This window comes from Rattus norvegicus, chromosome X, assembly GCF_021556685.1.
Source record: "Rattus norvegicus strain SHRSP/BbbUtx chromosome X, alternate assembly SHRSP_T2T, whole genome shotgun sequence".
Lineage (NCBI taxonomy): Eukaryota > Metazoa > Chordata > Mammalia > Rodentia > Muridae > Rattus > Rattus norvegicus.
The window spans coordinates 160092505-160235448 of record NC_141554.1 but is presented as its reverse complement, the minus strand read 5'-3'; the positions used below and the strand labels follow the sequence as shown (position 1 = coordinate 160235448).

Below are 142944 nucleotides of genomic sequence, written 5' to 3'. Positions count from 1 at the left end.
CTTATTGCAGCTGGTTCATTCAGACAAGACATAATGACACATTCTTTCACCTTTATTATACAGATTGATTGATATAGTATATGCTGTGTATGTGTGTTTTTATATGCACAAGTGTGTATATGTGAATGAGTACATGTGTGTGTTTGTGGAGACCAGAGGACAATGTCGGATGCCTTCCTCTACCACCCTTTACCTTACTCATGGAGACAGGGTTTCTCACTGAACTGGAGCTCCAAGATTTTTTTGACATGGGTCCTGGAGATGTGAACTCAGGCACTCATACTTTTTTTTTTTTTTGGAGGTGGTCGAACAAATCAGTGGACTCTTTATTGCTTCTGGGGTGTGGGGCTCAGGAGCTCTTGGTGGGGCGGGTCCGTTTCCTCTTCACCACCACAGGCTTCTGGCTTCGAAGGATGGCACTGGCCCTGCGGATGGTCACCATACGCAGGTCAGGGTGGTACTTGTTCTTTCGGATCATCTGCCTGATGCTGCTGAGGGTAGCCCGAGCATTCTTGTTGATGGTGGTCCTCACGTAGGAAATGGCAGGTTTTCGCTGACCGGATCTGCGTTTCATGACCACCACGACCCCTTTGCCATCAGCCGTAGGCTCCACTCCGACGGTCTTGCGGTGAATTAGCCCGTTGTAGCCGAAGGAGTTTCGGGCCTTCAGATTTTTGGGCTCCGTGCTGTACGTCTGCTTATTCCTCTTGATCAAGAAACTGGAGCAGTTCCGAACGACCATCCATTGCAGATGCGCGGACATGGGGGCGACTCCTCTCCGTGCAGCGGCCAGAGACGGAAAGAGGCACTCATACTTTTATAGCAAACAATTCCCTACCAAGTCATCTCCATAGCCTCTTTTCTTTTAAAAATGTTATCCAAAATAATTTTATAAATTCAGTTTATGCTAACCACAGTGGTTCAAGAGAAGACATTTCAACTATTGCAATGTTAATGATATTGTAACAAAAAAGATAGAGGAGGAATAATGAATCAAGGTAAAGCTCCGTATTAAGAAAACATAAATGGTGAAGGTTGCCTTTGCTTGCTTGACATTTTGTTCAGCCAAGGTGAATCAAGAACAAGGGGGAAATCCCAAATGATGACTATTACAAAAAAAAATTTGCAATGATTGTACATGATGCAATTAATACTAATATTTTGTATTGAGACCAAAATAAATCCATGTCCATTTAAAGAAGACTGTCCATATATTTAACATTTGTTGTATACTATCTACCTTAAAACTTTTATCTATGCTACTGCAGAGGTCAATGTCTGGGTCCATGGTCCTGCTTGTGACTGAGGGTCATGTTGATGTTCATGGCTCATGTTACCATCAAGGGCTATGTGGATGTCCACAGTCTGTGTTGCCACCTGAATCCATGTTGATGTCTGTGGGCTACACTACTGCCATGTTTTTATAGGCAGCCTGAGTTGCCACTTGATATCATGCTGATGTCCATGGTCATGGTACCAGTAAGGGCCATATCTGGGTCTGTGGTCCTACTGCAGCTCAGGATACTGTTGCTATTCATGGCCTGTGTTATCACCGCAGGTCATGAAGATATATGTGGTCTGTACTGCCACAAGAAGCCATGTTGATGTTCAGGAAGCATGTTGATGTCTTTGATCTGTACTGCCCCAGAGGCCATGTTGATGTCCTTGGCCTGTGCTGCCCAGGAGAGCATGGTGTCCATGGCCTATGCTACAGCAGAAGGCTGTGTTGATGTTATGGTGTACTGCCACTGAAGACTATGTTGAGGTCTGTGGCATGTGCTGATACCAGTGATCACATGGATGTCTGTGGTCCACACTATCGGCAGAAATGATGTAGAAGTCCATGATCCATGCTACCACTGACTGTAAAGGGCAAGGAAGCTATTCTGCAGTGGCATCAATGACTGCAGACTCACAGTTGAGAAAGAAAGACATAGGCTTTTGTGACAACACCTACCTCCACCTCCCACATCTTACAAAAGTAACAGCCTAGACAGAGAACTCCATTGAAGAGAACTCTTAAAAAAATTGTGATAAAAATGTTGAAGTATAAGCTCTACCCCAACTGATGGCTTCTCTGGTGGGGGTGGGGAAGGGCTAGGTTTTCTTTAAGAAACTGGCTATTGGGAGTTTGACCAGGCTGTAGTGAGTATATAGGCAAAGTAGGACTTATTTTTTACTCCTTTTTGAGGTGGGGTGGGAGAAGTCACAAGGGTGGGGTCAGACCTGAGAGGACTGGGATGTGTGATCATGCTGTATGATGTAAAATTCCCAAATAATCAATAACATATTATATAAAAAGCAGATAACTAGAGACAGAAATGAAAATGTAGTAAAATACCCCCAACAACAAAAAAAGATAAAACCTTTAAAACACTTCTATTCAATTAGTTCTTTGAACATTTTATGCATGTATATGGTGCATTCTGATTACTGTAAACCCCCTCGTTATAGGACTTATAGTAAAAGAACACAAGGCAACATTAGCATGTTTAAATACTCAGATTCTAAGAAAAGGATTTCCTCATACTGGCAGTGTAGTCCACTCTCACACATTGCTCAACTCTCAGGAGTAAAGTTGTATGTTAAGATGGGTTCTCACTATGTATCTCTGTCAGAGATCTGCCTGCATGAGCCTGCTAAGTGTGCAACATTGAGTTTCTGTACAGAACTGACTTCTGCATGGATAATGAAGGTTCAAGGACTGTGCTCATTTTTTTATGTCTTGTGCTTAGAACTCTTTTATTCCTCTATTGTTGGTGGGCACTTTTCTAGCATACAGTTATAATCAGAACTCAGTCCGTATGTGAAAATTGATAAAGGAATATCTGTTGTAGTTTTTCCATGACAGGGTTCTTCTCTATAGCTCTGGCTGTCCTGGAACTCACTCTGTAGACCAGGCTGGCCTCAAAGTCACAGACATCCACCTGCCTCTGCCTCCCAAGTGCTGGGATTACAGGCAAGTGCCATGATCACCACCTGGCTTAAGGAATATCTTAAGTTGCTTTCTTTGCCTATTCAACAACTGGAAAGTTAATTTTCTTTGAAAAAAAAACCAATAATGCATTCCAGGTTGGCCTAGAACTTGCTATATTGTCAAGGATAATTTGACGCCCGTGTCTGCCTCAATAAGACAATATTTTTAAAGCTGCCTTTCCTGCTGAATTGTGACCATGTGGCTGGTAAGATTTACTAGAGTAACATCTTTTGGAAAACTCCTTCAAAAAATGCTAGTCCTATTCTTAACCCTTTACTTTTCTCCTTCCTCAATTCCTTTCCTCAGCTCTTTTCTGATGTAATACCTGGAGTTCTGGTTGCCATCTTGGACCAAAAGCATTTGAAGGCCACAGCTGGGGTCATGTACAACACATATAAATGTCTACCTTGGTCAAAACCATTATTTTGTCATCTATGTATCTGAATCTAATTCTAACTGACACAGGAGAAGTAAAATGTCCCTGTGTCTCTTGGTCAATCTCCAGTGAGGGCAGCCATTTAATGACATATATAATTAGTAAATGCCTAGTTAGGGTTTTGTTTTGTGTTATTTTTTGTTTGTTTATTTTGTTTTAAGGCAGAATCTCACTTGGTAGCCCTGGCTGTCCTGGAATTCACTCTGTAGATGAGGCTAGCCTCTAACTTAATAATCCCCTCAAAAAGCATGTGGTGCTCACTTGGGAGTATAAACACTTCAGGGGCTGTCAGTCCACCCATGCCAAGCCTGCAAATGAGACATTCTCCTTGAGGCCTGGTACTTACAGAAATCCTCAGTAGGTCTTCATGTCTCTGTGGCACTGGGATTAAAGGTGTGTACTACCATAACAGGCAGGATGTCTCCTTACTTTTGCAAAACTATCTGTGAAGAGAAAATATTTTGAGATTCATCTAGGCTGAATGTAATGAGAAACCCAAGAGCAAAGCTGATTTCTAAATGTATGTGTAAAATGTGAAATAAAATATTTTAAAATCAACTTTTTCAACCCAACAATGAAATGGCAAACAGGAAGGAAGTCCTAGTCCTTAGAACCCAGAGACGTCTAACCTCCTCCCTGTGGGCATTTACAGACACTGGTGACCTTGGCTTTTATTTTTGTGACCTCATGACTATGGGGACATATGACAAAGCCCAAGGCTTGTAAAATGAGAGAGCCTATATTGGTTACTTTTCTTGTTGCTGAGATAAAATATCTGACAAAAACAACTTAGGACAGGTTTGTTTCCGCTCAGGCTTTAGAATGAGATCCAAGCTAGTATGGCAAAAAGGCACAGTGCTAGGTGCGTGACAAGCTGCTCACACAGACAGGAAGCAGAGAGAAATGAACGAAACTGCCTAGATTGTTTTCCCCATTTTATTCAGTCTAGCCTCAGGTCCATGAGACTTTACTCCTGCATTCAGTGTGGGTCTTCCCTCCACAGTTAAACCTCTCCAAAACCACTCTCAAAGACATGAAGACCTACTGAGGATTTCTATAAGTACCAGGTCTCAAGGAGAATGTCTCATTTGCAGGCTTGGCATGGGTGGACTGACAGCCCCTGAAGTGTTTATACTCCCAGGTGAGTAGCACATGCTTTTTGAGGGGATTATTGTAGCTTATAAATGCCCCTAAAATTGTCAGGAGGCAATTTTTGTCTTGGAAGAAGCCCGAGGAAGTGAAGTCACTGGTAGTGGTGGTGGCTGCTAGATTCTAGCAGGAGAGTCTTGAAGTACTTTAGTTACTTCTTATCTTCTTGATACTGGAACTGTTTGGATTAGAATGACCCTAGATTGTAAGTATCTTCAGAAGTTAGAAATACCAAATGGACTCATTTCTGGATAGTGATATGTTTATCCTGAAATGATATTTATTTATTTACATATATTTATTTATTAAAATTTTGTGATTATACTGTTCAGCAAACAATACAAGTAATTAGATGTCTAAACAAAGTAGGGGATATAAATATAAAGCTTCAGTAGAAGCTGGGCAGTGGTGGTCCACACCTTTAATGACAGCATTCAGGAGGCAGAGGCTCATAGATCTCTGAATTCGAGGCCAGCCTGGCCTACAGAGTGAGTTCTAAGACAGCCAGGTGTAGTGAGAATTCTGGAATTTTGGTTCCAGAAAAACAGAAACAAAAATATTGTAAGAATATGTTTTCATTTTAATCCCAGGTGTGGGGATATGGGGCTGACTATGATTTGCCTCATGCTCTAGTAGAGGCATGGTTTTGCCAGTTGCAGATAGTATCTGCAATTATGTGACATTTGGAATTCTGGGAATCTTTCAAAGGGTATATAAATACTAGAGGCCCAGTGGGTGGTTGGTTAGTTGTTGATTGGTGTTTGTTGCAACTTGTTAAGTAGTCATGTTCAAAAGAGGAAGCAAGAAAAAGAAGAAATTGATAGTCTGACTGTGAAGATTAAACTTGACGTAATCAGCAGGAAGTAGTCTAACAATAACACTGACCTTTTTCCTACTCCTGACTTTATTCAGGGATCTCTTTCCTTTCCTCTCTATCCTTTTTTCCCTCCCCTATCTAGTGTTAGAGGGTTGAAAGGGTGAAAAGGTATGCAGAAGGGTGGAAAAAAAACCCAAATAGCAAAAAGACCAGCTACAGGCAGGGCTACATGGAAGAACCCTGTCTCGAAAAAATACAGCCATTTAGAAGATATTTAAAGATAGATTTTTAAAAAACAATATATGACTGGAGAGATGGCTCAGCAGTTAAGAGCACCGGTTGCTTTTGTGGAGGACATGGGTTCAGTTCTCAGCACCCACATGGCAGCTCACATCATCTGTAACCCCAGTTCTAGGGGAATCCAGTACCTCTTCAGACCTCTGAGACTTCTACATGCACATGGTACACAGACATACACTAAGCCATACACACATGTATATACAATAAAACTTTAAAAATACAAAAAAAACCAAACCACTATAAACTGTATTATGCTTAAGTAATGGAAGACAATATCTCAAAAAAAACTTTTCCATAAAACATCTTATTTTTGGATTTTTTTGCCTAGACAGGGTTTCTTTGTGTAACCCTGGCATCCTGAAACTTACTCTGTAGACTAGGCTGGCTTCAAACTGAAATATCTGCCTGCCTCTGCCTCCTGAGTGGTAGGATTAAAGGTATGCACCACCACCAGCTTAAAACATAATTTTTAATTGACAGAAAATGGAAGGAAACATCTTTAAGTTAGTAAAGAGCATCTATGAAAATTCTCATGGTTAATATCGTACTTAATAGTAAAAGACTGAATGCTTTCTACCTGAGGTAAAAAATCAGACAAGGTTGTCCATATTATGCCACTTCAAATCAACATCATACTAGACACTTTAGCCAATTCAAGCAGCTAAGAAAACAAAATAAAAGGCAGACAGGTTGGGAAACAGGAAATGAAACTATCTCTATTCAAAGGTGACATGGTCTAATATGTAGAAAGTGCTAATGAACAAACTTTTATAAGACAGATTCTCACTGGTCTGGAACTTGCTATGTAGCCTCACAGAAGACTGGCTGTCTCTACCTCCAAAATGCTGGTATTAAAGATGTATAGCACCACAACCAGCTCTAAATTTTTTTAAATTGATTTTAAAATTTTATTTGAAATTCTATCTCATCCTAGTTAAAATGGTTATTATAAGAGGACAGCAAGCCATATAATGGCTAAATTAATCTGGAAAGAGAAAAAAGTTTGAGGCCTCACTCTTCCTTGTTTCAAAACTTGCTATAAAGTTATAGTAATCAAAAATCATAAACCAGATGTGGTGGCATAGCACTTGGGAGGAAGAGGCAGGAAGATCTCTGTGAATTTGAGTCTAGCTTGGTCTATGTAGAGACTTCCAGGACAGTCAGGGCTGCTACACAGTGAGGCAAAACACAACACAACACAACACAACAAAACCAGTATTAGCATTAAGATAAATTTATAAACCAGCTAGAATACAGTTGAGACACTAGGAATAAAGAAGTACTAGCCACAGCCAATTTATTTTGACAAGGGCATTAAAGACATTCAATGAGAGAAACAATATCTTTTTGAGAAACAAGGCAGGGACAATGGAATATACACTTGTCAAAATAAAATTGAGCCTCACATCCTATAAAAAATAACTCAAAGTGAAATAAAGACTCAATTGTAAGCTTTACAATTACAAAACTAATAGAATAAAATGTAGGTATAAATCTTTCTGGCCTTGGTTTAGGAAGTAGTTTCTTAGATAATACACAAGGATAACAAGACTAAAGAGAAATCACATATTTGGACTCCATCGAATTTACGTGGTTCAATATGCTACAAATGTTACTACCAAGAAAATGAAAAAGAAAACCCACAAAAAAGATAAAATATTTGTAAATCATATATCAAAAAAGGACTGTGACTGCATCTAGGCTATAAAGGGTCCTCATGACCTCACAACAGAAAGACTAATCACTTTTTTTTTTTTTGGTTCTTTTTTTTGGAGCTGGGGACCGAACCCAGGGCCTTGTGCTTCCTAGGCAAGCGCTCTGCCACTGAGCCAAATCCCCAACCCCGACTAATCACTTTTTAAAATAAAGTTTTGTGTTTAGTATTTTTCTTACTGGTTGATTATTTTTGTCTGAGCTAATCATTACTCCCAAGGCTGCAAAATAGCAATTTTCTACTTACATCACTCTGTGTGCATTTATTATTTGACATTCTATTGTGAGGAAGCGCTTCCTTTCTGTTTCAATGTGAGTTTAGAGGTTATTTACTTTTTCAGTGAACAAAATCCTCTATTTTTATGCTCATCTTGAGTTTACTTATCTTCCATTACTGGAATTATCAATTTCTTTTTTTTTTTTTTTTGTTCTTTTTTCTTTTCTTTTTTTTTCCGGAGCTGGGGACAGAACCCAGGGCCTTGCGCTTCCTAGGCAAGCGCTCTACCACTGAGCCAAATCCCCAACCCCATCAATTTCTTTTAGAATCCTGTTCTAGTTAGAACATTAAATGTCCCCCACAGGCTCAAGTGTTTGAACACCCAATCCTAAATTGGTGGTGCTGTTTTAGGAGGTGGTGGAATCTTTCAGACGTGAGGCTTAGCTGAGGAAGTGGATCTCTAAAGGAAGGAACTTGGAGTTCATAGTCCTGGTCCTCCTTCCTGTCTTCTTTCTGCTTCTCAACACACTAAGATGTGAGCAGAGTCACACTGTACTGCATTGTTCCTGCTTTGATGGCTTCCTTGCTGTGCTAGACTGTACCATTTCAAACCAAAACAAACTCTTCCCTCCTTAACTTGATTTTTGTTGGGTATTTATGTGTGGGCATTTTGCTTGCATGTATATCTGTGCACCATGTACATGCAGGTACCTGTGGAAGCACAAAGAAGGCTTCAGATCCTCCAGAACTTGGAGTTACATTTGGTTACAATTTGCCATGTGGGTGCTTGGAATTGAACCTGGTTTCTCTGCAAAAGCAGCAAGTGCTCTTATGTGCTGAGTCATCTGTCAAGCACTTTGGCTCCTTCTTATCTCCTTTTTTTTGTTTCTTGGTTGCCATGGGTCGAGAAGCTTTGCTCTGCCATCCATTTCCATCATGATATAACTGTGCTACCACAGGCCTTCTAATGACAATAGGCCTTCTAATGACAATAGGCCTTCTAATGACAATAGGCCTTCTAATGACAATAGGCTAGTGAAGTGTGGATTGGAAGCTGCAACCATAAACCCAAATCAACCTTTAATCTTAAGTTGATTATCTCAGGTATTTGTTATAGTACTGGAAAGCTCACATACATATGTGTATCTATACTTCCTACAGATGTATCTATGTATTTATCATATATTTTTACCACCACAATTTCATACTGATATCTCCAATTCTTTTTTTAAAGCTTTAAAAAATGTTTATTGGAGTTTTGCCTACATGCATTTATGCCTGGTGTCCTTGGAAGTCAGAAGGGGTTGGATCCTCTGCAACTAGAATCACAAATGGTTTGAGCCACTTTGATGGTTTGTATATGCTTGACTCAGAGAGTGGCACTATTAGGAGGTGTGGCCCTGTTGCAGTAGGTGTGGCTTTGTTGGGGTAGGCATGTCACTGTGAGTGTAGGCTTTAAGACCCTTAACCCTGCCTGGAAGTCAGTCTTCCTCTAGCAGCCTTCAGGTGAAGATGTAGAACTCTCAGCTCCTCCTGCACCATGCCTGCCTAGATGCTGCCATGTTCCCAATGTGATGATAATGGACTGAACCTCTGAACCTGTAAGCCAGCCCCAATTAAATGTTGTCCTTATAAGAGGTGCCTTGGTCATGGTGTCTGTTCACAGCAGTAAAACCCTAACTAAGACGGCCATCATGTGGGTGATAGGAACTGAACCTAGGTCGTCTGCAAGAGCAAGTGCTCTTAACTGAGGAGTCAACTCTCTCCAGGCCCTGGTATCACCACTTCTAATTTTACAGCACTGAGTCCATATCAACTCTCTTCCCACTAGTTTTTATTTAACTTATTTTTCTCATTAAGAAACTTGGCTTTCATTGGTCACCATGTATTTATATCCATGCTCAATACTAGAGTCATCAGAAAGCAGACAGAATTATTGATTCATGACTCTATGAAGAAATGAAGTCATCTCTGGAATTTATGATTTCTTTCTGGTTCTGTCTTTAGCCTGAGGGCTCATACTTTCAACTTCCAATATCCTCTTCAAGAACATTCCCACAGTATCCTCATTTCCTCCCAATGACATGGTTTGGGCTGTTGTTTCTATCTTGCTAAGGATCAACTATGAGCCCAGCCTTGTGACTATGTTTTAGGCTTTGCTCTGTCTTATGGTTATGCTGTGTGCATGGTTTTACTTTACTTTATTCTTACTTTAATTCAAAAAACATTTTGAGAGTTCTAAATATACATTGTTGCCATTACCTTCCCTACTCAGAATTCTCCACGCCCCCAAATCAATGTTTTGAACATGCCAATTCTTCCCAAATTGATTTATACATTGAATGCAATTGCAATTTAAATTATTTTAAAATATTCACTTGTTTTAAACTTCATGTAAACAGAAGTATTTTGTTTATATTCTTTGTAGCCTGCCTTGTATTCATTACTTTCCTGTTTGTAGACAGAGGGGCTTTTCAATTTATTTGAAAGAACAAAGAGCCATTGCTAAGCCACTTGTAAAGAAGAAGAAGGTAGAGAGCATTGTTTTAGCAGATTCAAAGGTCAGGAGGCCATGTTTGTTCAACAAAATAACTTGGAGACAAGCAGTTAACCATATGCAAAATAATCTGAGATATGAGAACATCAAGTGCTGGCAAGGTTGTGGAGTGCACAGGAGAGCACATGAATTGGCCAGCTCTTGGGAAAACAATTGGTCATTTCTTAGCAAAGGTGCACTTAAAACTGTGGTAGAAGCTCAGGAATACTATGTTCAGTGAAAAAGCATGTGATGGCTAATCTCCATTGTCAACTGGATTTGATTTAAAATCACCATGGAAACACACATCTGGGTGCTTCTATGAGGACATTTCTAGAGAGGTTTCATGGATATGGGAAGCTTTATCTTGAATGTGGGTAGGACCATTACATTGGTTGGGAGCTGAGCAGCAACATTCATCTCTGTTTGCTTCCTGAATGCAGAAGTAACAGGACTTGCTGATTCATGCTTGTTCTGTCATGCCTCACCTGCCATAATGAACTGTACCACCTCCAGTAGTAAGTCAGAATAAATCCTCTTCCTCCCTTAAGTTGCTTCTTGTAAAGCATTTCATTTGGATAAGGAGAAAAATAGCTAATATAAACTAAGTTGCAAAGAGTATTGGCAAAATATTTAGGCTCATACAAAGTTCAAAACAGGTAAGACACACGTATATTGTTTGGGGATGAATGCAATTATGAAGATGAACACAGGAGCAGACTGTGGCTATGCATGCCTGTAATCCCAGCAGAGGAGGGGCAAGTGGACAGGAGAATTAGAAGTTCTATGACAGCATGGGATCTCACCCCATCCCCACCCTAAACAAATAACCTCACAAAACACAGTTGTTTAATGTGTTGTTCTTTATATTTTTACATACATTAGGAATATTCTGTATTTTTTTTGTACCAGTTAATAAAAAGAACAGTTTGGGGAGACAGGGTTTACTCTGTAGTCCCAACTGACCTGGAACTCATTGTGTAGCCTAGGTTAGCCTCCAACTTGTAGCAACCTTTCTGTTTCAGCTTGCTGGGTTTACAGGTGTACTCCATTATACACGGTAATATCTGACAAAGACAAAACTTGAAAGCAAGAGTTGTGCTGAATTATGTATGGATGGGGGCACCAGGGTCCTATTGTGGCTGAGAGACCTCAAAGTCTTTACTGGGCTGTGGCAACTGCCCAGATAACAGGCTCAGGGAAGAAATAGAGATCCTGAGACCTGGCTCTGCTTGCTATAGTCTTTGCACAACAGCCTACTCTAGAACATTAGAACACTCTAGGGCCGGCTGATAGACTGTTGCTTCTCCAAAGCTCAGAATCTCCCAGCACTCCTGTTCCTATCTCTCCCTCATCTCCTCCTGTTCCTTCGCTTGCCAGGCATAGGCCTGGTGCTCAGAAAGCCTGTTCTAGGTCCATTCCTGACATTGTTTTCTTGGGGTTTCTGTTATCCATTAAGACCCAGCACCCATAATCACAGAGGAGAGAATATCAAGGTTACAGCTGCCCACTGGCTTCAGGTGCTGCCCTGGCCACCCTCAGCCAGTTTGCCTAATGACCAGTTCACCTCATTAACAGGTCACTTCCATTGAATTTGGAATTCAAATGAAGGAGTTGGTTTCCCCTTTTATTCTAACAGCTGCTCTCCCTTGACCAGTTCTCTAATGATCAATTTTCCTGATTGGAAAAAATGTTATTTGAAATCAGTTCACTAATTCTGTCTGTGATCTTTGTGAGGCTTTGTATCATAATGGTAACAAGGACTACATCCTCTTCTGGAGATCCTTTACTCCTGATCCTTTAAAAGTAGATGTGTGGAGCTGCAACCATGTTTTCTATATTTCCACTCTACAGCCCTTTCGACAGAGCTGTCTATTTATCCCTGGGGCTCTTCATGGCCACACCCTGGCTAGGGCCACCTGGACAGAGTTACCACCACACTGTTTTCTGTCACAGTGACAAGAATGAAGGACAGTATCTAGCTCAAAACTAAATGACTCACGATAAAATTCAAAATATCTTCATATAATGTACTTACTCACAGGACAAAACACTTTTAGATAAAAGTCATTTTTGTGAGGAAGGCAAAAGAAAAAGCTCTTAAACACTCCAGCATAGAAGACAGAAAAGGACAAAGGTTGGATGTGGCAGGAGTGGACTCTGGGCCACTAACTGACCCTTAGACAGAACGGAGACTGAGGTGAAGCTGCTTGGAAACTGCTGAGCTGTGTTAGATCTCATAGAAGTCCAGATAAGAGCCCACTGTCCTCACAGTACTGATTTGTTCAGATGGTCTTGTAACCTGTAAAATGACAAAAAATTGGGAGAAAATAAGGTGTTGCAGAAACTGCCACATCCTGCTGCATCTGGAGCTATCAGGGCCCTCTCCAGGAGCCTACTCTGTCTTTGCTCACAAGAATCTCTGTGCCCTCCCCTGGTTTTGAATCTAAGACCTCTGACCAGCACATAGCCTTGCCTTTAACTCTCTTAAGCCTCTAAACTGAAGGCTGGACCCCTAGTTCTGTCCTCCATTGTCTCTCAAAGTAACATTTTGTTAATGGTTTAACCCCCCAAACTCAATGAAGAGTTAGTTCAAAGAATGCCACTGGAAGAGAACTGTGTCCACCTTCCCTCCCCCAGCCAGGGACTGCTCAGAGAGTAAGATCTGGAAGAACTAGGTGTGGGGATGAGGGTACTTGCTGGCCGGGACTTGCTGGATGGAGCCTTTGTCAGCCGGCTAGAATTTCTGAACGCAGAAGGGCTATCTGGGAAAAGTTAATGATGGGTGCTGGGAAAGAAAAGCAGACATCCTTGCCCCTGCTCTTTTCTGCTTTTGTAGGACAAAAGCTTGGGCCTAGAGCCTAAGTGGCCCGGAGGGGCAGGGATCCTTGTCTGGAGAGGGCACTGGGCTGCAGGCACTAGTGAGACCTAAGGGTCCCAAAGGAGGGAGCAGAAAAGATACCCCTCACCTCAACCCTCACTTTGGCATAAAAAGAGCCTTGCCTGCCCCAGTTAAGGAGGGGGTGGGGAGGAGCAGGGATGGGAGGTCAGGCCACCTCCCTCCCCATTCCAGTCCTTTCCAGCTTTGAGGATGTGGGGCGGGGGAAGGCTTACAGGGGATTTGAGTCTGGGCTGAATTTTAACACTGAAAAAGACCAGAAAAGTTAATGGGCGGGAGTGGGGGGGGAGGTGCAGAATACACAGTGAGCGGCATAAACAAACTCCAGTGAACTGCACCAACAGGAAAGGTCTGGAATGGCCGGCAGAACGCCCGGAAGTGCTGGAGGCCTGCGGGCCCAGGTGTAACTCCCCCCTTCACTCCCGGGCTCTGGTGGCCAGCCTGGAGCCTAGATTCCACAGTGGGGGGTCTCTCTTCACTCCCCTCAGTTCCAGGCAGGACAGATCCCAGAGCAGCCCACCCCCCTCTTTGAAAGGATAGCTGGCTCTCTTCTCTCTAAATAGCTGTATTGAGTTGTGGCCTTCTGATTCTAGGAGACATTTACAATGAGCAAGGGGAGGCTAGGAGGTGGGGTGGAAACAGATTAAAGTGGACAGAAAGCACTGGGCTGAAGAGTCTTAGATGGCAAGGCCTTGCTCTGCTTCCCTAGTAGGGTGTCAGAAGGAGGACCTGCTGTTCTGGGTCCAACAGGGAAGCTGCAGCAGGCTAAGCTTAGACCTATTTGCAAATTTCTAGCTCCTCTGAGTATATTGTACACAGCTAGCTTGGGACCTCTCTGGAAGACAGCCTTCTGCAAAGCTTCTTGGCCAGAAGAGAAAATGGGCCCCAGAATTCTGAAAAACGTGTTCAATGCAAAACCAATAGCATTTGTTGGTTTTACCTTGTCTCTTTTCAGTTCTTTGATCTTTGAGCACAAGAGTATGTGTGGGCTCTCATTCCCTCTCTGGGTCTTGGTTGGATCTAAGACCAGGTAGTTTGCTACTCACTGTTTCTCTTTTGCAGCTCTCAACTGCACCCAGGGCCATCACTTGCATCCCATCATGCAAAATGGCTTCCACACAACAGGCTGCTTGGTAGCAGAGTGGAAACCATGGCAACAGGAAGCAGAGAGGACATTCCCATTGCCCCTTGGAAAGAGCAGCCTATTTCTGGGACCTGAGCCCATTTATTCACTAGTTGTATACTTTGCTGTGCACTTCAGCTTTGGAGCGATGGCAATGAGAGTGCTGGGCCTGAGTAGGGAGACAAGTGGCATGCTTCCCCTTTTCTCCAAAGAACATTAAACTACTTACTGCCTCCAACCTCCAAGGCCATTTCTGAGTTCATACCTATCTCCAGAGTACAATCTGATCCACTTTTCAGATAGTCAAGGAAAAATGTATTAGGGGTCACTGGGGACATTCCTCACTACCTGAACTCTTCTGAAGATGTTTCTCTTCTGTTTCCAGCGCAAGGACCCTTTTAGAGTTTTTAGGCTACGGGGCTGCTTGGGATTTCTTGGGGTGTGGGCGTGGAGGGAGAGAACATTCCTATGAGTCAGCACACTTCTCCAGTGTGTGCCTAGTGTGCCCCACCACGCATGCACACTCAGCTGGGTGGCTTTTGGTATAGACAACTCTGCCCCCTAGTGACAGGATGAAACTAGCATGCAGGGCAGACATAGGGGAACAGGTTACCCCAGCAGCTAGAACTCCCTGGAATTCCCTGGGGGGGGGGTCTTTGAAAATGAATCATATGGAGAACCAGATTAGTATCCTCATCCTCTTGATGCTGGGTGCAAAGAGAAGCCACAGCCCGTGGAGTGAGAATTTTGGTTTCTTTAAAAAAAACAAACCATAGAAATATTAATGGAATGTGTTTTTGTTTTAACCCCAGGTGTAGAATACGGGGATGGTTCACATTGTTCATAGCAGCTGACTATGATTTGCCTCGTGCTCTAGCAGGGGTGTGGCAGATAGTTTCTGCAAGTGTGTGACAGTTGGAACCCTGGGGACTTTTCAGAAGGTATGTGAATGACATGGCCCAGAGAGGCAGGGTGGGTTGTTGTTGTTGGTTGCTTATGGTTGCTGCTAAGTAGTTGTTCACAAAGAAGAAATGAGATATCCTGATGATGAAGATCAAATTTGCCCTAAGGAACTTGATACCCTTAATCAGTAAGGTTAGGAGGTTGAAAGAGTGGAAAAATTAGTAGAGAAGGATGAAAGAAAGAACCCATCTGCTTAGTGGAAATCATGGCTACTAGATCCCAAGAACAGTGATAACCCCAGGGGAGACACTAAAGCTCTCCTCAAAATACACATCAAAGTTCTCTTTCCTGTAGCGTCTCTCAGGCACTGTCTCCTTAACTCACTCAGTTGCTGTGAAGAGGGGAGGTGATCGCCTGGGTTGTTTGCTAGGTTAAGGAACACTGTGTACCAAGAAAGTGGAAACCTTAGTCCTATGGCTGTGTGCCAACACCTACCTGTATGAGCTCTTTGGGCCTCCCAAGATGTAACTTGGTTCACCCAACATGTTTTTTGTTTACTTTTAATTTTTAAATTATATGACATAGGATGTTAGGAAGATAGTACAGGCAACTGTGTACCCTTTGGCAAGTTTCTCCCAGAAGTGATATCCTTTTGTTGTTCTTATTTTGACACAGTTAGCCCTGGATGTTCTAGAATTCACTATATAATCCAGGCTGGCCTCCTTGCCTCTCAAGTGCTGGGATTAAAGTGTATGGTGTGCACCACCATGCCTGACTAGTAGTGATATTTTACAGAACAATGTACAAGTCAGGTTCCAGAAGTTATTGTCCTGGGTCTTCACATAGTGCTGCTGAAGTTTGTGTATGGTCTTCATTCAAAGTAACTTCCTTTTAGTCTAGAACTGCCACAGGGCAGTAACATAAAAGGGTCTCTGCTGAACTCTTCTTTTTTTTTTTAAAAAAAAAATGAATCCATGCCTATGTGTGGTGTTACATGTCTGATTACAAACCAAGTTCCAGGACAGCAAGGGTTACACAGGGAAACCCAGCTTTGAAGAACAAAACCAAGATAATAGTTGGCCCATTGCTGCCAGAGCCACTATGATGTGCAAGTGTGTGGTAGAGAAATGGGAGAGAAACAGAATCCAAATGGTTTTTTAGCACTATGAAGAAAGGCAGAACAGGAACCCAAAGAGTGGTGAGGAACATCCTGGTGTGAATAGCCTGCCTGCCACCTGAGGCCATGGTGAAGTTATGGCCCATGCTGTCACTGAGGGTCATCTGGGTCAGTGGACCTGCAGCAGCAGGGGCCTAAATTGCTGTCCATAGGGCATAGCCTATGTTATCAGTAAAGGTCATACTGCCTGGGATCATTTTGATGTCTAAGGGCTGTGTAGAGCTGTTCCTACTCTCACACTGGCTGCAGCACTCCCAGTACCATGCCTGGGCAACAGAGTAGAGCTGGCCTTGGTGGTGGGGGAGGGTGGGGTGGGTGGGTGCTGCGGGTGGGGCTCAGACGAGTGAGGGCATAAGCTTGGGAGGAACTAGCCGCATTAAGTGCTGACATGGGCAAGGGAGAGATACCCTCCCACCCCCTTGTTGCTTGCAGCAGGTAGAAGAACTTGCTCCAAGGTACTGAAAGTAGGAAAGTTGTCTCAGCATCTTACTGGCTGCAGCAGTAAGGACAGGGCCTTTTATGTTGTCTGGGCAGCACACTAGAGTTGGCCTTGGTGCTGTGGAAGAGGGTGAGCTGGTCATGAGGGCATGAGACCTTGCTGGCTGTGGCACTTGGGTGAGCTAACTGGGGGCAGTGCTGGAGAGATGGCTCTGGTGGTGTGGGTGCTGATCAACTCAGCTACCACCCAGGCCCAGATGCAGGCCTTTGGGTTGGCCCACCCCAACCAACATCTACCCCATGTCTGAACTGCTGTAGCATGTGAAAGGGCTGGTCCTACAGATCCAAAGCTACAGATCTCCATGACAGAGGGTACCAACAGGATATCCAAGAGGAATCCTAGTGAGGATCCAGTATTGATGGTGTAGCAGAAGCCAGAGGCCTCAAACAAGACCCATGACTCATTGCAATGAACATTTGTAAGTAAAGGAGTGTGGACCAAAGGGTATACTGTATGGCACAATGACACACTATAGCTTCCTCAGTGAGTTTTTAAAATTTTTAATTTAATTTTTTGTAGAGGAGGTTGCAAAGGTGATGCGTAGAAATAAAGGGACAGGAGATGAAACAGGGGTATGTGGGATAGGGGTACATGATGTGAAATTCAGAAAGAATCAATTAAAAATTAATAAATACAAAAAAATAAAATAACTCACATGCCATTTGTAAGTCACATAAGACATACAATTCAATCTTTCGTTTGTTTTGTTTTTGGCCTTTAAGACAGGGTTTTCCTAACTGTCATGGAACTTGCTTTGTGGACCAGGCTAGCCTTGAACTCAGTCATCTGCCTGCCTCTGCCTTCCTTAACCCTAACCCTGAGTTCTAGAATTAAAGGTGTGCACCATCACACACTGCCCTGAATTCAGTGTTGTACATCCACCATCACTGTCTTATTCTAGAATATTTTCATTACCCTTAGGAGAAACACTGCACTCATTAAGCTCTCATTTCACCTTACCTCCTCCAAATCCTGGGATCAGTTCCTCATTTTATGATTCTGAGGATTTACTTATTCTCCCATCCAAGTACTAATAGGTATGATGGATTAGTAGATGGAATTTACTTATTTGGATCTTTTACACAAATTGGATCTTATACTATATGGCATTTAGTACCAGTCAACCATGTGAAGGATCCAAATATGTAAGTCTTATCTACAGTCAAAGCATCTGGCCACATTTTGTGTGACAAAACTTTTCCTGGGGACATACAACACATACATCTAACCAACCCAGATAGGGAGCCCACACAAACCAAAGTGTGGGTGACACCAAACTCCAACTTGGTAAGCTAATTAATTTTCATTAGGGTTACTTACAGGAGCATGGGCAAGGGATTACTTATAGGATCAGAAATGACTCAAAGACAGCTGCATCACCAAGGCCCACCCCAGAATAGGTGACAGCTCACAAAGCTGGGGATTGGGAGTGCACTGCATAGCCAGGATGCAGCTTTAACAGATTGGAGAGTGTCCTTTCCCAGTAACTTAGCACATCTAAACCTCTCCCAGGTAACTCAGCTGGTTTCTGCTTCTCCCACTCTGGTCTCAGAGTCTTCTTTGCAGCTTTTCTCTTCTGAGTGTGTTCTATGCACCTCAGCTTGTCTGAGAGGCTTCTGTGCAGCTCAACTTCCTTTCATCTGAGGGAAACTCCCAGCTTTTACTGTTTACTCTGGCAGAGAGGAGACTAGTGAATCTGGACAGTTTTAGGGACTTCCTGATGCTATTGTGAGTTGTATTTAAAGAGCTTCTTGAAGGATGGAATGTTTCACGTTTAGAAGCAACTGTTATATAATATCATACCATTACATGTGATCTCATGCTAAGTGGGCTCCAACATTTTATGTATATGGATGTTTCTCTTGCATGTTCACCATATGCATAAAGTACCCATGAAGGCCAAAGGAGGAAAGTGGATCCCCTGAGACCAGAGTTACATACTGTTATTAGCTGCTGTGTGGGTGCTGGGAATTGAACCCAGTTTATCTGGAAGAGCAGCCAGTGCTCTTAACTATAGGAGCTATCTCTATAGGCCCGTTTCCACCGTAATATTTGAGACAAGGGTTCTCCCTGAACCTAGAGCTCACCATTTTGCTAGCTTGGCTGGCCAGTAAGTTTCTGGAATGTACTGTTCCTGCTATTCCTCTCTCCTGCCCTAGAATTGGGATTACAGTTGCACACTGACAACTCAGCTTTTTATGTAGGTGCTAGGGATCCAACCTCAGATCTTCATGTCTGATTGGCAAGCACTTTACTGACTGAGTCATCACTCAAACTCTGTATCTGTTTTTGTGCCAATGCCACACAGTCTTTTTAAAGGTTCTCTTTTGACTTTATTGGTAATGTTCTTTAATTTAAATTTATTTTTATTTGAGGCAGGGTAGGGTCTCTCTACATAGCTCTGCTGTCCTGGAACTCACTATATAGACCAGGTTGACCTAGAACTCACAGAAATACACCAACTTTTCTGCCTCTGGAGTACTGGGATTAAAATGTGTCACCACACCTGTCTGGTAATGTCTTTTTAAATTAATATTTTCAATTAGTACCCTAATTAATAGATTGACTTTATTATGATATTTTACATATACAACCACATAGCCTTGATCACTATAGTTTTGTCATAAAACTTGAAGTTAGGAAATGTGAGTCTTCTAAATAGTTTTTTCCCCAAAGATTATTTTAACTATTTTGATTTTTTGGCTTAGAGCGAATATTTTGTCCATATGAGTTTTAAGAATCTTTATGCCAGACAAATTTTGATAGAGATTGCATTGGATTTGTAGATTAGTTTAGACTAATGGCTCTCAACATGTGAGTCATGACCCTTTTGGGGTGCTGAAGGAACCTTTCGCAGGGGTCACCTATGACAATTGGAAAAATACAGATATTTACATTTTGATTCATAACAGTAGTAAAATTACAATGAAATAATTTGAAATAATATGAAATAGCAATGAAATAATTTTGTGGTTTGGCATCAGCACAATATAAGGAAGTATTAAAGGGTCTCGGAATTAGGAAGGTTGAGAACCACTGGTTCAGAGAGTATTGCCATTCCATCAATATTAAGTCTCGATCCACAGACTCAGAGGCTTTAAATTTAAATTTAAAATTTTAAGTGTCTTTCAATAACATTTTGTCTACTGCCTGGCTGGGTCTTTGTTGTAATATTTTTCTGTTTGGAAGTGGGAAGGGCCATGATTAAACCTGCTGTGATCTTGTTCCATGATGAATGGGATTGAGGAGGAAGAAGAGAAGGAAGAGGAAGAGGAGGAGGAAGAGGAAGAGGAAGAGGAGGAGGAAGAGGAGGAGGAAGAGGAGGAGGAGGAAGAGGAAGAGGGGGAAGGGGAGGGGGAGGGGGAGACGGAGGAGACACATCTATTGAAGGAGAGACTGCTCATGTGTTTCTCGCACTAGACCTGAGTCTAGCTCTGCAGGTATGTGCTCAGGTAGGCAGAACAAATGGCAATGAAGATGGGGATACATGGGTTTCGGGTGCCTAAAATGTGGGTTAGTAAGCTTAGGGTTCACACCTAGCCATGGCTTTGCAACCATTGAACACATGGGTAAAGTGTGTACTCTCTGATAGGCAGGAGCTGGGCAAAGGAAGACTCAGTTTCAGGAGCCTTATAGAAAGGAGGTCAGGAGAACAGCATTCTGGAATCCATGAAGGGAAAGGTGTTGGTGGGCAGGAGAAAATTTAGTCACTGCAGGAACACTGAAAAATGGCTTAGAAAGGGAGAGACTTGTGGTGTTCCCACTTCTGGGAGGACAGAGAAAGTTTCATCATTCCCCAAATGGAGTTTTCTAGGGGGAATCAAGGCTTGAATATGGCTTGAGAGGCCAAGGAAAGGACCAACACAAGCAGCAGAGAGATCTTCTCAGTCAGGGGTGGAACCAGGCTGAGGGCACCATCCCAGTGCGATTCCCACATTGCTCTAGCCTAAGGCTTGTTTTTCACATTTCTCAGATGTGGAGTAGAAGGGACCAGAGGCAGGCTGAGACTTGAGAGTGGTCACCGGTCAGCTATCCACATGCCAAGGGCGTCTCTTTACTGTAGAGGGGCCAGCGGCAGTGAGGGCTGGGGCAAAGGGTGATGCAGATATGTTGCAGATCCTAATGTAGGAAAGAAGAACCTGTGAAGAAGGGATACCAGGTGGTGAGAAGAAGGACACAGAACCAACAAGGCTGTGTGAGAAAGGGTGATATTGTAGACCTGGACAGCCATGGTGAAAGACTGCTGGGAGGTGTGAGGCAGGGAAAGTGTGGGAATTGGGAAATAGGCTTGGCATTCTGGGTACAACTGTCCTTAGGCACCCAAATGCCTTTCTCTCTCTCTCTCAGCCTCAGCCTTGGTATTTCTGCCTCAGAGTCGGACTCCTTGAAGTAAGCCAGTTACTCTTTCAGGTACTAGCTGTCTCTGTGGGAAAGGTATGTGGTAAGCTAACATGTAGTGAGCTAATATTAGGGAAGGAAGCGCTTCCACCAGGGAATGCCCAGTCTATCTTTGCTGAGCATCTTTGTTCTGCTGGGGCTGGACAGGAGGCCCAGGTCTATGCCCTCAGAGAGTTTACTAACTGATCAGGGATTCGGGAACCAGAATGATATGAGGGGGATGTAAAATGTGCGTATGTTGGTAACAGGTGGCATGTAGGCCCTCTGTGGTAGGAGTGGCTTCCCAGAGGGAGGTCCTCTAAGAGAGCCTTGCTTAGAGGTTTGCTAACCCTGACTGGTTGCTTGTAAATTATTTATTTATCAACCACTGTGCTGGGGCTGCCTGTCAGTAGAGTGCTCTGTGACCTGGGGCTTTGAAAATTAATGTGTACATTGAGTCATTCCCTTGACTCACATTCACAGGCACCTATTACTTGTTGAGCCTAGACTCTTCACACCACAAAAGACCCAGGGGAGCAGCAGGCATCCACAGAACCCTGTTTAACCACAGACCTGTAGGCTGGTTCTCAGAGACTAAATACAGTGTCTGCCAGGGGAGGGGGACACATCTCATTTGGAAGTGTGTGTGTGGGGTGTTGCTTGTGTGTGTTGCATGTGTGTGTATGTGTGTGTACTTGGGGATGTCATGTGCTTGAATGTATCGTGAGGGTAAGAAACTGAGAGGCAGGAGCCTGACCCACCAAGGTCAGTCAATTTAGGGAGTTTGAACTTCAAGCTTCCATTTTTTAGAGCTACTGGCCCGACCTGGGTACTGTGTTGTATAAGGAAAGTCATGGCCTTGACCAGCCAAGATAAGGGAGAATTTTCAGTCTTAGGCAGAGGAGGGAGAAGAGCTGCTCACAGTCTGGGAACAGACAGGGCTCAGGGTGTGTCAACAATACAGAGGCCTAGGGGCACAAGCCCCCTTCCCCAATTCTAAACACCTATGACAATACAGACCAGAACAAGCTGGAGAGAAGGATATGTTACAGGAATCCTTTACACCAGGTCAAGAGGCCAAACTGAGAGTCCATCATCTTTAGGGGAGCTGCCTGAACCTCATGCCGTGAGAAGCATAGGGATAGGACCTGAGGCTGCCCAGTCAACAGAGTAACTGGCCAGGGACTGACACCTCAAGTCCTAGCAACTGGCTCTTGAAGTAAATGGCTCTCAACAGGCCTGCAGTGCCAGGAAGCTCATTTTGGTAGCTGGTGTCATGAATAAATGACAGTCTCCCAAAATGTCTCCCTGTTCTAAATCCCAGACCCTTTGAAGCTGACCTTATCTGTCAAAAGGGCCTTTGCAGATGTGGGGAGGATAGGGTTGTTGATATGAGGTTGTTTTGGCTTACTGAAATGGGCTTAAATTTAATGACGGGTGTCTACATGACAGACAAAGAAAGGACAGAAGGAGACACAGGAGAGGAGGCAGTGTAAACAAAAAGCAGAGAACAGAGGGTTTCTGTTGTTATAACACCTGGTTTTCGGACTTTGTGATGGCAGCTCTAGGACACCATTGGTCTCTGAACTGCCTCTTTCTTTTATGTTCCTTCCTATAGCTGTTGCTCAGCTAAAACCAGCTCTGGGCTAGCTCCTTCTGTCACCACAGCTCTACAAAAGCTTTCTGGGTCCCTAGGCATGGTTTGGGGAGGGAACTCTTTAGGGTAGAAAAAAGGCCTTAGGCATTGGAAATATCTTAGAAGAGCAGGTGTTGACAGCAGTGAAGGGGGTGACCTGATGATAATTGACACAAAGCACAGATCCTTCCCCAATACTCAGGCAACCTCTTTGGGCATTCTGGTTCTACACACCCTCTTTGTCACACAGTGAGTTGAGAAGGCCAGGTAAACATAAGGACTGGTGTGATGGTACCAGAACTATTCACGCTATAAGGAGCTTGTAGAACAAGGTGGACTAGAACCTCTAAAGATGAAACCCAATCTACTGACCTTGGTTACCTCTGGCCATCAGAGCTCTGCTGCTTTTGCCACTTCCTTTGTGGTCATTTATGATAGCAGTCCCAGCACTCTACCCTAGCTGGCATAGAGGGAACACTAAAGAGATTGGTAGAGGCAAGCCATGTTGAGGAAGGAGAATGAAGCTAGACAGGGTTGTGGGGACTTCTGCATCCTCATGAGATCAGACCAATCACATCTAAGGGCTTAGGGAGCAACAATTAGTTCTTTCCACATTCTTGGTGGTCTGGAATCAGAGCAATCATTTGAATGTATCAAAATGACCAGAGTTAGTCTCTAGCTTGGGAGTTCTTCTGAAATCCTATGTTTCTAACACCTGTTGCACAATTTCCTGTTTGTAGAAGACAGAATGAAATAGCATATTAAATATGTGAGTTTCATATTCAATCTTCTTTTAGCAAACATTTACTTAGCCCCTACTGTATGCCAGGCTTGAAAGGTAAAGAAAAGCCACATTCACAACAAACATTGGAAAGCAGTGAAGGCCACACATAAACACCCTTACTGTTTCCATCAAGAAGGCCTCTCTTCACATTTTGGTACAGCATTTCCTTAGGTTTCATCCACATGCTGGAACTCTTGCAAATCTGGATTCAGGTTTTGCAAACACTAACATTTCTAATTTTTGGCAGCTGTTGGCTCAGACTCTGATGCCTCAAAAACAGCCCAGAACTTTCTTTCACCCAGGTGCTGCAAAACTATCCCTGTCCTAAGCCGCTAAGATACTCTGGGCCAGCAGAGCAGGCCAACACCTTGGTTGAACCGTGGGGATTCTTGGACTCCAGTGTCTGCACATGCCTTCATGCCTCTGTCTTTAGCTGTGACCTTGTTGCACAGTCATGGAGAAATACCTGTAGTCTCTGATCTGGAGAGGTAGAAATTTGCCTTTCCTACTCCCTACTGCTCCTCTCTCACCTCACTAGTCCCTACTTCCTCCTATTCCCCTACCCCCTCCCACGTGGCTGTCCCAAGGGCCAGGCTTCTTGTGCCTGTGGGTTAAAAGTATTTCCTAGAGGCGGGGCTTAAGTTTCTTGGGTGGGACTTACACCTCCAGAAGCCCAGTAACAATAGTGGAAGGAAACCGGGCCCAAGCAAGATTCTTGTCAGTATTGGCTTCTTTGCACCTGGGCCTGTGCATTCAGTGACATTGCAGTCTGTGCAGCTATTCACATGAGGGTGGGGTGAGGAACCGCCCTAGAAGGTCCAGGAATGCTGTGGAGGAGGGGTCATGGCGCCAGCACCCGAGGCAAGGGTGCATTTCCAAGTAAAGTGGTTCATTAAAGAGTCAAGTAACCTCTATCAGAGTGGAGGGCATTTTGCAGCACGTTGTTAGGGAGGTCCCATCAAGGACTCATGGTGCAGTAAGTTCTGAACTTTGCTGGGGTGACCACAGTGCTGGTTGAAGCCATTTCCTGGGTAAAGCCAAGAAGGTACTAGGATGCTACAGAAGCACTTAATCTCTTTCAGTAGTATTTTCCATCCTCATTGCCACTGCTTGAGCAGTTTACCACAAGTTCTTGTGAGAGATCAACCTGGATGCCTATGACCCATACCTGGTTGCCATGTCTTCCATTTACTTGGCTGGCAAAATAGAGGAGAACACCTGTGTACTGGTTACATCATTAATATGCCCAACAGGTATTGGCATCCTGGCCAAGGTATGTAGGAAGGTATCCACTGTCCACACTGGCAAGGAGAGCAGATAGACAGACTCCTATGCACTGTGTCCTCCAGGCACCAACAGTTAGACTTGGAAGGAAGCAGCTGGGTGACTTTGACCCAGGTCCCAAAACACTAGCTACAAAACCATAAAGGAGCCTAATCAGGGGCCTTTGTAGGAGGGAAACTTTGAAACACTCCCACTCCCACCCCTTACTACCCCAGCAAGATGTAAGGCTTCAGAAGATAGAGCGTGGAGAAGTATGTCAGAGAATAATCATGTGGAGTCTTGAATAGGACAGAGGAACCAAAAATGGATGGAGGCAGAAGATCATGGGAAAGAAACTGGCCCAGTTATATTGAGGATTTGGGAAGATTTGAAAGGCCCACAGAACAAGGATGCAGAGGGCAGCAGTCTGACTTAGATCATACAAGAAACTGAGTCTCCTCCTGCTGTTGGTAGTGAATTGAATAGCTAGCTGGGCAATGCAGTTGTGTTCCTGCCAAGGAAAGATAATGGGCCCAGGCTTTAGGCTTCACCAACATCCTGGGGCCTTGGAGATGGCCATGGCATTTATGGAAAATTACTGACTAGCTGTGTGTCATGAGCCTTTCCCCAAAGTCTAATCATTAGAAAGCAAACTGCTTTGTTCTGATGCTTTTTCAAGAAATAACAACACCATCAACAACAAAACACTCCTTACTCTCCAAAGCCTGGCGGGCTCACAGTAGACAGAATGAGGTGAAGATTAAAACAAGAGTAGGGCTGAAGAAGGATGCCTGGAATGCACCTGTAATTGTCTGGTCCCCAGCAGGGAGGAGGAGCAGAATGGAAATTGTGTGGAGCTCTAATGAGATGTGGACATGGAGAGGGAGATCTAATCGGAGTGCAGTCCAGAAGGATGAGTCACAGCACAGAATTCTGAGCACTTGGTGTGAATACTGTATCCCTCTTGGAGTTCTTTCTCAGGAGATTGCAGATCTGAAGAGTGTAAACAAGGACAGAAAGTTCTGGAAGAAAGGAAAGACAATATGAGAAAAAGGAAGTTGAAACACACTCACCTTTCAGTATATTCCCTGGCCCTATTTCTATATGTTCTTTGGACCCAGAATCAAACTGTGATGAGGAACATAACTGAGTTGGATGTTGGATGTTGACTTCATCTGAAGTCATTGTAAAGGGTCGGTCTTTTTGTTTAGCATTTCACTGACAATGGACAGCCTTTTGGGGTAAAAGTAAGAGCTAACTTCTGTTTTGTGTGTACATTACACATGTAGATCAAGATTTTTTTTTGAGACTGGGACTCATTATGTATCCTTGTCTGTCCTGGAACTCAATGTGTACATCAGACTGGCCTTCAATTGCCAGAGATCTGCCTGCCTCTGCCTCTGCCTCTGCCTCTGCCTCTGCCTCTGCCTCTGCCTCTGCCTCTGCCTCTGCCTCTGCCTCTGCCTCTGCCTCTGCCTCTGCCTCTGCCTCTGCCTCTGCCTCTGCCTCTGCCTCTGCCTCTGCCTCTCTGCCTCTCTGCCTCTCTGCCTCTCTGCCTCTCTGCCTCTGCCTCTGCCTCTCTGCCTCTGCCTCTGACCTCTCTGCCTCTGCCTCTCTGCCTCTGCCTCTCTGCCTCTGACCTCTCTGCCTCTGCCTCTCTGCCTCTCTGCCTCTGCCTCTCTGCCTCTGCCTCTCTGCCTCTGACCTCTCTGCCTCTGCCTCTCTGTCTCTGCCTCTGCCTCTGCCTCTCTGCCTCTCTGCCTCTCTGCCTCTCTGCCTCTCTGCCTCTCTGCCTCTCTGCCTCTCTGCCTCTGCCTCTCTGTCTCTGCCTCTGCCTCTGCCTCTCTGCCTCGCCTCTCTGCCTCTGACCTCTCTGCCTCTCTGCCTCTCTGCCTCTGCCTCTGCCTCTCTGTCTCTGCCTCTCTGTCTCTGCCTCTGCCTCTGCCTCTCTGCCTCTCTGCCTCTCTGCCTCTGCCTCTGCCTCTCTGTCTCTGCCTCTGCCTCTGCCTCTCTGCCTCTCTGTCTCTGCCTCTCTGCCTCTCTGCCTCTCTGCCTCTCTGCCTCTCTGCCTCTCTGCCTCTCTGCCTCTGCCTCTCTGTCTCTGCCTCTGCCTCTCTGCTTCTGACTTACAAGTGCTGGGATTAAAGGTGTGTGCTATCACACCCAGTAAGAATTATTTTGTAATAACACAAATGAGTACATGTTAACTTACTTCAAGATATGTTTTTATTAACATCCATCAATGATGAATAATGTGTTTCATTAGGCTCTTTTTATGTGTATATAATTTATTTTGATCATGTTCTTATCATTACCTTGTCTTGTTCCACAACTACTCTTGTTGATACCCTTCTTTCCAACTAGCCTCCTTTATAATTTCACATCTTTCTCTTGTTGGAGCATGGGTAGACCACTGAAAGTGCTGATATAGAAAATGTCTCACCCTCACTAGCCACGGGCTTTTGACTTCACTTACCAGAAATAAATTCCTTCTGTGGAGTAGGTATCAAATCCAACTGGAAAGCAGTTGGTTATAGCGCATCAGTGAATTCTGGCTGCTTGGTCATCTAGCATGTAGAGTTCATAATTGACTAAGACTTTTGATGACAATTCTTTCCCAGCAGTCTGCACAGTACTTTCTGTTACTACAAAGACTAGCCAGAGAGCTTCCTTGTGAATTCCAGCTTACTTTCTCTATGTTCTGCGACCAGAGCATGTGGTATCTTCAGCTATAGGGCTTTCATTCTGGTAGACAACCAACAATACTACAAGACTCCTTAATGTGCAACTGGAAATCACTTTCCTTAAGATCTTGCCTGTTGAGGCTATCATTGCAGTGTTTTTCAAGTATTTTAACCTGAGCAGCAACCCTTTGGAGCTGGACTCTCACTTCTGGGAGCTCCAAGACAACATCATGCCGTCTGAATTCCTCATGCTGAGACTTCCGCGCTTCCAGGGCTTTTTCCAGCATCCACACAAGGTATGTGTTTGTTGGAGGCTGGGAACTGCTTCTAATAGCTCTAACCAGGATTTTTGTCCCATAGTCAGGGAGAAAATCCCCTCCAGTGCACAAGAACACAGCATGTGAGTAGGAACAGGGACATTGGAAGCTGGGAACTAGGGCCCCTGATTCCACATCTCATGATGTGTCAGCTGACTTCCCCTGCCCTATCTGAGTTGTTCTTGCCAGTTCTTACTTCAGCTTCTGCTTTTCTGCGCACTTCTCTGTGGCTACATCTGGGGCTCTTTCTGCCCTCTGAATCCATTGCAGTACCTGCAGCCTCTCTAGATTGGTGCTTATTGAGCCTCAGAGAAGCAGGGCTGGCTTTGTGACAAGATGAAGTCCTAGTCCTCATGAGTTGCTATTGTATTTGGCTCCATTGTTCTTAGAATCTATGGGAAGAGCCAATTGTTAAGTTGTATCCTTTTAATTCCCATGATCACAGAAGTCTCAGCAGAAGACCATTTGCAAAAGCAGCACTGGAGAAGGCTGACTCAGGGGAGCATTTGGATGTCCCACTTTAGCACCTCAGGTCCATGTACAGGGGCAGTGGAGGGATGGCCTGCAGAAGAGGAAGCTTGGGTTTGGGGCAGAGCTAGGATTTCTGGTCTTTTTAGTTAGACCTTTTAAAGAGGTAATTATAAATGACATATAGTTGTAAGCAATATTCAAGAATGATTTCATGTGCCCTTTGTCCAGCCACCTCCAGTGAGAACTATGTTAGACTATGAATAATACAGTGACATGGCTAAGATATTAATAACATTACACTTCACTGGTTTTGTGTGTATTGAATTCTATATGACTTATCCTGTATCTACATTCATGTGTCCACCACCAGAACACAGGTGACTGTGGACACATAGGACAATAGAAAATTACTCTATTCAAGCAAATGTTCTTTTGTTTCTCCTTTATAATTTCACCTACCCCCATCATAACCACAGAAATCTCTAGTCTTGGGTTACTGCACAGCAGTTTTTACTGGGTGGACTGATCAGCATCCCAGGAGATGGGAACTGCATGCTGGTGGATGTCCAGATGACAAGACTTGGAAAAGGAACAGCATTCTGACTTTGGAAGCTGTATGATCTGGGCACAAATGAGAGCTGGTGGTAGGTGTTGCTAGAAACCTGTGCCCACCTCTATTTCTTGCAGGCTTGAGTAGCAAGAGTTGCCCTTCTTGGCGTTCCAGGGACATATGCATAATGGAGACTATTGCTATCTTTCTGTACTGCATGAGACTCAGCCTAAGCATCTGTTCTCTGAGAGAAGGAACTGACCTAATCTGAGAGACCATAGAGATGTAGCTGAACCTGCCATTACTTTTGGTTCTTGTTATGACTTAGAAGAACAGTCACCAGTCCTTAGTCCTCCTGAAAGCAGTGCCTTCATGGTAGGAACATCACACGGGGGAGTGATACCTTCTATTGTGCAGATAAAGGTGCTGCTTTTGAGAGTACCAGGTTTCAAAAAATATCCTTTCAAGCCAGGCAAGGTGGTGTACGTCTGTAATCCCAACACTCAGAAGGAAGAGCTGCTATAGAGAATGCACTAAAGCGGTGAGGAGACAGGTGATGGGGCCTGCACCTGGAGACTGAAGTGGCTGTCTCTGCAGTTCCTGCTCCATTACCTGATTTCCCTCAAGAACTGACTGAATTGTTACAGCTGACAGTGAATGCCCATCTCTGTCACAGCCTGGAGCCTGCTTGTTGATTATTGGGTGCTGTGCCTCCAGTTTCAAGCTCAGCACCTAACTGGTTGGTGCAGGTTTTTGGGGTCTGGTGACTGCTGAGTTTGAGGTTAAGAAACTATGGTGAGGTAGGTTGGCTGCTCAGGACACTGTACTGGACTTTTCCTTTCTGAGGTTCCTCCAGCTGGATGCTTACCCATTTCTTTCTAGTAGTTATTTATGAAGAAGGTTATGGGACATTTGGGGATATTGACACTAGAAAATAGTCTGTGCTAGCGGTTTGCAACTAGGGCTTTCCTCTATTGTTGCCATTTGAGACCATGTTATTCTTTTGTCATAGAAGCTGTCAAATGTTGACCAGCAGTCCTGGCTTCCATCTAGGCATTGCCAAATATCCTAAAGAAGGAGTTATCCTGGTCAAAAGTAACAGGTAAATCAAGAACATGAGACATATTGAATTAAGTAGGATCTTGGCATTGATCAAGATGAATAGACCTAGTTCCACCTCAGAATCCTTGGAGCACTTATTGGCAAAGATGGGTTGGTGAACAATAGGGAAGTAATAGGTCAGATGGATAGGTAGACACTACAGGAAGATAGATGATGGACTTATGCATAACTGAGAATGAGTAAATGGGTTGGATATATGGATGGATGGATGGATGGATGGATGGATGGATGGATGCCAAAAGTGCCATTGATAGGCAGCACTCTGAAGTCTGCATGGGAGAAGCGGTGTGGATGACAAGATGAAAGGCCTTGGTGTCTCTGTCTCTCTGTAAGATTTATATATTTATTTTATGTATATGAATGCTATCACTGACACACCAGAAGAGGGCATCAGATCCCATTACAGATGGTTGTGAGACACCATGTGGTTGCTGGGAAGTGAAGTCATGACCTCTGGAAGAGCAGTCAGTGCTCTTAATTGCTGAACCGTTTCTCTAACCCAGGTCCTGTTTTCTTATACACACTTTCTCTGGCCTCTGTGACCTCTATGGGAAATCTGTCCTTCAGGTTTTCTGTCTATCTAATCTTATGTAAGTTAGGCTTATAGTCAGTGCTTAGGGTCCTTGAGTTAATGTATTTAATAAAGTCACAGTGTCAAGCCATAGTTCCTCTCACATTATGTGGGATGAAGAGGGGACCTGTGTAGACATAAAGCATCATTCTATGTTTAGTCAGTCAGGGGCAATCAGATAAGAGGACAACAGTGCCCTTGCTTCCTTGGAATCATGCTTGGGTGCTTGACCTGGCTTTCTCAGACTCCAGCCACCCTGAGGTCAATTGGTACCATATCATGTATTCTAGGACCCTCACTTGAACCTAGACTCAGCCTAGACAGCCTAATAGTAGGCCCCTGGCAAGCTAGGATACTCATATCAAGCAGCATTTCTCAGTGGGCTCTTGAGAGAAAATGTGTGACCCTAGGCCTATGAGTTTCTGTACTGCATACCCCTTTTTCTGTGGGCTCCTGAGGATATGCCTCCATTTTATGAGTGACCTAACATACTTGTCTGCTTTAGGTTTTCCCCAAGCTGGGCCAAAGTGGAGGTCCTAGATTGTCAACCTTGTCTGTTTCTAGAAATGAGACTCTGTGTTTTTTAGTCAACATCCTTAGAGATTGGACTTGAGCGATCTCAGGCAGGAGGCAAGCACCTGAGCTGTAGGTACAGCTTTTCACCAGCTCCCCCTGTGACCTTGAACAATTCCTCTGACCTGTCCCCATCAGTTGATTACCAGGGCTTCTTCCATCTGGAATGTTCTCTACTCTGTACAAACTTTGCTTGGCCCCAGTAGGCTGGAACTGCATTGGCTTGTCAGTAAAGTCACCATAACCCACCCAGCCAATTTCCAGTGTGCCCTGACCCACCTGGGCAATGGTATTGTGTTCTAGTAGTCAGTATCTCATTGATATGAGTAAGAAGGTATATTGGCTGGTTTTCTGTCAACTCAACACAAGCTAGAGTCATCAGAGGGGAAGGAGTCTCAGTTGATGAAATGCTTCCATGAGATCCAGCTATAAGCCATTTTTTAGTTAGTGATCAACGGGAGAGGGCTCAGTCCATGTGGGTGGTGGTCCTGGGTTCTATAAGAAAGGAGGCTGAGCAAGCCATGGGAGCAAGCTAGTAAGCAGCACTCCTTCATGGTCTCTTCATCAGTTCCTGCCTCCAGGTTCTTGCCTTGCTTGAGTTCCTGTCCTGACTTCTTCCAATGATGGATTGTGATCTGTAAGTTTAAACTGCTGAATAAACCCATTCCTCTCCAACTTGCTTTTTATTCATGGTGTTTTGTTACAGCAGTAGAAACCCAAACTAAGATGGGGGGGTCGCTAATCAGAGCCTATTTTCCTTTTTCTTTCTAGGTGTTTAGTGATGACCTCACCAAGCCAACCATTGATATAATATTGTGTCTGATCTCATTCAAGTTTATATTGTAAACAGAAATTCCCTAGGGTTCTAGTCCAAGGCCAGGCCTGTCCAAAGAAGCCCAGGATAGTTGACTGTCTGGGGATGGTGCTACCACATCACTGTGACATCCAGACTCCAGAGGACCAGCTGAGGGGACTGGGTGTGCTGCGGGAGATGGACATGCAGCCACATACTGTCCCCAGCAGCCCTGGTGTAGATGACGTCTGGAGTTGCCTCCAGCTAGGCAGAGCTTACAGGAAGGTGGCTGCCTTGAGGCAGCAGTCTCTGCTTTAGCCTATTGAGAACAGTCAGCTGCAATTGAAGTGTGATGTCATTGACAGGCACGTCAAAAGAACAGATGGGCTATATCCCTAGGGATTTTTAAAAGCCAGATTTATAGAAAGTATGAGTGTGCAACATAGATGAAATTTTATTTCATATAATAAAATGATGTGAATCAGCAGAAGTCCCCATCTTTGCGCTACACTTTGCACTGCTCTTGGGGTTTTTGTGTCATGATAATGTAGAGTAAGAGTCCAGGAGCGTTCCTCACTATGGCACCCTTATGATTCTTTCAGAAAATCTGGCTCTGTGGGCAACGGCAGCCTGATGTATTTCCTGGGCCTCTTGCTGGTCTTGATCTACATTCAGCACATGGAAATCCCTTCCTCTCATGTGGTAAGTTGTAACCACTGGAAAGGACAGGTATTCGAGTCATACCAGCAGTTGCTCATGGAGCTTCAAGGAAGAGAGTGTGGTCACATAATAGGCACACTTGGCAAGGATTGCTTGACTTTACAAATTTCATCTGTTATCTATCCTCATGGTAAGGAAGCCAAGAAAATATCATGGCCTTCTTGGTGAGCCAATCTTACCCAGTGGCCTGGCTTTCTTATCTTAAAGTTCTTCTGTGGGTACTAATGATAAACTCATTATATGTTTATCATGCAAGCATTTTGAGACAAGCAATAATGACACATTTACTGAGCAGCTACTGTGTACCAAATCCGGTGTCAGTTTAGGAACAACCACAAGCACAGAGCAACTTGACAAAACTTACTTCTGGGAGGAAGGGTCCAGAGTTGGCAGTGAAAGGCACAAAGGAGAAAGTAGGTCTAGTGTGTGTCTGGGTCCTGGCTTCATGAACACACAGGTGGCACCTTCGTTTATCTCTTCACTGAACACCTTTATGGGAGGAAGTTCAGGTCTCAGAAATGACAAATGATCAGCATAGGAGTTGACCTGACAGGGCTGTGGGACTGCATGCTTTGTGACTCTAAGCTTCTCTTAGTGACTTGTTCATTACACACCTGGTCAGGTGACCTCTGGGTCTTTCTGAATACAAAAGTGGCCTCTTGACATTCTATGTGGTGTGGAGAGAGTCTTCAAGAGGCATGTAGAAGAGGGCTAGGCCTCTAACGTTCCCTCCGGGAGTGTTCACAGTGGTGGACCTAACAGAAGACCCCCTAGGTTCTCTTGCCACCAATCCTGAGACACTGCTGACCTGGGAGTTACAGGCCACCCTTCCAAGCAAGCCAGGTAATGGGATGTAGGAGTGTGCAGTCACCTTTTTCAGTTGTCTTACAAATCTGCCTTTCCGTGTAGTCCTCAGCTCCTCACAGGCTGTTTGAAGGATACTTGCTTTGTCACCGTCCTCATGCTTTCTTATCTTTTCTGTCTTAGCCTTTAACCTGAATGACTGGTTGCTATAAACTGTACAAATGGATCTACTTCTGAGTCTCACTGTTACAAGAGTGCCCCTTTTCCTTTTTACCTATCCAGTGTGGCTGGAACTCCTGGAGAAGGAGACCTGTGGCAGGCCCAGGGCCTAGGGCATGGGCTCTAAGCATAGAATAAGGAGCTGAAATGCAGTCTGTCCTTCCACAGTCTGCTGCTTTCAAGTTCCTTGCCTGACCTGTTTTTAGCATTGACTGCCCCTCCCCTCTCCCTTCCCATCCTTCCATCCTGCTAACTGTGCTTAAGCTGACATTCAGGACAGATGTTCTACTCTTGGTTTCTTTTATTTTCCCCGACAGGTCTTTGAGTCCCCTGTCCCAAGCTTCACCCTCCAGTGATGCTTCCTGGGCCCACATTTTTACTTGTTTCTCGTTGTGCTCTACCATTGAGCTACACCTCAGCCCTCTTCCCATCTTGATGCTTTAGGTCATCTGTCCTACAAAAGGTGTTCTCTCAACTCTCAGAAGGCAGAACCTTTCCCTCAAAATAGCAGTGGTGGATGGTGAGACTGTTTAAACCCCAAAGAGGGCTCCATTCTCCCTTCTTAGGGCCTCTTCAGAGCATAGCATGGCAGAGACAGTTGATAAAGCTCTGCAGGGGTTAGAACAGGCATCCCTCCCATTGACAGTGCCCCATACAGTGCCCAGCACCTAGAAACGTGATACTTCCTTTCCCACTGCTTATCAGCAATTCTCCTCTCTGCTTGGGACTCCGTTTCTACTTTGTAAATTGAGCTGGTTGTACCAGATAGCCTGACTGTGACTGCTATTTTAGAATCCTCCTATTTGCTGTGTGCCTGTCAAATTGCCCAGAAATCTTGCTGGCCTGACTTGGTGTTATTTGTTATTTGCTGGCCCCTGGGCCTGTCAGCTCAGTGGTTGTCATTTGGCTCATGGGACAGTGAGCATAAGGCCTCATTTTTAGGCTTTATGAAATTAAAGACATTGTTATAATCTGGGTCTTTTGAATTTATTTTTACTTCCTGTTGCCAAGGCTTTTGTAAACAGAATAGTGGAGATTAAAGAATTGCAGTCCTCCATCTCCTTTATTTTAGGTTTAAAAGGTCAGCAATGACAGACTGAGATAAGATATTCTAGAGCCCAAAGCTTCCAGGATCTGGTGGTGCACAACATATCTTACAGCATAGTGATAAGTGGCTGAGTCTTACTTAGCCCATAAACTCAATGGAATGAGGAGGAGGACAACCAGGTCCTGGGAATCGCCTGGCCCCTTTCTTCCTAGCTATGGTGCATTGAGCTGTGTTTCTCAAAAGATCTGTGTCCTCGCCCTGAAATCAAGCTAATTGAGGCCACTATGGTGGGCTCTGATTCACAAACCACTGTCTTTGTAAGAGAAGAGACATTGGCAGATGAAGGTCCAAGGCCATATGAAGACAGGCAGAAGTAGAGAAAAGGGTCTACCAATCCAGTAACACCTAGATGGTAACACCAGAAAACAAAAGAAAGGTCTGGAACACATTCTCCTCAAAGACCCTCAGAGGAAGCTTGGCCTTACTAATGCCTTGATTTTGGACTTTGAGCATCTAGAACTGGAAGAGGATATATTTCTCTTGTTTTTTCTTGCTCAGTGCAAAGTCTTTTCAAACAGCCCCAAGACATACAGACCTTCCTCCAATTCCCCAGGTTCTACTGCTATAGAGTGTTCATGCTCCCAGTCATTTGACTAAGGACACATTCATGCTTTATGGGCAGCATCACATCTTATCTCTTCATGTGGAGTCAGTTGTGTTGACATCGAATTTGTCTTGTCTAGACTTCCTTAGTCTTATGACTTAAGCTGTGCTGCTTGCTATTGAAGCAGAAGCTTTAGGGATCTTTGGAATCATGGTTCTTCTTTTTGACTCTTGCCATGGAAAATTGTCTTCTGGTGCTAATAAATATAAAAGGACACTGTGTGTATCAGAGAAAGAGAAATACCATGAAGAGGACCTCCTGAGAGATGGCTCAGTGGTTGCTAGAACTCGCTGCTCCTCCAGGGACCCTGAGTGAAGTTTCCAACAGTAACTCCAGCTCCAGGGGATCTGATGCCCTCTTCTAACCTTCACAGGCACTGCATATGCATGCACATACACATAGACACATCAGTAGAAATAAATATTAAAGAAAATGTACATATCATGATAAAAATGTGAGGAGGATGTATAGAGTGCTGTGACCATGGTGGTCATTCATAAGGCCCAGCCACAGAACTAATTATGTAGCTATTCATGGCTCAAAGCGGGTGCTACAGAATATGGATGTCTATACATAGGCATTCAAGGGGACGGTAGGAAAGGGGCACTAAGAATAAGTGAGGGTGAAATGCTGGGCTTTCTTTCTGTGCTTTTAGGACAAAGAGGAAGTCAATGATTAGAACTCAGGCACACTGGTGATGAGGATGCAAAATGCACACAGAATATGTCAGCCATTCTCTCTCCCTCTCTCTCTCTCTCTTTCTCCCTTTCTCTCTCTCTCTCTCTCTCTCTCTCTCTCTCTCTCTCTCTCTCTCTCTCTCTCACACACACACACACACACACACACACACACGAACATGTCTGTGTGCATGTATGCATACATTAAATACAATAAGCTCCAACAACCTTGTAGCTGTGTATATATCAATTCCCAAAGAAAACAAGTCTCAAAGAACAGTTTGTGTACCCAGGTTCACAGTAGCATTAGTCACAATGTCAATGTGGGAGCAGTGCAAGCATTTGTGATTATGTGGCTAATCACAGCATGTCTGTGCAAGCCATGAAATCTTTTCCAGTCTTAAAAAAAACTGAAGGTTTACACCTGCTAAAGCATGGATGACCTTTCAGGACATGATGCTCAGTGAAATGAGCCAGTCATAAAAGGACAAATACTTCTATCCTACTTCTAGGAGAGACCTTATATGAGAATGTTGCAGCTAACAGACAACAGAACAGGAGACTAGGGAAGAGAAGTGGGAAGTTGGTGGTAAATGGCATGGAGTTTAATTTGAAAAGTTGAAAAAGTTCTGAAGACAGAATTGTCACAACTCTTCTACTGCCCCATGCAAGGACAGTGGCCTGAATATTTTCATCAGGTTTTACCTGGTCAAACCAGTTGCTGGGAGGCAGCACAGGTGGAGTATCTCTTGCCAACAGGGTCTGTGCTCTTTCTTGCCATAGAATCCATTGTGGCAGCAGGCATAGAGAAGGTCATGCCTGTGGCTTCTCCTGCCCTGGCTCAATGGCATGCAAATTACCTTTGTTTGGTTCCACATAGGAAGTTACCAAATAATAAATTATACATGTGACTCAGACCCATTCATTTTTTATACACAAAAATTTTGGTCTATTGTGTAAATTAGGAAATTCAACTACAGATTTTAATTTATTATTCATCTGCGCTCTTCCTCATTAAGATATTTTGTTCATCTTTATAACAGGCAGATAAAAATGTAAAACATATTTATGAACTGAACACAGTTGGCCAAGCCATTCCATATAGTATAATGCTTTATAAAGAGAAGCTTCCGATGAGACAGGTCTCTCGGCCTGAAGACTGTACAAGAACCAGAACAGATGATGTGGGTTCCCAGGGCCTTTTCTGAACCCCACAGCTCAGCACAAAGGCAGCCTGGATATCACACAATTGACATTGACATCAGGCAACTTTACACAGCATCATTGAGGGTTGGCTTTTTAATACATAATGGCCATTTGCTCTATGTGTATGTCTACAACAGAGGATGACAAGAAGCCCATGAGCATAGCTGGACACAGCTGACCCGCTTCAGTCACAATACTCCACATTTTGATTAATTATTGAAGAACACAGAGACCCTCAGCAAACCAAGTTGCCCTTTTGCTGTGGTTGTTTAAACAAGGACATCAGGGAACAATTTACAAATGGGAAACATTCTCAATATGCCCTTTAGAAAAAAGGGATGGCTTTATATGATTTGTAGCTGGCATTTTAAAGTGGAGTTTTCTTGTAATCAAAATTCTTTTGCCCGAGATGTGACTACTCCTGCTCAGGGGTGACATGGCATTGGTGTGACCAGTGGAAATAGCAAGTTTCCATTTGACTTTCTGTGGATGCCAGAAAGCTGAGACAAGCTTTTAGTGGTGTGGTGTGAGAGGGGAGTGGGGTAAATGCAGCTCCTGTCCATCTCTCAATTCACACATGTCTCCAGGCAGACAAACCTTGAGCTCAAGTGACAGGCATATGTGGGAGTGGAGTGAGATTCTAGACATCTTCCTAAAAAGTGTGACATCCATAAGTTCAGAAGGCGAAGAACCTCAAGGTTGCCAATTTCACCTCTGTTACTGTGAGCATCCAGTTTCAGGACCTAGGAGCATAGAGGAAGGTCAGCTTTCCACTAGGAAGAGATTCGTCAGCCTGGGCTTCCCTGGCAGGGCAGCAGACATTGGACCTCTTTCCCCTGCCTTCTCTCAGGTTATCACTCTTTCTAGGAAAGCAGGCTTGGTACAATGGATGCCCACACTGCTGGGACAGGCTCCTGGAAGAAAATGTCTCAGGATCCCCAGACCTAGATTTCCCAGTCTTACTTGTCTAGATGGACCCAAGGCCTGCTGACTGACCCCATGCTTAGTCCCCACAGGCCCAGAAGAGGCAACAGCCAGAGAAGAACAATGGCATCAGGAAAGAGGGCCACTTTCCACACAATATTTTGTTTCTATAGTTCTGGCTTCTGGGTTGGATTTGCCCTGTGGGCAAGAAGACCTGGGCTGGAAGCATGCTTTGGTGAGTGACACACCCATGCCCTCGAAGTCACTGAGGTGATCCAGTGAGTACTTGCTGTCATTTGCCAAAGTACATAGTACAAGTCCAGAGAAATGACAGTGATGAACATGGACTGTTCTTGCCTGGCATCTGTCTCTGTTCCATCACAGCTCTTCCTAGGGTTCATCACATTTTTAAAGTTGAAGTATGGAAACAGAAAGCTGCCATCCAAAAGTGAAGGTGTTGGAAATGAAGTGGAAGGAAGCCAAAACCAAAACTTGCCTTGCTGCGCACTGGAGGGGACCACTATCATCAATACTTTGGTATTTTCCTTTTAAATAAAAATGCCATTGAAAAGTCTTACTCTACAGGTAGAGGTCTTAAAGTACAAAGGTTCTAAGTGCAAGGCCTTGCACAACACCCCCCAGACTGCCTCTTCTGGAATCTCAACAGGGTCAGGTATGGAGATCCTCGGGTCAGGGGCTTGGGAGGGAAGTACCGTACCAAGAGGATGTTCTTGCAGTCTTGTTCCCTGAAAAGAACCTTACTACATTCAAAAATGAAATTTCAAAAGGGAAATGCCTGGTGAGAAGAATAGAAATATCATGCCAATAAATAGTTCCTTATTCTTTAAATATGAATTTTGCCATATATATGTATATGCATATAGACACACACACATACATATAGACACACGCACACACATGCGGTCTGCAGATGGGTCTTGTGTGCGTTGCAGTAGAAGGTACCTTTACTGGTGGCTCCCTCTGGTGGCCTGTCAGCACAACTACCTCTTTCTTGGTTGGTACTTTTTCTTTTTCTTTCTTTCTTTCTTTCTTTCTTTCTTTCTTTCTTTCTTTCTTTCTTTCTTTCTTTCTCTCTTTCTTTCTTTTTCTTTTCTTTTTTTTTGTTATGGGTATAGCAAAGCTCCAAATAGGCTCAGCTAGCCCCTACCGCATTGCACAGCCCAAATAGTGAACACATGGTGGAACTAGTGTTCATTAAAAAAAGAAGCATCAGTAGAAAAATGGTGGGAAGTGTATCTTGTCTCATGCTCTCTTTTTCCTTCACATCGGGTAAAGAACCTCCCTCTCTTTTCCTTTTTTCTCCTTCCCCCACCTTCTGGGAACCTAGTAAAAAGCCTAGTGGGCTGTCCTCTTATTGAATGCAATTGGCTTCTTGCAAATACCACATAAGTAAAGTCTTTAGCCATGTTAGTCATTTCCCTCTTTGGCAGGTGCACGGGTTCCCCTCTCTGGGTGCATGTGACTGTGCGCGCGCGCGCGCGCGCGCGCGCGTGTGTGTGTGTGTGTGTGTGTGTAAGAGAAAGAGAGAGAATGTATGTGCATGCATGCATGTATGTGTATGTGTGTGTGTGAGAGAGAATATGTGTGTGTGTGAGAGTGTGTGTGTGTGTGTGTGTGTGTGTGCGCGCGCGCGCACGCGCACACTGAGAGAAGTTCTGGTTAGAGGGATGTCTCCATGCTGTGGAGTGGGCTCCCAGGCCTGGAAGAGAATGCTGAAGAGGTAGCTGACTTGGTGGCATGCGTGGTCAGGTAGATGCCGCTGTCTATGGCGTTGTTGTTCTGGTTAGGGGGTGGGGGAGGTGGGGCCCTCAGGCGCTCTTCATTCTCATCCACATCTGTGTCATCGATGAGCGGAATATTGTGGGTGTAGTCATTGATCAAAAACTCGGGTGTTGCCATGAAGTTATGGATGCAACTCTTGGATTCTGGTTTCTCCAGGCCTTCATAAAGCGAGCTACGGAATGCTTTCACCACTCGGATCTGAAGTGGAGGGGGATGGACAGAGCAGAGCCCACATGGGGGAAGGGAAGGGAAGAAAGGGAAGAGAGTGGGGAGAGGAGAAGGGAGGGAGAAGAAAGGAGAGGAGACAGTCAATGGCTGGCTGGTGCTGGAAAGTTGTGCCCACATCAGCGGCTGGCACACTGCATGATGAATATTTACACACTGAGGGACTTGTAGGGAGTGAGATGGTTTTGATGGACTATTGTAAAGGTTTACAGGTCTGGGCTTTCATGTTGAAGAGATCCCTGACCTGGGTAGATATCCTGGAACAATGGACTTATGCCTGTTCCCTTCCTGGTCCTTGTCCTGGGAACAGGATTGGCTTAGGTGGCACCTGAGATTTTTGCTCAATATGAATTCCAATTAGGTAAAAGACAAATATACTGAGATTCTCTGAAGAATGTGCTGGTGGCCATTTCTGCACCTATATCTCAGTCATTCTTTCAGGGGCATATTGCACACTTGAATTCTCACTTCTGAAAACGTTTCAAGCCTCCCTAACACTGTTCCTGCCTGGCATTCTTTTACTTTATCAGAGGCTCTGAAATCACTTCCCGTACTGTTTCTTTGTCTTGGGATGTTTCAGCTCTGTCCTGTCTCTCTTATTCTTCCTCTTTGTCCATATCTCTGTATAAAGCCAGAAAGCTATGTAGGGATTACAACAGTATCTCTTCCCCAGAGCTCTGGGTCTAGGAGCCCACTGGCCCTAACCTGGAGACCAAGACTGAAAATGGCCACACTTGGGTTTGCATGTACCAAGCCTATTCCTACTCAGCTGTCTCTGTCTACCAGTTATCCTCATGGTCTTCTTCCAGCTCTGGATCATAGCTACATGGGTCTCATTAGATATTTGGTGTCCTCAGCAGCCCCTTTGGAATCTATCTTTCTGTCTGTTCTCCTCCAAAACACCCCTCTCCTCTTCCTCCTGTGTGAGCTTTTATTCAGAGAGCTTTGTGCTTGTCCACATGCTCCTTGCCTACCCCATTCACATCAGTGTTATATTCTCCAAGGAAGTGTTTCCCATAATACTTAGACCTTCCCACCACTATGGCCATGTGCCCTAAACCAAACTCACATTCCCCTCCTGCCACCAGTTCCTCCTGCAGGGCAGTGCTTTTAGAATTTGCCCGAGAATCAGCCTATCCCTCCTTGGATTTCCCATATTCACTCACACACTCCGGTCTCATTTTTCAAGCCACAGAGAAACTGCCTCTGTGATCTCTCCCTGGTCCCACATGCTGGATCCCTTCATGCTTTTAAAACTAGAGGTTAATGAATAGGCTTCTGCTAGATATCACACAGGCCAGTACCAGCACAGCTGCTCATATCAACTGTCCCTAGAAACACAAAGTTAGCCATGATGGCCTCCAGGTTGTGTAGAGAACAGAAGGACTATCAATTCTCCAGGAGGATAACTGGGTCCAGTTAGTTCTTCCCTGTGTGAGGCGTAGGCACTTTATAATTTCTAAGTCATTTCAGGGAGCTAGGATTTGGTTTTCATGGTTTCATTAATGTATCTGTAAACTCTGGCCAAAAGGTGAATGAACCCTGGACCTCTTCTGGTTTTGTAAATAAAGTTTATTGGCAAGCTGCCATGCCCATTCATCTGTGTACTGTCTGTGGCTGCTGTCATGTTACAAGGGTAGGTTGTTCAGTTGCAGCAGAGAGCTGGCTGAAAAGCTAACTATGTTTACTTGGTGGTCCTTTATTGGAACAGTTGACAATGAATCACCCAGACTACAATGAGTCCCTTTCAGCTCTCTAGTTAGGACCTTAGGGGTGACAACTCAGCCAGGTCAAGCACAGTGCTCCTAAATCACAGCCTTTGGAATGCAAAGAAGTGAGTCAAAAGGCTCTAGAAAATGGGAGTTTTCTAAATCCACATTTGAGATCCAGTTTGAATTTTTTTCTGTTAGATTGTGGATGGCTAGCTGTTCTTCAGGCCACTATTCTCAGTCTGGTTGCTTAAATAGGGTTAACATAGAAATTGAAGGTTCTCACAAATTTTAATGAAAAGAAAATAATTCAATTCCAACGTTGCTTTATTAATTAGGGCAAGACTGAAATACTGGTGCTGGTAACATCCAGCTGTCCACTACAGCATCATTTCACAAAACAGAAAATGAGCTGCACATTGCTGCCCTTGATTCTGGGAGAATCTGTTAAGGTGACTGGCCACACCATTCTCCTTAATTAGACCTCACATGGTCAGGCCAGAGACCCTGTTCAAACCTACCCAGGGGTCACTGCACCTGACTCAACTCCACAGCCCTTCCCTGAAGAAAGAAATTCAGGCTACAAGGCACTAACTCTCACATGCTCCTCCCTGCCTTTTACAGCTACTGCTGCTCTGGCCTATTCTATTTGCTTCTACCTCTGCCAGATCCAAGCACAGAGCGCCTGATGCACCAGCACCTGTACATCACATGCATGCCATGTGTGAATGAGTTCAGTGCCTCTGGTTCAGAAGGCCATCCACTCCAGTATTTTGAGTCACCTTGAGGGTAACATCTGAGAATGAGTCAGCTCTTCTCTCCAGCTTCTTTCTTGCAGGCATTGAAGACTGGGGCTATTGATCTTAAGATTGGGCATTTTCAGCCACCTGAAGGCTGGAGGGCACAGGTACCATCCAGGCAAAGCAGTAAACACCTGTTCTGGAAGGCAGACCTTGTGATAGGTGCCTGCAGGCATCTCCAAGACCCTGGGATTCCTTCTTCCTGATCTGGAGTTTGGTGTTTCTGGCTACGCTACAGCCAAGGATGAGTTGAGCCAGTCCACAGCTTGGCCTCTCCTTAACCTCCTGCCTGGATTTCTCACTGTTCTACACATAAAGCTTCTCTACATCTACTCTTCCCCAGGACCTTCAACAAACCTTAAGGCCTATCTGACTACCCAGATGCCATCAATGCTTTGAGTACCACATCCATCCAGGCCCCCTTTCCACATCCCTTTCCTACTGCTCCCAGGTGCCTCCCTTGAAGGGCCAGTGGAACTCTCACTCTCCCATCCTCACCACCTTCATGACCCTCTGGGCCCAGGGTTCCAGCCAGATTTCAGAGGCACCTCACTAACTCCTACCCCATCCTCTTTACACGCTTCACTGTCAGTTTGTCCTATGGGCCTAACCCTGAAATATTTCACCAGAATCCCTGCCTGCCTCCATTACAGTCTCCATGTCCTTCGTGAAGGTTGATGACCTAAGTTTGCCTGGGGCCTCCATCCTGCCTCTGTGGCTGACACACAGCTTCTGACTAAGGGTCTGATGACCCTATAGTGGCCAGATGATGTTCCCGGGCTCTTTCTTGTTGCTGAGTCAGACCCTGTTACTTCCTGACCCAACTACAAATATTCTTGTAGTGATAGAATTGGCCTGGGTGGTGATTGGGGATAGTAAATCATGGAGCTTTAATTTATAGCCTATTTGCCTATAGCATAAAGAATTTTTTGTTTGTTTATTTGAGTCAGGGTCTCGGCATACAGACCAAGCTGGTTTCAAACTCCAGACCTCCTGTGTCAGTATCACTCCCTTACCCAGTGCTGGAATGACAGGTATGCACCACCAGATCCAGCTTTGCAGGGCAATTTCACATCAAAGACTTCTCTAGGAAAGATAAACCTTAGAGTGTGGCTGAGGCTTCTGGGAAAAACAAGGGAATCAGGTTGGTCTGGAAGAGAGTGTCTCTAATTGCTTATCAGCCAAATGAGGTGCTGTGGCTCACCAACCTCATGTGCTTGCTCCTACCCCAGTTCCACAGTTCCATTCAGCTTTTGCCTCACTTCTGCAACCCATCATGACTAGTGTCCCAGGAAGACTTCTGACACTATCTTTTGCCATTCAGTTCTTAACCAAGCAAAGTACTTGATCCTTCCTCAACCTCCCCTGAGCTCCTTCCTAGCCACTTTCACCCTGACCCTTCCCTAATATCCAGGGACTGCTTCCTTAGCCTCAGTGCTCCTGTGTACACATAGCTTCCATTGCACCTGTCTTCCAGTTGCTCTTTCAACTCCAGATGTGGGTGGCTGAGCCATATCTCACTCTCTGATACAGTATCAGCTATCTCACTACTTCCTCCCTTCAAATGACATCCAGAATCTCCCACTCTTCACACCCATCCGCCAAAACTGCCACAACACCAGGCTTAAGCTGGCTGCCACAGGGCCTTTTCCCACCTAGTGTCCCTGTTACTGTGCTGGACCTCACAGTTTATCCGTCACACAGCAGCTGGTCAGTCCTTTCCAATAAAACCATCTACCAATACAGGGAATTAGTAGCTTCATCTCCCACAGAAGACCTGTAGCCCCAACCAAGGGCCTGTCTTGGCCTTTCTCATTCCATCTCTTTTACTACTTCTATTCCTTGACATATTCCTCTCACAGGCCCTTGACATTGTCTGTTTGTCTGTCTGTCCTGTCATCAAGATTCTTCCTCAGTGAGCCTCAGGGCTCCCTCCCTACCTTTTCAGTAGTCCCCTAGCACCCAACCAAAAGTACCCAATCATAGTTATTTTCTTTTCTGTGTCCTCTCAGTGAAAAGTACCCACTAACCCCAAGAAGGACTTTTTCTATAGAGTTCAATGGTGTCTCCAACATCCAGTGAGCTGTTCATACTCAGCAGATACTTGGTGAGTGAGTATTAAATATCTGTTCCAGCCTTGCCTCTGTCTTCTATGGTATCATCACCCTTCCAAAGCTACCTACTTGGCTGTGGTCAGTTAGCTGGAACTGTCTGAACACCTAAGGCTCCCAATCCCAACCCCAGCTGAGCTGTGAGCAACAGCCCCCTAACCCTGGATCCATCATAAGTTCGCTCACATCTACCATAGCCACCCTTTCTCTTTCCACACCAGACTGCAGACTCAGAGAGTCTGCATTCAGTATCCTGGAACCTAGAATAGCACCCCTAACATTTTGAGTGGTCTTTTCACTTCTAGGAGGCCTGTGACCATGTACAGTCATTGCTGGTCACCAGTTACTGCCCAGAGAAAAGTCACAATGTCTTATATCCATGTGGCCTAGACAGCAGGGCATGCAGGGTAAAGGCTGCTAGCCTTGCATGCGACTGGAGGAGATGTTGCAGACCGAGCTGCAGTTCATAAGCAACAGCAGAAAGGAATCAAGGATGCTCTGAGGGATGGGAGATTCAAGCCTTATTAGGCTATGCATGTGCTTCCCTAAGCCTCCAAGTGTGTGTGTGTGTGTGTGTGTGTGTGTGTGTGTGTGTGTGTGTGTGTGTGTTTTGGAGGTTTCCATGTGGAGGGTAGACTGTGGGTGGAGGGTTGAACAAGAGTGTAGAAGCTAGAAACTAATTGAGGGTCTTGAGGGAAGGCTCATCCGTAAAAAGAATTTAAAAAAAATAAGGAAGAAAATAAAAAAGGAGAGATAGAGAAAAAAAATAAGCAAAGGCTTTTCTTAAAGCACAGTGGCAAAAGCAACAGTAGAAAATGCCTGACACCTTCTCCTCTCTTCTTTCTAAATTCTTTGGCCAGAGAAAACCTTAACCTGGCCATGGCTGCCAGAGGCTGTAGGCCTAGTGGGCTTGCCCATGCTCTGCTAAGGCTCATCTGTTTCTATCTGATCCTGTCTTCTCTTTACCAACCTTAGTTCAAAATCCTCTTGAGAATAGGGATCTGTCAGGTGCCTGGCATTCTGGCCCAGTAAGTGTGGAAACTGAGGAGAAGCTGACTACTTTGGTAAGTTGCTTCTTACTGTTGTTAGTTGCAGCACGGGTGAGGACAGGGAGGGCTTGAATAAATTCCACAAGCTCTAAGCTGCTGCCCATGTGGCAGTACTCACTCCACCTACCTGCAGGGCCTCAGACCAGGGTTGCATTTTGTTTAGGAATTTCTTGGAAGCTTGTTCCCCTGGGGTTTAGCCTGTAGATCCAGAAAGGGTATGGCAGGGCCCCAACTACAGAATTGGTTGATGTCTTTCCTAGTGTGGAGCCAGTGTGCACACTGTCAAACAGCAACAACAAAAAGATTGCCAATATACTCTCCCTAGAAACCCAAGTGGGGTGATGTGGTTCAGCATTGATTAACTGCTTGAGAATGGATCAAACTTAAGACCGAGTGCCAGCTCCTTGTCAATGTGTGGGAATATGATGAGCACGCTTTCCCGGGCTCCGGCAAAGCTGCAGGGGCTCACCTGATGGGGTTTAGCTCCCTCCCCTCAATGGGTGAAAGGTTTTTGTGTTGCAAAATCACTTTAAAATGAGGCAACTGCTGTGGCTGGTGGTTTCCAAATTCTTCATTAGAATCTGGAAGAAGCCCTTCTGGCAATATGGTGCTCAAATCTTTGCTGGCCTGCGTCAGTCAGAAGGCATCTTATCTCAAACTACAGAGACAGTAAACATTCGAGTATAGGGCCCATTCCTGTTGCCTGAAGGATGGGCTGGGTTTCACTGCTGGTTGAAATGAAAGGGGTCCCCAGAGTGATTTGATGGGGGAATAATAGCCTTTGGTGCTTGACTGCAGAGGGGCCAGGGTGTGTCTGTGTGTTCCCAGGGGAAAGAGACACAAAAGAATTCTTAGGTGTTAAAGCCTGAAGAGAGGCTTTGGTGGTGCCAGGATCCAGGCTTGCCTTTCCAAAGAGATCATGCTCCTTTTGTTTCCCATTAGGAGGGAGATACATGGTGCCCTGGATTTGCTGCTTCTTTGCAAAGCTGGATGACTGATAAACCCTTCTCTAGCTACCCTTTTGAAGTTCTTGATAATCACTAGGAGAATGAAGTCCTACAGCCTTAGTGTGTGACTATGTGGGTGGGGTGAGAAGGGGCATTATGAACACTCATAGGGAATAGAATTTCACAGCCTTATTGTTTCCTGAGCCACCCATCCAGACTGGCCTCCAGGAAATGGACCAGGTCACAAGAAATGAGGTAGCAGCCATGATGGGGAAAACAATATGTCCTGGACACAGAGGACTAATGTCTGTGACAGGAACAGCCTTGAGGCAAGGGAAGGGAGGAAAAATGGCCGAGGTAGGAGATCATGGCCAGCTTAGTCTGTGCAAGGGGCATGTAGAGATGTGGAGAGACTCTTGTGTCCAGAAGCAGCAGGATATAGAGAGAGAAAGAGGAAGGAGGGTGGAAGGGTAGGAGGGAAGGAGGGACAGGGAGGGAAGGAGGGAGAGGGAGAGAGGGAGGGAGAGAGAGGGAGGGAGAGAGAGGGAGGGAGAGAGAGACAGAGACAGAGACAGAGAGACAGAGACAGAGAGTGAGCTTGTACATAGTATGGGGAGTTAGAAAGGATGAGAAAAGCATACTGAGCCCAAAGGATTCTGATCCCCTTCTCCCTCTAGCTTTGGAGCTGTTCTCTGGCCTCAAATGCACAGGATGAGTGGCCTTTCTCCCTAGAGAGCCTGATGTTCTTAGTGGGAATGCCATTCAAGAGGAAGCTTCTCCAATGCCCAAGAGCCACAGGCACAGTCCTCTGGACTCTGAGGGGTAAAAGGCAATCTGACTTGAAGCAAACAAAGAAGATGGAAAATTCCTCATATATGGGGCCATGCTTCTCCTTAGGAAACCATGTGACCTCTGGGGCTAGAACAGCTGTAGTCCAGGGGGGCTCAATCATGGCCTACACTCTGCTTTCCTTTCTAGCAGCTCTAAGCCTCTGACGAGTTCCAAGATAGGCAGGGTAAGCTAGTATCCACTCTGCCAGGCCTAGCTGCCTATGGGATCCTAAATAGGTCCTTGCCCTTGTGGGTACCTGTCTTCTCCTGGTTTATGAGGGTACAGCAATTTGTGAGAGCTCTCAGAACTCAGAAATTAGGTTTTGAACTCTAGATGGAACTGCTGTGTGGCAACAATATATTTTGGCCAGTGGCTTCCAGAAGCAAAGCGGGTCTTGGGGTTGGCAGGTGATTCAAGCAGCATCTTCCTCCACAGTGAGTCTTTTTTAGGCTGCCTACCTTGTATTGTTGGGACAACAGGACCCATGTACCTTCATAGCAGCCCCCTCCTCAGAAGACCCTGCCACCCACCTCTCACATCTGCTTAGGTTCCTCTAGAATAACTCATGAACAGCAGGAGGGTGGTGTCTCTCCTACTGTACTTACCAGGCACTGTTGGGATCCGAAGGTGGGAAGGAAGGGAACAGATGGCCATGGAAGGAAGAAGGGAGAGAAGCAAGGTACTATGGGCCAAGGAAGAAAATAAAGACCATATTTAGAGAGGAAGTGTGAGAAATGCAGTAGGCCTCATCCAGGTAGTGGAAACACGTGAGGATGGCCCTCAGAGGCTGTTAGGCTCCAGTGAGGGCTAAGACCAGCACTGTGGAAGAGGTCTGGGGGCATACATAGAAGAGTCTTGTAAACTGCCCTCCAACTGAGGCAATACATGGACAGGAAGACAGATGGGTGGACAAACAGGCAGGTAGGCAGGCAGGCAGACAGATGGGAGGTGTGGAAAGGTAACACTAAAAAATGTGTTGGAAGTCAGTGGGGAGAAAAGGGGTCAGGCACAATTGTGTATCCTACACCCACTCTTTATATTGTTCAGAGGAAGGACGCTGTTGCTGTACACCTGGGCACGGCCAAGGTGTGCTGGGAGCCAGTCAATCCTTAACTGACTTGGTATAGCATCCTGCTGGCCTCTCTGGGTAAAGTAGCCCTGAGATCCTTCTTGGTCCCATTTGGGTATGCTGGGAGCATTGGCTGCTTTCCAGACCAACAGTACATGTCCCAGACCATATCTGTGGCCCACGGGGTGTACAAGCTGTTGGTACATGTGGTTTGGAGAAGGGATGTATGTGCACATACATCTGTGCTATTCTTGAGGGGCCCTTATCCTTTCCCTTAAAAGGCAGAGTGGCCCAAAAGAAGAGCGTAAGGAAGAGGAGGGCACCTCTCATCAGATCCTAAAAAAATAAAGAAAAGAAAGAAAAGAACAGAAAGAAACCAAGCAAAAAGAATCTCGAAGAGTCTGTGATGGGAAAAACGTGAAGTAGTTAAGGCCTTCCGTCTGCGTGGGAGTGGCATGTTCCGAAGGGAGCTGCAGGGGACTCACTGGAAGGAAAGACTTAGCATTGAACTATCCCAGCAGGGGCCCTGGACTCATACTCGAAAGTTTACTGTTCACTTTTTGAAACCTCCTGACTTTGTTACCAAAAGCAGGTAACCGGAGTACAAGGCCCACCCCCAACTCCACCTCCACGTGGTTTCCTCCACTTTCTCCTGTTGGGGGGCACCACAGGGTGACAAATTTAGCAGTCTAGTGGCCTCTTCTTTGTCTTTGTATAAAGATGTATGCAATTATGGAAGCTTCTATCTAGTCAGACCAACCCCAGGGTTCTCTTCAAAATGTGAATTGCTCGGTGGGAACTTCTCTGAGGAAGGAGTAGAGAGGATTGCATAAGATTGAAATCAGATCCTCCAGTACTGAGGCCTGTTTGGAAAGAGCAAGATGCTTGGGGACACACAAAACAGCACCTGCCTTGCCTCTGAGCTCCTGTTATCAGGGCTTCTCTAACAGATCTTGGCTCAGGGCAGGGCCTACAGGGCAAGCACCAGCTGCTCCAGAGAGTCACTCTTGGTCATCACTGAGCCCACCTGGGGACTAGAGACAGGGGCATCCTTTGGAAGCCACCTCAAGGAGAATGCTGGGAGGTGTCACTTTCTTCCTCAAGGAGATTGGCTGGATTCTTCTGCTGCAAATGATACCAGACTGTGGGCCTTTGCTTACCCCAGAAGGGTAGTTTTCCTGACTTTCACCCCAGAATATGGAGCAAGTCCCCAGCCTGACACCAGACACCACTGGAAGAAGCTTGAGTTCATGAAGAACTATGGGAACATGCGGACAAATTCAAGAAAAGAAAACCAATGGTAGCAGGGGTACTAAATGCAAACCAAAATCCAAATAAAGCAAAGGACGAAAGGTCCGGCAGTGCTGTGGGGTCATTTCATAAGAGAATATGGCTTTGGAGAGACACCATCTGGCGGGAAGGACTGGACAGGGCAGTAAAGAAGGAACAGAAAAGCCACGGTGAGCAGAAATGCAAGACTGGAAAAGAGAAGGCAGAGTCGGGGAGGCTTTATCTTCCCCCAGGTGCCATTTATGAGAGAAAAGGGAAGTCAAGACTCACTGCCAGCAGCGCTGGTGGGCTTGGCGGCAGAGAGAGTTACGTGAGTAGGGGTAGAAAGATTGGTTACGTCATGGAGCTGGCTGAGGACCGAAGACCGCCGGCGCACAGCACCCTGAAATGACCCGCTTCTCTTGAAGGTACTCACTACCTCCATCTGTGGGAGAGAAAATGAGATAAAGGTTGGCTTGCACGGAGGTCCAGGCTACCACACAGGGTGGGGCTGGGTGAGGGCAGGGGCCACACTAGGGACATATGGGCCAGCAAAGCCTCAGCTAGGTCAGCCCCAAGCCCTGGAAGCTGATAGTGCTTTTGACAAAGCCATGACCAAGAGAGGTGTTGCTGGGCAAATGGTTAGTAGTTAGGAGTGTGAGAGGGAAGGGTCACCAGTGGGGAACACACTGCAAACATTTTGTGGTCACTTGCATTCATGATACGCTCATCGAGAGCCACTCCTCAGTAAGTACCTGTGTTTGGCAATACTTCCTTATCCTACTTCGGTAGTTCTCAACATTTTTTTTCCGTCCCAACACACCTGAGGGATATGATATGCTCTTATTAGAAATTGGAATCATTCCCCAGTGGTTTGTGGGCTGGAAGATCTGGCCTACACCCCTAGGAAATCACTGCCCTTGTTCACAGTCCTTTTAGTAGAGGGCCTCTTGCTCTGCCCTGCTCCATTGCTATAGCGTTGACAACCACCCAAATTTCTGCAGCATATTGAATTAAGGGGGACCCTCAACAGAAGATTGATTTAGGCAGAAGAGAGGCTTCCAAGAGCATAGGTTTCATCTTGTTAGAACTCTTCCCATAGCCCTCAAGAATATAGTCTGGGAGGCCTTAGGGACAACTGTCTTTTGCCTTGTACCCACTCTTTGAGCTTCCTAGAAAGCTAAAAAGGGAAGTACATATGTAGAAGATAAGACCCATGGGAGAGCCTTGCTAATAAGTCCTGGTAGAAGCCTCCTGATTCATTGTCTTTGGGTTTTCTGACTCTGTCTTTGACTCTGATACTGTGGCAAATACAGGAAGTGGGTCTGAAGGAACTGCAGCTGAGCAACCACAACCAGGGTCGTGACATTGGGAGACTACATGCCTAGACTCTGGGAGGCCAGAGGCAAGGCACATTGGCAGTCTTCTCTCAGAGAATGGCTTCAGTGGGAGAGAATCTTTGAGGGTGGATCCAACATCTGGAAAATACCATGGAGTTCACTGAATAATAAAAGCAGCCAAACCAACATGTATTCCGGAGTCCAAAGCACTCTTCTAGCCTGGTCCACTGGAAGCCCTGCTGTGGGAAGTTGGTGCCTACCAGTCTCCTCTGGCTTGCTGACAGGGCTTCTCCAAAAGAGGTAGCTTTACTGTTGACACCCTTCTCCAAACAAAATGCCTTTCAACTGTGAACCCACTGTGAAAAGACCTGTCATCCTTCCATTCAACTGCTTTTCACCCAGTATAGCCTACTTCCTCACTCCTTTCCTCAAGAGAAGGCTTTGAGGATGTGACTGCATCTGGGAGGAATATGTTGTATACATGGTTGGTTATCTCATGGGAGGAAGATGTTTGAAGAAGTGGTGTTGCAGATTCTAGGTTATGGGGTTGCCTCTTTAGAGAAGATAAGGGGTAGAACACCTGACTTTGCTGCCTCAGTTTTGCATCAGCCTCTATGGTTTTCGTAATGTTCCCCATGGGATAATAATATCTATGAAAATATCACCATTACCACCCTACCCCCGCCAGTTCCATCACTGGCCAGGAACAAATCTCAGTCATTGGTGAATGCAAAAAAGACAGACCACATCATGAACATTCAAAAAGCTACATGTTCTAGGTTTGAGGCACTCTCTTTTATTATGGAACAGCACCCTAGCATTTGGTGCATGGATACATTAGTATAGAACAGTGGTGAAAGTGGGCATCAAGTTACTTTGCAACAGAAAATGTTGTACAGGCCTCCGAAATCCGGGGAGCAATTTTGTGGTTCACAAGATCCAGAAATCTGGGGCCAGTTGCCTGGAAAATACATACAACCTGAAGAGCCTTCCATAGGCTTTAGTTCTGTTTTTTTTCCAAGCAGTTTAAAAAAAACAAATAGAATAACTTGAACCAAAAGTGACTGGTTCAGCATTCTTTAGAGGCATGGTAAATCTGACATGATAAAGTCACCTTGAAATGCCATGGGAGTTGAGATCATGGAGGAATCAGTGTGGCTTTACTGTGGGCCAAGAAGTGTGCTTAAGGAACTGGTACTAGTCCTGGATCTTACTGGCTGATTTTGGGCCACTCTCTTTCTCTTTGGAGTTCCAACTCCTTGCTTACAAAATATCTACACAGGCAGGGGACAGTCAGAAGGATATGGAACACCAAGACTCCACTTCTGCTTACAGGCACAAACAAAGATACCATGTATATGTGGGTGGCTAAGCTATCACTGACTCTCTAGGTTGGAATGGGGTTGCTGTCTCAGCAGGTAGAAATATTAACTGTATCTTGTATTACAGGACAGAAGTAAAAGAGGCTGATATGGTGTGGAATCATTGCTGTACTGTTTTCATGGGCTGGGCTTTGCACCAGATCTGGAACATGACAGATAAGATCTGCCCTGAATCATATCAGGAGGTGGGTGCTGGGAGTGGTCACACTCACAGTCTCCTGGAAGGCATACTTAGGTGGCTACAAGCACATTGGGAAGATATGAGGGCTTTTTCTTGACAATTACTATACATTTATGCTAGTGAGTAAATATTTATTATAGGAATCAAAGCTACCTATGCTGTACCCATGCCTGTCCTGGGCACTGGGCAGGAGGTACTGGCTTACCCAATGGGAAGAGGAGGCTCAGGCTAGAGATCTAATGACTGTTCCCTGTTTTCCAGGCTTCATCTGAACTCTAGCTAATGTAACATGGCTCAGATGTGGGCCCAGTATATCCCTCCCTGGACATACTGGAGTAGGTTCTCAAGATGCTTGATCCTTGAGCAATGTCTTCAACTTGGACTTCTTTAGTTCTATCTCACCCAGTCCTGAAGGATTCCACTCTATAAGTTCCCCAAGGAATTCTGGTTCACTGCCCTGGCCTCAGTTGTACAGATGGTCCATGGTGGTAGGAGGGGGTACTGTGTGGGAAGGAGTCATAGACTTGGAAACCTTTAAATAGGCTTTTATAGCATTGAGAGAGAGCCCAGAGGGCACACAGCAACAAGCAGGGAGGCACAGCAGTATGGGTAGGCAGGGTGTACATTTGGAAAAGCAGCACAGAGTCATGGATATAGAGAGGAATAGAGGTGATGCCAAGAAGTTGGAGCTTGAAGGCCACAGTAAGAAGCTGAAACTTCATCCTGGGAATAATGGGGACAAGCTCCACAGGCCCCAGGGTGGTGTCAGAAGGGTAGAGATGAACAAGAACAGATGGGAGGCAAGGAGTGATCACAGTGCCCTGCCAGTGGCAGTCATACCTGCAGAGCCTAGAAGGGGGAAGAGAGGCATCCTCAGAATGGATGCCATTAGATCATAGGGGTTGTACTGGAGTATCTGTGTGTACCTTGGAGCCCTAAGAGCGGCTTGGGTGTGAGTCCTATGCCATATGTTGCCAAACAGCTAGAAGAATACATGGGGAGGGGGGTGAAATCAAGTCCTGCTCCAGTGACTTGCCAGACTCCCCAGGAGAATCTACCCAGGTAATTCTGCTTTAGCCTCCAAGTTTCCAGAGAGGAAAAGTGATTGCACCTATAGCAGAGATAGCAAGGCATCAGAGAGAAGGTAGCCCAGGCCTTGGATTAGTAAAAGTGCCAAGGTCTTCTAGAGGATACCCGCTAGGCCATGGGGAATTGTCTAGGGCAAAGGCCAGTCCAGGAGGCTGAAGTATGTGGAGGCCAGTGGCCTGGTGGGATGTTTGGGCTCAGCCAGTTCCCTAGCAGGCTCTCCCAGGCATTTTCAGCATGAAGGAGCAGGAGTGGAGTGGGAGGGGGAGATACCAGGAAAAGAAAGACAGAGAGAAGATGGAAAACTCAGAGGGAACATCAAGCTGTCAGGATGAGCAGGGCCAGCAACTCTTTCAGAGGGCAACTGGGAAGCATGGAGTGAAAGAAGGCCTTGCAGACAGTGGTGAGAGCCATTCATGGGAGCTGTGGCTGGTATAATCATGAGAGGGTGTGAGGGAAGATGAAAACAGGCAGCACATATGGGATCTTATAGAGAGAAAGCTGGGCAAGAAGGGACTTGGGCAGAGAGCAGGGTAGTCTGGCACATGGGTTTTTTTTCTTTTGAAGCCTTCATTACTACCACCTCATATTGGCTGTCTGAAGTTTCTGGGAACTATAGCTCATGGCTTTGGTCTTAACCAGGCCAGCCTGTGGAGATTTGGACCAACTTAGTGGCAGAGTCCACTACCTACAGAGGCTCTTGCACCATAATTACAGCAGACTATAGTGAATGAGAGCTAGCCTAAGGCTACTTGAAGTTGCCATTTTCATCCCACACACCCAAATGCAACTTGCCTATTATCTGAGCAGCCCTTGCCAAGAAAAGTAGGTAGTGCTGGTGTGTGCTTCTGAGAGAGCCACTAGCTGCTAGCACCTGTTCTTATCTAGCTATGAGAGAAGATACTTGGGCACTAGGGGAGGTGTCAGGGGGAGGTAATCTAAGTGACCAGCTAGTGGTAAGCATCTCTATATGTGGTAAGAGGGGAAATAGCCACTGCCCCTGTATACTTTGGGAACAGATCCAGGGAATTCCCTGTTGACTTTGGGGTCTGTCTACTAGGTTTCTGCTTCTTGTCTGCTTTCTAAGGCAGCAAAATGGAGACACATGGAAGAGTAGCTTACCTGTGTCTGGATCCGGTTGAGGCCCCGAAACCAGAGGATCTGGCCTCTGCGGAGCTCTCGCTCAGCATGGTCAATTTCTTCTTCCCCTTCCGCCAACTCTTCATCAGTCATCTCATCCTTCCCAGGCCCATGCCCTGCTTCCTTCAGGCACTTGAGCTGGCTGGTGGGGATAGTGGCAATGACCTGGGAAAGCCACAGTCAGAGAGCAGCAAACAGAGGTGGCCATGAGAGTAGGCTCTACTGTGGCCAGGAAAAAAACCAGAGGGCCCGTCTCTCAGAGATATGGCTCACATCCTAGGCTTAGCAGACTCTAAACTGCCCCCTTCCACATGGCAGACTCTGCTAAACTAAGCCTCATCCAGGCTTGGGGAGCAGAAAAAGCCCATGTATAGAGTAACATGTGATAAAAAACAGTGCTGGCCTTTGGCCACTTCTGTGAAGGATCTTGAAGTAGCTGAGGCACCCTTCCTGAGAAGAGTGGAGCCCAGTTGGGGCCTTGGGTCACCTGCTAATATATGTATTCCTTATGGGACACAGAGGGGATGGATACTGAGGCCAGCCATCTGAGTACTACACACCCATGTGATTGACCTCAGGAGTCAAATGAGCTCCCTAGATGATAGCACTCCATATTTACTGGCCTTCATGGCTGCTGGAAGAAAAGCTAAATTCCCTGTTCTCTGAGATTGAGCACCCCCAGAAGTTTATGCATGGAATTTCCTGGAAAAAAAGGATCTAGAAAAGGGTTTGTGATCAGGGGCTGCCAGGGAGGAAGAGGTGACTAGGAGAGAGACACCTGGGAAGGGTAGGAGAAATGAGGGGAAGGCTGAGATGTGCATTTTACTATCTGGGTACATGATGGTAGGTCATCTGTTCCTCTTATATTCCTGTCAGCATGCCAGGAGTGGCTTTAAGGTTCTTCACAGAGATTCCTTTTTTATTTATTTATATACTTTGAATGTATATTATTTTTATAATTAAAAATACCATGGGTGGCTAAGCTATAGGCAGGCAGCATGTGCCCATGGGGAGAACTACAGCAGCTAACACATCAGGGAGCTGAGAGGTTAACTAGAGGCTGGCATGTGCAGGGCAAGGTAGAGTTATGTGGAGTTTAGGCTATAAAACATGAAGGGATGACATTGGTCTGTTAGGCCTAAGTGAAAAAGGATGGGAGGTGCAGTGATAAGAGATTTCTTGAAAATGAGATGGAGAACCTGCGTGAATTCCAGTGGTTAATGCTAGGGGTCCCATCAGCAGAGGCTAGCTTCTACCAGTGCCAAAGGGGGTCCCCATGGTCAGTTTGGTAGGGGACACATATCAATGAATAAAGAAACAAAACTCATAGTGTTATAACCTAAACAGTACCTACTTCTGCCCTAATGGTGAATCCTAACCATCAGTTCAGAAGTATTTGGAAGAGGCAGATAATAGAGGTTAAATAAAGTCATTAGGTTGGGTCCTTGATACCATCAGATTTGTGCCCTTATGAGAGGCGATACTAGAGAACTTTGTAGGAGCACATAGTGTGAAAGTAGCTGCCTAGAAACCATGAAGGGACCCTTACCAGATGCTGAACTGACTGCCCTTGATATTAGACTTGAAGAGAGAAAATAAATGCCTTCAGTGTAACTAGAGACTGTCAGTCTCTAGTAGTTTGCTGTGGCAGCCTGAGCTGATCAAGACCCAAAGAGAAATAAGTCCTGGACATGGTTTCCCATAGCAGTGTTCCTGAACTCTGGAGAAAATGCTTTCAGAGGTCTATTGTGCACCATGGATGGGGGCTGACTTGGGGCCTGGGATTGTACTGGCTGCAACAAGTGTTGCTTCCTAGTCTCATCACTGGGTGCTAAACACTGCTCCTTTGGGGGTAGCTGCTGCTTTCGGGTCTGAAAGTATTGTTCTGCACTTTCCACTAAGTCAAAACACCTCCTCATTTCTCTCAAGATCTCCTTGACCTGCAGATTTTATAGTAGGGTATTGTCTAACTTCAAATAGACTGGGACATTCCAAGCACCACAGGCCTGCCCTTCCTTCTATCTTGTTTGTTATACTGCTAGGGATGGATTCCAGGAGTTTATGAAAACTAAAGCAAGTGTTCTATACCCAGGTACACTGTAGTCCCTGTCATCCTGCTGATTATTTTCTTTTCTGTGGCTGAAGGTACTTAGTTTTAATAAACCCACTTGTGAATTCCAAATATCCAGGTTTAGGGAGGTTGGTTTTTGTTTCTACCATGAGAAAGGAAGCTGTGGATGATTTTACAGGACAATGTGACATTTCAACTCTATGCTCTCATTCCTGAAGTTGTCACTTGTGACCTTGCCCTCAGGTTATAGTATGTCATAGGCCTGAGCCTGATCCTGAGCACATACCACACACACACTTTCCTGGTAACAGGCTCCAAGACTGTGAGACAGGGAATTGGGATAATGGGAGGCATAGGTGAAACAGGATGCCTGGCTTCTTACTTACTCTGAGGGCCATCAAGAGAAGCAACCAGAAGGAAGGCCTGGTGAGAAAGTTGATGACACTCACCTGTCCCCAGACCAGCTCCCCAACACCAACAAAAAGACACCAGAGCCACTGTTCTGTGGACAGTGGGGAACAGCTGAAGGGCTTCCCTCCAAATTGGACAATGACAATCTAGGGGAAAAATAGAAAGTGGTAGACAGAGTAGCAGTCAAGATAGTTCCTGTTCTCTCTCTGTCCTGCCCAGACTTCTATAAACCTTACTTTCCAGATTGACTTTGTCTCCCAGGAGCCAGACTAGCCTGGCCTTAGTCAAGGATTTGTTGACTTCCTACCTCTTGGTGGACTGGACAAATTCTGGGAAATATCTTAGCTTTCTTTTTTAGCTTGTTCCCTTCTTTTCTCCCTCAGCAAATGTGTAAAGATGGCTCTACAGACTAGCTGTCTACAGGGCCAAGAGTACCAGGGTGGATCAGCAAGTAGCTTCACATGCTGACACTCACAACCACCTTCTCTCTGCCTGTAGTCTCCAGATGAGATCCAACTGTCTAGACCATCTTTCCAGCTTCTGCACGGCTGTTTTCATATGCCTCCTCTGCATGACCCTTTACTATGGGAGGTCACCTTGTCTTAGCCTTCCGAAACCTTCCTTCCTGTCTACTTCAGGGCGAGTCCTACACCTAAAGGCAAGATTTTCAAATACTAACCAACCAATTCATAGTGTATAACCCAACCATCTCAGGGCCAGGTTCTAGGCAACAAGGGCCTGTCTATACTCTGTGGTGGGATGACACGATTTTATGCTAGCCAAGATGAAGTCTGTTGACTCTCTCACTCATCTGGTCCTGGAAACCATGGAAAAATTCCCCTGTCACAGATTCCTTACTGGCACTTGGAAATGGCCACAAGATATGACATGCCCTTCTTCTTGGGATCTGTGAAGAGTGAAGTGCATTTGTATGATGCCATTCCCTGAGTTTTGACACTTACTATATCTGAAGTTTTGTTTGAAGACACTACACTTTTAGAGCATTCAGCCCCTCCTGGGAAGTTGAGCTGGCCTACCGGTTTAGTATGTCAACCATGTGTACAGCAAGCATTTCCAAAATAATCTTCCATAGTTATGGAACACCAAGTAATTAGGTGCTAGAAATGTGGATGGTTGAACCAGAGACAGCCAGGGAATGATATTTTTAGCAGCCATGTGAGTGGGATGGGAGGATAAAGGCCTTCCATAGCTTTCTGGAAGCTAGTAGTTTAGATCAAAATGAGGCCCAGCAATGTTTGGAAGATTAAGAGCCACTATTCTAAAATGCAAAAGAGATTCAGGGACAAGGAGGCCAATATAACTTCCCCTACTTTTTCATGTCCTACCTGAATTCCAAAGGTGCCCAGGACAATGGTACAGAAGATGGGGTTGCTGAAGATGCCATCAAAGACATTCCTCTCACCATGGATCTTTCGAGCATTGATCTCATTGAAAAGCTGCATCATGACAAATGTGTTGAAGATGATGGTGTAGTGCTCTGAGGGCGGCGAGTGCAGAGGTGCATTCCTTCCACTGTCAATGTCAAAGAAAAGCTCTCCTAAAATGAAGAGAGAGGCAGTGGATAAGGAGGGAGGCTCTCCCCACACCAGTGGCCACCCTCCTAACATCTGCCCCAAAGATGAACAGTAGGGCACATTGTGAAGGATAGCAGGGAGATATGGACCTATAGAGCAGGCCTGTTCTTTTCAGTCTATAAGTGCTGTACCCCACCCTGTGTCAGACTGAAGATACAGACCGGGTCTAAACATGAGGCCACAGCAACAGTGTCCTGAAAGCCTCCTATATGAGCTGAAATGTGTGCCAAAGGTCCAATTTACCAACAAATAGCAGAGTAAAGATGATGGTAAGCTGGTAAACAGCATGTCCAAGGATGTTCTTCATCATGGTGCGTGAGATGAGAGGCTTGTCCCGGCCATATGGCTTCCGCAGCAGCAGTGACTCAGTTGGGGGTTCCGTTGCCAGGGCAAGTGAGGCAAATGTGTCCATGATCAAGTTCACCCACAACATCTGCACAGCTTTGAGAGGAGAGTCCTGCAGAGAGGGGGCAGTTACCCTTCTGAGGGTTAGCCATGCAAGCCCACACAGAGAGAACCTTGGGGTGGTAAGATAGGTAGCCTGCCACTACTGAGGAGATGCTCAGCTTTGCCAATTTCATGAGAAGTTCGTTCCCAGAAGCCTGTCACACAAGTTTTCTCAGGTTGGCAGAAGTTCTCCACTGGGCTTTCTGATTCCCACCTACCTCCCTCTCTTCTTGTCTAGTGGCAGTGATCTCAAAGGTGTGGCCTTTGCAGGAACCACAAAGTCCCAACTTAGTATTTAAGGCTTTCAAGTCAGCCCTGCAAAGACTGCTGAGTAACAGCCTTTGAAACCAAAGTCTCTCACCTCACAGGGCAGGAAGAGGCAGAAATGTTGACCCCAACCTGCTTTCTTGTCATCCCCAATGAGTGTCTCTTTAAAAATCAGCGTCACAGGGGCCAGATGTACAAGACCATAGATGGAGTCAATGAAATAAAATGAGCTGAGAAGTTCACAGACAGAGAGCAGATGAGCATTCCAAGGCTGGTGAGGCAATGGGAAGTGGCTGCTAATGGGTGTGAGGTTTCCTCTGGGGATCATGAGAATATTCTGAGAGTAAATAAAGGTGATGGTTGTACAACACTGGATATACCAAGCCATACAATTCTGTACTTTCAAATGGTTAGCATGGTTATTTTGATGTTATTCATACATGACTTAGATATCAAGAAAAAAGTCCTTGAAGGGCTAGGGAGTTAGCTCAGTTAGCAAAGTGCTTGCCTTACAAGCATGAAAAACTAAGCTCAACCTCTAGAGCCTATGTAATAAGCTTGGCACACTGGTGTGAATTTGTAATCTCAGGGATGGGGAGATGAAGATGTGAAGATCCCTAAAACTTGCTACCCTGCTAGCTTCTCCTAATCAGTGAGACTGGGGTCTTATTAAAGGGCTGTCTCTCAAAAAAAAGTAGACAGTTTCCAAGAACACCAGAGATTGAATTTTCACCTCTACATGAACATGAATGCATGTGTATCCACACCTTGCTAACCCAGAGACTCATGTGTACACATTTGTGCATGTGCATGGGTGCACACACACACACACATCCTTGAAAGGGCCAAGCTAATCAGCAAAAACAGTTAAGTACTTGGTAACAATAAAGTCAACCATCTCTAACAAGAAAGCAGTAAATTCTTGCCTCCAGCCAATGGGGAGGATGAAATCATTGAAAAAGGGGAAATCTGGCCAGGTAGTGGTGAATCTCTGTGAGTTCCAGGCCAGCCTGGTCTACACAGTGAGTTGTAGGACATGCAGGCCTGTGGAGGCCAGAGGACAACTTGCATGAGTAAGTTCTCTCTACCTGATAGATCCCAGGGAATTGAACTCAGACCACTGAACTCAGTACAAAGAGAAACCCTGTTTCAGAAAAAACAAAACAAAACAACACAAAACAAAAAACAACAAAAAAATCCCCAGCAACAACAACAACAAAAACAAAGCAAAAAAAAAATCCCAAAAAAGAAAGAAAGAAAAAAGAAAAAGAAAGAGAAAGGGGAAATCTGGAGATCCTCTGTGACTCAGCCATTTTACTCACAAATCTGGATCCAAGAGAGTGGAAGACATATGCTCACTGAAACTTGGACATGAGTGTTCTTAATAAAGTGGAAGTGGGCCAAAGGTTGGTCAGTGGACTAATGACAAACAAAATGAGGCCTGCTGGACTATTGTGCAGCTATGAAAATGAATAAATCCCTGGATGGATTACTCCTGAAAACATTCTGAATGAAATGCTGGGTGCAAAGGCTTCATGTGGAACCAGCAAACTGACACAGTGGATAAAGGTGCAAACATATGGCCTGAGTTCAATTCCCTGGAACCAACAGGGTAGAAAGAGAGAACTTACTCATGCAAGTTGTCCTCTAGCCTCCACATGTGCTCTGTAGCCCTTTACAAAAACAACAACAAAAACCCAAAGGCTATATGCCATTTTATTCCACTGATACAAAATGTCTATAGAGGCAAACAAATAGAGATAGAAAAAAGTGGCAGTTATCAGGGGCTTAGAGGGGGATGCAGGATGACTGCTAGTGGGTGAAAGGTTTCCTTTGGGATGGGTAAACATATTATGGAACTAGATGGTAGTGGTGATTGTATGACATTGTGAATATACTAAAAAGTTTACTAACTGGTTACTATGAACAGATAAGATTTTTGGTTTGTGAGTTTGATTTCAATTAAAAGAATCTGCAGCAAAGAAAACACTTGTTCTCAATATGGCCCTATTTAGTCCACACTACTTCCCTTAGAAACTCCTGGTACCCACCTGAGTAATGCAGGCACCCGTGAAGGCCACGATCACAGCTACCACATTGACTGTCAACTGAAACTGCAGGAACTTGGAAATGCTGTCATAGACATTGCGGCCCCACATGACCGCCTTGACAATGCTGGTGAAGTTGTCATCAGTCAGAATGATGTCAGAGGCCTCCTTGGCCACATCAGTGCCTGCGATGCCCTGGGGGATGACACAAGCACAGTGCCTATTTCTCAGTCTCCTTTTGGCCACCCAGCCCACCTAGGGTCATTTCATGTCTTTCTCTAGTTAAATAGCACTTGTTTTAATCTAACATCCTGTGCTCCAAACTGCATTTTATCACCTGTGGCTCTGAGGGGGCCTTTGCTACTAAACCACACAGATGCTAACAACATGGACATCCATGGAGCCTTCCACCAAGCCTAGCTGCTGTTGGGTGGCTACTTGCCAGCTGTTTCTCTGGCTATTTGGTGAAGCTCTGAAAAATGTGGGTCATATAGGTAGAGGACCCATCATTTGGCTACATAGCAGAGTCTTGCTTCTCCACCACACAAGCTTGGGCACAACAATCGATATCAAATCTGTGTAGCCCTTACTTACCCCATCTTGGTCCTGTCCTATGGCACCAGCCACCCTGGGAAGCTCAACCTGTTCTCTCCTCCCAGTTGTGAGGTCCAGGAACACTGTTCTATCCCACCCCACAACTGCACCAAATGTGGATTGAGTAAAAGGTCCTCATTTCTGCTAGAGTTGGGAAAGGTGACACCAGGCTACTGCCTACTATGTGTTGGGGATATGGTTCATCATGTGGGCAGTGCCGAAAAGGCTACCCTCCTCACTGAGAAGAGCTAGATCTATATAAACAGAAGGAGAAAAACCAGAGAAAGAACCCACTGTGGTCTCTGCTCATCATTCTTAGGGCCAGAAGTTACTTGGAATGGACTGAGAATAGGTGATTGTGGACAGATGTCACTGTTGACAAGCCACTGTTCATTGTTCCTCCCTTTCTTCAGTGGTACAGTTGGGTTCCACTATCACCTCTAGTGTATTCACACCAAATATCTTTAAACAAATCACATACAAATTTGTTAATGGTCAGATCCCATACAGCCCCAAGTGGTCAAGATATGAGAGAAGGAAACTTCTAGCATTCTGTCACCTGCCCTGACACTGGCTCTCCACTTTCTGGTGCAAACTTAAGTCCAGGAGACAGTATTTCATCTGTGTGTGTGATGAACTGGTTTGGCACCAAGTAGCTTACCATGGCGAAGCCCACATCTGCCTTTTTGAGGGCTGGTCCATCATTGGTGCCATCCCCGGTCACAGCCACCACCTGCCGCTGCTCACCGGTTGTGCTGTCAATTATGCCTGGAACACAGAGTAAGTCAGGGTAAGGCTCAAGCTATGTGCCAGAGGTTGGAACGGGTTGCTTCTGATGTTGCAGGTTACTTATGGGATCAAGGCTTTTGGTTTTAATGTGATAGCTTCATCTCCTTATTTCCACCAAGGTATTTTGCTCAGTAAAACAGACCAGCATGATTTGATAGAAAGTAATGTCCAACACTGTGTGAATTAGATGATTGTCTCCCTGTTCCAGGCCTCAGTTTCCCCATTTGTCCCAATGAGGGGCAGCCTCTATGAGCCATTCTTAGTTGCAAGTTTTCTAGTCATTGGTTTCTAAGCTCTTCCACTCAAGAACTAAGAACAAGTGACAACATGCAGGGATTTCAGATGCAGCCAAATGTTGAACAGGGTGAATGAAGTTGGTTACCTTTGACCAGAGTATGTTTATCAGTGGGAGATGACCGGGCAAGCACCCGAAGCTTGGGCCACACCTTGTCCAGCCTCTCCTGTTCTATCTGGAGGAAATAAAAGAGACATCAGAGTCTAGACTGCAAACAGGCACTGTGGCTGGGAAGGCTGGGAAGATAGAAGAGGGATGGGGAAAGCAAAAGTTCAGGACAGAGATGCAGGGAGCTACCTCGCCTTTCTCATTTCGAATCCTTCTGTTGAATTCCTTCCCCTCCAGGCACAGGAAATCCTCCCCTGGCTGGATGATGCCACACTTAGCTGCAATAGCCCGGGCAGTGTTGATGTTATCTCCAGTTACCATACGGACTGTAATGCCAGCACGCTGGCATTTTCGAATGGCTTCAGGGACCTGGGAGATATAAGAGTGATGGATGGGGCTGGCAAGACAAGTCCATATTTTGTGTTTGGTACAGATTTGCAGGATCCTAAGTCCCAGCAAATCTGTTAGTACAGTAAACCGTATGGTTGTAGTTCAGGGTTCTTGCAGTGTGGTGTGAAGGAGTTCAAGGGATGGTCTACTGTGGACAAGTACCCTTCCCAGCCCACTAGCCAACTGTTTCCTTCCATCTCCTTCACTGTGCCTGGCCATAGGAATGAGCAGTGACTTAGACCCAACTATGCTGAATGTTTCCCTCTCTTGTCTAGTTTGTTTTTGTGGGGTTTTTTTCAGTATATAACTCAACCATTTTCCTCAGGAATTAATCTTTGTCTCAGCTGTAGATTTTACATAATCTACTCACTAGAGGAAGTGGAACATTACTTGGGGTTACAATGCATGCATTTCTTTTTCAAATAGCATAGTATTCTAGACCTAAAGAGAAAGAAAGAGAACCCCCAAGCACAAAGCACAAAACAGGCCAAGAGGGTGGGAAGCCACAAGAACAGCCTGCAGGTTTTAACATTCCAGTAGTGGGCACATGGAAAGGACAGTTTCCAAACTGTTCAAACACATGATATGTATGGTTCTTCAGGCCCTGGGGATGCAGAAGGAACAAAACAGGCAAGATGGGATAGCATATACACTGGGAAGGAGGAGAGCCAGCTCGGAGTTTAAAGAATTGAATGAGGCAAGGCCTAGATCTTTGAATTCTTTAGCGGGTACCCTGTGAACAGTGGTGGGCTGGCTGCTGAAGCTGAGGAGGAGAGAATGTAGAAGGTATCTAGATTTAGCCTACTCCCTTGGTCTATGGAGACTAGAGTAGGCAAGGTGGACACAGACGGACAGAGTAGTTTGGGGAAGCAAGTGGAGGGTGGTGAGCAAGAGCACAGGAGCCTCTACTTAAGACTTTGACAATGATTCAATAATCAAAGCCAGAACTGTCAGGTGACAGGGAAGGATATGCCTTGAGTAGAGTCTAGCTGTGATAGTTCACTCACTGCCCCCACCGTGTGTGTGTGTGTGTGTGTGTGTGTGTGTGTGTGTGTGTGTGTGTGTTTACGTGTGTGTATGTGGTGTCTCCTTATGCTCAGTCTCAAGGACACATCCTGTTCTCTTAAGGTCTTAAGTGCTGCATAAGATCTTCCATAAAGAGAACTTCGTCCCAGAATCCAGGTGCAGCCACTACTCCAAGCCCTACCCACATAAGCAGTCTCCAAGGCCTACCCACATAAGCAGTCTCCAAGCTCTCAGTCTCCTAGCTGGGTGGTAGGAACACTTCCTCCAAAGGATACTCTCCCTTGCTGAGCAGCCTGTTGCCTCCTTGTCAAGGCCCACACAGCACAGCAGAAAGTAGAGGTCTGTAGAAGGTCCCAGGTCAACTCCAGTCATCCGTTGGACTTTCTGTGGACATAGCTCTTTGTCTCCCTCTGGTGGCCATCATGTACTTTCCAGGGCCCAGTAAATTTGACTAAAACCCATGGAGGTTTTGCTGGTCCCCTGTGCTTGCCCCAGAACCAGGACTTGATGTCAGGTCTCCCCAGTAACTTTATGGCTAAATTCCCTCTCAACCACTTTAAGCCACAAAGGAACTGACCTTGTTCCCTGGACCTCTCTGTCATCACCCAGACTGAGATAGGATCTTCCTGTCCTGAGTTTCTACCCCAGATTCCCCAAAGTACTCACTGAGGTTGGGTCCTGGTTGTGTCTTTTTTTAATACTTGTCTGTGTTTCACATTTTCTGAGGTGAAAATCTTCAAAAATATCACTGCACAGCTGGTCCTGGGCCTCTGGTGCCAGCCCAGCCTAGGCCTCTGGTGCTCACTGTGTTTCTCACTCCATTCCCAACTGAGTACAGGGATGTTCTGCTGATATTGGTCCATGTCTACTCTTTAGATTCAGGGAGTATTTGCTTTAGAACCAAATGCCTTTGCTTTGTGATCCTGTATACAAAGCTTCTCATCCCCTGTCATAGCCAAAGCTCCAGGCTAATGGGTAGGATCAAGTAGTCTAACATGAAGGAGATACCAACAGACAGGGCTAGGAAGATAGAGGGCCCTTTCACAGTATTTTCATGAGGATCCTTTCACAAAAATCTCCCATTTTAAAGACCAGCAAATACAACCACCACACAAAAAGTGCTCAGATCAAAGGTTTTAGTGACCTTCCTATGTCAAGGCCATTATTTTGTGTTTGCTTCAGCCACATGACTCTTGAGGTCTATCTGCACCCAAATCTTGTCTCTAGCACAGCTGCAAACTCCCATAGGTTCCATAGAACTCCCATAGGTCAGGGACAAGAGAGTTTGGCAAGGGGATCAAAGGCATGGAGGAAGGTCCCATGGCCCTGAGAGACTCCACGTCTCTGTTTTCCATGCTGCTTTATCTATAAATAGGACAGGAAGAGGTATAACATCTAGGAAGGTGGGTGAAAGTGGATCTTGCCATGTGTTTGTATGCCAAGCCGACAGTGTGCAGGTCCAGTGTGGAAAAAGCTACCTTGCCACCTATTGGACAACCTTGAACCTGGGAAATAGCTACTACAGCAGCTTCCAGAAAGGGGGCAGCTACCTCAGGTCGCACAGGGTCCTCGATGCCCACGACAGCTATGCAGGTAAGGTCACCCACCACCTCATTCTCATTGTCCCAGTCCGGTTCCTGGATAGCAGAGAAGTCCCTGTAGGCGATGCATATGGTGCGGAGGCCATCACAAGCCATAGGCTCAATGATCTTCTTTACCATGTCATCCCGGTCCCGAGGACGAAATCCTCGGAGTTCACCATTGCTGTTTAAGATGTTTGTACACCTGGGGCAGGGGAGAGGTAGTGGGGTAGAGACAGGGAGTGAACAAGAGGAAACAGTGCCAGTCACACTGGATTAGGATGGGACCTTAACCAATGACATTATTAAAAACAAACAAACAAACAACAGGATGCAGAGGTGCACAGACAGGGGAGAAGACCATGTGATGACCTGTGAGAAACTGGAGGGATACAGCTGCCTACTAGCAGTATTATTTGGGAGAGGCAAGCAAAGATCCCCTCTTCCCACTCTAAGAGAGAGCACACTGCTTATACCTTTAGGTTTCTGGCCATCAGAAATGTGAGGTAATAAATTTCTGGAGGGAGGAAGGGAAGGAGAGAGAGAGAGAGAGAGAGAGAGAGAGAGAGAGAGAGCGCCAAAAGGCAGAACTAGGTTATTGTTCCTTAGTAGTTGTCTTTTTTTTTTTTTTTTTGTTTTGGAGACAGCCTCTCCCTGACCTAGAGCTTGCCAAGCAGGGTAGGCTAGCTGGCCAGAGAGCCTCAAGGATCAACCTATTTCTGCTCTGCCTCCCCAGTGTTGGAATTATCAGCTTTTTGCATGGTTTCTGGTGATCAGACTCAGGCCCTTGAGTTTTTTGAGGCAAAAACTTTACCAATTCAGTTGTAAGTCTAAGACTTATGCTTTCTTAAGCCACCAGGTTTGGGGCCATTTGTTACAGCAACCTGTGATCACTCACACACTGGTTGGCTAAGAGACCCAGGCAAAAGATGGCAGCTTGAAGCTTACTGTAGCTTTCCTACAGATTCTTTAGGACAAAGGATTGGAATGTATGTGAAACCCAAGTGCAATGGACAGTCATCTGGAACTACAAAGCAGGAACAACACACAGCAGCAGCAACCTCAGTCCCAGCTTGATAGTCTGGGAGCTTCCAAAAGGACAGGCCTAGGGAACAGAGCTTCAGAAAAGTTGTGGTTAAACTGAATGGAGTCTTATTTGGCAGGTGCCACAAGGAAATTGACAAAGCTGGCTGATGAGGTTGGGGATAGACAGCAAAATTAACAAAAACCACCGAAGGCTGAAATTTTCCTGGTCATGGATTCACTCATGGAATTCTCTCAGCACTCCCAGTAGATCCAGTTTCCCAGGATCTCCATATCACATAAGGAAACTGAGCTGGCAGGATAGAGGAATAACTTTCTTATGTTCCACAGTCAGCAAAGAACAGAGTGGATGTTGGTTGGCCTCAGCTTCAGGCTCATAGTACCATCAAAGAAGCAGCATAGAAAAGGGTCAGGAATCCCAAATGCAGTCTTTCCTCCTACCCCAGTAGAGCCTGTTCCATGGGCTGCAGATGCTGTGACTAGGCTGTTTTGGTGACAGTATTCTGAGTACAACAACCAAGTAAAGATGCACTGTGTGGCCAGGTCTGCTGAGAGCATGGAATAGGCTGAGTCTGGGGGCACAGAAGTCTGGTGTCCTGTTGAGGATTCTCTTTCCAAGGCCCTTGAGGATAGATGGAGGGACCCATATGGGTGAGGCAGAAGGATTCAGGAAAAGAGAAAGGCCAAGACCTAGGTGAAGTGTGTAGGATGAGAAGAGGTAGGAGGACCAGGGATGCTCAGGGGCAAGGTTTCACACTCCTTCCCTCCTTCAGGTTTTGTATAGTTTCACTGAGATACAATTCACAAATCATACAGTTCACCAATTAAGGTGTACAATTTAACAAATTGTAGTATATCTTTAGATACATGCAATCATCACCACAGTCAGCTTTAGACTATTTTCATCATCTCTGAAAGAAACCCCACTTCAGATACAGTTGCACATGGCTGTTGTCCTTGAACTGAAGAAGTTAAGGCAAAAGGACTTCAAGTTCCATGCTAGCCTGAACTACAGAGTGAAGAGTGTCTCAAAAAAACAAACCAAATGGGGACTGATGAAGTGGCTCAGAGGTGCTTGCTGCCTGCCCCATGACCTGAGTTCAATCCTGGGGACCCACATGGTAAAGGGAGAGAACAGACTCTCTGGTCCTGTGACTTCTACTTGTATGTACACATGCATGTACATGTAACACACACATGAACTCACACAAACAATAAAGTAGGAACTAGGGAAATGGCTCAACTATTAATAGCACTGGCTGCTCTTCCACAGGATAGGAGTTTGATTCTCAGCACACACATAATTACCTGTAACTCCAGTTTTCAGGGGATTTGATGCCCCCTTCTGGTTTCCATGGGCAATATATGCATGTGGTACACAGACATACATGGACCACAGACATATGCACAGGCAAAATCCTTTTATACATTAAAAATAGAGGATGGAAACATGGCTCAGTTATTAAGAGTAGTAGCTGTTCTTCCAGAGGATCTTGAATTGAATCCTAGCACTCACATGGAAGCTTATAACTGCTATAACCCCAGTTCAAAGTGCTCCAAATGCCCCTTCTAGTCTCCATGGGCACTGTACACACATGGCGCATAGACATACATACAGACAAGACACCCATATGCATAATTCAACAATAATTAAAAATGTAATAAAACCAAAGATAAGAAAGTAAATATACAAACATCAACAGCAAAAACAGACAAATTGGATTTCATCATGATTTGAAAATATCTATGCATCTACAGACATTATTGGGAGAGTGAAAAGATAAAATTATATGTTTAATGAGGACTTAGTAGTCAGCATAAGCAAAAAATTTTAAAGCACAACAAAAAGACAACCCAACTCTGTAGCATGGTCTTCCAAACATTTCCTAACTCCAACCACAAGTTAATCCTAAGTTTTCTTCCACAGGACCTGGTATGGTGAAAGCAGTGATCCTAGTTATTGGTACCAGTTTCCTAAATATCCCTCAGTACATTCAAGGTAATAGTCAAAGTGAATTATCACATAAATGCCTAGGAATAAGACAGTTGGGTCACATGGCAGTGCTATACATAACTTTCTGAGAAACCATAAAATATAAAAAAATATTTTCCAAGATTATACCAGTGTGTGTGTGTGTGTGTGTGTGTGTGTGTGTGTAAACAGGTATAAAAGTACATGTATGTACATGCATGTGTAGGCCAAAGGTCACCCTGGATATTTTCCTCAATTACTCTTCACTGTAGTTTCTGGACAGAGCTTTTCACTGAACCTGGAGCTCATCCATTTAGCTAGCATGCCTGCCCAATGAACTCCAGTCAACCATGTGCCTCTCTCCCCATCACCACTGCCCCTACCCTTCAATCCATGGACCAAGTTACAGATGTGTGCTACTGTCACTCACATCTTTTATATGAATGCTGGTCTTTTTGCTTGGTGTGGCAGGTACTTTAACACTGAGCCATCTCCCCAGCCCTGGAAATACTGTTTTATAGTCCCATCAGAAACACAGAAATATTCTAATATCTTCTCACTCTTAGTGGTATTTCTAGTCTTCAAGAAATGTAAATTGAAATTACCCAAAGACCCAGCTTTCCATCCAATAGAATGGCAACAACAAGATTAAGCCTAGAATGTTCTAAGAGCTTACCAGGTAATTCTGATGGGAACTCAGAGGACTAGAATGCTAATAGGGGTGTAAATGGTAAAGCCTGTGCTTGCAAGATTTCAAATGAGAACAAGGACAATATTGAAAAGTAGACTAGAGACCATTTGTATTATGCTATGAAAAAGATCTTGTCTACACTTTTGTTCATGCCCTCACATTCAGTGTGAGGTTAAATTTAAAGGTGATAGACTAATCTGGCAGAGGAAATTTCGAGCAGCCCAGCATTCAGTTTGTGGCATAGGCACAATGTAACGTGATCAGAGCAAAAAACAAAGAAAGCTGGTGAGATGGTTCAGCAGGTAAAAATTTGATCCCAGAACCTACATTGTGGAAGGAAGTAACCAACTCCCACATTAGTCTAGCCTCTACATATGTGCACATAACACACACAGACACAGACACAGACACAGACACAGACACAGACACAGACACAGACACACACACACACACACACACACACAGAGAGAGAGAGAGAGAGAGAGAGAGAGAGAGAGAGAGAGAGAGAGAGAGAGAGAGAGCAGATCTGCTATAAAGTTCCAGCCAAGGAGCATGTTACTGAATGATAGTGCCACTTTAGAAGGTCAAGCATTGCACGATGTCTGGAGAGAATCTCAGAAATTGGCAAGGCCACAGTTCAGAGATGTAAAAATACAAGTTGTTTTCAAAGACTATGTAGGGCAGAGTCTTTTGAGAGGACAGCTCCAGGATATCCTTCTTGTCCCAATCTGACTAGTGAACTATTTTGGGGGGATTATTCATCTAGCAAGGGACTCACGCCACTGCAGCCATGGTTCATATGGGCCCATATGTAGCTCAAGCTAGTGGTTGTTGGCCTTGGCATCCTGTGTGGTGATTTGTCAGATGTTCAGAAGGTAAGAGTTGCAGGGTTGTAGATCCTTCCACCTAGATTTTAATGGAAAGCCTGGGGAGCCAGGAGATAGATGTGTGGTCAGGATACTTCTAGGTAGTGCACTCAGCTGTAAGGGAGAAGCTGAAGTTGCAGTGAAGACTGCAGAAAGCTGGAGATGCCTAGACTATGTAACTTCTGCTGAAGAAAGATACAGAAAGCTAGCCCAAGAGAAGGGCTAGCAAGAGCAGAGAGGTAGGGCTGTCTGAGACCTTTGTAGACATACATGACCCCAAATGTGAGAACAACCCAGTTGTCTGACAATAGACAAATGGATTAATCAAATGCTAGCCCCCAGCCACCCAACCCCTGGATCCTTCTTCCTGTTACACACTCACTTTTTGAGCAGGATCTCTGAGGCTCCCTTGCTGAAGAGGCGGAAGCCACCATCAGGCATTCGGATAACTGTGCTCATGGACTTGCGAACTGAGTTGAAGGTGTACACTTTGTAAAGCTGATCTTCTGGTATCTGTTCCCGTACAGGTTGGAAGTCACGTTTCAGGTCCAAGATGAAGCCCAAAAGAGCACACTCTGTTTTGTTGCCCACTTGGCGTGGGAGAGCGCCTTCTTTCTCTGGAGGCTGTAGGCAAGAATAGTCAGCTTGGCATCAGGGCCCAGAGTACCTTCTGTTCCACCCCTAAGGCCAAGGTTCTCATCCAGTCTTGGCCATTGTGTAGCTTGAGGGCGGTGGCATGGAGCACAGGGAGGGCACCCATGCTGACTACACAGGCTATGCGATCTGCAAAGTAGCCCTTTATAGCTTTTCTTTTTTTTTTTTTTCTTTTTGGTTCTTTTTTTTTTCGGAGCTGGGGACCGAACCCAGGGCCTTGCGCTTCCTAGGCAAGCACTCTACCACTGAGCTAAATCCCCAACCCCCCTTTATAGGTTTTCTATTATTTACCATGCTTGGAAAGGATGTCTAGAGCCCACCTGCCCTACCCAACAGTGGGAGTACTCTGTCAAAGTTCTTGCTTTTGCTTGTTTTGTTGAGATGGGATCTGTCTCTGGCCTGGAGCCCTAAGCTCTGCTTGTCTTTCCCTCCCCAGTGCAGGGATTACAAGCAGGCTGTTGCCTAGCTTCTTCTTTTAAAAGCACAGGTTCTGGTGAGTGAACTCAAGTCTTCATGCTTGTAAGGCAAACACTTTGTGGACTAAGTAAATACTGACTCTTCAACCTTCATCTTTGCTTTTCTCCTCTGCTCTGTGTTTCCTTTTATAGTATGGTTGGGCAAACCCAGAGCTTCATGAACAGTAGGCAAATTCTTTACCAATACCACTCAGCTATTTCCCCAGCAACCTAAAGTTTACAAGTGGGCCTAGTGGACTCCTCAGGGAAGTTTATGCCATGCCACCAGCCCTGCACCCTCTCTCATTTGCCCTTCTAGCCATGCTCACTAGAATTTTGGTGGTGTAGGCACTGTTGATGGAGATGGCATGAACCAGAAGGTCGAGGATCTTGGGGGTCAGGGCGCTGGGAGCTGGAATCTCTTTGTAGTGGGTGTCTCCTAGGTAGGACTGAACCACTGTCATACGGTTGGTGGTGAGTGTGCCTGTCTTGTCAGAACAGATGGCTGTGGCATTGCCCATGGTCTCACAGGCATCCAGGTGGCGTACCAGGTTATTGTCCTTCATCATTTTCTGTAATGGGCAAATGTGGTATAGGAGATGCTTCAGTTGTTTACTCATAAGGATAAAGACAACATGAGTAAGTAACACAAACAGTCCATTGTTGACGTCAGCCACCTCTGGGCTGGGTGGTAGTCAAACTGAGAGAGTAGGTATATAAGATCCAACAGCTGCCATCAGACAGTGAACAGTAAGCTTCCAGGAAGCTCTCTGCACCGCTGACTTGAAAATTATCTTTTAGAGCTCCCTTTTCAATTTCCTGCTATCTGTTTTCTTCCACACCCCACTTGTTCTTCTTTACTCTCCCACTATCTCTCAGTGTCTCAGAACCTTTTCTGAGGCCTCTCAGCTTGTTTTCTGCTCCCTTCACTGTCTTAGCATTAGGTCGGTACAGTAGGACCCTCTGCTAGTATGTATTAGTGAAGTCTATCTTTCCCAGTACCTTTCCTCCTTCCAAAGGCATCCCCAGCCTTCCCTAGTCCCCACTATACCTAACGTGCCCACTGATAATCCTACTCCAGTTTTGGGGGTCTATGTGATGGAATTAATTGTAAGTAGTAATAGCATTACCTTAACAGAGTAAGCCAAGGAGATAGTAACAGCAAGAGGCAGGCCCTCAGGGACAGCCACAACCAACACAGTGACTCCAATAATGAAAAACTTCACAAAGTACTGCACATACACTGGTGTGCACTCTGCCAGCCACACCCGGCCATCCACAACGAAGGTCTCAATCACAAAGTAGAGGACCAGAATGATGACAGTGATAGCAGACATCACCAATCCTGTTCAGCCATTGTGGAGAGGGGAGAAAAGTAGGGAAGAAAAGGTGAGGGCAATGCAGTCATCCTGGCCTGAGCCCAGCCATGGCCTTTGCAAAGGGTTGATAGATTTGAGCCATCTTTTGAGATAAACAACTCAAGGGATGACTGTATGGAATGAGAGGTCCTGAGGTAGCCTTTACTCCAGTTTCCCCAGGACAGTGTGACACAAAGAGCAGAAAGCTGAGGGTATGAGATGTCATCTGTAAGGGGCTAGCCATCTTCAGGTGTTGAGCCTCTGGACAGCAGACCCTCGATAAAGTTAGCTGCCTCCTGACTATGATGTGGCCAGAAGACTTGAGTCAGGGAGTCTGCTAGGTAATATGAGAGTGTGTGACTTAGGCCACATTGGGGTGCAGAGTGGTAAACCAGAACTTGACAGTCATGCTTGACTCTGGCCTGCACCTCTGACCCTACAGTATATGCCACAGTCTTCTGGAATACTGTCCACTTCTCTGCATATGAACTTGCATTAGGGCCAGGACAAAATTTTATTCATTGCATTCACAGCATCTGGAACTGATACGACTTCCAGGAGCCCACTGTCCTCCAGGACCCTGCCCTGCTGCCTCTGGCTGAACCTACCTGCTTTCCCAATCTGCACAGCCAGTTTTGTGAGCTTCCCTTGCAGGACTGACTTCTCCTTCTTGGGTACGTTGGCTTTCTTCTTTTCCCGCTCCTCCATTTCCCCACCCTCGGCACTCTTCAGGGGCTGCATTTCCATGGCAACAGCCCCATCCTGCTTCTTAGCTGTACATAAAGGAAACCCTTGGATGATATTAGGGCCTAGCACGGGTAAAGGGGTTACAAAGGGCTCTCACAAGGAAATACATGTCTCATCATATGGGATTTAATGGATCAGTTTTAATGTCAACTTTTGAAAAGGGAATCTGTAGGCCTTCCTCTGTTGTATCCTAAGCCCAGGCCCTTCTGAGGTAGGCAGATAACTGCAGCACTGTCTAAGGTGGGACAGAGAGATAGTTCTTTTGTGGGAAGGGTGGACAGACACCAGCACAAGTAACTTGTGCACAGGCAAGGTGGTCAGTCCTGGATGCCCCAAATCTCAGTACCTGAGAGGAGTCCTGTGGCTGGTCCAAGGAATGTTCTGGAACCAAAATCTGACTCATTTAACCACAAATGTCTAAGCTACCCCCACTTTCCCTTCAGGGACACTAAGGAGCCCTAGTATACACTCCTCTTAGCACCCCTGCTCATACTGCATCCTCCCAAGTGCTCTTAGGTAAGCTTGTTCTGACCTGATCTTTCCCTACCCCCTCTTGGATCAGGGCACTCCCCTAATTCCTTCTTTTTAGACACCTCAATTCATTCTTGCTGCATTTGTGGTGGTGGCATAGATGCTAAAAGTAATCATACCGCCCCCCCACCTACTTCCTCCACTCTTCCTAAAGAAACTGCTGCCTAACCTAGTAGTTGTGGGGGTGTCCCCTGTTTTTTTCCCTCTCATTATGCATCCCTTCACCTCACCTGGTAGCCCAAAGCCACTTACCAGAGCTCCTTCCTCCTAGCAGCCTTGAGGACATTCCTGGTCCTGTCTAGCTGTGTCACTCTAGCTTTGTGTCCCCATCTATTGTTATCCCACCAAGCAAGGGCCCCAGACATCAGAATGTCTCCTTCACCCAAAGCCCTACCAATCTGTTATCTTCCAGGCTCCAGCTTGCTCCTCTTACCTGGGATACTCACAGAGCTAGCACCCAGGGATTTTGACAAGTTACCCTCTCTATGCCTCAGATTCATCATCTGGCCGAAGTGGTCCCAGGGTGTCCATTCATGGGTAATTCTCATTTGTGGATAAGCTCAAGCCATGCCTGATGGCCTTGGCACTGACCAGCTGTTTTCCAGGTGGCTCGTCTAGGCTTCAGGAAAGCAGTGTCTGGTAGAAACTGAAGCAGCCTCCAAGGGTGTCCCCCTTCACTGCCAAGCCAGTATGGGACTTCGGGGCCCACTCACCTGTCTTTAGGTGCTGCTTCTTCCCTGGTAGCAGGTGGTCCCTCCCCATCCCCCTTTGTCCCTCTCCTCCCCCAGGCTCAGGCTCCTCAGCTGCCCTGAGCCATGTACACACACACACAAACACACACACAGATACACACACACACACACACACACACACACACACACACACGTTACCTCTGGTTTGGCTACTGTCCATCGCCCCATCCTGCTGCTTGCCTACAATGGAAGAGGAATGACAGACACGAAGAGACTTGAGAACACCGGTGTGGCCATGACATACACAGAAGCGCAGAAGAATAGGAAGAGTTTGGATACATGTGGCAATTTGTGGCTATAAGGGGTAGAGGAGGGAAGAAGACACCCAATTTCTGGTGGCTGAGACCTTGCCTAAGGAGGGGCTTTCTTGATGGTCTACTCTTTCCAGGAGCAAGCCCCTGTCCAGTGTTTTCTTGACCTTAGCCCCACAATTGAGTTTCTAAAGCCAGTTGGGCCCCAGGTCAGGGAAAGTATCTGTGGACAGGTTCTAGAAGCCCCACTGCCCTAAGTGGGTCCTCTCTTTAAATATCTGATCTTTTGTACCCAACAAGAGGTAACTCCCAAGCCCTGGACCAATCCAACCCTTCTACTCTTCTCTGAGGCCACTGACAGCAGGTATGTGTGTTTTAATGAAATAATGGCTCTGTCTGTTTCAGGGACCTGTTGGGCATACTCAAACTATGGGTCCAGGGCCACTGTGCAGAGGAGGCCTAAGCATTGGACACCTAGGAGCACTAGGGAAAAGGTACAAAGACTGAACTCCAGGTAGCTCTGTCTGAAGCCTCAGATTTGATACAGCCCATAGTGACAGCCACTTTTTCTGAGGGCTGCACAGCTCCAGTGGCAGTTAGAGGAATTCATCTGGGAGACACATCTGCCCTAGCCCCTATTTACAGCGGAATCTGGCAACATAGGATTAATTCCCATTCAGTAGCTCATGCCTCTAGAGACTCAAAGGACAGACTGGGTGTCAGATACCTACTAGACAATGGAACACACTGGGTCTAGGTTCCCAAGAATGAAAGAGACACTTCCAACCAGAAGTATGGAATATATTGGACCTTTTGTGCATGTTTGGAGTAGTTTAGAGGTGAGGGAGAATTCTTTTATTTATTTATATGTGTGCTCATGTGTTATTTATTTGTGTGTGTGTGTGTGTGTGTGTGTTTGTGTGTGTGTGTGTGTGGTGTATCTGTCCATGTCAGTGAAGGCCAGGAGATGACACTGGGACCTCTGGAGCTGCAATTGCAGGTAGTTACAGCTCAATAAGGTGCTAGGAAGCAAAGTGCTCTTAACCACAGAGGCATCTCTCCAGTCTCATGAAGGAGACAGATTTCCAAGAGAGATATTTTTGGATACAGGAGGACAATGAAATGACAATAGAATGCAAGGAGGAAGCTCTCAACCTGTAGACATCTAGAGAAGATTGACTACAATGCTAACCTGCAAAGGGGGAAAGCAAGGGCTCCAGAGAGTGGAGGTAGCTTGGAGTAAAGCACAACATGGAAGGCGAGGGAGGGACTCTGGAAGAAATCATTTTAAGAGACAGGGATAGAGGATAAAGGTGGCAGACTGACAGGGAGCAACTTCAGAGTATGAGCAATGAGTTGACAGAACCACAACCACAGGAGTAAGTGAGACAGTAGAAGAGGGAAACACAAGAAGAGATAGGTGCTGTTCCTCCAGCTCCTCGGGGTACTCCTCCAGGAAGCTGGTCCACTCTGATTCCCTAGGTCTCACAACCTAGGAGTGTTGTAGAAGTGCAAAGAGCCTGTGTGGGAGTATCTGGATGAGGAATAATCAAGTTCAAATAGGAGGGAGGGGACTAGGACCAAGCTGTGAAGAATATTTAAGGGACAGAGCAGGAGCTCAGGAGCTTGGAAAGGAGCTATGGGGGACAGACATCAGGAAAGTGCAGGCTATGGCAGTTCAAGGAAGAGACTCTTGCCTTCAAGGGGAGGGGGTGGATTTCCTAGAGGGCCTTATGTGTGAAGGGCTCCCTGTCAACCAAGCAGAATCAAGAAGGTACCAAGCAAGTTCATCTATATTGGGGACTCAAACTAAGCCTGGCTGAGCTTACCAGTGCATTCCTGGAGCACACATTAAAGTTGTGGGATAACACTGGGAGGAGCTTAGGGGAGATAGGGGGCTTGGTGTAGGTGGAAGAAGATCAAAAGCAGGAGGTGCCCATATAGGGAGGCACAGGACCGACTGCCAGGAAACAAGGATAAGGACAATGGAAGCTTTTTGATGATAGTAGCCCTGTCAGTTCATGTCTCTCTGCCCCTAGGGACAGGGGGATTTAAGAGGTGACCTAAGGCTAGGACTAGTAACTTGTTGTTCCTCATACTGGTCTGTCCCTGTATAGTCTAAGACCAATTGTTCTGGCTCCAGGTCCTCTAAGATGGGCAGGCATGCATCTGGAAATGCCTGGTTCCTGGTCACCTGGGGCTGTGGGAAAGAACTGAAGATAAATTGCTTACCAGAGCTATGGCATATGCCTGAGTCACAGAGGACCAGGGCCTGGTACAGGGAAGCTCTGTAACTCCATGGTTTTAAGTGACATGGCTGGGAGAAGGCGTATAGTAGCTTTGTGCTAGGGAGCCCAGAGTCATAAGGTAGAGTCTCTAAATTTCTATTTCTATCCATTACTGTTCCCAGGGCAGGGCTACCACTTTCTGGAGAGCCTACCTTTCCAACTCCATCCACGCCCTCTTGTCCTGCTATCATCTGGAGTCCTATTCCTATCTGCTCAGGAGACTTTTCCAGTGATTCTGCCTGTCCCTCAACAAGATCTTCTGTATGGGAGCTGAGAACCTTGAGAGAGGGCATGAGGACCCTAGCAGCATCTTTGTTGTTGTTTCTCTCTCTCTCTCTCTCTCTCTCTCTCTCTCTCGCTCTCGCTCTCGCTCTCGCTCTCGCTCTCGCTCTCGCTCTCGCTCTCGCTCTCGCTCTCGCTCTCTCGCTCTCTTTTTGAGGCAGGGTTTCTTTGTGTAGCCCCAGCTGTCCTGGAACTCACTATATAGACCAGGCTGGCCTCAAACTCAAAGAGATCAATCTGCTTTTGCCTCCTAAGTGTGAGGATTAAAGGTGTGTGCCACTATTCAAAGTGAGGTAAGAGGTTACATTTCTGTGACCACACTCTACCCCAGGTACAGATATACCAAAGCCATCAGGGAATAGACAATTAAGGAAAGATGCCCTTACACAGGGGTCATTGGCCTGCTGGCTCTTATGGAAAAATACCAGAAGGATCCCTAAGAAGAACGCAGATAAAGAAGCAAGAACAAGGACATTGAAGAATCTGCCTCATCATCACTGTACATTGGAAGTCATGGCTGCCTTACCTTTCTTGTCTTTCTTCTCCTCCTCCTCTCCACCTGCCCCAAGCAATGTAAAGATGATGCCTGTCTGGGAGTTCACACCAACAGCTGTTACTACCATTCTTCCAGAACCTTCCATGACATGAGTGCCTGGCACAGAAACACAGAGGAACGAAGAGAGATTTGTACAGCCTGGTAGGACATAGGTTGGCTTTTGAGGTTTCCCTGAGGCAAGTATGGGTCTTGCAGAAGTCAGTGTGACTGTTGGCCCCTACATCTAGGCTTTTCTGTCCATTTCCCATTGAGATAAAAGTAGGCTGAGTGAGAACCTTCTAGAAAATGAACAAAGCCCTCACTGGGTCATTTCTAGTCTGGGTGTGGAAGGAGCACAATATTGACCCCAGAAAGTCCTCCCTTCAGTATGTCCTATTTATGATACCAAGGGCCCTCTTGAGCAGGGAAGGCCCATATTTTTGCCCTATGGCTGGAACCACATCACCAGGCCTTCAGTAACCTGCTCATGGCAATGGGTGGCATTCTCAGACTTCCCAAACAACAGGGCTATTCAGGGAGAACCTAGCTAAGGCAAGCCCAGAAGGATGACTTGGCTGGGGGTGCTGGGCCAAATGGCTTTCAAAGTAACCTTACACTTGGCTACGTGGGGAGATGCTCCTCACCTGAGAGCAGCATAGGATCTTTGTCTGCTGATTTGCGCACATGGTCCGACTCGCCGGTCAGGGAGCTCTCGTCGATCTTGAGGTCATTGCCTTGGATGAGCACACCATCGGCAGGCAGAAGATCTCCTATAGGCCATCCCAAGCCAGAACCAGAGGCTATGGATTCCAAGAACCTCCCCACCTTTGCTTTTTCCTGCCTTTTCCAGGGGAGGTCCTGTCATCTGGGAAAGGTCTGGGAGCTGTGCTCTTTCAGCCTCCTCTTTTGAGATGGATCATCCACATGTAACCATGTTGTCCAACTCTCATGGAACAGGGACAATGGTTGTGTGCTGGAGTAGTGGGAGAAGACCTCCTCAGAGGCTATGGGGCCAATGTGGGCACTGTTGTGTCTGAAATTCCTTTTCTGACCCTCCTCACAGTCCCTATGTGCCAATCTCAGGCCCTCTTGGGTGAAAACACACACACTACTGGGGAGGGAGTCTGAGCATGGGAGGAGTTCCTCCGGTTCACCCTTCTCAGAAATGGTATTCAGGCTTTCTTGGCAGAGCAGATGAAGATGGGTATACTTACCGTATTTGACCTGGGCAATGTCCCCTACCACCAGGGCTGCCACAGGGACCTGGAGGAGCTGCCCATTTCGGATGACAGTAAACTTCTGTTCCTGCTCAATTCGGCTCTGAAGACCTCGGAACTGCTTTTCCTTGCTCCAGTCATTGAAGGCTGTGACCAGCACCACACAGATGACAGAGAGTAGGATGGCAGCCCCCTCTATCCAGCCAGCCTCGGCCTCTCCTTCGTCTTCTGCCCCACCAGACACATTCCCACAGGCTGTGTCCAAAGATGAAGAACAACAGAAAGGAAGAAGGGGTGAAGTCATGGAAGCCAAGAGCTAGGACCTGTTCCCAGCCCAGAACCTTTACCCCTTACCTTCACTTTCCTCTCCAGGTGGTGCATAGAAGGAGAGGCCCAGGGAGACGATAGCAGCCACCTCCAGGATGATGAGAGTCACGTCCTGCAGGGCTTCCCACACCAGCTGCAGGAAGGTCTTGGGCTGCTTTGGAGGGATGAAGTTCTGCCCATAGATCTGCCTGCGTTTCTCCAAGTCATTGGTGTTGTCTGCCAGGCCTACACAGTGCCCCAGGAAAGTGGCAGAAGTACAGAAGAAGATGATACCAGCTAATCCTTGCTGCCATTAAGCACTCCTGACTAAGCTGCTGCTGCTGCTGTGACAGTGACTCTCATGGCTCTCTGACCAAAGCCTGTTCCTCTGGAACTCTGGAGTGGATCTTAGAGTAGACAGAGTGGTACAGGCCCGGTACTATAAGCCCCAGGACCAAGCATGGGGACCAAGTACAGCCCTCACAGGGAGTGCCTAGCCTAAGGAAGGGATAGTAGCCTAGGAAAGAAGGTTATCAATTTTTTGATGCACTTGTAGGACAATAGGCCTAGGGAGGGAGGCTCTGGGACTGTGGGATGTCTCAATTGCTGAAACACTAGCCCAGGCCATGCACCTTCTATGTTTGCTATCACTTCCATGTCTAAGCTATCTGGGAGAGATGTTTGCTGAGAAGTTATAATACCCAACATGGGGAGGGTACATGGCAAACGGTAGCTATGACAGCAGCTAGTGGCTTCCTAGGTTGGGGGTGGTAGGTGGGTGAACCAATACCTAGGTGGCTTCAGTGGATTTGTGAGAAGATCACCAATCAAGGGATCCAGGTACTATTAGCCAAGTTTTATGCCAAGTGCCAAAGAAATGGCCAGGGCCCTCTCCAAAGGGATCAGACAAGCTGTCTGTTTCTTAACACTTAGATTCTATGTATCTTACAGAGTGAACTAGGCCCCACAAAGGTCTTCAGGATAAGACTGAGTGTTTGTGACACTGGCACCTTAAAAGTGAAGCAGCCCCTGGACCTTTGCCATCCACTCTATGGCTTACTGTTTTCAAGGTCAGTAAGAGCCACATAGCCTAACTTGCAAAAAGGAGCAAAGCACAGGGGAACCAGGGACCAGGGACATGGGAGTGTCTAGAAGAATAGCTTGTTGAAGAAGATAGAGCAAAGTCTTTTGGAGGTGGATGGAGGTCTACTTTCTAGAAATTTCTCAAGGAAGGAGTAGAGAGAATGAGTGTGAGAGCAAGTTCTTAGGTTCAGAGACCTACTCAGAAGATTATCTGGTGAGGAGACTCTGGGAAGGTGCAAATATAGAGTCAGCAAAGAGAAGAAAAGGTAGAGGTCTGTGCCATTGCATACCAAGCTGTGGCCTGGGAAACTAATTCTCTAGGCTGTGCATAGAGGTTGCCTCACAGTGTGTGTGTGTGTGTGGGGGATTCTAGTGGAGATCAAAAGGACCAGCACCAGGAAAGGACAACAGGGTTGCACAGGGCTGAGGAGAGGATGAGCCAAGGTCCAATGCTCACAGTGCCTGGGTACTTCCTAGGGTTAGGGTTAGGGTTAGGGTTAGGGTTAGGGTTAGGGTTAGGGTTAGGGTTAGGGTTAGACCCAGGCACATAGATTCCCTATACCTTACACCTTTTTAGAGCTCGGCCCTGGGGCCAAACATGAGCTTTGGTCTGGAGACTGCATGAACTTCCACCTAGAGATGCTCTGCGAAGTTCAGTGGCCAGCCTCAATTCTGCCACTTGTCATCCCTGAGAATGAAAAATGGGTATGGCTGAGGCTAAGGAGACTGTCAATGCAGAGAACAAGTAAGGGAGAGGAAAGAGAGCTTCCAGCACATGCCATCTTAGTCTTAGCATTAGACATCTCAGACAGCAGGGCCCAGGGGCGAAGAGGGCCTTAACGCCAGACTTTAGGGCCCTGAAGGTAACCTCTATGTAGATCTCAGGCAAGTGAAATGATGCTACATTCCTAACCTTGTCTGGAAGGCGTCTCTACAGGCTATTTATTTTAAGATTTATTTATTTATTTTTATGTATGTGAGTACACTGTAGCTGCCTTCAGACACACAGAAGAGGGCATCGGATCCCATTACAGATGGTCATGAGCCACCATGAGGTTGCTGGGAATATGAACTCAGGACCTCTGGAAGAGCAGTCAGTGCTCTTAACCACTGAGCCATCCCTCCAGCCTGATCCAGCCCTTTCTTAAGGCACCTAGCTAGGACTTCAGTTCTATGCCCCTAAGGGACCAGCTCCATACTGACACCTAATGGATGAATGGCAGCTTGAAGTTCCCACCAGTAGTCGCTGGCATGACTTCTACCACCTACAGAAGGAGCTGAGTGTTGAGAAAAAGGGTCACCCAATCCATGGGGCATGCATAGCAGGCTGAGTTCAGGAACGCTTATAAGACTCAGTCCCAGACCAACCACCAATAAGGAAGTGCTGGCAGTGGGCCTTCTGCAGAGGATCAGGTTGGAGCTTGAATGAAGTGGAAGGACTGAGAAGAGCAAAAGTCATAACCAGCACAGCCTTGGCACGTCCACACCATCTAGCCACACAGTGTCCTTCCCACCCAGAAGGGCTACAGCTGTTCCTGCCTTTCTCTTTCTGGCCTGGGCTGGCAGCTCAGATTTCTGCTGGAGCCAAAGGCCTCTTTCTGAAGTCCCACAGCTTCCCCAGTAGGGTGTCTTGGAGGTTTCAGCTTCTGTGGTAGCAGTGGTGGGGACAAGGACCAAGCTGGGTTAGGGCAGCCTTCCCTCCAGATTAAGTCTTCTCCCCCTTCAACTGCAGGAGCTATGAGAGATGCGACATTACAAGAGATGCACCAGAACTAGAACTCTGAGCTCCTAGACACTTAGGGTTTACACTGCCCTTGGCCTGGAGCGCCTAGAGAGGGGAAGTGACCCATTCTAACTTCTAGAAAGTCCATGAGTCCCATGGCACCATGTGACTCTGCTTCACATGCAGACTGTTTTACTTCACATGCCCAGATTGTCCCCAAGGCCAGTGAGGCCCTTAGGTCCTTTCCCCTGGGAACTCACTCCCTTCCCCTCCTCTGCCTTGCCCTTGGCCTTGGATCATCCTTCCTACTGCAGCAATGCTTCCCTATCTCCTTTGCCTGACATTGGCAGCTGCCTTCAGATTGACCCTGAAGCACTGGCCTTTCTGTGGAATTGGGGGTCTTAACAGCTGCCACACTGCCATGTTTTGTGTGTGGTAGAGAAGGCAGCTAGCCATAGCCCTTCTGGTTCCAAGCACATGCCCACCTAGCAGGTCCAAGACATGGGGACAGAGGCAGGGTGGTTGGCATGGACACATGTGGGCTGACTGCTCAGAGCAGAGGCCAGATGCCATCAGAATTGGATTAGGACCACATTGTGTTGGCTCTCAGCTAATCTGCTCCCTCCTTCTTTGGACTGCCTGTGGAGAGCAGACAAGACAGGAGCATGGCACTGAGCCCCCTTACCAACCTACCCCAAGGTTCTTGAGCAGCAGTTAGGCCTTTCTTTAGAATAGGTTCTGGAATCCTCTCAATCTCTACAGAGGCTAAGAGATTAGTGGAATGGTGCAATAACTGCCAAAATCTCCTCCACCAACATGCCACACATCTACCTGGCCCCTTGTCCTCTGTCAAGCCCCTTCTGGGCTCCAGCAGATTGGCACAGGGCCGGGAGTACAGTTAAGCCTGCCCCTCCCTCTAAGAAGGCCTGCTGAGGAGCCTGCCTGCTCAAGGTTTGCTGAGCCAAGGAAATGGGGGAGTGAGAGTCACCTGCTCCTTGCTTCAGACAGCTGGACCCAAGTAGCCCGGGGGGAAGGGCTGGTCCCTGAGCTGCCATGCAGACTTAGGGTCTCAGAGGCCCATCAGGGGCTGAACCACCCACCTGGGCACCTGTTCCTCTCTACACCCACCCCATTTAGAGGCACCAGATGAGCACTGGAGCTCTGTGGCAGAATCGGGCAGGTTCCCAGGGGCCTTGACATTTTAAATATTTAACAAGGTCTGACAGGCAGAGCGAAGAGCTGCCAGCTGAAGCCCATCTGCTTCCTTTGATCTGGGAGAGTCCAGAGCTCTTGTGGCTAAATAGCCCTCTACCACAGCTTTCTCAGAGGCCCTAAGTCCTCGGGAGGGTGGGCAAGGAGAAGGAAGGAAAGATCCTTTGGCATGGAGCCCAGCCATCTGCCCTGACAGAATGCTGCTTCAGGCTGGTGACTGAATGCCTGCATGTGTGTGTGTTTGTGTTTGAGTGTGTTCGAGGGCATGTGTAGGCAGGATAAATAGGTTGTCCATGGGTGCAGTAGTTCTACAGCTTAGTTTAAGAAGACTCAGATGGCCCAGGGAAGACATTATACTTTGAGTTCTTAATCTGGCCCATGGGCCTACCTTCCCCTGTCTCTAATGCTCCCATTACTACTACTGGGCCCATGCACTACTGCCTATGGAAAGATGATGCTTTCTTCAAGTCACTTGGGGCAAGGCTAGAGTAAGAGCATCTGGTGTGTGCCCTAGAGGCTCTGGGTTGGATAAGGGCAGAGCAAGGAGTCTAGAGGTAGTGAGTACAAGAATGGGCAAGGCCTGGTGATGGGTAGGACAGGGCATCCAAGAAGCAGGAGGAATCCAGGTAGTAGCCAAGACTTGAAGGACTGGGTACACCAAAGTTCACAACTAAATGGGCAGCTGATAAAATCAATCAGCATTGGCTGAGAAGCAGACCTGGCATCAGGTTGGGTTAGCTCCAGTACCCTGCCAAGCTAGTGTCAGATGGGCCTGAAAAGATCCCAGTTCCTGAAATCTGGGACTAGAGTTAGGTGATCCTAGTCTTACCACAGAAGATACCAGCACCAGGGAGTTGAGGACCCAAGATGGCAGTCAGACCTCAACTCTGGATACTCTACAGTACTCTCACCATGTTTCATCCAGAGGCTCACTGGTGTGAAACCTGCATTGCCTCAGGCTCCTACCTCTCTGGGACAGCCTGTTATTGCTGTCACTTATGTTCATGGGTGTGTGTGTGTGTGTGTGTGTGTGTGTGTGTGTGTGTGTGCGCTCATATATGCTCATGACCAAAGGTAAATGTCTAGTGTCTTCCTCAGTTGCTCTCCACCTAATTGTGATGGAGTCTTTCACTTGATACACAAGCCCCACAGATTTTCTTATCTCTGCCTCCTCAGTGCCCTGACTTCAGGAACACACTCCATGTTTAGCTTTTTACATGGGAGCTGAAAACTCAAACTCACAAGTTCATGTTTGTACAGCAAGCACTTCACCTACTGGGCAATCACCCCAGTCCCAATCACTTCCACGGATAATATGACTAATGGGCCCTAGTTTTGGTCTGCTTTTCTCACAAGACTCAAATGTTTCTGAGCAATCCTTAGACCACCCCTTCCTTCCCATGGAGATGACCCCTTAAACTTGAGCTCCAAAGGGCTTCCACACTGCATCTCCTTTTTTTTCTGGTTCCTCTTAACTGAGCTCAAGTTTAAGCACATGGAACTCAAATAAATAGACAGAGGCCATGGTTTCCTCTTCCTTTGGTAGGAGACTGTTGGCACTGCTCTGTTTCTTAGAAAGTTCAGGGTTTCCATTTGGACCCTCCACCTTTAGTGACCCTAATCTGCCCTTTCCTCTCTTTTCTTCTTGTAGGGTGGAAAATGACTGATCACAGAGGTATGGATGAGGGCTCAACTCATGCCCTCAAAATTTAGTTGCCCAATGGATGATAATTTCTCCCTGAACAAAGTACCTTCCAGTCAAGAGAAAGTGTCTGAGCAGAGGGTAATCATCAGGGTCCCAGTTTCTGTGTCCTTCATGGGTCAACTAGGTCTTACCTACACAGAGCCATTTAAGGTAGCCATAGCAGAAGCATCACAAGCCCTGAGTGTGCCCCAAGGGGAAGAAGACCCCATGTTTCTAGGTTCTCCCTTTCCCTGTCCAACTTGGTGGACTTACCTTCAGTAGGTGAGGTCTTTAGTCTCCTACACAGCCCACTGACATCCCCATAGGCTTCTTGGATCTTCTGCAGTGCCTCAGCACCTCGGAGCTCCATGAGGCTGCGTAGTTCTGCCAGCGTGCATCCAAAGCCACCCACATGAGGCACTTCCCGCTGCTGCTGGGGTTTGGGGTGGAACTCAATGGAACTGTTCGCCATGTCACCCATCCTGTCTGTCAGCCTTCTCACAGGTGTAGCCTCAGCTCAGTAATAGCTAGGGACGGGTGGCCACCTATGATCCCAGTGCTGAGGTGAGGCAAGGTGGTGGTGGGAAAGAAGCTAAGTGTGAACACCTGGGGAAAAGGAAGAAAGAAGATGCCAAGAGACTGGTTCAGACAAAAATGAAGGACCAGGGTTCTGGGATTACTCTGCACATCTTCATTCAGTGTGCTTTATCACTTACAAGTGCCAAATTGACCTCTCATGTCTCACCAGATAGATGCCCCCCCCAAGTCCTGCCTATTATGACCATCCAGAGGTAGAGGGTTTGTTAGGTGGGGAGGCACCAGGTAGCTCTTACTGTTTCTTTAATCCACTTGAAAATCCATTTGGAAGGAAGGCAGTACATATGCACAAGAGATCAGTGCCCATCACTAGCTTCTTACTTGACCCTGTCACCTTACTTCCTGTTCTTGCCTAAACAGTGCCCACTGCTCTGCTCTAAATCCCCAGCAGCCCTCAGTGGCTCGGGACTGGGCTGTTCAGGGTTCCAGGGGATAGACTGAGCTATGGAGAGGCCAGCTGGGCTCCTTATCAAGGTTGAGTGTAAAGGGTTTTTCTGTGGCCCTCAGAGTACCTGGGGGTAGGCGGAGAAGGAGGGGAGGAAGCCCAGTGGCAAGCAGAGAGTAGAAAATAAAAGGGGGAAGGTAGGGAAAGAAGTAAAGAGGAATGGACAGGGTATGGAGGATAGGGGCAAGGGAAATGAAAGTGGAGGGGACCAGAATAGGGCACACAGGAGAAAGCCCAAAACAAACAGAGGTCACTAGTAACTCTGATGACACACTGGTACCACATCCAGATGACAAAGGAGCTATGGTCTTCCTTTCTGAAAACATCCAGAGCACTACCAGATCATACAATCTCCCCCTTTGTTGGGCTTCCTGAGCCTATTACATTTATTATATTTATCTTCTGCAGCACTGGACCTTACTTTACCTAGGAAATTGCCCCTTGGAGCTGCATCTTTGGCCTTCATGGGGTCTGAACGCAGCCATTAGGCCCCATTGGACTTGTCCTCCCCCCCTCAAAGCCATGTACCAAACTTGCCACATCTGTTCCCCCAGAGCACAAGGCTTTAGCCTTTATCAGCAAACAACATGCTGGGCTGGACTAGGCCTCTCACCCTTGGGGAAAAACTCCTGGTTCAGAACAATCCCCTCAAAATCAGAATTCAGAAATCCATCTAGGTTTCTGATGTAGAATCACTGGTGGGAAAAAATAACCTGAAGCCCAGAAGAAAGGCAAAAAGGCCCTCATGCAGCTAAAATAGAGCTGGTGAACTCCATGGCCTCTGCTCTCTAGGTTAGTTCCTCTGAACTATGAACTGAGAGTATCACACCTAGAGGAAGAACAGACGCTTTAGGGAGCAATGAAACATTCCCGCTCATGCTCCTAAAATGGAACTTAAACTCTCAAGAGAGTGTGTGTGTGCCATCAACAAGGTGTGGTGGCTGGGAGAGGGGTGCACTTAGAAAATGTCCTTCCCAAATGGTCACCATTTCACTATTTGGGCACCTGAGTGTTAATCGTTTCATCAGTTTCTATATGGAGCAGCCTTCACTTCTAGGAGACATGGGAAGAAAATGGCAAATACAAGATGACTTCCTTATCTTTTCCCAATCCCATGCACCTTTCCCAGTTGGTCATCTAACAAATATTTATTGAGCATCTACTACCTGGCTGGCACTGGCTTTTTGTGTTAGAGATCAACAAGACTAAACTAGTTGATTTTCTCTGTGTGGCTGAGCTGTAGAAATAAGGTTCTGTTCAGAGGCTCAAAGCCCTGGGGTTTCAGGGAATGCCTTTAGGAAGGACAAAGAGAAGAAAAGACTGAAAGAAGGAGAAGCAGCTAAGCAGGGCTGGGGGAGGGGCAGGGACTGTGGGCCTTTTGCTTGGCTGAGCAGCAGCAGCCAGAAGCACTGGCTCAGAGATGCCAGGGGCAAGCAGTGGACCCATGGGAAGCTGAGCAGAGTGTGTTCCTTCCACCAGCACTCTGTGAATGTGCCATGCCAACCACCTAGGAGGGGGTGATAAATATCACTCTCTTGTCGGCACAAGAAGTTGAGCCTTGGTTAAGGGAAATGACAGAGCCAGAAAAAAAATTGAGACTTCTGCTTCAATGTAGCTATGTCAGCTTTCAACTGATAGCTGCCTCTCTCAACACCTACCCCAGGTGACCTTGGCTTAGGATGATATCCTGACTACCTCCATCTCTCTGACCTGAGCTCCAGTTGCTCCCTGAAGTTCCAGTGCATAGGCAGTTGAGTGTACCTGTCAGTTATGAGTTCTGTTCTCTACTTCTGCCACCCCCAGCCTGCTGGCTTCTGGAGAAGATGAATGGGTCTGATTTGTCTGGGTAGGCACAGGCTTCAGCCAGCACAGCCCAACTATGAGTCAGCTTCTTAGGTCCTAGTCAGGCAAGGCTGCTAGGAAAGGCCAGATCAACAAGCTATATGTAATCATGTACTCTTCAGTGAAAATGTGAGAGGAGCCCCACGGGTTCTGGGGCACTTTCAGCGCTTGTGGAAGGGTAGCCAGTATTTGTCTCAGGCTCTGATGCCCTCATGGGTAAGGGCCTATTTGCCCTGAGCTTTCCCAGTGCTCCATCTGAGGACCTGCATGTTCCCAGCCAAGTTGCCTAAGGACTCCACAGGGACTCTTTGGAAAAGGGAAGCCAGATGAAGGATTTTACTCCATTAATCTTTTCAGCTGTTCTGACCACCTGGAGATGGGGGAGCTCTTAGGCTTCGAATGTGAAGTGAATAGCCTATTGGGCTCTGAGATGGGTACATGTTCTTCAGAGCAGGTACCTGTAGGTCATTGCTACAGTTACCCAGGCCCAGGAGTCCTGAAGGAGGCCAGGACTTCCCTAACATAACTGGCAGGTTTCTGTCATGCCTCCTCCTCCCTGTTCCTGACCTCCAGTGTAGAGCTGCTCCTGACTTTGGAATGCTGTTATTGCTGAAGATGGCTGGACCTTCAATGACTCATAGTTAAGGACCCGGGGTAGGGAGGTAAGGCCATTGTTTCTGACGAGGTCAAGCCATGTTACTTCCTTGTATTCAGAGGAACTTCTGGAGCTCACAGCACCCCTGCTCCTTGTGACTGCCCTTCCCATCTCAGTATCCCCCCAACACCCTGACTAGCAGGCATGGATAGTTCCCTTTTTCTCATCCCCTTCCTTAAACAAACCTGACACTCTGTCTATCAACAGAGATCTCCCTATAGGCTAGCAATTGGTTGCCACACTGCCTGAAACCCCTTCTTTGGCTTAGGCTCCACCACTCCAGGAAAGTCTACCTAAAATCCATGTTGGTTCTGCCGCACTTTCAATCTCCAGTCCCCCCTCTGACCTTGACCTATGCCCCACACCAGCCATCACTCATTCTACCAGAGACCATGTCTGAACTCCAAAAACACATCATTCTCTCTTGTCACCACCTGTTGACCTCCAAAGGCTTCCATTAGTTAAAGTTCCTGTGGAACATTCTCTAGAATGTATTTACCAGTTAGTTTTCCAGCCATAATTAATTGCTGCTGAGCCCAAGATCCCATAGTCCATTCCTACTTCCCAGGGCTGGCCATAGCCATGAATAAATAGGAAATACATTTACCTGCATCCTTAACTCTTTGAGACACATTGTTGACCACTGAATTGCCAAAAATGCACTGAGTGATCTATCCCAGATGACGATGGGGCTGGAGAAATTAGTGAATGGGGCCTGGTTCACAGAGGGGAAAATCTTGGAGCTCTGGAAGGTAGCAGCACTATCCTGCACAGCATGAAGCCAGAAGGTGTGGCTACTCAAACTTTCCTCATCTTCATTCACCCAACAGGCCACAGGACAGATAGAGGGCATCAGTTGAGGGGAGGCCCTTTTGAGTGACTCTTGGCTGCTGGAGAGAACAGAAGGCATATGTTCTCTTCATCCCTGGGTTGTCTATAAACCTGGATGATGGCCTCCCCCAGTTTTAATAAGGACAGCAGCCATCACTGAAATGGCCAAGAACGGAAGTGTCCTGGCCTATCAGTTCTGCAGGCCTGACAGACTTTCCAGCCTGGGCTGGCTGCCGAGAATGGCCTGTAGGCATCAAAAGGGTGGGGAATGGACCATCTCTGTGCTCTTTCACCTTTCAGACCTTAATTGAATTGAGATCCTCCACAGAGGGGCACTCGGGCCTTCTGGCATTTTGCTCCAGCCTGGCACAAATTGGCCAACATCAACATCATAGAGTAGAGTAGAGTAGAGTAGAGTTGAGAGGGAGGAAGGGAGGGAGGGAGGGAAGGAGGGAGAGAGAGAGAGAGAGACATCAACATCATAGAGTAGAGTAGAGTAGAGTTGAGAGGGAGGAAGGGAGGGAGGGAAGGAGAGAGAGAGAGAGAGGGAGGGAGAGAGAGAGAGAGAGAGAGAGAGAGAGAGAGAGAGAGAGAGAGAGAGCAGAAACTTGCATTGGATTCTCTGGCTCAGCTTACCCTCACTGTGTGACTGTCAACAGGCTGCTACTGTAGAAGATAGTAGGGTTTTGAAGAAGATAGCACAAGTCCAGACCCATCACCTACCCAAAATGCTTTCTAGACTCTTCCCTCTAGTGAGGTCTGGACATTTTAATCCCTTGAGGCCCAAATGGAGCACATACTGACTCATATCTGCTTGACCAGATTTGACCAAGCTTGACCAAGCTTCTTCCTTCTTAGCTCCCTCTCCCGCCCCTCTCCCTCCCTCCCCCTCCCCTCTCCCTCCCCCTCCCCTCTCCCTCCCTCCCCCTCCCCTCTCCCTCCCCCTCCCCTCTCCCTCCCTCCCCCTCCCCTCTCCCTCCCCCTCTCCTCTCCCTCCCTCCCCCTCTCCCTCCCTCCCCCTCCCCTCTCCCTCCCTCCCCCCTCCCTCCCTCCCCCTCCCCTCTCCTCCCTTCCTCTTTCCCTCCCCCTCCCTTCTTCTTCCCCGTCTCATATATTTGCTTCCTTTGAGCCTAGGCATTCCTTGAGCAGTTCCTGAGGGAAGAACCCTCTGGGTTTCCTCTTGTGACCCCACTCTTAACACTAAACTTTGAGTTGTCAATGTCCGTGGGATAACACTAACTACAACAAAAACCACCAACCCTTACTGCAGCTCACTTTGCACAATATCTTTTTCACAGGGGGAATTGGGGCTCAGATGGGACCAAAGACCTTAGGTGTTAAGCTTTGTTTGATGGTTAGAGGTGAGTCCTCGCTGCCCACACTAAGACACCTTGTTGCTACCCTTGAGAAGCTTCCCCAACAGGCTCAGGTAGAACCCTTTGTTCTACTTGCTCTATGGGGCTGCCCAGCCTCATGTTAAGAAGGGTCAAGCAATAGAGAGAAAAATCCATTGCTATCCCCCATGTCAGAACTTTAAAAATGCATTAAAATTCATTATACTGACTGGAAACAGTCCAGAATTGCCCTTACCTAGCACCAGCCAAGTCTGTGTGAACACATGTTTCATACCAGTAATGGGACATATGGCCACCAAGTACTGTCCCCATTCTTGGGGTAGATACCACTGGACACCGGCACTAGCTGCAGGCCAGGAAGTCCCAGTCCCAGGTTGCTTCCTAGTTTCTGGGCTCTGAATGACAAGAGCAGTTTCCCTGGGAAAAAAATCCAGTATATGGCTCCTGGGCTTGCCAATGTCTTGGTGCTACAGCCAGGTCCAGGACCCAAAGCAAGAGTCTATCTAGATGGGCAGGGGGCAGAAGCTTGGGCTGATTGGCACAAGCTTCTACCTTGGGCCCTTTCACCACCCACTAGTATCTCCCTATGGACTCACCAAATTAGGACTCTCCTTCCAGATATGACTAGGGCTCAGCAGTGTGACTCACGGGGGGTGGGGTGGGGGGACAGTCCTTGAATTAATAGGCTCCAGCCTCTCTCTATCTCCAGACACCTAGAAAACACCAGCCTGCCCCATGTAGTAGAGAGAGAAGTTCCAGGAATAGGAGCAGAGGCCTAGTTCTTGTCTTATAGTCAGACATCCCAGCCACACTTGTACACTGGGTGGGGCCTGGGGCCCGGCTAGGGAGCAGGTGGGGAGAAAGTCTGGGAGGAGGGCAGCTGGCTGTCCACTCCTGGGTCTTACATGATGGGGGCAGATACAGGCTTGGCTCGGGAGCCTGGGGATTGTGCTTTAACCCTTGATTTCCCACATCTTTCTTTTCGCCACAGGGCCCTTTCCTTCTTGTCCACTTCTGCCCCACCCTTCTGCTTGATACACCTTGGTGACCACCCAAGGACAAGGCCAGCATGCAGCCAGAGAGGGGGAGGGAAGGATCCAGGCAGAGAAAAGCCTCATTAATATTTCAGAGACACTGTCACTGCAGCTCTTGGGCCCTCACAGCCCCACCACTTTTGCTGGTTGAGGGAGGAGGATGGGAACAGAGGAGGAAATAAAACCAAGAAAACAGATTTAAAGGGACAGACCCCCCCCTCCGATTCCATTCTGCCCTCCCCCTGTTCCTGGTACAATCTGTGCACACTCTGCTATTGCTGCTGCAGCCGCAGAATAGCTTTAAGCCCAGAACAGCTTTGAGCAAAAACAATAACAACAGAAGAGGGTCAACCGCCACCATGGTACATACCCCTCCCTGCTTATGCATCCACCTGCCTTAAGTCCTGCCCTTATAGGCAAGTCTACCAAGGACACCTGAAGAATTGGCTGGGGGCTGTCAGCAAGGTGATAGGGACCCTTCTCATCCCAAGGAAAGACAGATGCACATAGGAAAAGAAGTCCCCATAGAGGCTCCAATCAAGGATTATGGATCCCAGAAAAACCCACACCCAGAATCCTAGGGATTGTAGGGCTCCAGACAATGCCTAATTCTATCCTTGTTTGTGGATAGGTCAACATCTAATTGATGACCAATCACTTTAGTCTCACCTAGGGAAGCCCAGGCAAGCCCTGAATGACCCTCCCACCTAGCAATCTGCCCACTCCAAAAGGGGGTTTGTGACCTCCACCCAATCAAACACCTTTCAAGGGCATCCCATTCCCAGCCAAGTTTGTGGCCATATATTTGCCTATTTTATAGGTTCTGGTAGGGCTCCAAGCTCTCCAGTCAGAATAGGCCACAGGAAAGAATGATAGGTGTTATAGCCACAATGCAACATACATGGCAGTTTCTGAAAACATTCAGCACCATATTACAGTAGCTCCTCATCTCCTAAGAGTAGAAAACCAAGACCCACAGATACTTGGATAGCTATGCTCACAAAAATATTATTCACTATACCCAAAAAGTGGAAGCAGCCCAATGTCCACAGATGCTCAATGGGACAAACAGATTGGGTGTCTCTCCATTTGCCTAGAATGGAACGAACATCAGTCAGCCTTTAAAAGGTAGGGGACTCCCACACATGCTATAATGTGGTTGACATAAAAGGACAAAGCCTGTCTGGCTTTACTTCTTGGAGGTCCTGAGAGTCACTATCTTTATAGAGACAGGCAGTAGGATGATGGGTGCTGGGGGCTAGAGAGGAGGATAAGGAGCTGGTGTTTAGTGGGGCTGAGCTGCATCTTGGGACAATAAGCAAGTTTTGGAGATTGATGGTGCTGGTGGTGGCACAGCAATGAGGATGTGGTACATGCTTCAAGCCTGTTGGCTCTAATGGTGGAGATGTCCTGTTTTGTGTTATGTGTTGTTTTCTATAATGCTAAAAGGAAAAAGCCACTTTTCTTACTTGTATCCAAGGTGGTAGATGAGGAGATTGAGTGGTCTTTTGTGGTATCCCAAGTCATATTATCTCACTCCTTGGACAAGTCAAATCAGCAGTCCATTCTGCTCATGTGGAAACGAGCATTTAGGGAGATCCTTGTCAGGGACATGGCATCCTGGGTAATCCCTTTCCTCGTATACCCTATGCACATCCCACAGTCTGTGTTCATTGTTCCTGCTATGTGCTGGCTGCTATTACCATTATTGCCCATCCACTTGGACCATTTTTGTTTAAGTCTTGTGGTGCTAGGGGTAGACCCCCTGATCCAAGCATTCTAAACAAGTGGCCTACTGTTATGATGCCTAAATTGCTTTCTTACTTGGAAATGGTTGGAGCAGGTATGTACTCCCTCCCTTTTAGCTACTGGCAGAACTTTCCTGGGAGTAGCAAGCCCAGTCCATCCTCAGGAGGGATGGTCTAATCACTTGGGGTAAAGCCTAGCCTCAAGATGGTTGAATTCTATACATAAAATGCTTTGGAAGCAGGGCCTGGTGGTTTGTTAAAGCCTTTAATTCCCGGTGCTTAGCAGGCTGAGATGGGAGGATTGAAAGTTCAAGACCTGACTGGGATATAGAATGAATTCAAGACTATACTGAGTAATTTAGTGGGACTCTGTCTCAAGATAAAAAAGTAAAAGTAGGCTTGGGACACAGCTTAGCTATCATGATGCCCTGAGTTCAACCCCTAGTGCCAAAATGGCTTTGGGAAGTGCTAATAGACCCTAAGAAGGTTCTAGAAGAGACTATATGATATTTTCCTAGCTAGATGTCTTATTGTTTAGTCAATGACTTTATTCTTTTGACTCTCTTGCAGCTACATATGACCATGTGACCATACTCTGGCCAATGGGATATAAATAGAGGTGACAGGAACAACTTCCAGGTTCAAGTTGAAGCGTGAAAGAGAAGTGACATATTCTCCTCTGATCTTCTTTATCCTGCTTGCTGAAATGCTGGTGTGAGGATCAGGTGGTAATGGTTTTCTTGTGTCATTTTGCATATGGATCTACATGTATCATATAGGAGCCCAGATACCTATATACAAAGAAGTCATCATACCAGCTACAGGTTGTACAACTAGACTTCTATGTGAGCCAGAAATGAACTTATTTGCTGACAGAGCTGTTATTATTCCCAATTCCACTAAAAAGGATAGCTCCATAAGCTGAAGCGACTGAAGATTCAGAGGGACAAACTCAAACCTCCCCCTTTCACTATGTGCCCAATTTAGGCATGGGGTGTTAGGAGGCTTCCCAATCTTTCCAGGAATTTCTAAATAGCATTATGGTTCCCTGTATGCAACCACCTTTAACCTAACTCCTTCTCATCTGTATTATTTGTCAATGTCATGAGTGCTCTTGTCAAAGCAGAAGGGAGAAGGCAGAACTATAAGAAAGCGATGCAAGGTCAGTTCTGTCACATGCAAGCCAAGCCAAGCAAAGGGACTGTGCTGAGTATTGTGCACCAAAGCATTGTGGGAATGATTATTATTGTTCTGCACAATGAAGCTCTATGTCAAGGGATGAGGATACCTACTGTGGAGTACAGGCATCTAAGGTATAGAGATTGAGGAACTTACTCAAAGTCATATCACCAGCAAGGAGTAGAAGCACATGCAAACTTGTCTTCAGAGAATTCTGTATGGCTCCTTTGCTAAGTGACTGCCTAACACATCCAAGAAAGCAATGGACACCTGATTAGAACCAATTCAAATAGTTAATAAAGTGACTGGGTAGGCTGCGTCCTTCTATAGATCAAGCACTGGCTGCAGAGTCATTCAGCCTCCCTGGAAACAGGACTTCATCTTTTCTTGCTGTGTTAGTATTCACTCAGTACAAGTCTTCAGGGTGCTTGATCCATTTCTCTGGAGGCCAGGGAAAGAAAAACAGGGCAGGGCAAGGACTTTGTTCAGTCTGTCAGTTCTGCCTCATGTGTCTTTCCCAAACCTTCCACCTCTATCTATTCTGAAGCTGATATCAGCCAGGCCCCAGAGTTCAAAGAGCAGGACCAGGCTTCACTGCTGAGGTCAGAACATTTTGTTTGACCAGGATGGGACTGATGTGCCTCTCAGGATGTTTTCCCATTTTAGGGGCCATCCCTAGGCCTACTTGGATCCCACATCACTCTGGGGTCCTGGAATGTTTTTGTGGGATGAGTCAACATGCCCACACAAGTGGTTCTTACACTGCTGAATGACTCTGGGTCACAAAGGGAACTTGAAAACTCCTCTCTGGAAAGGACCATGCAGTATGATTACTGGGGTCATGACTCTCCATGGAGAAAGGGGACAGTCATTTGTTTTCTGCCAGAGAAGGCAGAAGCTGAAAAAGGAGAGAGCTGGGGAGCAGGAGCTGGAGAAGCCGATAGGCAGGAAGCATAATGACACTAATTATCCAATTACAGCGAGCTGTGCGGGCAGAAAGCTGCAATGCAGCAGGAGCCAAGCCAGCCCTGCGCCCCGCCCCCGCACGCGTCCTGCACATGCTGGCCCCCACTTCCCTCCTGCCCTAAAGCACAGACAGCTGGGACACCCTGTAGTCTCTTGAGAGGCAAGGAGACACAAATCCACCATAGCTAGCCTTTGTGAAAGCCTCCTGTGAAAGCCTCCTGTGAAAGCACAGGAGGCAGCAGGTTCTAGTCCTCCAGCTCTTTAGAGCCAGAAAACTCCCTGCTGGAAGGAGGGACACCCAAATCTCCTAGCTCTGCTGTCTACTGAGGTACCAGTCCAATCTCAGAGTCAGCCTAGCAACCGGAAATAGCCAAGACCTAAACAGGTAATTAAAGAAATTATAGACAGCTGGAATCCATTGGCACTACAGGCTAGGTTGAGTCCTTTCAGCTAGGACAAGCTGGGACTAGATAAGAAGACTACCAGGACATGAATGTGTCCTCTTGGGGAAACAGGCCCTATGTGTAGGGGCTTTGTTTCTGGAAGCAGGTTGAAATCCTTGGGCCACCAGGCAGAGGTCAGGGTAGGAGGGATTCACTGGCATCAAGGTCAGGAGCTGAACGTATGGGAGTCCCAAATGCTCATAAAGTAGCCTATTTGGGCCCCTTCTGTGATTTAACTTACTCACCCAGAGGACCAATCCCATGTAGAAAAAGAGCTATAAAAAATGGGCTTGTCAGTGAGTGGAAGTCTGAGGCTACATGGGTCTCAAAGCTACCTTTCTTCCCTTTGAAAAATCCTTGACCATGATATTCTTAGCAGAGGAGAGGGCAAGAATGATGGGGATAGAGACATATTAGATATGGGAATCAACTCTTGCTGCTACCTCTGTGACCCAGAAGCAACGACTCAGCACTTTTAGGTCTAGGCATCGCTCTCCTAGGTTGACCAAAACTGCTGCCTGTTGTCAAATGCAGTAACAGAGGAAGTAAAGGCCAGTGACCCATGGTAGTCCCAAGAAAGGATGCCTTAGAAGCTAGAGCCCAGGGAGGGTCATCTGAAAGGCTGCCAGATACAATCCCAGCAGCCTCACAAATCCCAACCAGCTGTGATGGCAAAACCTGAAGGTCACCCAGGGCCTGGATGCCACCAGGATGTCATGGATTGAGCTTTGTACCTCAAAGATTCTGCAGTGTCCATTGGGTAGCCACGAACACTAAGTCAGGGGTCCAAGTATGTCCCCTCAGGAGGCTGCAGAGCCTACCATGGGCTCAGTCCGGGCCCTCCTCTAGGTTTCCCCACTTGTTCCATAGATGCTCATAGATACCTCATGAGGCTGAGAACTGGGAGAGGCACTGATGGGTAGTGTAGTTGCAAAAAGCTTCTCCTTGGGAGATAGGCATGTAGAATTTTTTTCCACTCATCCCCTAAGGTGATTCTAACGATATGGTTCTGTTCCTCCTCTATGGAAGGGTAGCAGAGACACAGCCTGCAGCCAAAGAGTTCTTTCTTCTCTGGACTCAGGTACATGCCCAGACAGCCCAATGGACCTCCCAGGGGCCATTGGATCAGTCCAAGGATCCCAGGAAGCTAATCCCCACCACCAGGCCTGGCCCTCTCTCCTCCCTGGACCCAAAGAATAAACTGTAGTGGTTATTCTTGCTCGGTTCCCCAGGATAGGGCCTTTTCCAAACAAAGGTCCAGCCACTGTTCATTGGGCTTGGGAGCCAATGAGTCACGGGCCACAAGGGAGACTACATTGTGTGGGAGAGGTGCTGAGAACAGAGTCTGTCCCTTCCATGTACCATACATACCTCCTTCCCTCATTTTCCACACTAGGTTCCCATTCCCACTGGCAGCCTCCCTCCTGGTACTCCCTAGGAATCTCAAACCCTGGACCAGTTATTCCTGGACCACAGTCATTCGTTCCAGACCCATGGCTCTAAGCCAAGGTAGTCCCATAGTCTACTGGGAGAAGTGGAGATGAAGCCCATGGGGAGAGGAAAAGACCCTTTTGGCAGAAGAGGCAGTCAGTTGAGGTCTGAGATGTGATATAGAACCCTAGGTCTGCCCTGGAAACAGAGCTGTGCTCTGCTATTACCAAATGGTTTCAGTAGAGATGGCCTAATGTGGATCAAGAATCCCTCCTCGCTCTGTTATGCCCCACACCACCATCATGGCCTTGGCCATTCATCCATGTAAACTTTAGTTTAGCAACGTCAACATATTTTTATAACCTGGTTCTGGTTTGTGGCAAAATACCAGTGTGAAAGGAATTCCGAGTTCTGGGACAGTCTAGGGAATAAAAAAGTTCCCAAATGAGTTCAGAAAGGGAAAATGGGATGGCTCATTCTCAAACATGTTCATTCAGAGAAAGAGGCTAGTGGTTACCATTCAAGGTGGGCATCAGTTGAAATGGAATGGCCACAGAGTCTTCCTCATCTCTCCTCTTCCTTGATTCCCTCCTTGCTTTTCTGTTATTTAGTCAGGAAGCTCTATTTGTGCTTTTGTTGTCCAGGAACTCCAATGAAGCCATAGAATATGTCAATGGGGTTTGTTTTGGGGGTAAGATGAGAGATTCAATACAAACTCTTTAAGGAACAAATAACTTGATAAAGGAAATGGGGAGTGGTGGCTAGCAACCTGACTGAGAGCACACATTGCTTTCTTACCTCATATTCCTGAAATTAACTTCTTTTGCATGAAATGAGGTTTAGTAATGACAGCTCAAGGGCCAAATCCAGCAAAATATGCTTTTGAATAAAGTTTTATTAGCACATTGTCATACCTGTTCATTTTCATATGGTCTGTGTCTGTTTGTGTTTCCCATAAAGAGTGTGGCAGGTGTGATAGAGAACATGTATTCTGCACACTAGAATATATTTACTATCTGACAGTTTACGAAAGTGACTCCTGGATTAGAGACTTTAACATTTTGCTGGGTATGGGGTCACATACTTGTAATTCCAGCTATTGGAGAGGCTGAGGTCAAAAGGACTGTAAGTTCAAGAGAACTGTAAGTTCAAGGCCAGTCTGGGCAATAAATTTAAAACTCTAAATCAAAATGGATAGGGAGGCATGGGGGTGTGGCTCAGTGGGGACATGCCCAAGGCCCTGGCATCAATCCCTAGTACAGAAATAAAATGTTTTAATTATCTTGAACGTAACTACAAATGAGGAGTGGGGTGAATAAACCTAGAATTGATAGCTCTTAGAATTTTGTAAAGAAATCATGTAATGGGACTGGAGAGATGGCTCAGTGGTTAAAATCACTGGATGCTCTTTGCTGCTCTTACAGAGGACCTGGGTCTAGTTACCAGCACTCATATGGAACCTTAACAACCATTTGGGACTCAAATTCCAGGGGATTTGACACCCTCTCCTGGCTTCCTGTGGCACCAGGCACAGACATACAGGCAAAACACATACACATAAAATTTTAAAATGTTAAATAAAAGAAGAGATTCTATAACCCTAGATTCCATGTGAGGCATCAGAAAAGTGTTCATCTTATGAGTGGTCAAAAATCGAGACAAAGAACCAAGAGGTTATAATGTTTTGCCATAAATATATCATACTATTATTTCCCTTATATGAATTAATTCTCTTAAGTAAAACATATAAAAAATTGAAAACCCCAATAAATAAAAGTTAAGACCAGGTAATTTACTAAAACCAAAATAGATCCAATTTAGAAACATGTAGAAAATGTTCACCTTTAATGGCAATTAGCTGAAGATAAAGAAGAGTAGGTGTTATCTGACCTAGATACTTATGGAATACCTAAAGCTGGCAAGGTTATAGAGAGTGAGCCCTTCTGGCACATTCAGAAGCCCTTCTGGAGAGCTACTTGGCAGGCTGCACTGTTGTCTGGGTCCTCTCCTCAGGACAGGGTGAATGTTCTGCCCCAAGATGCTCAGCAGAGTCTCATGCAAAAGAGGGAAACAAATCCTGCTGCCTAGAGTTCTAAAAATAGCCAAATAATTAAGTGAATTACAATCTCTTGAGAGAATACTATTCAACCATTAAAAATTGTAATTACTGCCCTGATACATCAGTGGGCCTGATAAATAATTGTCAGATGAATGAGTGATCATTTGCAGTTTCTTTGTGGCACAGTTCAAGTAGACATTTTTTTTGTGGTAAGTACTTTAACAAATTAAACTGTGTCCATTTTGGAAAAAAGTTAATTTAAGAAGGGATTATATTAATAAAGAAAATGCTTATGTGAAGTAAAAAATAGATCACACAATTGAGCCCGTGGGTTAATTACAGTAATGTGAAAAATAAATAGGTTATGTAGAGAAAAGAGAGCAGAAATAAGTCCAATAGAATGGAAAACTGGCTTGTACTTTGGTGATACAATAGGGTGGAGAGGAGCTACCTACATCATATTTTATTCTGTGTTTTTTTAATAGTACAAAAATAAAGATTGTGTCTGTGTAAAGCATTTATTTTTTTTTAATAAGAAGAACACAAATGTAAAAAAAAAACCAAAAACAAAACAGTTGGGCTGTGGTGGCCCATGCCTTTAATCCCAGAACACGGGAGGCAGAGGCAGGCAGGTCACTGAATTCAAGGCGAGTCTGGTCTACAGAGCAAATTATAGGACAGCCACAGGTACACAGAGAAATCCTGTCATGAAAAACAAACAAAACGATATGAGAAACCCTAGAGAATACCTTACTTATTTATACAGTGCTTCCTGGGCCTCTCAGCTATGGCCTCCCATTCTTAACATAGTACCCTTCTGCTCAGACTTGGTGGGCTTCATGCTCCTAAGTATGTAGGCACCTGAGCTGGCCCTTGGGAAGCATTGCTTTGGTACTAATGGACTTTCCAAGGCATGGATGGACTAACTTGGAGTGTCCATCTGCTTCCATTACTCCCTTTCAAGGAGTCGGGAGAGGGTGGCAGGGACTTTGAGTGGCATCTTGTTGAGGATGCTGGAACAAGTTTTCCAGTCCCATGTGGCTCCTGTGAAGTGGAGACTAAGTCTGAATTGCTTAGCCAGGCTGGGCAGGGTAGGGTCAAAGTTGGAGGCTGAGCCCTGAGAGATGCAGCCTGGCTTCACAGCCTCCAAGCTGCTGGATGCAGCCAGCTGGGTGCTTCAGTGGCAGCGGATTCTTTGATGAACACAGTGAAGTACATTTGCTATGTGAGGGTGGGAAGCACTTTAGCTTCCTCTCTGCTCTCATAGAACCAGACACAGGGCACAATGATTATGGAGCAGAATCCCCAAGGACTATCACACCAATAAGATGTGGCCCCTAGCATGGCTGGCCACATCTCAACAATGGAACACATTCATTCCTAGAGGCAAACCACTCAAACCCATCCTGAAATCTAGTGTTCTCAGCTGTTAAGCCCTCCAATCAGACTAGCTAATCAAAGAACATTTCCTCAAATGCTCATGAGTGCCCAGAACTCCCTGAGGGCTTCATTTCTGGCAGGTTTTCTCAGAGAACCTGAGCCTTTCTTTTGAAACTAGTGTCTGAATACCACAGGGAAGCACAGTACAGATGGCTTTAAGACCCATGTCAGATTTGCATCCACACTGAGATGGTACCACAAGACAGCAATGGGAACATTTATACCTCCTTAGCCAATAGGGAAGCTAGCAGCCAGTCCAAGGACTTGTAACACATTCAGTGCAAGCAAAGAAGGGAATTTATAATTTCATTTTAATTAAATTGCTACTTGTGGCTAATAGCTGGCATATCAGATAGTGTTAGTTTAGAAAGTGTCTCAAGACTGGGTTTCATGAAAGAACTCATTTCAAGGAATAGTTACCCATTTCCTGGGAGAACCAAAAACAGAAGGTTCTATATCCCTTTGAAAAAGGCACACTTCAGGCTGGAGAGATCGTTCAGTGCTTAAGGGCACCTATTGCTCTTGCATGGGGACCTGGTTTGGTTCTCAGCACCCACATGGTGGTTTGCAACCGCCTGTAACTGTAGGTCTTGGGAATGTGATGCTGCCCTCTGACTTCCATAGACTCCTGCATGCATATAGTGTGCACTCACACACACACACACACACACACACACACACACACACACACACAGAGGCATACACACTTGCACATAAAATAAGAAATAAATATTTAAAAAGAGAAGGGGAAATAGCAAACTTTGAGGTAAATGATATTATCCCCTTTTTGCACATCTTTGATTTGGGCACAAGTCGTTGGAAACCTTTTGTGCTTCAAGAGTCTGTCTGAACCATGTATCTCTGCTTCATTTTTGCCATCTACTCAGCCGTGTGACCTTGGACTTGTCCTCCCTCAACCCCGGCACAGTGTCAGATGCCCAAATTCCTCTACACCTGAGAACCTCCTTTTTTCTGCCCTGGTGATGTGTGCTTCATACCTTTCTCCTCAGGCTTCTTTCAGGCCTGCTGCCAGCACCGCCCACCCAACAGAAGGTGTCCTGGCAGGGGAGTGCTATCCAGCTGGGCACTGTTGGCCTGACTTACACTGGTCTAGTCATGGCAGGGAGGAGGGCAACAGTGAGAAGCTGGGAAATGACAGGGGACAATGAGGGACCATCTGTACATTGCAGGTCCCCATTTGCCATGGCCAGTCTGGGGTATAGCTAGGGCTCACTCTGGAGTCAGAAAGGGCACTGAGAGGCTTCAGGGGGACCTCAGTGCCACAGTCCAGGTCCCTGTCATTTATTTGCTTTTCTTTAGAGGTGCCCCTGGAGGTATCACATAGATAATTTACTGAAAGGGAATCATTCTCCATGTGCTTGGATGGCTAGAAATCACCTTTTATCCATTTCTCAGTGGGAACATAGGGTGAAGACATCAATATCTCAGCTCCTGAGCTGGGAAATGTTCCTAAGTATCTATCTATAGCTTTACCTGAGAAGGGTTCCCCAGACAGTCAGTTCAAACACTCAGTGCTCCCTTCTGTAAAGTTCAACACATACTTCTAGAGAAATCAGAAGAAACTTCTAGGGACACCATAACAGGTGCCTTTGTGACAGACCAGTCCTGGTTTTGTCATCCTCTGGCTTGTTGGCTTTGAGCAAGTTACCTAACTTCTCTGAGCCTCAGTCTGATATTTGTCAAATGTAGATAATAACAGCACCTGCTTTATCCAGCTATTATTTCAGTGAAGGGCAGGACAAGAGATGTCTGTGTAGCACTCAGAACACTATCTGAGTGGGCACTGTTGGTGACTCTCATTGTTAGTGTTATCATTGTTGACATTTGATGTGCTAGTAACCTAGGATGGAGATAGCAACTGTTACTGAATCACACAATCCACCAGCTTAAGATCAGAAGGGAGTACCAACTTTCACTGAGAGGTTGGGGGAGCAGGGCAAATGGCTGGAGAAGTTGGACATGGTTGCATTAGCTCTAAGTGTTCAGCCAAGGTCATCTCAGAGCAGCCATGTTCAGAGGGGCTCTGGCAGCTCATTATAACCTCCTTTGGCTGCCTCTCTGGCTGGCTGGGCCCAACTGGAATATAGAGTGTGCAGTGATCCACAGGCTGGCCTCTTCTGCTCACTGACTCGTTTGCCTTGCTCACTCGCTGGCTAGCTTTTCAGGTCTTCTGTTCTGAATGATTCAACCCAGCATCTCCAGCTAGGGATCTTGAAATGTCAGTGCAGGACCTGCAAGGTGCACCCTGCCCCCAGATTTGGATAACGAAAGGGACTCAGTCAAGGTCACAGAAACCATCAGGCATAGAGCTGGCACCACAGTCTGGAGCTCCTGTCATTAGAGACCAAGATGGGTTGTCTGCCACAGGCTACTTGTGCCCCTGGTTGCCCTCAGGGGCTCATGGTGGCATTCTCTCTGCTGAGGCTGGCACTCTTTCAAGCATGCTTCTAGCTTTGGGGGCTTCCTTCCCCAAGGACTGGCTCTTCTTCTGGCTCTGTGCAGAACCCCCTCCCACACCCACCCTGCTCCCATCTGCCTGCCTCACCTCCTCTGCACCAGAGCATGGCTGCCCTCCACTCAAACCACCTGGCAGGACTGGGATTGGACCAGGTAGAGCTGAGCAAGACTGCTTATGCCCTTGGTCCTCTCCTGCCTTGAGGCTAGTGGCAGTCAATCGATGCCCCAGGACCACAAGTGCCCAGTTCCTTCCGACTGACCAGCTGTCTGTTCTGGTGCAGACTTGAGGGGTCAGCTTCACCCTTAGCTCTTCTGCTAGGCCTAATCTAGGTCCCAGTAGAATTTGGCAGCCTCTTGAACCATTCCTCCAACTGCCCCTTTGCAAGCCAGGAAGCCTTAGTTTCCTTGTCTATGAAGGGTGGTAGCAGTGGGTATAAACATATCGGTTCTTGAATATGATTGATGGAAGGCTCCACCAGGGGGTTCCTTAGAATCATGTTTGGATGTAGGAGATGCTCAGGAAGGTGGATTCTATGATATAATTCATACAATACCCCGCATATTTCTATTGGCGCACCCAAAGCTATCTGCTCAAACAAAACAGAACAAACAAACAAACAAAAAACCAACGGGATCTCCATCCATGCCTTCAGTGTACTGCCAAGTCTCCTCACCTCCTGGGGCCTCAATGATCCTGTCTGATAAATGGGGACAGAGATCAAGGTTTTGCATCTTGTTAGTGAGTCTGCAGATTCAGCAGAATCAAGGTCATGCACGGATGTGCCACACAGAAACTAAGTGCCCACCCTGTCAGGCTTCTTCCAGGCACCAGGGAAGTCCATGCAGGTTAAAAACCAAACCCTTGCTTTAATTGGTCAATAATCAGGATGGAGCAAGGGCAAAGATCCAGAACCCAGAGCTATGGGCGAGGGCGGCAGGTGGCATGTGCCAGGCTGGTGCCAAACTCCTTGTAGAGAGCTAGGGGGGACGGGTGGGGACTTGATCTTGTAGCATGCCAGGACCCACTTTAGGCCAGAAACCCAAGGCCCCATCTGTGAAAGAAGTAGTAGCCTCACTCAGGCTTTGTCCTTGGAGGGGCAAACATTTAGTGAGGAGGGGGAGATCCTGGCTCTGCCTATGTTGCAGCAGAAGAGTGACAGAGGGGTACTTGCATATTTCCCTATCCTTCCTGGGCCCCTGGTCAGAGCTCCCAGTCTATGAGTCCTTGCCTATTTGTCCTGCCCAGGTGAGGCATCAGGACCCTGACCCCTGACCCTGCCTTCTGCCCCTCCTCCGTTGGCTGAGTCACCAAGCCTCATAGTGGCTCACAGAACGCTAGGGAGACCAAGTTATAGAGAGGAGTGGGTCTTCCTGGGCTCCAGAGATACCGCCAGTGGTTCCACATCCTAGAATAGCAGAGCTGAAGCCTTCAAACCCAAGAATATTGAGGCTTCCCACCACTGAAACCCTCTGGCCAAGGTCACACAGGTGAAGAGGAGAGGGCAGCTGTTGGCAGAGATGAAGGACTTGTTCAAGTGTGGCTCTGCCACTTGCCAGTGGCACTGTCCATGTCAGCGTCAGGGTCGGCTGGGTAGCTATGTGGGCGTGCAGGGGACAGTGTAGGAACATGTGAGGAGGAGGAGGATACAGTGCGAGGAGGCGGGGGAGGGGGTACCTCGAAGCCCTGGGAAGGTGTGTGCGCAGAGGTTAGACTCTCAGCCCAGGCCTGGCGCCCCTGGCATGCCTGCCAGGAGCCCCAGCCCGCAGCCTGCAACCCGCAGCCCGCAGCCCCCAGCGGCCTTGTTCCCTAGACACAGATGCGCGTGCGCGCGGGATGCGGGGTGCACGGTGCGGGTGAGGGTACAGTGCGGGTGCGGGGCGCTACCCGCCAGTTCTGAGGCCCCAGGGTGACGCGCACCCATAGTGCTGCAAGGACATACAGGCCAGGCCTGTAGGGAGCAGGTGCCTTGGGCGGGATCCTGCGTACCCCCCACCTGCCGCCGCGCCACCTGCTGGGCCGCTCTCTCGCCCCCCCCCCCGCCTGCTCGCGCGCCCACCCCTTCCGCGCCCGCCTGTGCGCCCAGGGCACCACTTACCCCGGCATGGGCACAGCCGCCACCGCGGCCTCTGCTGTAGCTTTCGCTGTTGCTGCAGGAGAGCTCCCTGCGAGCAACGATCCGCTCCAAGGACGGAAAGGCCCGGGCACTGGGCGGCCTGGCCAGCAGTGCGGAGCAGGACCCTCCGCGGCAGGCGAGGGCTGTGGCCGAGTGCTCCCCACGCTCCGCACCGGCGGCGGCGGGCGACGCTGCGCGCTCGACTCCAGCCGCAGCTCTGAGCGCGGAGGGAGGGAGGAAGGGGTGGGGGAGGGAGGGAGCTGGTGGTGGTGGTGGTGGTGGTGGTGGTGGTGGTGGTGGTGGTGGTGGTGGTGGTGGTGGTGGTGGTGGTGGTGGTGATGGTGGTGGTGGTGGTGGTGGTGGTGGAGGAGGAGGGAGAAGAGGGAGGAGGAGGTGGTGGTGGTGGTGGTGGTGGTGGTGGTGGAGGAGGAGGAGGAGGAGGAGGAGGAGGAGGAGGAGGAGGAGGAGGAGGAGGAGGAGGAGCAGCAGCAGCGAATAGAGGGGCAGTGCACTGGCAAACAGGCTCTGGGGACAAGGTGCTCCTGAGCCTTGCGCCCGGTGTGCGCCCTTCTGTCCCCAGGATGCAAGAGAATGCCAGCACTTCCTAGCCTGGCATGGCCCTCCAAGGACACTGGCAGAGTAGTGGTGGGCGTGGTTGGAAAGTGGGGGCTGAGAAGCTGGTGCAGAGAGAAAGCCCCCGCCCCGGAAAGTGACTGGGGCAGCAGGTTGCCATATTTCTAAAGACCCTCTCTACCCTTGGGGATTGGAGCTGATTTGTAGCATGGGGTCTCTGGGCTTTTGGTGGGTTCTGTGGCTGGTAGTTATCTGAAATTGCCTGGTAAGCACTGGGAGTGCAGGCATCCAAATACATTTCCCCAGAGGGAAGCTGGAGTTTATAACAGATTTTCACTCTCTGATCCCTAAAGGTTATCAAGTGAACATTTTTTTCAGGACAAAGTGGGCAATGCTACTCAAAAGTGGACATCCAGAGACAGGTACAGGGGATACCCTAGAGCAGACACTGACATGTACCTACCAGCCTGCATGCGTGAGCAGCCACTGTGTGTGCCCTTGGACCACCAGAGGGGAGCTGCACGGGCCACTGTACTTTTCCCAGCTTCTGGAACAGCAGAAGCTCTGACCCCAGATCCTACCTTGCTTTGGGTCTGCGAATAGAAGTAGGGGCTGAACCTCTGAGAAGGCTATGGGCCAAACCTATGAAGGGTCACTTCACCAGCTAGAGCTACTGGAGAGAGGGGATGGAGAAACCTGAACACACAGGGCACCAAGGGAACCTATGCACCTGGCTCAGTGGGGTGATGTGGATACCATGGTGTCTACTGAAAAGAAGTGTCTGGCAGACAGTGACTGCTCAGATAGTTGGGATAGGGGATATGGAGACACCATTAACTGGGGATGACATAATATGGCCCTGGGGTTCAGAGAAGGCATTTTTTTGAGGAACTGCTGCTATGTAAGACATCTATCTAAAGCACAAGATGGCACTGCCATGGTCTCAGCCAGGGCCAGAGGTCACATTCCTATAGCCAGTCCCTCTCCCCAGAAGCAGCTAGTTCTGTGGAAAGGCCAGTGAGATCTGGGGTCCTAGAGATCCAGGGGTGATACCAGCACTTCTCAGCACAGGCAGAGTGCTTACACACTCATACACACACACTCATAAGCCACCCATACTAACCCAACATGAACACTCACACATTCACACCACTTCACACTCAGTCAATATGAGCACTCATTCACACCCACCCCATACTCACCATGCATATTGACACGCTCACCTGCACTCAGCCAATGTTCATTTATGTGCTCACCTACACACTCCCCAACATCTATACTCATTCATTCACACATATACTCACCAAAATGCACTCGTGTGCTTACTTACCCCAACTCACACTCACCGGACATACACTTACTGACATTCAGCCATGCCCTAGCTCACCCAACATGCATGTTCATGTACTTGCCCCTACCCCACACTCATCCAACATATACACTCACTCCCTCACACCTACCCACAGTTCTTATTCAACATACACACTCATTCATGCTCATCCATAGTTACCAACATGTACACTCACACACTCATCCCATCCCACACTCATCTGACATGTACATTCAAGTGCTCATCCACACCCAATTACCCAATATGCATATTTATAAGCTCACAGCACCGCACATTCATCCAATACACATCCTCACATGTTCACCTATATATCCTTATGCTCACCCAACACACACACATGTTCACTCACAACTCCACACACTCATTAAGCACCACTCACATGTTCACCCATACCTACAATCACACATTCATGTATCACACAGAGTCACATGCTCATGTACACTCACAGAAGGTCACTTACACATATTTTCTTACATTCAAATAAGCTGGCCTGCATACATTCACCCACACACTTATGATTTGCAAAGTTGTATAATGTCACACACACAGAGAGTCCCCCCATCACACACAAGTATTCATCCACACATGAGCACTTGGACATTTACTTTCCACACCCATGCTTACTCACTGTCCCTCACACTCCTGTCCATATATGTGTACTCTCACATGACACCGCCCCCCCCATATACCCTTTCTTTCTGTTCCAACAGAAGTGGCTTTCCCTGGGTACTGGCTATCCTCCAGGTGAGAGCACCACAACCCCCCAGCACAGTGTCGTTTGCTGTAGGTCTGCTAGAGGCTCCATGCTTGAAATTAGCATCTGGTTCTTCAGAGACTGGGTACACTTTCAGAGCCCCATGGTACACTCCATGACTTCTACTGCCTAGAATCAGGAATTAAAATTGGAACCAGCCCAACTTATCAGACTAGGTCCCCTTCATGGCTTGAAGGCCCTGGCTCCAGAATAAGAAAAGGGAGTAACAGGTTCCTGGTTGCTTTTGCTAGAATGTTTTTCCTTACACCAAGGCCTGTCCCAGTTTCCTAAACTGGGAATCTTTAAGGAGCCAGATCCAGAGATGCCCATGATGGGAACAGCCACTAGGCTGATTCTCTGCTCCCTTCCTGTCCCCTTTCCTCTTTTTCTCTTGGTCCTACCCTTAAGCACACTGTCTGGACCAGCTACTGCAGGATCGAGTCTTGGTCCTTTCCTATGTTGTTCATCACTACTCTTGGGCAATGTCAAAAAAGAGTCACCTTAGCCTAAGAAACTTGTAGGAAGCAGCCAGCTGGCCACTCTCCAGCTGGCCATTATATGCCCAGCCCCTCTCGTTTTCCTGAGTCTTCAGTTCACTCTCTGTCACTACCACCAGGCACCCCCTCTCTGTGGACATTCTGGCTGACCACCTTGCTTCCATTGGCCTCTAGGTTATGCTCCTTGCCTGTTCAATTTCCCTTCTACCACTTAGTGTGGTTGTTAAAGCCTCCTCTGGGGTGGCAGTTTGTTGGTGGGGCCCAGATTCCTGCTCCCTGTGGTGGACCCTGTTTTATCCCCACTTTTATCTCTAATCTTTCACAGTTACCCCTGCCCCCAGGCTTCAAGGTCAATATCTACCCAAAAGTCTAGAGCAGGTTGACAGCAACCCAAGGAACTATCCTGGTTGATTCTCACAGCTGGAACAGGCTTTATTTGAAAACAGGGTTTTTGCAGATGTAACATGTAAATGGAGGATGGTGAGCTGAGCAGATGATCTCTGGTGTTTCATGCAGACCCTATGTGCAATGAGAGTGCCCTTCTAAGACAGAGGCAGAGAGAAATTTTCCATGCACATAGAGCCAGAGATCATGAATAACACAGGCTCAGTGAAGTAGACACCAAACAAGAAGCAGCAGGGGTCACCAGGAGCTACAAGAGGTAATATATGTCTTCCTAGATCTCATGAAGAAGTACCTCCCTGTCACAATAACTACTGAACAACAGAAGAAAAAATACAGTTTTCTTTTAGCCATCTGTGATTATTTGTCAAAGAGGTCCCAGGATAACCATATAAACCTCAACTTAGTCACCAAGGAGAGTCACCTTTCAACTGATTGTCAACTGCATACCTACAACCTACTGAAGCCTGCTTCGCTTCAGTAGATTCCATACTTAGAACTTCTGGAAAACCATAAACCGTGGTCAGCTATGTTTTGGTGTGTCTGTGTGTTGCATACCCTCTTCCCTAGTCACCTCTTGTGCAGTGGGCACTGGCAACTTTCAGCACCAGGCTACCTTGGATTCTTTGGGTTCCCAAGGTACGTGTGTCCTCAGAAACCAAGGGGAACAAAGGTTCAACTCCATTATGTTCAAATAGAATCTTTACCTCTTGGTCTCTGTTTTCCTGAGAGAGCCCAGAGTGCATAGAAGAGCCAGGGGCCCATGGGGAGAGCCTGGAGTCCACGCTCTCAGAGCAGCCCTGCTGCTCCTATTCCCAGGCCTTTTCCTTCCTTCCCTCAGTCTCTCAAGGAGGGATTTTCTCCCCCCAGGGCCCCTGTTCCCATCTAGGCCCTGGTCTAGCATACCTGGCCAATTGCCCCTTCTACAAGATCTGACTTGTTTAAACCTAAGCAGTTGATTTGGCTTAGGCTCCAGCTGAGACCCAGTGAATGCAGAAGGCAGCTGACCTGTAGTAAGTGCTCAGAAAAATCCCTTTTCCAAGCCCCATGCCTCTCAGAGGTAAGTCCTTGGCAGCTACCCTGTTTATAAAACAGTTGTTTCCAATGACACATCACTATGCATCTGTGCATGTACTTCTATGCACTCATATTCATGTATACATATGTGTCAATGTTGTGTCATAAGTGTGTGCTTTCATAAGTTCCTATGCACATTATGTATATAAGCTTCTGTCTTCACGCACAGGCTTGTATGTGCCTATAACCTTATGTATATATATTTGTGTGTGTTAATTTGTGTTTGTATGCATATGTGTTGCTCTTTGTGCTTGTGGGCTCATATATGTTTGCACATATTCATGCATGTTCATGCCCAAACTTGTGTGTGTATCTGTGTATTTTTGTCTCAGTGTGTTCATGTGTTCACATGTGAATGTTCACCAGTCTAATGGCTGCCTGGCTGGCCTCTGCTTTGAGCCCCATATGAACATTCCCACTGTCTGTGGGAGTGCTAGTGCTCACAGCTCTTTCCCCCTTACCACAGCTTATTTCCTGCTCAGCACATCAGGCTGCTTTGGTGCCATGACCCTGCACTGTACTCTTCCTTTCATTCCTCATTCAGTCTATCCCAAAGTCCAGGTACAAGCAAATGTTGGACTGGAACTTGTCCTCTGTGCTGTACAGAATCACCACCATGGGGCTTTCTATGGCCAAAGTCAGTGCCCAGGATATAACCCTATCTTTCGACCCAATGAAAATGACAGTAGGTGACTACTGTCACTACTACTTTTAATGTAACTGTGGGCTTTTTAGAGAGCAAGTCTCATGTAACTAAGGTCATTCTTGAACCCCTGATTCTCTTGCCTCTACCTCCCAAGTGCTAGGATTAGAATGTGCAACTCCACTCCTGGTTTCACTGTTATTTTTTTGAGTTCATCATTCTTAATAATTTGAAATGTACTCAATAGTAAAGTGAGACTGAAGAATTTAAATATATGTGAAGATTTATTTATTTATATGCATATGTGTGAGTGCCCAGGCATGCAAACCTGGTGTCCACACAAGAAGGTATTTAGTGCCTAGAAGAGGAGATTTGGATCCCTTGGTTGTGAGCTGCTCAATGTGGGTGCTGAAAACCACACTTGGACCCTCTGCAAGAGCAGCAAATGTTCATAATTGCTGAGCCACCTCTCCAGTCACAAGGCAGAGGAATTTATCCCTGTAGCCAAGACCAAATGCTCTGAAGATGGAGTCCACCTTTAACTATGACCTACCAGTCTCATGGGCTCCTGCCTGGGGCTTTACAGCTTTTGGTCTAGATAGTGTGGGACTGTCTGTGGAATAGTTTCTCTGAATTTGACACCTATTTACCATGTCCCCTTAGCTGGTGGTGGTTGTACTGCCCTACAGGGTACCTGATATGTCTGTAGAGGATAGTCTTGTAAACTTTTCTGAAATGAGAGACAGCTGAATTGGGGGAAAAAAGGTAAATGGCCAGGGAACAAGACAGGAAGGGAAGGCAAATGCAGAGGGACTATATGGAGGACCTGTTGAAGTGAATCCTGCCCCCCAGAGCACCCCTACCCATCTTTCTATTCCCACCAGGGCTCCTTGCTGCTTGCCCCTCCTTCCCACCAGCATGGGGACCAAATTGAGGCCCTGACTCCTGACTTTTGGCCAGTGCCCTTGCCCTGTGTCTGCCGAGCTCAGCAGAGATTGCCAGGCTGTGGAGCACATGCCCCAGAATAGTGCTATGATGCTGCTGTGTGACATTCTATCGCCGGGCCATAATACCAAGTGGCGCCTCCTACCACCAAAAGGAGAAACCTGGGGACACTGGTTGCCCTGGTTGCCAGGCCAGGAGGTTATAGTCATGTGTGAGAAACCACAAGCTTGTCTCTGGGTGCCCCCCTTCTGGACTGTCACTCACACTGGCCTTGGTACTCTATTTTTTTTTTGCTGCCTGGCTGTTGCTGTATAGGGAAGCTCTAGTTCCAATGACCTGAGCAGAGGGGCTTAGCCTCAGCCTACTTCAGTCCTCTAGGGGTCTGTTACTTTCCAGGGCAGCTTGTGTCCTCAGTAGGCATGTTTCCATGGACCCAAACAGGAGTCTCCCTCCAGATTTAGCTGCAACTTGCTCTCAGCTCTCAGTGATCTGTGTAGTAGTGGTGGGAAGGCAAGCCAGGTCGACCCAAGTAGCTGTACTAGCCCAATATACTGCCTAAAGCCAAGGGCTCCACCCCTCTGCTCTTTTTCTATTGTTAGCACAGGTACTAGTCATAGCTCAGACTACAACCATGTTTTTTCTTCTAATTCCATCTAGACAGGCAGACAGAATTCTCTCTGCTGGGATATTAAAGCTTCCATCCTGAAGGGAGTGGGACCTGTTGGTATCCCATAGCCAGCAGGTCCTTGACAAATGGTCCACTCTGGGAGGACAGATGACACCTTAGGTGTGGCCTGCTTTTTGGGTCCAGCTTAAGAACAGTGGAGGCAATGGAAGGACCAAGAAAGGAGGGGAAAGCAGATAGGGCCTTGGCCTTATGTCTGGTCATCTGGGATGTGTTTTTATAGTTTCAGACCTGAGGGGGAGAAGGACTTCTTCTGAGGGCAATGGCAACAATGAAGAGGAAGCATAAGGATGGAAACTGGGCACGGAAAGGAAGAGCCTTTGAGGTGGCCTAAGGAAGCCCTCTGCTCTCCTCTTGATGCCCAGTGATGTCCCAAAGAAGTGGCACACAGAGTCATATTGCACAGTGTTTCTTTAATTGAGAGACAACTGACCTCATAAGCAGCACTCCCTCCTGCTGGGTACAACTGACCACCACCTCCTGCCACAGCAGGGACCCAGGGGTGAGGGAGGGGACCTAGCCATCTTGGGGAGAGGGCAGGGGCCAATGCAAACTGGTTCGGGGTGGGGGCCTCTGGTGGCCTGCTGAGCCTCTCCAGGGGCTAGGAAGCTTCCTGATCCTCATCTTGATAACAGAGTATGGACCCTTTCCTGGACAATATGGATAGGATTCTGGGCCTCCAGCTTCCAGCTTCCTCCAGGGATGGGAGATCAAGTGCCAGGTAGGGCAGTCAGGAAAATAGTTTCCCTATATTTGTTTGTGCAGGGACTGGCCAGAGACCTGTGAAACAGAAAGCAGCCTGGAGAAGATGGTGTGTGTGTGTGTGTGTGTGTGTGTGTGTGTGTGTGTGTGTGTGTGTGTGTGTGTGTGTGTTTGTGTGTTTGTGTGTGTGTGTGTGTGTGTGTGAGAGAGAGAGAGAGAGAGAGAGAGAGAGAGAGAGAGAGAGAGAGAGAGGCAGATATAAAGACAGAGAGACAGAAACAGAAATAGAGACAGACAGAGATATAGGCAAAGAAATACAGAAAGAGACAAAGACAGAAAGATATGAACCAGGTCCAGAGATGGCAGGGACAGATCTATAACCCCAGAAGGAAGAAAAGTGCCAGGAAGCATAACAGAGTTGGAGAGAGGGAAGGATCCAGGAGTTAGTAGAGCCAGGTGGCGGCTTGGATGGACAGGTAGTGAACTTGTTGAAGAGAGATCACCAGAGGATAAGGGCAGCAGGCAGAGCCCAGGAGAGCTAGAAGTCAGACATGGGTAAGGAAGAGGAGGAATACATGCCCGGATGGAACAGTAACTGTGGCCATGTGCTCTGTCCATTCTTCCCACAAACATCTGAGTTTCAGGATGAGCAAGAAAAAAGATTTATAGGGAGTCTCTGAGTGGACATGGTGGGTGAGTGTTAAATCTCAAAGGCTGAGGGGAATGGGAGAGGCCAGGCCATGTGCATATGTGCATGCTTAGGAGCCAGAGGAAGCTGTGGTGGGCAGTGAGTTAATATTGGGGAACAAAGGTGTTGCTTCTTTGCTTCCCCTTCCCCTGTGGAACAACTGGCTATGTTCCTCAGAGACTCTCACCAAGGCCACCATGGTGGCTACCACTGCTTCTACTTCTTATAATTTCCAAATTGGATGGCCAGGCGGTCAGTGACGCAGCGGAAGGTGGCAGGCTGCACTTCCCAGTAGGGCACAGGGTTGTTGAAGAGGCTGATGCCATTATAGTAGGCCCTCTTGACTCCAAAGCCCATGGGGCAGAAATCGTTGATGCCCACCTTGGTGATGTTGTTGGAGTGCAGATAGACAACCTGGAGGCAGAGGGAATGTGTCTGAGGCTTTCATTTAGGGATCAGTACCACAGAGCACCCATCTTAATCTGTCCCAGCCTGGGTGGGTGCTGTAAGTTGTAGGCAAGATGGAGGGTAGACATAAGAAAGGTCAGGCCTACCTCCACATTGGATCCCACCAATCACTTCTTAGTGTTATTTGATAGTCACTCTTTGAGGGTCAACTGGTGATTCTTCTCAGGGTTGAGAGGGGGACATACTAGAGTATGTAAGTGGGTGTAAGCTCTGATTAGGGCACTGGTGTTTGGCTGGATCCAGACCAGGATGAAGGGCTCAGGTGAAGTGTCTAAGAGAGTGGTGAGTTGGGATGGGTGGGGTGGGGGCTGTGTTTGGTAGAATGAGGCTGTAAGAAGCAAACATTGATCCTGACCTGATATCTGGTGCCTTACGTTAGGAGCTCACTGGTGGTAGAAAGGTTACTGGCCACTAGAGGGTGCTCTCAGCCTGGTGTGGGCTGTGCTGCCCTAGAGGATGAATGTGCTTTCTACCATTATGAATTGAACTGAGATAAAAATTGAAGTTCAGAGTAAGGTTAGGAAAGGCCTAGTTTGCTCATGTGTTTGGAAGCTAAGTCAGGGAGTGAGACTGCCTTTCCCCAGACACCGTACAGATGGGAGTTAGTGCTGCCTCCATGTAAACACTGTTCCATTGAGGCCTGGATGAGGACCTGGGACCCAGAAGAGAATCTAGATCCTGTTCTGCTCTCTACCCTGGGCCCCTATACAAAGGGGGTCAAGGGATCCAGGCAGTTAAGAGGCTGGTGCAGAGAATGGGCCTTCTACAATACTCCTTCTAGTCTTGCAGACCCAGCTCTCACCTGGAGGAGTTTGAGATCTGGGAGGCCAGCAGGCACCCGGGACAGCTTGTTGTTGTCCAAGTGAAGTTCCCTCAGGGTAGGCAGAAAACTCAGGCTCCCATTCTCAATCATTCGGATCTGATTGTGTCCTAAGCCCAGCCTGGAGTTAAATTAATTAGAGGTCATCAGAGCCTGGGGGAGAGGAGGACTCTGGGACAGAGCGCAGGGACTTGGGTGGCACCCTATACCTGCCCCATTTGCTAATGGATCCCTGCAGCCCACAAGGGATGCCCCAGCCCCACCTGTACAGCTTGGAGTAGCGAAGTAGATCCTCCAACTCGATAGCCTGGATTTTGTTGTGGTCCAAGTGAAGTTCATTCAGGGTCTCAGGGAGATCTATCCAGAAGAGAGCATGCTGGGAGTTAAGTGCAGGGTCCGGGGCAGATGGAAGGCCCATTCTCTGCTCCAGGAAGAGAGCCCTGCTCAACTACACTGGGCAAACCCCAGAATGCTTTTGGAGGTTGTGTATTGACACTCCTACCTTTGGGGATGCCAGTGAGCTTGGCCTCTGAGATGCGCAGGTAGTTGAGCTTCAGGCCATCAAAGGCTCCGGGTTCAAAGCCACTGTTCTCCAGGGGATTCCCACCCATCTCTAGGAGAGAAGTCTTGTTAGCGCTGAAGCCAATCACCGTTAGAGCCTGTTCTTTTCTGGACTGGAGCTCTGCTGATTGCCAGCTCTTCCCACTTCCTTAGCAAGCAGATTATGAATTTGCCTAGCTAACTACAAATTCTAACTGTTCAGAATGACTAGCTCAAGATTTCCGGAACCATTCTTGGTATCTTGGAGCTGGGAAGCAAGAAGAAACTGTGGGGACCCAGAAATAAAGTCAGAGCTTCCAGAAAGTTATCCAACTCCTGCTGCTGTGGTGATCCACTGCCCTTCTACCTGCTCTCTCTCAGTCCAGACTTCCTGTGTCCTATACCTTCCTTTTACCCATATTGCTTCTTTTTCAGAAACATACTGGTCTTCTTTTAAACTATTTTTGAGACTCTTTCTTCAACTGAGCCTTTATAGCCACCACGGTGTATTTCTTCACGTCCCAAAACAAGCCTCTGGAACATTCTGAGGCATACAAGGCTTTTCCATGACTACATGGGACAGCCCAGGACCCAGCTGTCCTGGCTGGAAAAGATGTCCTCTACCTGCCTCCTTTATGCCTGATGTCAAGGTACAGAGTAGTCTCACCAATGCAGTTCATGTTCCGGAGCCCACTGAACACGCCCTTGGGCACTTTGCGGATACGGTTGTCATGGATTCGTAGCTCTACCAGGGAGCTGGGCAGGTTGGGAGGAATCTCCACCAGGTGGTTCTTGGAGATGTAGAGTTTCTGCAGCTTCCGCAGAGGGCTAAAGGCCTTCTCATGGATCTTGGAGATCTTATTGTTTACCAGGACCAGAGCCTACAGCAGGGCAGGCAACCAAGGTGAGCACCCAAGTTCCCAACCCCACCTCCCCTTTCCTCTGCCTCCTGAACTTGCTACTGATGGCACTTGAGACACGTCTCATGGAGATCAGTCTGTGTTGGTGAGTATAATGCAGGGCAAGGAGCTGAGGTTAGCTCCAAGGTGTCCTAGTAATGCCATCACTGCCTAGCTTACATTGCTAGGCAGTTTCTCTAAGAGCTACAATGGAATACACTCTTTCAGTGTTGCTTAGAGGAGTCAACAAAATGCAAAGCTTTCTGCCAAAAAATGGGCCTGATGGATTTTGTGTTGTACCCATACATATAATACATAGTTTTGGGCATTCCCATTACAGCCACCTCCAGACTTATCCCAGGATTCCATTGGTTCCTAGCCCCTCTTCCCAGTCCCATCTGTGAGTACCTCTCTTCCAAACCACAGGAACATCTAAGTCTGCCTAGCTTCTGAGAAAGGGCAGGAGGCAGGAGGAAGCTTACATAGAGGTGCTGGAGGCCTTTGAAGTCATCCTTGCGGAGTTCAGAGATGTCATTGTTCTGCAGGTCTAGCAGTGTGGTATCAGGTGAGATCTCCTTGGGCACAGTCTTCAGACCTGGGGGCCGGCAGCATCACCAGCATAAGTCTGGCTCATCCAGTCTGTTGTCACAGCTGGTGTAAAGGGGTGGGCACACACATACATATGGACACACACACAAAGACACTGGGACAAATGCAGGGACTCTGAGCACCCTCATACATCTATCTCATCCTGTAGTGACTCAACCTCCCCTCTCTTAGCATTCTAAACCCATCTCACAGGATAGCCCATGAGTCCCTTTTAGTAGGGGCTCCCAGGCAGGGCCTGTGCTTCTCTGTACACTCTCACCGTACCTGCCTAGTGACTCACCCAAGTCAGAGCACTGAACAACCCGCAGGTGGCAGTGGCAGCCAAAAGGACACATGGCACTGAAGGTAGGTGTGAGAGAGTCCAGGTCAGGGACACCTGAAGTGGTGTCTGAGCCTGAAGCCTCCTCATCATTCATCATGAGCAGCCCATCATCCAAGGTGAAGTCCCAGAAGCCCTTCTGCTCAAAGGGCAAGGCCTGGCTCAGAGCCAGCAGCAAGGTGAGTAGCCACAGGGGACGCATGGTCAATGTTCCTGGGAGCAAAAAGTGAGAAGAGCTGTAGGATAACACCAGCACCACCATCTGGACTCTTTCCGGCTGTCTTCAGTTTATCCTCCCAGCAGTAGTATCTGGGTGTTCTCCCCCCCCTGCCCCGTGTGTGTGTGTGTGTGTGTGTGTGTGTGTGTGTGTGTGTGTGTGTGTGACAGAGAGAGAGACAGAGACAGAGAGAGAGAGACAGAGACAGAGAGAGAGAGAGGAGGGAGAGAGGAGAGAGAGGGAGAGAGAGAGAAGGAGAGAGAGAGGGAGAGGGAGAGGGAGAGGGAGAGGGAGAGAGAGAGAGAGAGAGAGAGAGAGAGAGAGAGAGAGAGAATTTCCCCAACCCTCGCCAGGGATGGCTAGATGGCAGCAGAGAGAGGGCAGAGATATGAGTAAGAGGCACCAGTTAGGGTAGGAGTGCTGGCTGGCCAGGAGGGTGCCTCTTTCCATTCCCCTCCCCTTCCTGGAAGGACTTGGTTTCATCGGGCAGTGAAATGTCTTCGAAATTAGCTCAAGGCTGCCTCCCCCACACCACCATCATGAGTCAGCCAGAGCCCAGCTTCACTGCTGAGGTTGGGGGTCAGTGAGGCCAATTGGAAGCTGAGAGGAAGCGAAGCTATTGGCCTCACAGGCCACCCTTTCTGAGAGTGAGCCTGGAAGATTTGGATGCTATTAGTTTAACTGGGCAATGAGTGAATTACCCCCTTCACTGCCTTAGTCCCTCCACAGTGCCCATGTTGCTCTGAGAAGGACCAGAGGCCAAGACATGAAGTGGGAGGAGAGGGAGAGGAAGAGGGGGGAAGGGGGAGAGAAAGGGAGAGGGGGAGGGGAAAGGAGGGGGAAAGTAGATTCTTCAAAGCCGTAGCAGCATCAGCAAGGGTCCTGGGAATTAAGGGATCAACACTTCATATCTCTGTTCCTCTCATTCCCCAGGACTCAGGGTGCAGAACTTGGGGCTTCCATATCTACCTCTACTCTTTCTTTGTGCCCATGGACCTGGCATCCTGGAGAAGATCCCAAGGAAAGTAGACTGCTGCCAGAGAAACAGGGCAGGGTCGGGCTTGTCTGGAGGCCCCCTAGGCTGAGACAGTGTGATGGGGGTGGAGACTCTGCATTGCCTGAGCCTGCCCCAGCACCCACATCTCCTGTTTCTTTCTCCTGCATACAACCACCCAAGCAGGGTGTAGTCTGCAGGACAAGGCCAGAGCCCCTGCCTCTCTTAGCACTCCTCTTTGCCCAACTCCATGGCAAAGGCTCAGGTATTTTAGTCACTTACCTCATTTGCTAAATAGGGATTCCATGGTGGTCTTGCTAGCCTCCCAGGCTTGGATGTCTGGGCTGCCCTGGTGTAGGGGTGGATAGGAAGCCTAGCCTCCTGAAGACTCAAGGCACCCTCAGCTCAAAGAGTCCTCATATAGAGCCCATTTTGGTGGTGAAGTTGGGGTATTTGGGGCTCCATCTGGGATAAATAAGCCCTTCTGAACTCAAGTGCTAGAGGCAAAAGTGGAAGGAACTCAGCTGACAAGGGGGTTGGGCTGACTGCTTGCTGCTTTGAAATCCTCAGCACCAGCAAGTAGGGGTGTGTGTGTGTGTGTGTGTGTGTGTGTGTGTGTGTGTGTGTGTGTGTGTGTGTGTTGGCAGAAAAGGGAGGCTGGGACATCCTGGTTTGGTTAGACATAGGCATAAGCACTGCCCATCTAATGGCTGTTGCTGCTTAAAATGCCCTAGGTTTGTGGTAGGGGGCGAGCATCCACACATATAGACAGAAACCCAGTGGTTCTCATGGTCTTCCTTGGCTCTCATCTAATACTAGTGGACAGAAAGGCATACAACAGAGGTTAGAGCAGAGCTGCTTCCTGGAGAGAATAGAGCAGCCTTCCTCATCCCCAGAGGTCACACAGAAAAGTAGGGGACCCAGACAAAGGCTTTGCTCAATTTCTTTGATGATTCCTGAGGCCACAGGAAGTCCTCAGCTGAAGGAGTGTCCAGCCTCCCTCATTCCGAGTAGTCTCAAGAAGCCCACCCAAGCCTGGCCTAGGAAGTCATGTGATTCTGCCAGATCTTGTCTCCAGAGTACCTAGAAAGGCCAGTTCTCCCTCAGCCTGCAGCATCCAGGACAGGGTGGAGATCTTGTCCAGGGCACATGGACTAGAAGGCCTGAGAAGAGGAGCAGGAGCAACCCAGACCAGGCATAAAAGGTTGAAGGGAGGCCAGGAGCAAGATGGAATGGCAGAGAAAGAGTGAGGCACTGCCTCCAGCCCTTTGCACTGACCACCCTTCTGCCTGTCCCCGCTGCCAAAGCTGTTATCCTGCAGAAAGAAGAATCGGGTCTAGAATTTCTGCTCAGCTGAGTTATAGGATCCAAAGTCCACCCACAGGCCAGGGTCAGGAGAGATGACATGGATTGGGGATGTAGTTAGACAAAGGTGTGGAACCAACCCAGATACTTTGGAACACAGAGTAGCCTGGAGATCTCCACGGGACATCCTTTTCCTAGATGGGAATCTCTCCAGAAGCCTTGTGTGGCCCTCAGACACTCAGAACATGTTTTTCTGTGGGCACCACAGCCTTCTCAGATTAAAAGCCTCCTCCATCCAAAGAAAGGAGCTACAGGATCCTAGGTGGCCTTATGAGATTAGATTTGAGGGGACATGTTGTGGGGATGCACAAAGGGCTAGGAAAGCAATACAGGGGAGATCCCAGCCTGTTGTCAGTTCCAGCCAGGCTCAAGCTGGGGTAGGAGGCTCAAAGCCCATGTAGAGGCAGGGTAGAGTTTGACTGCTTTTTCAGGGCTCAAGGCTTGAAGGGTGGGGATCAGGCAGGTTTCCCAGTACAACGCTCATTTACACTTAGAAAACTGACACTAGACTCAGTACCCATACTCTGCAGGGAAGGCGGCACGCCAAATACAGAGCCCATTGAAGGGAATTACATCAAGTTAATAGCGTGCAGAAGGAAGGCTTTCTTGGTGTCTGCACCACCAGTAGCACTACTTTATGGATGAGAGAACTGAGGTCTACAAAGAGGAATTGATTTCTCCCACGCCCCTGTTTACAGAGTCCAGCTTTGGTCACTCTAGGTCTGAACATTCAGTCTTGCTGCTGGGCCATGGATGAGGGAGACTCTGGGTCTGTAGGTGAGTAATGCAGCAAGTCAGAGGGTGAAAAGAATCATCATGTGGGGTGTTAGTGACAGGGGGTGCTGTGGATAGTCTCACATGCCTCTCTTTTCAATTCTCTCAAACTGATCCCTCATCCCCATACACTGAGAAGGAAGGCAAAGTCGAAGTCGGGAAGAGACATTCTGTGGACAGACTCTGTGAGACTTATAAAAGTTCCTCCCATTCCACTTCCTCCAGCTACTGGCACTTCCAGGCCTCAGTTTACCTTTGTTGGATTCTTTGGCTATGTCCCTATGACCCATCAAAGTGAGATCTCAGCTTGCTGGGCACCAGTTCCTCAGAGCAAAGGAAAGAAGTGGTTATCGTGGTGAGCTGAGCTTGGTGACCACAGGTTGAACAAGGGAAAGGACTGGGCTTCCTGGAGTTTGTGCCACCACCCCAAATAGGGCTCTCCTTGTCTGCCCCTCTGAAAGCCAGTGTAGTTCTCCATGCAGGATAGCTCTGGGTACCAGCCAAGCAAGACGTGCTGGCAGTCTCTGAGAACATGGAAGGGTTGTGCCAGGCATTCAGGCCAGGCCAAGGGCGGCAGGGGCAAGGCTTGAGGTCTGGCAGCTTCTGGGAGCTTGCCTGCAGATGTGGGGCTGGGAGCTGCCAAGGTGCAGACACTGAGTGCAGTCTCAGTAGCCTCCTCCTAGGGCATTGGTCCCAGCTGAGCAACCCTACCTCAACTCTGATAAATGGAAGGTGCTGCCTTCTACCAAGTTGTGCTGGGCTCCTGAGACTGTGCAGGTGAGGAAATGCATCAGAGACAGGAGACATTAGGCACTGTTTTTCCTTTCTCTGATCACCAAAGGTAAGCTTGTACCTGGCCTGCTTCCTGCGCCTTCCAAGGTCATTTAGCTCAAGCCTAACACTTGAGTGTCAAATGGAGGGATGAGATATGTGCTTCCTTGTATGCCACAAGGTGAGAAGAATCCTAGTTGGCCAGGGTCAAATCTCACTACTTGTGGCTGTGGCACTGACAGAGTAGCTGGGCAGTCAGGTACAGCCATCCATCGGAATTGGGGGTGGGCTTTACCTGAATGTGTGTCAGAGGTGCGTGGGATATATAGAGGTGCTGGGTGTATCAAGGGAGAGTCTTCTATCCCTTGTTTCTTGCTCTACTGAGAATCGTCTGGAAAGGAGCCAGACAGTGGATAACCCTGATCAGTTGGAAGTACTAGGTTTCCTAGTTCTCTTGCAACTGACCCATATGCCTGTCCATTTCCTCCCACTTACCAACAAAGTGTACGCTCCTATTCACCATGTGCTGGAATTTCCAAAGAACAGGAGGATGTTGTTACTTCTCAGTGATGGGAAAGGAGACGCAAGTGATTTTTTTTTTAACCTACACCATTCCTAGCAACCATGACACTGTTAACATTGATAGATATCTAGTAGGTTCGGAGAATTTGTCCCAAACTCTTGCCCATAGCCTCACAGTGAGGTAAAATCAGGTTGTGATGTCATTGCATCTATCTGTCTACCTGCTAATCCCAAGCCTCACTTCTGGAGAAAGAATAGCAAGGCAACAGGTTCCAGACCCCAAAGAGCCCCCTTTCGTCCACGTCTTGGGGTTCTATAACTCTCTCCCCAACACCAGGTTCTGTACTGCTAGCCAGGAACTTTGGCTAGAGCGGGATTCAGCCTTATGCATTCAGCTGGGAAAGGCCAAGATCATCTTCATCTTCAGTCTTCCAGGATCATTTATTCACACTGTCCCTATTCCTTGGTGTGAGTGAGGTCCTGTGCTGGGGTGTCTCTCTACAATCAACTGGCCTCCCTACAATGGAGAAAGCCTGCTTCCAGAACTGTTGGGATGTGAGGGCCATACTAGAAAATGGGTGGGGTATTTGAGAGCAAGGATAAAGGAGGAAGAGCAAGAGGGAGTCGTGGTGGGTGTGGAGGTAATGGGGCAGATAAGCAAGGAAGCTAAGAGACTCCAGTATGTGCAGTATCAGAGGCTCTTGGTATTTTGGCCTCATTGGGGAGGCATGCCGAGAATCCTGTGGGATCAAGGACAACTGATTTCTGGGACAGACTTATGGTATTATGTTTCTACAGGGAGAGAAAGTGAGAGACCATGGTGGGTGAGCCCAGGCAAAAGGGAGATTGGAATGGAGTCTACTCCCCATTCCATCCCAAAACAGGGCAACGAAGAATCAAGTCCTCTGGAGAGGATCCCAGTGCAAATTGTCAAATATAGCCTCATTACAAATCTCTCTTCAGAGGATTTAATACTGTGCTGGAGGGCTATAAATATTGCTGAGAAAAGCTCTTTCTTATCTCTACAGCATCCCTTTCCCTTCTATTTCACCATGTTGCCAATCCCCCGACAGCCTAGGGCTTTAGTGGAACTGAGAAAAGATTTGGGTCAGTGGAAGCAAGTTACTTAACGTGATGGTCACTGGCTGGCACACTCATCTGGGCTTCTAAACTAGCTGGTTCAGATTCACTTTGCATGTAGTAGGACCTTGGCCCTTGTTCTGGGTAAGAAAGAGAAGCACCTTTGGGGTGGAGAGAGAGTCAGTGTAGGAGTGGGCCAGAGAGGCCCAGCTGCCACACCCATGTGGCCCGCTGGCTATGGAGCCCTCTCTACTGCCTGGATCAGAGTCTCCTCATTCTGCATTGCCTTTGTGACTTAAAGGCAGACCCACATCCTTCTATCACTATATCTGCATAACCTGTACTCAAAGGCTTACCCCCCTTTAGCCTTCAGCAGCAATACACAGTCATGTTCTACACAAACCAACCCTGCCCACCCACAAGCTCTCCTAGGGTATAGGTGGCACAGGCAACTGATTGCATGTCCAGATGCCAGTCCTTGGGACTCTTGCTGGCAGGGTAGATGATGCTGGCAGAGGCAATTCCAGTTGTTACAAGGCAGAAGACTGGCAGAGAGGCAACAGCTCATAAACATGAAATTGGAGTCACCGAGGTGCTATGCTTTTGGCCTAATGAAGATTTCCTCTGCCTGTCCCACCTACAGCTCCACCTTTCAGGGTCCTGGACCTCTTACTCTAGGCAAATGGAAGCCTGGTCCCATCCATAGGGTAGTGACAAGGTACTCCAGTCTCCCAACCTTCCCCAGACTTGGTGAACGCCCAGTTGATTCTGTTTCTCTTGCTTCTTCTTCTGAATTCCTTGACAGACCCCTCAGGGCCCCAAGTCATGTTTCTCCCTGGAAACATAGCATAATTTCCCCATTTTCTACACCCATCCCACCCTCTGCCCATTTGCATCTCAGCTCAAGAGGGTTCTGGAAACAGATAGTACTAAGGTAACCAGGCAGGCTACCTAGGACCCCTATAGCTCGGGTACTGTGGACCCACACCTTGCCCAGGAGAGAGTGGAGGCAGAACATTAGTCTGTGGTTGAGTATGAAATATCAGGGCAAGTTGCCGGAGGTGTGCCTGGGAGCACAAGTCTCTCTGACTACTCCAAGGGGAGACTGTGCCAATCCTGCATTTTGCATTGGCCCCATCCTCCCTGACCTGGCTAGGTGCCAAGACCCCAAGAAAGGCTGAGCTGGGAGAACAAGGATAACAAGAGTGAGGGGTGTGCCTGGGCCTTGCCATAAAGGAGATAGTGTTATGGGTAGAGCTAGCATACCATCCACCCAGCCCTGCCTCAGTGATGCTCTGGGCAGTACCCCGGGGAGGTCCCTGTCCACCCCCAGAGGCAGAGAAGCAAAGCATAGGTGAGTTTAGCAACTGAGCAGTCAGAGATGAAAGGGAAAGGAAGGGTAGGAAGAAAGCTCAGGGAAGAGGTTGGGGAGAAGAAGCAGAAATGAGATGTTGATGAAAAAGACACAAAGACTTTGGTGGGTGCCCTGGGGGAATAGAGAGAGCAGCAAGGACGCAGTGGAAGTGTAGACACTGGGGTGGCAAGACTATAAGTGCAGCAGGGCTGGTGTGGAGGCAGCAGGGTTGCCAGCATCTTTGGTGAGGGTATAGCATAGCCAGAAATGAAGACAGGGAGGACAGATTGAGGTCTTTGTGGAGAGAGTGGAGTCAGTTCCCGGCTTGAGCAGGCCCTACCTGGGGAGGGGGAAGCAGCCAGGTACAGGCTGGTTAGTTGGTGGACTAGGATGTCAGGCTGTCGGTTTGTCTGTCCGTCAGGGCCAACCGGGAGCAGCTGCTCACTCCTGGGCAGTTCGTGGAGAGAGGGAGACAGAGGCGGTGGGAGGGAGGCTAAAGGCTTGGCGGGCGGGCCGACAGGGAGGGGACGGGGCGGAGAGGGAGACAAGGAGGGAGGGGGCTAGTGGAGCAGAGAGGAAGAAAAGGAGGGAGGAAGGGCAGCTGGGAGGGAGGGGGCAGGAAGCCTGCCCCCCTGGCAGCTTCAAAGGAAGCAATTTTCTTGTAGATGGCTGGGCTATGTGGCACCCCTCCCCCGCACACCCCCCACCCCGGCCCCTGCCTCAAGCATAGTTTGAAAGGACACACATTCACTTACTTAGGGACAGATCCTTGGTGTCTTTGGGCAGACACTCTTACAGAGTCAAACTTTCCACTGTCCAAACGGGGACACTGAGGTGCTTGTAGTCATGTTGCCAGGCAGAAGAAAGTGAGAGGAAGATGAAGAAAGGTAACCTGATGGCTACCCAGAACCTAGTCTGAAACCAGGAAGCAGTTTGGGGATCAGAGAAGTAGAGGATTGGAGGCTTCTGGTAGGGCTTGATCTAGGCTCCCACTGGCTCTGTTAGCCTTTCCTCTTCTCCATCCCTTCCTCCTTTAAAAAGAGGCATTTGCCTCCAGATTCTGTAGGCCTTCTTGGCTCACATCCCTGAAGCCTTGGAGAAGTTGGCAAAGCTGACTTGGAGGAGAGGAATAACTTCCTTATCTTCTTGCTCAACCCCTACTGGCTGGCCAGGATGCAGTTAACTCTGGTGTCTCTGGAGGCATTTCCTCCCTTCAGTTTCAGGACCTAACTGAGCTAGGCTGCCAAACCTCAGCTGTTTCTTAGGGTCCAAATGAGACATGGTCCCTAGTATACCATCTCCTTGTCCTACCTCTCCTTTGCCGGGGCAGCTTCCAAGATGTAAAAGTGAACCTTTAGATGGTGGGAGAGACTGAATTGGGGAACCACACTGAAATCTGAAGAAGGTACCAGAGACCAAGTGTAGGGAAGGGCAAACAAAGAAACTTCTGGTGAGGGGTAGGGGCAGAGGCAGAGGCAGAGAGGCAGAGGCAGAGAGGCAGAGGCAGAGAGGCAGAGAGGCAGAGAGGCAGAGAGGCAGAGGGGCAGTGAGGCAGAGAGGCAGAGAGGCAGAGAGGCAGAGAGGCAGAGAGGCAGAGAGGCAGAGAGGCGCAGAGGCAGAGAGGCAGAGAGGCAGAGAGGCAGAGAGGCAGAGAGGCAGAGAGGCAGAGAGGCAGAGAGGCAGAGAGGCAGAGAGGCGCAGAGGCAGAGAGGCAGAGGCAGAGAGGCAGAGAGGCAGAGGCAGAGGCTGAGGCAGAGGCAGAGGCAGAGAGGCAGAGGGGCAGAGGGGCAGAGGGGCAGAGGGGCGGAGGGGCAGAGGCAGAGGCAGAGGCAGAGGCAGAGGCAGAGAGGCAGAGGGGCAGAGGGGCAGAGGGGCAGAGGGGCAGAGGGGCGGAGGGGCAGAGGCAGAGGCAGAGGCAGAGGCAGAGAGGCAGAGGCAGAGGCCGAGGCAGAGGCAGTGAGGCAGAGGCAGAGGCAGAGAGGCAGAGAGGCAGAGGGGCAGTGAGGCAGAGAGGCAGAGAGGCAGAGAGGCAGAGAGGCAGAGAGGCAGAGAGGCAGAGAGGCAGAGAGGCAGAGGCAGAGAGGCAGAGGGGCAGAGAGGCAGAGGGGCAGAGGGGCAGAGGGGCAGAGGGGCAGAGGGGCAGAGGGGCAGAGGGGCAGAGAGGCAGAGAGGCAGAGAGGCAGAGAGGCAGAGAGGCAGAGGCAGAGGCAGAGGCAGAGAGGCAGAGGCCCACTGGATAGAGGGCAGGGTGAAGTTTACTGCAAGATCTCAGCTGGGGACAGAATCTCCAGTAGAATTTTGCCTAGAGCCAGAATCAGTGTCAAGCTTTCCTTCAAGAACCTTCTCTTCTGGGGCTGAGGATTTAGCTCAGTGGTAGAGCGCTTACCTAGGAAGCACAAGGCCCTGGGTTCGGTCCCAGCTCCGGAAAAAAAGAACCAAAAAACAAAAACAAAACAAAACAAAACAAAAACAAAAAACCTTTCTCATCTGGCTGCAAAGAGGAGAAAAATGGGAGAAGCAGGATATGGGTTGGGAGCTGGTGGGTACTTTTGGATTCCACGGTCCAGACTGGAAAGCACTCAGGTTTCTGAGGTTGTTGGGTTGTGTCTGCTCATGTATGTATGTATGTATGTATGTATGTATGTATGTATGTATGTATATAGGATCTCATATAGCCCCAGCTAGCCTTCAACTCACTATGTAAGTGAAGTTGCTCTTGAACTCCTCATGTCTCTACCTCCTGAGTGCTGGGATTATAGCAGGTCCAAGGCACATATGGAACATTCTGCTTGGTGAGTGCAGCTAATGGCAAAAGGTCACATTATATCTGGCCTATTCATGTGAAATTACCAGAAAGAAACAGCATCTTATCAGTTCTGAGTCTTCAGTTTAAAACAATGAAACTTCTCTGAACATACTGAATGGAAGCTGCCAAGTGGTTCATTTAAATTGCATGCTTTGTATTTTATATATCTTTCATCTCTCCTTTTTTCTGTTTTTTGAGATAAAGTCTCACTAAATAACCTTGAACTTGTGGTGAGAATTTTTATCTGTCTTCTTAATGCCGAGATTACAAAAGAGGGAGTCTTTACTACACCCAATGAGTATATTTAACAAATCTTTCTGTTTTGCTTTGATTTTTGAGATAGGGTTTCTTTTTACCCCATGCTGAACTCAGATTTGCTGTGTGATCTAGAATGACCTTGATCCTTTTGCCTCTACCTCCTGAGTGATGGAATTAGAAGCACAAACCACCATACCTAGCCGAGGTTTTTATTTTAAGGGTGAAAACTCACAGAATATATACCCACACCCCAGGGACCTGTCTGCAAAGCCTTTATTAAATATGGTACCACTTGGCCTAAGCCTACATTCACTGTTCTAGGGGTTTTTATTCAGGCTTCCAAGAGCCCAGCCAGGAGAAGTATGATGGAGATAGTGATCAAAAGATAGAGCAGCCATGACCCACTAGATCAGTGGTTTTCAACCTTCTTAATACTTCAACCCTTTAATACCACATTTAATTATTTTCATCCCTACCTCATAACTATAATTTGCTACTGTTATGAATCATAATGCAAATATCTATGTTTTCTGATGGTCTTAGGCAACCCCTGGGAAAGGGTCCTTCAACTCCTAAAGGAGTCACTACCTACAGGTTGAGAACCACTATAGGTTGAGAATCACAGGTTGAGTTCCACAAGGAGGCAGGTATGTATTCTTGTTTCTGGCCTCAACAGGGCTACTACACCCAGCATCAGACAGAGGCCCAGGAAGACTTTCTGGAGGAGCCAGGAACAGTGAACAGACTAGAGCAGGCAGAAGAGAGCCTTTGCCTTCTATAGGGAACAGTTGAGAAAATGTGCCCTAGGGGTAGGTGGGAAGCTGGGCAGTAAGTCAGCCTGTCTTCCTTTCTGGATGGAGCTTGGGGTAGTAAGGAGGTGACCCTTTGCATGGGGGCCAAGGGGAGAGTACACTGTACACTTCCAGGTTCTTCCTTAAAGTTAGGAGATAGGTTAGGGCAGTACTTCTGTTAATATGCTTTTTTGTGCCTGGAAGGTCCTTGTGTCTGTGGTTTACAGTCTGCAATAAGCTATAACTGCATGCCCAGCCCAAGGCCCATTGAGTCACTCAGCCTGGCCCTCTAATTTGGGGGCCACTCCCAGAGCATCCAGGCAGCACCTCAGTCTTTGAGCCTGCCCCTCTCCCTCTTCTAGTTCCCATTCCTCATGTCTCAACATTCTCTGAGGAGGCTGGGAAACAACCTGGACCCCAGCTGTAGCAAGTCTAGGAACAAAACATCCTTGTTGGTCAGCACCAGCAGCAGCAGCAGCGACAACAATCTCTTGTCCTCTGGCCTTCCATGCCTGGAAGAAGGCAGTGAAGTCAGGGGGAGGGCAGTGGGAGGGGAGGAAGACAGGAAGAAAGAACAGGCATTTCCTGAAGCCTCCAGGACTCCTAAGGAAGAGGCAACTACACAGCTGTCTTAGCTCCCCAGGAATCAGGACAGTCTTGTGCAGGGGTTTAGGAGACAACTCATCAGTGTGTGACTCCAGGCTACCCCAGACAGGAACAGGTTCCTTACAACTCCAGCTTGTAAGATTCTCCAGTGGCCTGGAGAAGCTTAGGCTATCTTGAGGAGCTACCCACCACCCCTGCCTGCTTGGCAGCCCATGAAGCTCTTTCTCTTACTGACCAGAGCCAAGAATGCAATCAGCCTAAACCTTTAGATGTATGGGAAACACATCCTTGAACAGCCAGCACTCCACAGCTGGGAGAAGTTGTACTGCCGTAAACACCGGCCATGGGCACCTGAACTCCTTGGGCCCTGGCTAGGAAACACTGCTGACTTCCTGTTCTGAGCAGCCAGCCCATGTCATCCACCATTAGGCAGTTACTCTACTGGCTTGCCCAGGGAACACCCTGGACAAGAGATGGTAGAAGCGCAGTACACAGGATATATTGAAGGCCTATGTCTTATGGAAGGGCCACAGAAGAACGGGGCTAAGAAAAGGAAAGGACCCTCAGGGGAATCTCAGCCTGGCCTGTGTGGAAAGGGCCTGGCATCAGCTGCAGTCTGTTCCCCCTACAGCTGTTTTGCAGCTGTTCTTGCCCTAGCTTCAAAGCTGAAGGGGATGTGCTGAGAGAGAGAGAGAGAGAGAGAGAGAGAGAGAGAGAGAGAGAGAGAGAGAGAGAGAGAGAGAGCGCCCCACAGGGCAGCTGTGAATATGTTGGTTCTCTGTGAACATAAAATACTACCTTTTGGTGAGAGTCTCTGGGGTAGGGGTGAGCAGGGCCTGGAAGCCTGGCAGGTGCCCCTTGCATAGGTGGCAGCTGCTGAAAAAACTGCTCCAGGGGCTTCTACACACCAGAACTCATGCATCTGGGTTGGCTTCAGGGTCCTTCTGCTAGGCTCCCCTTTGTGTCCATCTCTGTCCTGTTCCCATAGTTTATCCAGTCAGCCTAGTGGGTAACTGCAGCTTGAACCTAGGCTCTCTACAACACTCCTTCTGTTTGTTCTGTCAGCCACTGTTAATGGTCAGTCCAATACCTAGCTTCTGAATAAGCTAAGCTGCAGGGACCCAGGGGACACCTTGGGACTCAAGAGAATCTCCAGTGCTTGAGTTGAAGCAGGTAGTGGCTCCGTGGAATTTGCATTCTACTAGATTGTGAACAAGGCCATGCCTGTAGAATCAAAGAGATGATGGGAAAAAATTACAGCAGCCCAAGGGGACAAGGAAGACATGCGAGGAGAAGGCAGTATCCTAGGCTGTCTTTCAGTACTCTGCAGTGCTCCTGTGGGCTCCCACTAAAGCCAGCCCTGAGTCCTGGGAACTCAGCCTCTAGGACATGGCACATGCACATCAGAGCCACTTCTTTAGCAAACATCTTGCCCAGAATGCTCCCAAGTTCACAGTCTTGCTAGGTACACACTCTTGGCCGATGCCTACACCGTCCATGGCTGAACAAAATCAGGATATGAGACCCACAGACTGTAGGGAGCAGCCCCTACTACCACTAATGTGGCTACTGAATGATGACCGAGAGCCTCAAGGTGGTATGAAATGGATGTTTGATGAGTACAAGAGGTGGAGCAATTAGGGACACCACTTCTGCCAACATGCCCAAGAGATAGCTGAGGTAGTGCTAGTGAGCCAAGCCTCCACAGTCTGGATGCTGCCCAGTGCTGATGGCCAAGGCGTGGCTGGTGAAAGCTGGCATTCTCTACACAAGGAGCTTTTTTAGACCTTCCCCTGAGGACATAATCACACAGCATCTCTCCCCTCTGGGCCACCAGGGTTGTAATTTCAGGGATTGAAGGGGGCTCCTTGAAGGCCCAGCCTGCTTGCGTCTAGCTATCTTTAGAGGCACAGTCTGGGGCATGGCCAGAAGAGAGAAAGTGGACCGGGACTATATTGTGGCCTGTGTAGATGGCCATTGTCAAAGCTGAGGAGCCAGAAAGACCCTGTGCTTTGAATAAGGCTACACCTTAGGAGTGATGTCTGGTTCTGCCTATGGCCTGTGGAACCTGAAGGCTCTAGTAACTCGATTGGATCTATCAGGTGTAGCCTCTCCAAATGCTTTGCTCCCCATTCGCGTTGTCCACTTAAACTTGACAGCCACAGGAGTATCCTTCTGGGCCCCACTGCCATTACTGTCAGTACTATTCTGTTACCTCAGTGCTCCAGTTTAATTTGGAGATCGATGAGTATTTCCTTTTTTGCCATATGACCCCAGGTACCCCATCCCTGCCATTAATGCCAACTGGGTTGCTACTGCTGTATTCTCAGCACCCCGATGTTCCCAGTTGGACTGCCTATACTGCTAGTACCTGCCAAGTGACTCCCTAAGGGAGAAGAAGGACAAGTAATCATGGCATTAGGAAATGGAGGATACTGAAAGCTTAGCCCTGTCTGGGGTTCTTTTGGGGGATGTCCTTTTGTACTACCAGCTCATATCTGTTGCTGGCCAGCTCCTCCCACATCACCACTGAACTGAAGGCCCTGGCCTCCAGCTGCTGAGACCCTATATCTCCAAGACCCTGCCTCTCTTGGAGAATTAGATCATCCTTGCCTCAGCTGTGCCTTGTTTGCCGGGCATCCTTAATTACTGCTGACCTGGGGACACAAAACCATGTTCCTTTTGTCTCGTCTTGGTATCAGCCCAATTCTTGATTGCTCTTAGGGATAGTAGAGGCTAGGTTGATCGCCGTCCAATTTCAACCTTGATCATGAGGTGAGTCAAAGAATCATCTCATAGAATTTCTAAATTTAAATTCCCTGCATCTGTGTTAGGAATGCTACAGCAGGTGTGTTCTTTGCCCCATGCTCTGCCACCACATAACAGCCTCATAAACAACCTGGAAATAACTCAGGAGTCATTCTTGGAGAGTTCCTGTTCCTTGCTCTCCCCCATCTGTGCAGGGGATTTCCGCCCTGTCCTCGAGGGTCTAGACCAGGGTCTGGAACTTGTTGCTCTGACACACAGTGGTCCTCCCTAACTCATTAGCACAGCAAGGCAAAGAATAGAGAGGATAGGATGTTGGAGCTACCTAGCACATACATCCCGTGCCTTCTGGGTCTGAATTCAGACTGTGAAGGGGGTGGGGCTGGATGAATTAGGTGGCCAGAGCAGGATGGGCAGGGCGTGGGGTGGCTAGGCTGGGGAGGAGGAGTTGGGAAAGCTGGGAAAGCAAGTCCAGTGCCTTCAGGGCTGCTGACCTCTGACCTAACCCAAACAGGAAGTGCCATATCTGTGGGCCCAGACCCCAGAGGAGAAGGAATGTGGGGATGAATCCAAAGCAAACATTCCACCAGCTTCCTAGTCACCCCCACCCCCAGTCTGCTTGTCCTTTTTCTGCTGAGAATGGGGCGGGGTATAGGGAATTGCAGTAGAATGAGACCAAAGCTAGACTGAATTTGCAGGCTCAGAGGCCAGCTGGAACTGGTGGCAGTCATAGGGCTCTGTAGTCTGTATTTTTGTGCCCTTCCTCCATTCACAACCCCAAGGCAGGGACAATCCTCCTGCTGCATTCTACCTGCCTTGTCACCTGATGCTCTGGTCTTATAAGCTCTGGAAGCAGGGACCTCAGACCTTTCCCTGTGCTTCTCAGCACAGGCGAGACTGATAGAAAAAGTAGAGCCTAGGACCCCCCCCCAAGACCAAGTTCATAGCACAAAGGACATATATTTTCCCCAGAGGCACAGAGGGTGAGGATAAGGGACAAAGATAGGAGATAAAGAGGGAAAAGGGAAAGAGAACAAGGGAGAGGAGAGGAGTATTGTCCTGGAAAAAGGGAGTGAGGTGGTGGCAAACTGCTGCCCTTGGACATAGAGGAGACACATGACCTATAGGCAAATGACAGTTTATAAAGGTAAAAGGAAGAAACCCTTTGTTAGGATGAGGTGTTTAATTTTAATTGGGCATGCTAATTAGATGAGACAAACAAACGGAGCTGTTGATTTCTGGACTTCAATACTTTGACAGCTGGACTTTGGCAATCAGTCACAAGAGAAGGAAGTGGCCAATTAAGGAATTGACCTTGGAGGCTAAAGGTAGGAATGTAACCTAAGGGTTTTTCAGCAAGGCAGAGGGAAAAGGGAAGCAGGGCAAGGCCTGCTAACATACTTGCCATGCTCAGGACAGCTAGCGTCCCTTCAAAGACATCGGCTCCAGTGGCCTCATGGGGCCCCTCAGAGCATATCTTCAACCCAGTACAACTGGCCAGTCCTGTCTTCAGGACTCAGTATGGCTGAGCCATCACCATTCTGGCACTGCAGGCTGATCTAGGTCAGGTAGTCAGTCAGTGACTTGGATCAGGAAATAGTCACTGATAGATCTCCAAGATTGGTTCTCTGATGTAGGCCTGGCTTTGCACAGACCAAAGCTTAGCCCCCAGTAACTGCTGGGTAAATGTGACTACTCCCTTCTCTGTCATCAGACCACATGGGCTATAACTTGATTCTGTAGGAAGTGAGGTGCACAATGCTGGGCAAATTATTTTCCCTGCCTGCATTTTAGTCTCCTATCTTCAAACTGTGGGTAGGACCCTGGATATTAGGCACTCTGACTTGAGGATGTGTATGCATGGACAAAGATAGGGGTTACGGTATAAGGAACGGATAAGGGGCCTCAAAGTTACTAATACGCAACAGTCACCAGCTCCTGGTTACTTTAGGACAAAAGGTGTTTTGGGCTTCCCTACCAACCTGCACCAGCAACCAAATGCTCCTATATGTCCTAGATCAGGACAGGAACACCTAATATAGAAGAGGGCTAAAGATGGTTTCTGGAACAATTAGGGTGAGATGCAAGGGTTCAAGGCTCTGATGAGGAGGTTCTCAGAGGAGCTATGGGAACTAGGTCTCTGAGCCCCATGCTAATGAAGCAGCATCTAGGATATGGCCAGGAGAGCCAGAGCTCTCAGTGAATGCAGCTTGAATCTGAGGTGGAGGTGGGGACTGTCAGAAGCCTGAATGAGGTGCATTTGTTACATTAATGTACAAAGCAGTGTTTCCTCAGCCCCTTGAACTCCTCCAGGACATTTGCTGAAAGGATCTTCATCCATCATGTGAAGAAGAGGGGGCATCTAAAACTGTCCAAGTGATGTAGAGGTCAAGTGGAATTTAGCTTGGGTCTTTTTCCTTTCTTTGTTTGGTCTGAAGAACCACACTGTGGTAGGGCTAGATATAGAAGAAGGCTGTGGATGGGGTGTCACAGGTCAATAACATTATTGTCCAGGGGTGTGTGTGTGTGTGTGTGTGTGTGTTTTAATGGATTGGACTCCTGGGCCACATCATGTGTGCCACAAATGGAATTCAGGAACACATGTCTATGAAAGGAGTGACAAGGATGAATCCAGAAAAGGTTAAACAGCATGGGGGGGAAGAGGGAGAGAGAGAGAGAGAGAGAGAGAGAGAGAGAGAGAGAGAGAGAGAGAGAGAGAGAGAGAGAGAGAGAAACATTTACATCTATTGGGGCAGAGGCATTATAGGAAAGCTAGGTTGATGGTGGAGATCAGGTTGCCACTTTACTTTAGGCCACTATGAGCCCCTATTACTCCATGGTGAATCCCTGAGGCTCTGACTCTCCTGGCAAGCAAGATCTGGTCCTTGCAACTCTGAAAGAGAACAAAGGGTGGTAGTGGCCAGAATGGGTGAAGGCAGGAAAAGTGGCTTATCACAGTGACCTTTCACTCTCCAGTGTCTATAAGTGGAGCAAGCCATTGAGAGAGCTCAGCTGTCTCCTATCCTTGCAGGCTGCAGCCTCTATGCCTTCCATCAGCAGAAAAAACACCACAGGGCTGCAGTCAAGAGAAGCAGGGGCTGAGCCTGTGTTTGACTAGCAGCCAGCCCCCTGCCCAGGCCCCACATCATCAGCAGGCGGGGGGGGCAGTGGAAAGCAGCTGGGTGGCCCCTCCCAGGCTGCTGTCTGCTTTCTTTTGCCCCCTTGGCAAGAGGGAAAAAGGAAAAAAGAATAATTAAACCCAAACGTCTTGGTAACTTTTTCCTGGAACAAGAAGACATAGGGCGGGAGGTTCTGGTCCTGGGAATGATGGGTGGGACTGTCTATGGACCCTTGCCTTCCATCCCCACTACAGCCTGTCCTGTGTTGGCGATCAGCAGATCATCACTGGCCTCTTGACAGCTTTCTCCAAACCTTCCTTAGCCTGTTCCACTCTTTTTAGATTTGGATCCTTAAGCCTGTGGCCTCTGGTTATTGCATGAGAAAGGTCATGCACTAATACCCTAACCAGTTGTCCAAATCAGAGGAAAGGTGTTTTTTTTTTAATTAGGGTCTTCTGAGGGAGCATGCTCTCTCATACCTAGATGCTAGGTTTCTGTTGTATTAGGACAACCGGTTGTGGGACTTTGTGATGGCAGCTCTAGGACACCACTGGTTTCTGCACTGCCTCTTCCTTTCATGTCCCTTCCTGTAGCTGTCGCCTCAGCTGAAACCAGCTCTGGGCCAGCTCCACATGGGTTCCTGAGTGCCAGTAGGGCAGGCATGGATATGACTGAAGGAGGAGGATCTTGAGGTTGAGGGGTAGGTTGTAGGGAGAAGCCTTAGAAGTTAGCAACAGCTTAGAGAGAAGGAGGTGGTGATGGGGCCCTGAAGACACATCTCAGACAGGTCTCTGTTATAGGTTCTCTATAGCTTCCTGATTCCATGCTGCCCTTTATACTTTCCTCTGTGTTTCTGGGGCCTTTCCTTCTTTTCTAGTTTCCATATGCCTGTCAGAGGAATGTTCCCCCACAGTGGACACATGGGAGATTGATCCAACCTGGGATGTCAGGTGGTCCTCCTGAAGCTAGTTGCTATTGCTAGTATACCCAGCACACTAAGGTATAGCTGCAATTCAGCACACTTTATCATCTTTTTGAGAAAGTTGGTGCCCAGCTCCTAGAATCAGGAGTCATGAGGAAGGTTCACTGACTCATCTATGCTAAGAGTCCTGGGAGCCCTGGCTGGCTAGGCCATAGCTCCCCTAAGTCTTACAACTCCCTCTCCAGAAAGCACTCCCAAATGGTGGTAGACATTTCAGGAGATGGTGTGGTACAAGAAGACATAGGATGCATTCAAGATTATAGTGAGTTTTACTATCCACCTTAATATGATTAATAAGCACCTAGGATATTAGTCAGGTATACCCCCCCCCAGTGTGTGTGTGTGTGTGTGTGTGTGTGTGTGTGTGTGTGTGTGTGTGTGTGGTTCCGGAGAAGATTAACTGGGGGCCTCTGAATGTAAGCACCACCATCCTATGGGCTGGGGGGGGGGTCCTAAACTGTATAAGAAGGACAAGAAAGCTGACTGTTTTAGTTTGCTTTCTATTGTGGTAACACCGTGACCAAAAGAAACTTGAGGAGGAATAGGTATTTTTTACCTTACCGTTTACCATGAGGGGAAGCAAGGTGGGAACTGAAGGAAAAGTCTTGGAGGAATGCTGTTTACTGGTTTACTCTTCATGGTTTGCTCCTTCCCCCCCCAGATGACTCTAGTTTGAATTAAATTAACCAAAAACTTTGGGTAACTGTCCCTGTCATTCAATTCATTCCCTTGCAGCTGGCTGAGCTCTTTAGGGCAGACAGAGGTGCTGGATGAGCTGACTTTGCTGTTCTCTTGCTGCTTGCCTCTTTGCTGTTTCTCCAACTGTCCTGGTCTGAAGCCCTTGTCTGCACTCTAGAAGCTGTTGTATTGTAGACCCCGAAGGAAGTTGTCATGCATTGAAACACATACAGGGAGGAGGGCAAGTTTGGCAATGTGGACAATGGATTTCCATCCGGGTTAAGCTGCTTTAGCTGCCTCTAATTCTAGGTGGAGGGTGAAGGAGGCAGGATGGGGTCTATCTGCTACTGGTCAGTTAAGCCTTCCTGGGCATGACTCTATGCCCATCCTAGCCAAGGAACATCTCTATTTGGCTCCATTGTGGCTTCCTATCTGTCGTTGAACCTAGGCATGTTAAGGATATCTACTGCAAAGGGGACTGCTCCAGTAGGCCCATGTATCCTAAATCATGGAATCCATCCATGTTGGAGACCTTCGTGTAGTATCTTCTCTAGGCCTGCCCTCTAGCAGCTCGATGTTGTAGGCCTATGCAAAGCAATGGACAATGGACCCTTTTGGGCCATCTGAAACCTGAAGTCCCCAGACCCTGAACCAGGCCCAGACCCCCAGAATGTAGATGAAGAGGCTGCATTGCATCTTAGAGGCATGTGCATGTAGGCTTTGGGTGGATGTTCACTTTGTTCTTGCTCAGATCTAGCCACTCCAGGCTGGACAGTCCCAGGAACATGCAAGTTGGAATCTTGGTAGTTTCATTCTCTCTATACACATAGGACAACTATTTCCCATGCACCATTCCCTGTCCTCTCATTTCTTTAAAGTAGCTAGTTCTTCTGATTTCCCAGAGCAGGCAATAACATCTGGGCCAGTGTGCATGAGGCTTGGGCAGGGGGCATGGCCTGTTCTGTGGTGCCCAGCTCTGTCATTTCAGGCCCAGGCCCTTGTCTGCTTCCTGGCCTCTTTTGTACATATCCTGTGGCTTCTGAGGTGCTCCTGCCAATGTCTCAGCCTCTGTTCTGGTCCTTCTATTGGTGCCAGGCTTCTGGCCCAAATTGGCAGAAGGTTCCTTTAAGAGGGGAAAGATAGCCTTGGCTTAGTCACAAGCAGCAAGAGCCCAATCTGAGGGGCAAGGGCTTTGTCAGTGATTGAGTCTAGTAGGGGCCATATCTTTGGAAGGTTCCTCTCCTACCATTTATGCTTTACTTGACAAAGCCATGGTCAGTTTGGACACTCACAAGTAGCCTTGCCACACCCAGAAGATACCACATGGGGGTTATCAGCTCTGACTAGTTTTTACCATTGGAGGTCCTCTTGGGCTTCAGATTCCTTCTGGTTTTCTGACCTCCTGCCTTTCTTCTCTGGCACTCCACTATGATCACTGCCCCTTCTTGGGCTCCTGGAACCCTGATGGCCTATAAAGGTTTCCACTTCTCCATAGCTCCTCTGTCCTGATCCCTAGGACAAGCTATTACCCAGGGTTGAGCCTGCTGTATGTCCATTCCATTGTTGAGACACTGCGTTTGCTCAGAGACTATTGGAGGTGACTTCTTCCTCACAGTTGAGTCTGGCCTGGTAGGTAACTTCCAGATAATGGCTCAGTGAACTTGCTTCTTAGAGTGGACCAAGTCCAGCTGCTCATCTTCAGACCTCTTTGGGTTGCCCAGATCTGCAAAATGTGCCAATGTTTGAAAGTGGAGTAGCAGTTTCAAAGAATGTCCTCATCCACTGTAGGATATTGATGGTGGAGTGGTCAAAACCCCTTTCTCTCCAGACCTTCCACTGCCATCCTTCCTTCTCCAGAAGAGAGCCAGGGAGCAAGCAAGGTGCCATCCTATGCCATTGGCTATCTAGCCTGCCTCTTAGATCTGAAGCAGTGCTTCTACTAGAGACTCTCCAAGTCCATTGGAACAAGATGCAGGCTGGCTCCCAGGTCACAAGGAGAGTTTTGCTTGTCTTTGGTTGATGAGGTCAGCCTACTCAGATCTTGGTCCAAAGCTCTCCTCAGTCTCTCTTCTCCAGTAACTCCCAGGGCAGAGGGTGAGAACATTGCCTCTGCATTCCCTTCTGACCCCATTCAGTGCTAAGCAGGAGTCTAATGTCTTTGAGGAGATGAAGGTATTAGTCACCTGGCATGTTTCACTTTTGGGGATGGCAGCCGCAGTGCCTGGGGGTACTTAAACTCGAAGGCTCTTAAGGGGGTGTCAGACACCTTCATGAAAGGGTGACAATTTCTGGGGATTTTCATGTCCTAGAAGCCCAGTGGCTCAGAGGACTTTCACTACTCTGTGTTCAGGGAATAGAATAAGGGCCTAGATCCACACAACTTGTTCCTCCTGCCTTCATAGGCATAGGACAGGGCCACCAATCCCAACACTAAGCAGGCCACACCTGTGCTCTTTTCTTGGGGCCCCTTGAACCCAGATCTGGCTGCCAACCCACACGCACATTTCCAGTCTTCCAAGATTCTTCTGTCTCAGAAGGTTTTACATTAGCTAGATTAACTCCCTACTAGCAAGCCCTGACTCATTCTGGATGTCTCAGATGGGTACCCTTGAGTAACTTCCTTTTTGCCCATGTCCTTTAACCCAAGAACATTCCAGTGGCAGAGCAAGGTGCTCTTCTTCCCTCCAGTGACAGCTAATCACTGTTGAAGGACCTGTACCACCTGGGTGGTGGCTGTAGGACGGGCAAAGCTGCTGGGGCTACTGGGGCCAAAACAGGTTCTCTCATGCAGTCTCTGCCTGGCCAGCAGAGCAGCACCTAACCCAAAGAGACAGGATGAAGGCATCATACCTTTATATGGCTCCCATGGGCAGGCCCTATTAGTCAGCAGAGAGCATGAAGAGCTGGGAGAGGTAGAATGGTGGCCACAACTGAATGGGACACGTGCACCATAGTGATGATAGAACAGTCCAAGACAATGCTGCCTGGGCTATTAGCTCTGGCTTTGTTTCTGAAAGCCACCTCTGCCCACTTTGTCTCTCCTTCCCTTCTCTTTTTTTCTTTTTCTTTTTCTTTTTTTTTTCAGAGCTGGGGACCAAACCCAGGGCCTTGCGCTTGCTAGGCAAGCACTCTACCACTGAGCTAAATTCCCAACCCCTCTCCTTCCCTTCTCAAGATCACTTTTCTACCAATCCAATGAGTCTCTTGTGCCCAGCTCACTACACTGCTTCCACCTGAAGAGAAACTCAGGGAATCTTTCCTGGATCTAAGAGCATGTGCTTTCTCTGTAAGGCCCATATTGACTCTCCATTGGCCCAGGCCCAGTACCTCCATGAATAGGGCATCTGTTTCCATACACTGTGGGCCTATGAAGCCCATTACAGGGCAGGATACCCACAACAGGCTGCCAGGTCCCACCTTCATGTCAGGAATAGGAGAGGTAAGGGAGCCTTCTGGGTCCCCAGGAGATGGGGCAGGTACCAGGGCTGTCTGGGTCAGTGAAGACTCTGGTGTCCACAAAACCTGTTTATCCCCTGGGTTTCTGTCCTACGTAGTAGGGAAGCCTCCCATGCCACAGACAGCAGAGACTTTAGGCTGCCTGCACACTGTCCTTCCTGTGGATAGGGTTGACTCTCAATGCTTCTGCCATTTCATTTCTTCCAGGCTTCTACTTTTTCCTCTGTGAAATGGGGGATAACATGTACCTTGAATTCCTCATCAGAATGCATGTGCATTAGGGTGTATCCATCTTACAAGACTCCCAGACTTCTTTTTTTTTTTTTTTGGTTCTTTTTTTCGGAGCTGGGGACCGAACCCAGGGCCTTGCACTTCCTAGGTAAGCGCTCTACCACTGAGCTAAATCCCCAGCCCCAACTCCCAGACTTCTTGATCAAGAGTCCTAGGCCACATATACCCTTGTACTTCCCAAACATTAGGTGAATCTGAGAGGCCCCTGTGGGTTAGGATAATTCCAGGTAGGAAGGAGGTTGGGCTTGAATGAAGCTGCTGATGAGTAGAGGCAAAGGAGTGGAGACAAGAGCAAAAGGCAAAGAGTTGTCTATATGGGTTCCTTAAACAGCTCTCAGGGAGTGTCAGCAATCTCTGCTCCATGGCCTGGACATCAGCCACTGGGCATCCTCACAACCCCAGCTCCAAACCTAGTTGAGGGGGCAGGCGCTGGGGCTGGCAAGCAGCACAGCTTGCCACAGGGCTCAGCCTTTTGGAGCCAGCATTGAGGAAGCTTTTCCTACAGTTCTGTCCAGTGTCGAGTTATGTTTGGAAGTGGTCTGAAAAAAAAAATGAGTTAATTGTGGGCAAGGCTTGGATGAGTGGGTGGAGGGGTTGGGGAGAAGGACTTAACAGCTTCAGCTCTATCTGCAAGTTTGAATCTTGGTCCTGAGCCATAGGGCAGTGAGTGTGTAAGGCCCTAGGAGAGGGGCAGGGACAGGAGTTGAGGTTTGAAGGAGTCCCTGGCAAGTAGATTTTCACTGGATTTAACATTTCCCTGCTTGAGTCTAGTGAAACAGCTGTACTACAGTTGGTGAGAGAAGAACCTAGGAATCAGTGTCCTGGAGGAGGAGTCTCCACTTTGAACCACACAGAGTCCATTTACAGGTCTTTGCTCCACTCCTTTCCTGACGCTTGCCATGCAGGTTTCTTGGTTATGAACTGAACACTGGGACAACACCACACACAAATCAGACACTACGCCTGTCTTGGGAGCCAGGGATAAGGCCAACATCTGACAAGAATAGCCAGAAACTAGTCTTCTGTCTGGGAGGCCATTGCTGAGGCTGAGAGAAGGGACTCCTCAGGCCTGAGAGGACTGAAGCGTGCAGTCCTCCCTTATTCTGGAAGGCCAGAGAGAGGGAACATCCCTCCACCACCACCATTTTACAGAGAAAGGGTG

At 47.5% G+C, this 142944-nt stretch overlaps 2 protein-coding genes and 2 pseudogenes across 11 annotated transcripts; all 4 read right to left on the bottom strand.

Moving 5' to 3' along the window:
* Nucleotides 1–302: 302 nt before the first annotated feature.
* Rpl28l2 (ribosomal protein L28 like 2) lies at nt 303–799 on the bottom strand (annotated as a pseudogene).
* Nucleotides 24634–32359, bottom strand: Ccnq-ps1 (cyclin Q, pseudogene 1; annotated as a pseudogene).
* Nucleotides 36603–107249, bottom strand: Atp2b3 (ATPase plasma membrane Ca2+ transporting 3). Of its 10 annotated transcripts, none has more exons than NM_001431573.1 (22): nt 106963–107249; nt 86637–86969; nt 80710–80907; nt 80353–80610; nt 79783–79908; nt 79130–79255; nt 75921–75962; nt 74361–74525; nt 73525–73739; nt 72724–72966; nt 71668–71909; nt 66683–66917; nt 63906–64085; nt 63696–63783; nt 63186–63292; nt 61934–62125; nt 59412–59625; nt 58920–59131; nt 57612–57719; nt 55074–55256; nt 50254–50407; nt 36603–40150 (listed from the first exon to the last, which is right to left on the bottom strand). In NM_001431573.1, the coding sequence occupies exons 2-22, from the start codon at nt 86842–86844 to the stop codon at nt 40125–40127; spliced, it is 3522 nt and encodes a 1173-aa protein (NP_001418502.1). In that variant the 5' UTR covers nt 86845–86969; nt 106963–107249; the 3' UTR covers nt 36603–40124. The 10 variants fall into 10 exon arrangements, 9 of the variants coding, with proteins under 9 accessions (NP_001418502.1, NP_001418501.1, XP_087455394.1 ...); NM_001431572.1 differs by having other exon boundaries at nt 50321–50407; XR_015646195.1 differs by lacking the exon at nt 106963–107249 and adding an exon at nt 50718–50785 and having other exon boundaries at nt 36977–40150; nt 86637–86939.
* A 7054-nt stretch (nt 107250–114303) lies between these two features.
* Bgn (biglycan) lies at nt 114304–126480 on the bottom strand. Its single transcript, NM_017087.1, is given in 8 exon segments — nt 114304–115711; nt 116568–116706; nt 116849–116942; nt 117088–117198; nt 117793–118006; nt 118507–118619; nt 118914–119165; nt 126370–126480. Coding segments are annotated over 7 exon segments (1110 nt in total). The 5' UTR covers nt 119155–119165; nt 126370–126480; the 3' UTR covers nt 114304–115513.
* Nucleotides 126481–142944: the final 16464 nt, after the last annotated feature.

Coding starts and splice junctions, on each gene's coding strand:
- Atp2b3 (NM_001431572.1), bottom strand. CDS start 86,844: ATGGGTGACATGGCGAACAGTTCCATTGAGTTCCACCCCAAACCCCAG. Junction 73,740..74,360: donor TGTGCAGATTGGGAAAGCAG/GTAGGTTCAGCC, acceptor ATGGCTGAACAG/GATTGGTGATGTCTGCTATC. Junction 62,126..63,185: donor CAGATGTGGGCTTCGCCATG/GTAAGCTACTTG, acceptor GTCATCCCCCAG/GGCATCGCAGGCACTGATGT.